A 144,179-nucleotide genomic window follows, 5' to 3' on the forward strand; every position below is an offset into this window, starting at 1 on the left:
TGTCCCCCTTTTAAGACCCCACGAACCTCCCCTTATTCTAGTCTCAATTAAAAACATGTTCTGGTGTATTCGAGTAAAACAAATACATTATGTCTCACTGCTATGCAAATCTACGACTGACGCGATACTCGCTCTGCTGATAAAGCGGATAAAACCCGTCGGGTGAGTCCGACCTGGCAACCCGGGGACCAGCTCTTCTGCTCGCCTCCCCCTGCTGAGTCCGACCTGGCAACCCGGGGACCAGCTCTTCTTATCGCCTCCCCCTGCTCTCTGGAACACATTCGCCATTTTGTCTCAGTCGAGTAACACGGTGCTGCTAACACTGCGGCTCACCAGCACGTAGACTACCGCACCGGGGACGAGCCGAGGAGCCATTCGAGGTGAGCACCGCACGGAACCGTCTTTAGTAGCCGTGTTAGCCTGGAGGATTTAACAGAATGGCAGGTTTGTTTGGTTTTTATTTACATCTTTTCAGTCACGTCTCTGTAGCTAGCGGGGTTAGCTTGGGTTAGCTTAGCTTAGCTGAAGCCGACCTCGAGGCGAGCTGCAGCCGCTACCTCGCCACCGGGCTAAGCTAGCTAACCGAGCTAAACCGCTTATTGCATCTTAAATATTAAACTGTTAAATCTGTATATAATCGGGTTGAATGTGGGGTTTCATTTACTGTGCTAGCTTCTAATCGATGCTTGAAATTGCGGTGGTTATTTCCCGGGTGTCCTCAGGCCAAAGCCGGGCCTAATTCGGCAGTACTGTAGGGAGTACTCATCCATTACTCCAACACAGACACCTAATACTAGCCTGTGGAAATACTCCATTACAGTTAAAATCATTACAAATAACACGTAATTAGATCTGTTCGTATCTCGTCTGGATGAATTAGTCAGAATTCTGATTATTTTCCATTCACGATAAATCATATTGTCTATAAAATGATGGTAATTAATGATTTTATGTCTCCATGTGCCTTGTTTACGAGGTCCTAGATGTGTAGTTATTGTTGTTTATTATCATGTTTGAAAAAGAATCAGCAAAACACACGTGTGTAAAACGCAACTCTGTAGTAATCCAAATAGCTGGCGGCTCATTTGTGTGTCGATTACCCGGTTAATCGGTAAAGCCCTAGGAATTACTACAATTACAAATGCATTTGAACTGTGACCCCTGTTTGTGATGCCTTTGTGTTTAAACTGCATTTTACCCTTAATTCAGGTGAATGATGCAGATTTTTTTCACCTTCTAAATCGTAAAAATTTCAAAATAAATGTATTTAATTCATAATTTTAGATTAATGCCTATATGTGTGTGTGTTCAGGTAGTTTGAATCTATCTAAATAGAGCACTTGAATAAATTGTAGTTGCATTTCACAACTGCTGAATTGAAACCAAAACCAAAGTTAGTTCTCAAAGAGGAACTTGAATCCTTCAGGACTTTGTTGACTTTGCACTTGAATCTGATCAGATTTGACTGTGATTAGATACAGTTGACTTGATGGGCTGCAGACTGGGTGTGGTACAATTGCAGTAATGAGATCAAAATGCTATTCAGGACTTCTGCACAACCCCCAAAATCCTCTTAGATGTTGGATTCACATCTTTAAAACAGGCTCATGTAAACCTATAGCCGCCCTGTTGTATTACACTGCATTAATTGAAGCCAGGCTAATCTGATGTACTGGGGATTGAGCATATGCATGTTGGGGGATAGTAGTTTCACCTTTGTGAAACCAAACTGGGCTGTAAAGTAAACGACTGCACTGAAACTGGTTTAACCGGGTGAATCTTTAGACTTCTGATTCATTCCAGGTTCACCCAGTTTCACTATAGCTTGTGGTTTTCACCACAACCTTAACATCACTCTGTCTGTAGTTTATTTACAAGTAGGGTAAAGTAAGGGCTTACGGAAGGTGTTAAAGGAGATTTTAAGTAATTGTTGATAGAAAATGGCCTCAGCAATAACCCACACTCATTAAATTAGAATTTGCGGTTTAAAATTTAAAAGACGAGCTGATCTATCAACAACAAACTATCTACGACTACTGTTTTAATAGAAAATGCTTTATACTGGTACTTTTCAGTGTGAAGAATGAATATTTTCTCTCAATTATACTGTCCATTTACTGTTGGTTCAACAAAACAATGCATTTGAATTTGCTTACTTTGTATTCTGAGAAACCGCAATTGACAAAAGACTTCAACTTAACAATTATTCCTGAAAATAACTTTCAGATTAATTGCTTATTAGAAATAAATGTTTTTTACAGTCCCCAACAGCATCTCAGATACTTATCAGTAAAGGTTAATGTAAAACTTTAATGATGCCAGCGTGTCGGTCCTTACAAGTTACAAGACTGGCGAACTACTTTAACTAAGGATCTAAAGGTCTTTCAAAACTATTGACACAGCAGCTTGACTCGACTTTACTACAGATCAGTAACATATTAGTAATAAAGCAGCAGCATGAACTGCTGACAAAGTTACTGAACTGACTAATTGTCAAATATTAATCTGTCCTTACGCCACCTTTGCTCCCTTTGTGGTGAGAGATTTACCAAACGAGTGTTTCACCATTTCCACCAGAAAACGACATGAGTGGTTGTCGTGTCTTCATCGGCCGTCTGAGCCCTCACGCCCGAGAAAGAGACGTGGAGAAGTTTTTCAAGGGATATGGACGGATTCGGGAGATCAACTTGAAGAATGGATTTGGCTTCGTGGTTAGTGTCACAGACCACTCAATGCAAATCAGGATGACTGACCCTGTCTAGTGTTTTGCCTCTGTAATGACTGTTTGCTCTCTTCTCAGGAATTCGACGACCATAGAGATGCAGATGATGCTGTGTACGAATTGAATGGAAAGGAGTTGTGCAGTGAAAGGTAATTGTCTAATCGTGGCTGCTTTGTCTGTGTCCTGAATGTCCTCTTTCCAAGTTGTCGTCTTTGTCTGTATCTTGTATGGCTGATTGAATTAGATTTGAATGCTGGTTGCATGTTTTTGGTTATTTCCCTGAACACAATACTCTTATCTTGCTCAGGGTCACTATCGAGCATGCTCGCTCCAGACGAGGAAGAGGTGGCGGCCCTGGAATGGGACGTTTCAGTAGCGGCAGTGGGGGTGGTGGAGGAGGTCGTGGTGGTGGTGGCCGCGACAGCAGCGATGGCGGCTATCGCCCATCTCGCAGCAGTGGATCCAGGTACGTCAAGTCTTTCTTTTAATAGAAACTAACCTGTTCTCCTGCTCATGTTTTGGGACCAATGTGGCCTTTCCACTAAAGTAACACAACTCATCTTTTGGTTCAGATCAGTCATTATATATAACTTGATTTTAAAGTGAGGACACAATTACACTTAGATTCTCTTTGCGTCAAATTGAGCAATGAAATCTTTAGAGTGTTTATCTGAAATACAATTGGATGCTTGTGGCAGAAAATGCAGATACAAAAACAGACTTGAATTTTTAAAACAGAACAAATTAAAAGGTGATGGAAAATAAAAACCTGTTGTTCGAACTCTGAATCAAATCAAATATTAGCTCAGCTCCTGAGACGGACAAAGTAAATAAAACGTCAGTAAACACAAAGTGAAAACTCAGAATATACTCAGGTGGGTTTTACCGCCTGGGATTAATACTCAACGCTTTCCTGTTTGTTAGGTTTATCATCTGTTTTGTTTAAGAAATGTTGTATTTAATGCTCTTTTTAATTCTTCCCCTGTGAAGGTACGGCCCCCCTGTGCGGACGGACCACAGGCTCATTGTAGAGAACCTCTCTTCACGGATCAGCTGGCAGGTAAGAGATTACTAACCGTTCTCCTCTTGTCTTAAGACCTCTTTCAAATTTCATAGTCACCTTGTAATGACATGTTTTTTTTAAAGTGATGCAGCATTCATTTGATCAGGCCGGCTCATTTTATAGTCAGAATACATTTTTGAAAATTATGCACTCAGTAGATAATTGGCTAATTACAATATAAAGCCCCAGTTTTTTTTTTTTAAGTTAACCATCTAAAAATAAAAACACTTTTTCTAATACATTTACTGATTCTTTTTTTAGCAGCTGCTTTTATATGGTTTCCTTAACATCAGAGGTAAATGCACACCCTCCATGGAGGTGTCACAAGTGTGTAGCGCCATCTCCTGGTTGTTTTTCTGAATAGTGTCCATCTGGTGCCTCTCCTCACACGCAGTTGCCGCCGGTCTAAAGTCTTGGCTGGGCCCCGTAGCGGGTGAAAGTGGTCTAGCGCAGGATACGGTAGCCTTAGGAGGTCCGTAGCCACAGTCTGGAGGTTCTCTGGGCTGGCACCCCCGACTGGTGTAACCCCCCTCAAATCCACGGTCCCTACACTCTCCCATTTGGGTCTTTTTCTGTTGCTGATGGAGCTGGGGGGGGTGTTGAGTCGGGCGCACACCCCTCTCTCTACTTGGTCTCTGGTGGTTCCTTACTTGTGGAGGCCGGATGCTGAGTCAAGGCCGAGGTCGTTTCTCAAGGGCTTAACACTGCATTGGTTCCCATTTGCTATTTGGACAAGTGGCTCTATGCTAATGTCTTCCTGGGTTTGGAGCGGTAAGTAGCATAAAACTCATGTGATTGGGTTTGTTTAGGGTCGGGTGGTAAAGGAGAGTAGAGTTACAGTCTCAAATGGGAGGGGGGCGGGGCAGTTTTACTTTGTAAACACCTGGAGCCAAATTATTTTAAATATAAACAAAAAGAGACTAGGTTTTTGTTGAGCTTTAGTTCTATTATACAGCCCCTAATGAAATCAGATAGATCTCAGACATGCAGACACTAAGTCCATTATTGACTAAGACCAAAAATACATCTAGTTTTAACTTGACACATAAAAACCCCAAACTTCTAGTTTACTTATCAGGCGTCTCCCCCTGGAGTTATACACAAATGCAAATTCATGGAGCCAATTAATGAGACAAATACTGTTTTGAGAAAAAGTCTGTTAAAAACACTTGTCCACTCTTATGAACGTTCAGTGGCTCTTTTTTGTTTACTCGTCCACTGAAATGGGAGCTTATCACAAAGTGACAAAAGTCAGCATTAGTTAACCCATATCTGTGTGTGTGTGCTGGTTTCTTGCTGCCTGCTCATTTCTCTCCCTCCAGGTCAGAAACGGTTCTCACTGGCACCTCTTGTTCTGCTCAGTGTCATTAATCCCGTGTTATGTTTGCAAACAGGACCTGAAAGACCTGATGAGAAAAGCAGGTGAAGTTACCTTTGTGGACGCTCACAGACCCAACAAAAACGAAGGGTGAGTTATTGATGATCTGTCGCCTCAAACTGTTCATGTTTGTCACCAGAGTTTGGTCCTAATGTAACGTCTCTGCTTTCATATACAGGGTGGTTGAGTTTGCATCTCGCAGTGACATGAAGAACGCCATTTCCAAGCTCGATGGGACAGAACTGAACGGACGCAAGCTGAAGATATTCGAGGACAGCAGAAGGTAATTAAGTTCTGACCTTTTCCCTTGATGACTTGTTTGAAACTGTCCCACTCCTATGTCCCAAATTATAATTTTGGGGCAATAAAGCAAATCTCTATCAGAGAGAAACTTCAGAACAGATCAAATTCATCCCAAAGTTGTCGTGTTTTTTTGTCTTATTGTGTAGAGTATAATATTTAACACAACCTCTGTGTCTTTCCTCGACAGTCGCAGCAAGAGCCGTTCCCGCTCCCGCAGCTACTCTCGCTCCAAGAGCCGCTCCCGCAGCCGCAACCGCTCCAGGAGCCGCTCCAGGTCCCTCAGCCGGACCCCAGAGAAGAAGTCGTCTGGTGGCGGCAAGGGCGGAGCCAGATCCCCCTCCAGGTCCAAGTCTCGCTCCAAGTCCCGCTCCAGGTCTCGCTCACGCTCGCCTATCCCTCGCTCACGCTCGCCGGCGCCCCGCTCACGCTCACCGGTCCCTCGCTCACGCTCTCCGGTTCCTCGCTCACGCTCGCCGCCCCCAGTTCAGAACAAACTGTCCCGCTCCCGTTCTCGCTCTCGCTCCCCCCGCTCACGCTCCCCCCGATCCCGCTCTCGCTCTGCCTCAGCAGACAGCAAGCACTGAGATCAACGCCTGTGTTTGGTCGTAACATAGACTGGTAGTTGATCACCATAGGCCTGTATGGTGACATGTGGTTTTGTTTTTTTAATGAAGAGAGGGAATTGCCTTTTGCAAATACTTGCCTCTTTTGAAATAAGATCAGCTGTTAATGTGCCCATCTTGTTATTTTTTTGTTAGCTTGGATATGCTTCCACTGGGAAACTACTTTTGTTTTCCCATTACTTAATGATTTATACATTTGGCCCCTTTTTAAAACTCCATATTTTGACGACATTCTGAGCAACAGCGAGCATTTTAATCGGTGACGACAACCCCCCCGCAGCCCGTCGGCCATGTTTTGATTCCATCCACTCCTCTGTGCTTTGCCTGAGTGTTGAAAGTTAGCCGGGAACGGTTTCAATTTCCCGAAATGTTGTTGAGTCCGTTTATGTTTGAAACGTGAGCTCCTGGTGTCGCTGTGAAACTGTGATTCCGCTTCTGGCGAGGCACCGGTACAGGCGCCTCCGATCGTGTTGCATTCACTGCCCTGATATGTATGTGATGATGGAAATGCTAACCTCTCAGTTGGTGATGTATTTCAGCTTCCCTGTGTAATGATATTGTGATTTGAAACTAATTTTGAGCGGCTTTTTTTAAACACTGCTGTATCAGGACGGTGTCTCGTGTTCGTGATTCATTTTCTTAAGTTCCTTTGCTTTTATTTACTTCGTCTCCGAACTTGTGTGATGTTGTCTGAACACGAGTCTTTTTCAGCAAGAAGAAATGTTTATTGATTCGATACTAATAAAAGTCACTTCATATTGTCATTTCCTTTTTTGGTTTTGTCCAGAACAACTCTTATATTTTGTGAATGCAGGTCACTCGTATATTAAATTCTCCGCAGTTTACCTAAATAAAACTTTGAAAATCTTAAATCTTGCAGCCAAATAATTGTTTTTCATCTTGCTGTAGCTCAGCCTCTTGTACAGATAATATTTGAGTTTTATACGCCACATTTCTTCAGAGGAAATAAAGATAATGATTTATTTTCTACAGTGAAAATGTTGGACTTTACTTTGAGAATTATCTTAATCTATACAGTTAATATGTTTGATATTCAGTATGTAGGTAGTCAGATAGGTCCTTAACACAGGCATATCAGTCTCACTATGAACTTATTGAGCAAACTGCATTTATAGAACTTTGAAATATCCAAAAATTAACTGATTTGATTTAGCACATGTTGGACTTTACTTTGAAAAATCTCTTAATCTATACAGTAAATATGTTTGATATTTAGTGTCACTGTTGCAAGACAAAGATTCCTTTGATATTTGACCACTGACACTGCACGAGTGGAGTTGTTTTTTTTGAGGCTCAGCATCAAAGGATCAGATGAAAGTTGATCTGATGAAAGCCCTGGTACAAGTACCTCAGAGTAAAAATGTGGAATATGGCCAAAATGGCCATTAAATGCTAAATAGCAGGCTCCTGTTGTGTTTTCCCCATTGCACCTCAAGACCTTTTTGTTTGTCTGGTCATGATACACCTGTGCATCGATTTTTGTGAAGATTGGTCAATGTGAACACATTCCAGGGGTCTCGGGGGGCACCGTTGAGCCATTTTGCGACGCCCATTGAAAATTCCTCCAGAATACGTAAATTTTCACCACTTTCTAATTTTCTGCAAATTTTGGTAAGAATTTGAGCATGTTAAAGCCCTCAAAAAGCCAATTAATTTGCCTGAATAATAATAATCCTTACAATTTCAATAGGGCCTCACCTGTCAGTGCTCTGGCCCTAATTATGACAAATTAGAAACTATAAGATTACAACCAGGTAAAGAGGTTGTTGAGTCAGTAAGCAAAAATTACTTGTGTATTCATATGCATCAATACACTATTTGTTTATGATTTAACACTGATTTGTATGAAGTACCTGTTGAAATGGGGAAAATATAAACCTTGGTTGAGATAAATATATTTAAAGTGTCAACTACTTGCTTCGGCTTTGCTTAATTGTTTTTAAGTCAAATTTCAAAGAATATATATGATGACAATTAAGAAAAACTAGCTGGGATCACACAAAATGGGTTAAAATTACTTAAAATTATCAATAAATATACGAGTCAGAATATTAAAACCACACTTTTAGATGAACGATGAGAAACGTTTTGCTATCCAGGTCGTAGGATCATCATCTCTTTAATAAATGACTAGTGAGATGTTGCTGGAGGAACTTTTTTTTTTTATAATGCTTTCTCTTGCACAGTGAGAAGTTAATCCTCTCTGGAGTGTTCGAGAATCTGATAGATGAACACACACTTTGCTTGGTGTTAGATTTAGATTACTGTGTTGAATCAATGAGTCACTATCAGTAAAGTAGAAATAATCAGTTTGTTTAAGAGGAGGCTATAAATAGTGAGAGGAGTGTCTGATAATAAAATGAAACGTGTGGACAAGCTCTGCATGGATTAATTCTGATAACAGCTTATCCATCATCCTCCCACTAATCCACAGTTCCCAGTGTGCTGAAGTCTCTGGTCACTGGTGGACGAATACGCTTTGTCACAGAAAGAGTTAAACGTGTCTGTGAGGAGTTTCATTCAAAAACCTTCAGAGGTTTAGTTGAATCAAAATATGAAGTGAAGAACAAAAGGTCATCGAGTTCATCCAGCGTCATACACACTCATCACCACACGGTGGCAGTGCGTTCTCATGCTGCAGTGACCAGAAGGATAACACATGTCTCAGCATCCATGTCCAATAACCTAATCAATATCCATCTATTAGTTATTGATGATTAAAAAGCTGTTTTCAGGTGTTTGACTTGCTCAACGGTTCATCAGCAGTGTAGGTGTGGCCACAAGAGTATGGGATTTTCAAAGTAAAACGTTTCCATAATTAACACAGGGGAGGTGGTTGATTAAAATGCACCAAATTTCAAAATAAGAGGTGACCTGAGCTGCACCTGAGTCCAGAGACCTTCAGTGACGTCTTTCCTGGGGAGAAAAGTATGAGGGGTGATTAATGCCACAAGGTGAGACGGTTGAAAAGTGAAAGCTGTGTCATTCATTTGACTTCAGAGATGATAAAACAGCTCAGCCTCTCACGGTTTTATATTAAACTCATATTTATATCATATGAGAGGACTAGGAAACATTTGTATGTGTTATTTGATTAGTTTTGCTTCTTTAAATCAGTCAAACAATAAAATTGAATTTATATAGTACATGTTCACAAATTAATATAAAAAACACAGGAATAACAATAGTTCAACAATTTAAGCGAAAAGACAATGTCTGACATCAAATTGAGAGATATGTAATGTTTGGAGCATTAATGCAAAATGCAAGACGATTAAACGATATATGTAATGACAGAACTTCTTATAAACCACTGTTAATATACGAAGGGGCCATCTTGTATTTCAAAGTTTGGAGTGGTGAGGTTCCTCCCATGTTCCAAGTTGAAATTCAGACCCGAGGTGTCGTACAAGGTGTAACTTTTGACTTGTGGGTCGGTAATTCTGAGCTCTATGGTTTATGGAACGTAAAACATAAAGAATGATACTGCTGCGTTCGAGATAACCTTGGATGTTTGAATTGGAACGCCATCTACCCCTAATATCAAACAACAGTGGAGGTTCACATGGAGCCGTAGATGTTGAGGCCTGTCGAACTTCTGTTGGATCTGGTTTGGGAGATCAAGTGACACTCCGGGTTCTCGCTCTCTTATGTATAAGAATGTGTATCTAAGTATCAAATATGCAAAATACATTGTATAATAGTGTCTGTTGCCTCATGTATCGTTTATGAACTGATGCACTGGTCCCAGTTTGAATTGTCTCACCACTAGCCGAATAACTATAATAAGTCAGACGAAATCTAGAAATTAGTACATAAAGCATTAAGTACTCAAAAGGCACTTCTGGCAAGAATGAGTGTTATAATATGGGAAATATATTTAAGTGTGTATTTACAGACGTCAGTATTCATGATTGAAAATCAACAATAACTATATATTATATCACCTCAATATTAACAGCTATGTACCACTTCAGATTGTCCAAACATTTCCTTGTTCTTTCATTCTCATATTCATACAGACGACATTGGTCTTCAAATATATAACAGGCTATCTACATTTAATTGTAAAATACAATATTATAAAGTTAGAGGCTAAGACGTAAAAATTTCTGATTGTGATCACAATCAGAAATTTTTACGTCTGATTGATGACGTCACCGTGAATAGAAACGTTTGGAAGTCGGAAAATTTCAAGTCGGAATAATATCTGGCACCCGAGTCGTCTGGCCCCCCTCCCTCCCCTCCCTCCCTCCCTCCCTTCCTCCTGTGTGGCACTAACCAGCCCCCATACCCCGGCAGCAGCGTGGTGGGCACAAACAAGCGCACCTCGTCACTCTGCGGATCCTCCCCGCCCGGCTCCGAGCCCCGCACCGACCCGCCCGGCTCAGGGATGAGAGCTGCCCCCCCCACCGCCCTGTGCATCGCAGCACCGTGAACGTGTGACGTCTCTTCCTGGACCTGCAGCCACACGCACGCTCCCACAGAGAGGACCCGCACCGGTCCTGCTGTCCCCGGCTGTCCCCCGGCTGTCCCTCGGACCCCCCCCCCGCAGCAGCAGCACCGCCCCCCCCCGGACCGGAGCATGGCGGAGCGGAGCGGCCGGCTGAGCTTCCCCGGGACCGGGTCCCTCAGCAGCCCGGTGCCCATGAACCTGTTCGCGACGTGGGACATCGACGGGTCCTCTCCGGACTGTGTCCCCAGGTGAGTCCCGCTTCCGTCCCGCAGGTGCTCGGTCATTTAGTCCGGCTCACACCTCCAGCTGCGACCCCCCGTGGTGCCAGGGGGCGCCCATGCAGGCCCAGCACCCCCCAGGTGGACTAGGTGGTAAATAAGAGATGCATCATATGGCAGCTGGGGGGGGTGAACGCAAACAAAGTGGTAAACATTCTCCTCCAGCCTCCAGTGCAGCCTGGAGGAGGAGGTTTGTGTGTTTCCTGCAGGTTCAGTGTGAATGTTGTGAGGATGCATCTCCATCTTTGTGCCCGGCTGCACCATGGAGACCACAGTCCACCTCCTGGGACCCCCCTCCCCATAGAGACCCAAACAGTGCACGTCATCCATCCCAGCCTCACTCAGTTTGAACTGTCTGGGTTGGATCTGGAATGATTAGCTCAGGATATTGTTTCATCGATGGTTGGGTCACAACAATGGATGCAATTATGGACGTGCCTGTTAATAGTTTTGTCTTTTAAAATGTAAGAAAATTATGGAAAAGGCTAGTCATAGTGTCTCAGAGCTCAATGAGATGTTCTCAGATTAGTAGTTTTATCAGATCAGCTTGTAAAATTCCAATATTAACCAGAGAAAACCAACAAAATTTCATATTTGAGATGCTGGAATTAGCTTAAAAGTTTGTCATATTGTCCAAATTAAGTGTCCAAACTAGTAATGACTTAAAATAGGCCTGTTTATAGTTTAACTTCCTGTCGATCAACTGATTGAATACTTGACTGATCATTTCAGCTCTTTTAGGTTCTATTTTCAACGATTGATAAATTTAACACAAAGCTTCATTCTTCATCTTGAAAATGTGAAAAGTGTAACTCAAGACAATAAATCCAATATTTTGGGTGTTTTGTCGTTCAGATAGAAACGTCCCCTGCAATCGTTTGAATTTGTGATTTGACATTTCATAATCTTCTCTTGTTTCATATCCCAAACAATCAATTGATTGACTGAGAAAAAACAGCAAGCGGATTAAATGACAGTGAGAACGATTGTGAATTGCAGCTGTTGCTCTTATACAAGCAGCTTTGTAAACTGCTTGATGTTGGACTTTATGGAAAATGGTAAAGTTCTGTTGTAGTTGTATATCTCTCCTGAGGTGCAGTGTCGGGTCATAACAGGATTTACACTTGAATACAGCCATAAATTCAGATGAGATCCAGATCAGACATGAATTTGACAATGTGAGACATAACCGGTTTCAAAACATTATCCAATAAAATATATTTCAATCAGGAGCAAATCAGTGAATTAGATTGGGATTAGATTCAATGTGAACAAGAGGAACAGACTTTGACAGCTTAGACCTGAAGAGAGATGACGGTGGGACGTCCCATGGAGGCTTCTGATTGGACGGTTTGAAGCGAGATGAGAGGATAACCATAGCTGTGGGGACTGGGGGTGCCAGGGTGGACGTTGGTCGCTCAGGGATCATTGGTGCCGAAACAACTATACAACTGACAACTATATTTTACAATTTGACAGCTTACAGGTGATTAGCTTGAAAGAGAGAACAATCTTAGAGATAGTAGGAAGTGACTTTGATCCTGATTGAACGTACACTTTGATCTACACTGAACTCGTACCTGCTCGTAATGTGTAAACACTTCTAAACCTGAGTGGAAGGGATCAGAAATCAGACAAAGTTGTGTATTTTCCTGACATTTGATCCAAAGCTTTTTTGATGTCATGTTGAAATCTGACACTTTTATAACCTGTGTTAGTTTAAATTCCACGTCTGTCAGTGGGGAAGTGTAACTGAATCAGTTCCTAATACAAGAGCATGTGTGTGTGTTTTTATATTTTGTTCTGCTCCTCCTTAGCTCCAGTCTATCCTCTTAACTTAATACCGTCAGTGGGTATTACATTGCATGGCTTTTAGCTGAAATAAGACTAATTCATTTCCAGAAATAGCAGAGCTGTGATGTTACTCAGCAGAGTGGACAAGTGGATAAAAAGGCTCCTGTGACTAAAGAGTCGTGGGTTCAATCCCCGGCGTGACCCCCGAGTGTCACTGAGCACTGAGGATTGTCGTATGAAGCTGCTTTACCGAGGGGATCTACTTTTCTCTAAAGTCTGTCTGGATGAAGGCTTCGCTTCACGTGTCAGTCAGGACGCCTGGCGCTGCTCCTCATCGAGCGGCGTCCGTCAGATCAGACAGGAAGAGGCTCACACGTCAGATCAGCTGCCTCCTCCTGTGATGTTCGCCTGTGGAGGTGGAGAAAGAAAATGACCGCTGCCTGTCTTCAGAGGACAACGTGTCCACAGCAGAGCAGCTTGAGATTTAATGTTCTTTTTTTTTTTTTTTTTTTTTAACAATCTGTTTATTGAATTTTTTACATAATTAACAAACAAACAATACTGTTCCATCAACAACAATTACAGATGTAATTTAAACATACCACAGAACAGATACCAACCCCCCACCCCCCTCCCTCCGGCACCTAGCCCCAACAGATGAGCACATATAGTTGAAAAATAAAGAAAAACAAACAAAAGAAAAACAAAAAAAGATGGGTTGATAGAGGAAGAGAGAGAAAGGATAAATAAATAAACAAGTAAATACATTAATAAAAGAATAGATGACATAAATCATAATAATAATAATAATAAAAACAATATAATAGTAATACTAAAAAATAAATGAATGAATAAATAAATAGATACATACGATCAATACAAAAAATAAAAAATATTAAGAAAAGAAAATGAATAAAAGAAAAGAAACATAAGTTCAGCAAGGCAGTACTTAGCTCACAGCGATCAGACAACTTGTGCTATTGACATAAGACAAAAAGGGATTCCAGGACTTCTCAAAAGAAACAGCCTTACCAATCAGAGTCAGTCTAATTTTTTCTAATTTAAGAAAATAAAGCACCGATATTTAATGTTCTAATGGAAACAGTCAGAGATGAGCACAGAGGGAAACCTGGGAGAATCACTGTAGACCCGGCCCCCTGCGGTGGAAACGCTAAGTTCCTGCACAGGCTCCAGGGCATATTACCAGCCAAGGAATATATTTCAACACTGTCCAGTTTGTTATTGTTATTCTTCAGCCTCGGATATATGACGCGTTAATTTATGACCTGTAGAGTTGCTGGTGTGCAGCTTTTACCTTAGGACGGAGCCAGGCTTGCAGTTTCAGTTTTAATTCTAATCTGAGCTAATCACCTGCTGGCTCCGGCCTCATATTTAAGTAGCTCATTGATTTTCTCTTGGCAAGAAGGAGAAAATTAGGACATTTCCCACAGTGTGTAACTATGAGCCTTAAGTACAACTGTGCAAGTTGTCAGGTCATTGATAACAAATTAATTTATGTAGTTCTTAAACCAGAGGGAACAAATCTTCAAGGTCATTTAGTTTGCAAGTAAGACTTCAGTAGCTGGACTGACATGACTGATCATGTGAAATATTGATAATAATAATAAACTTTATTTATGAAGCACATTTCAAACAGTGACAAGGTGCTTTACGAGTTAAAAAGGAAAAATTGACGGTAAACAATAAGAAACAATTGAAAAGCAAAGATCATTATTTTCATTATTAAAGTTCAATCTTGACTTTTCATGTTGTAGTTTGACAGAAACAGTTTGAGGTCAGTTTATGAGCTTTTCCAGGAGAATTCAAACCCATTTTTACAGTTTCCAGCAGCTGAAACTTGTTTTTTTTATTTTAGATTGTGAAATTAAAGTGCAGGTTTGAAGAAGAGAACAATGGCACCATGCTCCCATCTCTCTGTTCCTCTGATTACCTCGCACGGCTTCATCATTGTTGTAGCCGTGACCTCAGGGACTGACTTGCATGTTATGTGAACCAGGACAATGTGTTCTTCTGCCCATTTTGTCCAATTTATGCAGTAATTTCTTCACGTCTCCATAAAGGCCGCTTGCTCGCAGGCTCTCAGGGCAGAAGTGCTGCCTCGGCAACGATCTCACGTTTCCCAGAGTCACATCAGGACACGTGCCACTCCACGCTGAGATGCTTCATAATCACCCATCACAGCTGAGGGGAGGGGCTTTAATCGCATAGCTCGGAGTGTGAGAGATAATTGCCTGTGGTTTTGGAAATCCAGGCGTCAACTTCAGATGAATCCAAGGTGCTTCCGACAAGGGAAACACTGGCTGGTGAAATGCAAATGTTGTAGTGTTTTTATGAGGCGGCGTTTACGAGGCTCTGGTCGCCTGCTGCTCGTGATATTAAGCCGGGGATGTGAGTTGCTCGAGTGATACACAGAGAGCCGCTCTCATTAGACTCTCCTGCAGCCTTGTTCAAGTGACACGCTGGGTGTGAACGTGAAATGCAATCTGAAATCCTGTCAGCTCATCGTGAGAAGCTTTCTGAACGAGGTGCCCTGAAGATGGAACGTGTTTCTCTAAGAGCCTCTTCAGACCTCATGGTTCCTCCTCGGCTCTCGGCTCTTCAGGAGCTCCGTTGTGGTATTTTTCAAAGTGGGCATCGGTTGCATTTCTGCACATCAGCCCACGGGTGTGTGAGGCTGAGTGCTACGAGAGACGGGGGGGGGGGGGCAATCTGCGAGACAGAGGCGGGATTGAACCGGGCCCTCGAGTGGCAGCTGGACCCAGTAGGCTGTGGGCCTGTCGGAGGCGAGAGTGCTGAGACGTGGCTTTGAACCGAGACAGAGACACTGGCTCTTTTGTCCCCCCCGGCTGCCGGAGCTAGAGTGGGACGAGCGAGAGGCAGTTAAAGCATCTCATTGTTTTGCCTTTGCCCTTTTTATTCTTGTTGTCCTGCACTCGCTGCCTGTTCTGTACCAATGTTTGAGAGTTTGAACAAGACTGAGATTCTGCAGCCGGGGGTTAACATCTGGGACTCTGCACTCGCTGGTGCTCTGATGCTAATGTTAGCATGCAGAACATTTTCACAGTTACAATGCTAAGATGTAATGTCGCAATGTTTAACAACTTAGGTTATCCTGCAGCAGTTGGGTTCATGCTCTGGAGACCATGAACATCTGTACAGAATTTCATACCTAATCCATCCTACTATATTCAGATGTTTGAAGACTAAAGAGTTTGACTGAAAGATTAAAGAATCATTCATAAAGCTTTTTTACACCATTTAGACATCATAAAAAAATGATAATGGTTAGTTCTGGTCTGCTCAGGAGATTTCTTCATCATGTTTTTGAGAGTCTCATCTTCATCAGTTAAATTTCAGCTGATTGACTACAATTTGATAGTTTGAGATTCATCCTCGTGTTTATCAAGTGAATATCTAGGTTGCTCCAATTATAATCTTGGTCAAATAAACCAACTCACAACATGTTTGAAACAGATTTCCCTCTCGAGTGAATCCCTGTCTTGTTCCCTGAATGTGAAGTTGTAGCTGCTTATGTAAGATACCCGGCTCCATCTTGCTGAGGCAGCGAGTTCTGTAGGACAGACGGGGCAGGACAGGAAAGGGCGGTCGCCTCCTCTCTCTCTCACACACACACACACACACACACACACACACACAGACACACACACACACTTGAGATGCTCTGTGGCTCGGCCGATCGATGTTGCCTCCAGCTGACTCTCCTCATGCCTCGGTGCCTGGTGTCATGCCTGACCGCCTGCTCTCTGTGTTCTTCTCTTATTTCCCCACAGACAATATTTGATTTTTAAGGAACCCGTGTTGATAATATCTCTCTTCAGCTGGAATCCACCGACTCTCTGCAGGATGAGATCAGGGGCCTGGAAAACGCTGCGTTATGAGAGTGTGTGTCCTGAAATATTGAAAAACTAATGCGACATGCACAATATGGGATTGTTTTTATTGAATTTAGATGATGCACTTGAGCTGCCAGCAGGGACAAGGCTGTGACAGGCTGCAGTCAAGTCTGACGGATATTATACGACTGATTAAGTGTAGACATAAACACCAGATTACTGTTAAACAGCCTGAATGTGTTGTGTCAAGGATGTAGTCGTATATTTAGTTTCATATTATCACAGAGTGAGAAATAACTGCTGAAAAATGAGACACAGCTTTTGTGTTTGAGGATTTCTACTCCTCAGGGCTCGGGAGCTAAATCTGTGTCACTGTGCAATTTCCTACAAGCGTCCACTGCGCTGACGTTTTCTCAGCACACGCTCCACAAATTAAATTCATGCTAATTGGAAACGGGGGACGAGCACGCAGGCAGCCAGAGATATGAGGAGAGAGAGTTTTGTTGTTCAGCTCAGCTCTGATGCAGCAGAGATGAACCGACCGTCGGTGAAGTGTCAGTGTGTCGAGTGTCGGTGTTTAGTCCTCCAGCGAAACCTCCTTTAGTCTAAAGAGACCTCCGAGAGATGGAGATCAGACTCAGGCTGCACCCGACACACGATGAGAACAAATGATGGTGATTAATGCATCGCTGAGAACTTCTTCAGCCAGTTTGACAAAATTAATCTTCACTTAAGCTTCATTTACAAGCTTTTCACACAAGTGTCAAAACGCCGTCTTCATCACCCTGCGTGTCGGCGTGGGCGATCATTTTCAAACCCGTTGGAAATGTTAAATAATAATTCCATCAGATCTTCACAAGTAAAAGGGCTAGAAACACAATGTAAAGCTCATATTGATCAGAAAAGGATTTCCCCTTCACATGATATGAAAACATGACAGTGAAGTCTCTAAGATATACCTTTTTCGATATCCTAGATATATCATGGATCCATGATATATATATGTAGGAATGAAGATAGAGAGGAGCATCATATAGTGGAGTCATTGAATAACTTAGAGACATGATCTACAGCTTGTTTGGATTCACTAGTCATTCGTCATCACATTATGCCATGAAGACGTCATTATGGCAGAATAAGATGAGATGATCCTTTATTAGTTCCACGCTGTGAAAGTGATAAATGAGCAAAGATAGAATATAAACACAAGATAGTAGATTTTATATAGAGTCGTTTATTTTATGTCCATGCAGTGTAACAGGGTTGATAACAGAGGTCTCGAGAAATGCCATGATTACACACTGCAATGCAACTGAATGGATTTTAATTTGAAACTTGGTGGAATGAGTCAGTGAAGAAGCCTTTCAATTTTTGGGTGGATCCAGGAATTTTTTGTCACTTTTTTTCTGTTGTCATAGGGATGTCTCAAAAAGTAGAAAGTTGAATTTGACCCTTCAGATTATTTTTTGAGTATTTTTATTAATTATTATTTAATAAGCTCCGGAAGGATCTCTGATGATTATCTTCAGTTCCATTTAAAGTATTCATTAAGCTCTGCTCATTGCTTTAATCACCATTACCCCCCCCCCCCTTACATAACTACGGATTACCTTCTCTTTAGTTATGATAATGTACAAATCCAAAAATCTAATTGAGTGTCGTTGTGTAGAACTTGTTTTTCCCGGTGACTGTCGGTTGCAGACGTGACCTTATTTCTGAATGAAGCTCAGATTCGATATGAAAATAGCCTTGTGATAAAACACAGGTCGTCCAGGGCCTTGTTCGCTTTGTCCCGTGTTCCGACAGCTTTGGGGATAACGCAGGAAAAAATAAGATTAACAAGCTGAAAAGGCCGAGAGAGAGAGAGAGAGAGAGAGAAAGAGAGAGAGAGAGATGTGTCCAAACTTTGAGGCAGATGATATTTCATCGAAGCAGCTGCTGAACCACAAAAGGAAACGTCTCTGCTCCTGAATAATAACGGTGTGTTACTAGTGGAGGGGAATATTAAATATTTAGTGCAGTTTTTCCATTAACTAGAGATTTTATCAGATATAAATATTACCTTTGGTTAATATTCACATGAAAGGTCTATCGGTGCAATTTCAATCTCATATGTGCAATACTGTTTGTATTCCTTGTGTTTATATTATATTTCTTTTCTCATAATCTTACCTGATCTTGTCTTTTCTTCTCGAGTCTCAAGTTCATTTCCAGATATGCCACATTAATCTTTACTGTCACAAAACACACAAGCATATTCACATAGAATTAATAACACACACTTATTCCAGGGTGATTAACTCTTGGTCTCACTGCTGATACAGCTGCTGTTTTTTGGGTGAAAGAAGTCTGACAAATATTTACATTTCAAGATGTTTATAAGACATTATTGATAATATGCAACATCTTGATGTGCTCCCTCAGTCTCATATTGATTCTTCAGACCTGCAGACCGAGTGGAGTTATTATTTAACCATGAAGTCAACGTCTCTGATTGTTTGTCCAAACTGTGACTTCCAGGGAAATCCTGGTAATACATGAGTCACTGTTTTCCACAGCAACTTGTGTAACTCTCTACGTTGCTTGTGCCAAACACATCCTGTAGATCCAGGCTGAGCTGCTGATTATTCATGTTGTTTCTTCCTTGATCATTTCTTCCTCTCTCTGCTGAATAAACATTTTCCTTCTTGTAGTTTTGGTTGATTTACTCGAGGCCCCTGCAGACCTTTCTGCCTCCGGTGCAGAAACAGGGAGTTGTGTTATTTCTGTTCCCTTTATTTCGCTGAGGCTCAAAAGAACTTCTCTGAATTCAGAGCATGGAGGAGAAATGTAGGTCAGGATCCTTTTGAGAAAACTTGCGGTGGGCAGGAGAGCTGAGAAGGTTGAACATATTGTTGTAATTAGGAGGGCTGTCGTGTGGCTGAGTCACTCGACCTCCGCGGCGTTTCCACCGGACTCCTCCCTGAAGGTTTGATGGTCAGATCGAACCAAAAACCAGTCATCTCTGCCCATGTGTGACTGGGGGAAGTGAGCGTTGGTGGCCAGTCAAGTTTACAAGCCGGTAAACACGACTGCTCGGGCGTCCCGGATGCTGAGCGAGTTGCAGCACAGACATCGACTGAAGCTGCCGAGGACAGGACGATGAAAATAAGTGACTGGGATGATTCAGAGAAACCTCACATTAAATTAGTGCATATAATACCCTCAGAGCCCAGTTTATACACATTGTCTGACCTGTCTGCAAAGTAGAGCTTCACTGTCTCTTTAATCCATATTTGTTTTTGGCAGACAGTGGATATTAAAAGGTTCGGTCGCAGCTTAAAGAACAGACAGACTCGCTCTCTCGCTGTCTGGTGTGTGATCTTATTAAAGAAATACTCTGTTCTGACTACGGACGTAGAAGTGGAGCGTTGGAGGTGGTTGTGCAGAGATGGTTTAACATTCATACCTGTGGTTTCTCGGGTGTCGTAAACGAAACAGGTGCTTACTGCAAAACCTTTCCACTGCAGTCATTCTGCCTTTTACTGGAGATTTTGAAGAATTATTCCTCTGAAAACCAGTAAGAGAGATAGATGCTGTTGCCTTTAGCCTGAACTCCCAAAAGGATATGTATTGTTTAGTGCTTCTTTTGAAAGTCTTTATCGTCATTGTGCAAGATAATACAATGAAATTCTGAAAAAGTTACGACACAGAGACACAAACAATGAATAATAGAAAAATAGGAATGTTTAAAAACACATTTTACACCTTAAGATGCCAAATGAAGTCCTTTCCAGATGTTAGAACTTTGTGTGTTATGAATATTTGGTTTTACATAAGATTTCTTTGGACTATTCCTTTTTAAAATGGGCTTTAAATCTGTATAACCTACATTCAGACTCACATCCAGTTCATAAAGACCTGTAATGGAGCATCAGTCATCAGCAGCTGTTTGTCTAGGTGGTTAAATATGACTCTCTCAGCCACATCAGTCCATTTCCAGCTGCTCTTCACCACAGAGAGCTGTCGCTGCACCGATAACTGATCCTGCTGAAGTGCTCTTCAACCAACAAGCCAGAGATTAGCACCGATGTGGCTCCTCTCCTGTGACTGTAGTTCATTTACACACTGAGACAAAAGAGCCTCAACGATTTATTTGTTTTTGCAATTATGTGTCCTCTTGACAAACTCTCCACTGGTTTGAAAATCATTATCCAGGACACTTCAGCTCGGGGAGTAATGGGGTCTGAAGGGTCCGCTGTTGGTTTAATCCACCTTGAGTCGACATGTTTCACAGCTCAGAAGGAAGGTTGTACCTGCCGTCCTGATGGAGATGATTTAGGTTCCAGTAAATGAGTATTTCCATTGATTTTTCCTTTTGTTTTGTGAATTAAATGGTTTCAAATGGCCTCAATATCTCCATAATGTCTCCAGATACCAATTAAAGTCCAAAACAATAAATCACAATCAATCAAAATGGATTCTTTACAGATTTAATAGTAACTTTGGAGTTGCTAATGGTTTTTATGAATTTCATGAAGGAATCATCCATTTTTTACACAAATTGGATTTTCTTTTTTTGCTCTCATTAGCTGTAGCTTGTCAGAACACTTTTCTCACTCCTGGATTTAGACTCCCCAACGGATTCACACATTTAGCCTGAAGGATATCTTTGTGGAAACTGCGATTAATTGTCTTGCCTCTGTGACCAGTCATGATTGAGCACTTTAGTATTAATTGCAACCAAGGGAAATCTTAATGCCAAACATAGCGTACAAGGATATTTAAAAATGGTAACAAGCTCCCTTCTTGTTGGTAGAAAAATGGTTTTCAGAGTTTAATGTGGAAAACACTGTCCAACCATTTAAATCTGGACAACTAACCCAAACCCCAACTTATTCATATTGGCACCAGTTTATATTTGTTTTATTAAGTCAGTCCTTATGTAACCTATCCCTGATATACATATTTTCTTACACCTAACCATCTCCCTCCTCTTATCTTTTCTCGTATTAAGCTAAAACTAGCTTTTAACAGCTCAAATCATACCCGGGGCTTCATATCCGCCAAAATCCGAAAGAATAAGTAGCAATATGACATTAAACTGTAGTAGCCGGTGCTGATACACCAATATTTAATAGAGTTTTCTTTATAGTCCTCTGAAACAAACCCCCAGAGCCAGGTCTCCTGCCCCAGTGTTTGACTCTGAAATCTCTGCAGCCAGGTTCCACATCTTATCTTTACAGAGAGGAGACATTGGGAGAAGTTGTATTCCCGTACTTTGGAAGAGATGCAAAAATGTTTTTGAATCAACCAGTACTACAGGAACAAGCATATGCAAATGTTCATCTGTATTTTCATCCGACAGTTTGAATATATTTCACGTGAGCGTCTTACTTCACCGACCGGCTGTAAAGAGGAAACTCCTCTCCAGTCCAGGGATGGTGACTGTGGGTGTCCGGCGTCGTGGGTAGAGCAGAGCCGGGGCAGCGCCATGCGGATCGCTGCGTACAAAGCTCTCATTTGTATCCCCCCCCCCCCCCGGGCTCTCGAAAAAGGCCACGCATCATTTTGTGCTCTTTTTAGTGGATCAGATTCTCCGCACTTTGGCTGTGAGACATAAAACAATGACTTGGCTCTCAGCTGAATACTTGCTGTTTCTCTGCTCTCCCCTGTTCTGCGTCAGCTGCTTTAACCACACAGACACACAGACACACACTTACACAACCACACTCACACTCACACACACACACACACATCTCCCCGGAGATAAACTGGTTTCATCGAGGTTTTAATTGCTTCTAAGTCACTCTCACTCTGAGCTGATGGATGAGATAGAATTCATATCTCTCTGTTCTGCATTTTTGATGGATTTCATTCATTATAGATTAAAAAAAAGAAGAAGATCTATCTCCCGGTGTAGTGAACGTAGCTCGACATCACAGCTACTCCACTGTTTTCCTTCCTCTGACTCTGTGGTCGAGATAATCTGGCCGAGTCGAGGAGATTTGATTACGAGAATCTCTATGTGTGGATGTCAGTGTTTAACAGTTTGTTATTCGTGTTTCACTGAGTGAAGAGAACATTCTGCTGTCTTCAGTGAGCGTCAGAAGAAGATCAGCTGTGTCGAGGTCTTTTCATCCGAGGAAATGAACCAGGATATATTTAGATATTAGTTATTAAAGGATTGAGAAGTGACATTGTTCGCATTTTATTGCAAAACAATTCAAAATGTTTTAGGGGATTGATTATGTTTTTGTTGCAATTCACAAAACAGAGGAGCTTCTTTTATTCACTGAACCGGAAGATTTCAAGATAATTCTCTTTTTTTTGAATAGTTATAAAACAAACTAACTTACACAAAAGCTTTTGAAGCTTATTTCCCTCCAACCAGTTTGCTAGCTGGAGTGTGTGTGTGCCTCCAGTCTGTCCGAGTCATTTGATCTGTAACGTCTGTGACACACACCAGTAAACAAGATGTTTCCATCTGGAGATTTAATGGGATTGGTTGGGGTTGGTGGTTTTTGTGGAGAGCAGTTGCAGGTAGAAATGGAACGATTGACACAAGTCTTTGCAGGTTGCTGAGTATTCTGAAGTCAATCATCTCCAGTGTGTGTTCTTCAGAGTTCAGTCACACTGAGCACTTGTATAACATGAGTAATACTACTTTGTTTCTATCCCCTAATGTTCTTATACATTACTACAAACGTATTTAAATCATGGTAATATGCTTATTTTATTCTACATTGAGTCACTGACTGTAAACAAAGACAGACGATGTGTTTCCACTTCCTCCCACTCTCCAGGAACTAAGCCAAAATATCTCGTGACATAATTTCTGTGAGATGAGAATGACTTGAAATGACAGATAACATATTTCAGACAGACTTAACATTAACATGTATTTTGACTTTTTAGTTTGGTCCATGTTCCATTTATCAACATGGAGGAGGTGGGGTTTATAGACCTATACTGTAGCCAGCCACCAGGGGGCGATCGAGAGGCTTTGGCTTTACATTTAAGGAGCAGTCATGTAATAAACAGTCAATGCATTGAGTCAATAACATTTAAAGAAACTAAATACACAGTTGTTTTTCCCATTATCAAAAATAAAAGTTTTATAATCTATTATAATGATATAATGAATATATTATCGTCTCTGTGTCTGTCCTCTCTGACCTTCCGTACTTTGTCTGACCTCTTTGAATCTTGTCTTTCCATCTGTTTCAGATTGATTAAAGTCAAATTTGATCCTGTGATCAATGGATTTCTTTTCCTCTGTCCTGGTTCTGTCGAACTAACTGAGCCAACGTCACTGAATCAATCAAGTTTGGCTCTGAGAAGAATCAGATTTGTAATCTTTTGATATAACGAGAGATATTTAACTTTTGATCACGAGAAGACAATTTGAGATGGTTAGATTTCTTTAGTCCCTTTTGAAGGCGTCTCTCAGCACCTGAGGTCTTCAAAACTAAGATTAAAGCGTCTTGTTCTCCCAGAATAGACATTTCAGGACAATGTTGTGGAAAGAACCAGTTCATCTTCTGCTGCTCTGTGATCTAAGCATTGTGGGTAACACACTAACACCACAGTCACACTATAGACACCTCTGTTGTGTTTGGGACTAATTAAGAGTTCACGGTACAGCGGTGCATTGTGCAGACGCCAAAACGAAGACAACACAAAAGGAGGAGGTGTCTGATGAGCGGTGCTTTGTCTCCGAGACGGAACCCTCAGACACACGGCTCCGAGGCCTAATGGCTCCCTCTATTAATAAAAGATAAGCAGTCAATTATTGAGCTGTCGGGGTAACGTTCAGGTCGACAGGGGCCGGGAGAGAGGAGGCGTGTGTGTGTGTGTGTGGGGGGGGTTCATGGTTGAGCTTCAGTGGAGGAGAGAGACGGTCGGGATCCTCGGGGTCTAAACGTTCCTGGTCTCAGGAGATGTTTGGTAGAGCGGGACCTCCCTCGTCTAATTCACCCGTCACCTTTATCTCTCTGTCTTTAACTCGACTTCTTCTAATCGGTTCTGTTTCTACTTTTCCTTTTTTTCTTCTGTCCGTCCTCTGTCGCTCTTCCTGTGCCTCAAAATTTGAGACAACCAGTGGCTGGAAGTATTTCTTGAGTTGTTCATTCATACGTCCGTCTTATTCTTGTGAACACGATATCACAAAAACGCCTTGAGGGGATTTATTCATATTTGGCTCAAATGCTCAATTAAACTCAAAGAGGATTTCTGTGGCAGAGGGTCGAAGGTGACGGTCACTGTGACAGTTACTTGCCTTGTGAACTTTATATTCCAGAAACACCTCCGGGTAATCTTTTAAAATTTGGTACAAAAACTCACTTGGACCCAGAGATGAGAATTTGGTGGTTGAAGCTCAAAGGTCAAGGTCACTGCGACCTTCGCACTGTGAACACCTTATCTTAAGATCACATTGAGAGAATCCTTTCAAATTTGGCACAAACGTTCACTTAGGCTCACAGATTAGCTGACTCTATTTCATTAGTCAATGTGACCTCATGTCATTGTAAAGACAGTAGGTCAGCAACACTTAGAGGGGTTGACACTGCAGACAACTGCAAGGCATAAATTCTCGTTTAACTTTATTTCTTGCTGTGAAAATGCATCCCTTCAGGTGTCAGCTGAGAAATATGGTCCTTTAATCCACCCGCAAACTCCTGTTTCCTCTGAAACCAGTTAAAAAACAGATTTAATTTCTGGTCGACACCCGAACTCTAACTGATTAGAATTCTGCGGTCCATAGTCAAAGGTCACTGACTCAAAAGCTAATTCTTCACATTAATTCAAGAAGTCATACGCTAATTATGACGAAAGCTCCAACAAATGTCTCATAAGTTAAAGGCATCAATTGTTGGCGTTATACATCTAAAGGATTAAAGTTAGTTTCTCCATCTGATCCAGTTTTGTTGTAATTTTTGTCGCTGTTTCTCTTTTTGTGTATTAACTTTAATTTAGTGACGTCTTTTATGCTTCACCTGCCTCAGGGTGATGCTTTTGAAGCCCACACAATTACTGCTTGTGCTCATTATTATCCTGCTGTGCAAATAAAAAATGTAAATTATCTCTCTCCCGCACACACACACACACACACACACACACACACATTCGCAGGTTGTTTACACTCGACACAGGAGCACAATAGAGAAACTGCGGCTGATGTTTTCATCTTTTCCTTCAGTTCATTTTGGATGCATGTCATAAAAGTGCCAAGTGCCTCTCACACATTTTGTGTTTTCCTTTGCTCTGTTGAAACGTCTCGTTAATATTTGAGTGGAACATCAGGTGTTACAGAGTTTATTACAGTTTATTTCAACTCAAGCTGTTTAGCTCGTCTAAATTTCTCCTTTTTTCTTCATCGGTACTTTTCATGTGCTCACATTTCAAGTGATATCGACTTTGATATTTTGCAGAGTTCCTCCCGAGGAGCCAATTAGAAAAAACAAAGGTAGAATCCCAGCCTGGATGTTCTTTAAAGATAAAAATCTGAAGCGCTCTCTCTCCTCCTCTCTCTCTGTTTTCCCTCCACCTAACATGTAATAGCAATCCTGTGTTTTGGCAGCGTCGGAGGAAAGCCTCAGCCGGCATCTTCAACCCCCCCATCTCCTTTCATGATAAAAGCTTGTCGTGGTGGAGACTTGGAGACGTAAGGTGCGGCGTGAAGAGGTTGAAGCCAAGCTGTATCTGTCTCTCCTTCGGCCTTCGGAGTTTAATGATCTACTGACACAGATTCATTGAGCAAATATGAGCGTTATATTTATAGGAAGCCGAGGGCAGCGAGGAGGACGGAGTTTAGACTTTGCCTCCAGTCGTCTGTTTATTATTCATGAGAGGAGGTTTATGTTTGAACCTCAGCAACTTCAAAGAAATGATTGTGTGTATGAGTAAGTGAGTGTATGCATGTGTTGTTGTTTTGTACCGAATGTGTGAGTCCACAACGCACAATGTTGCTGACCTCTTTAAGTTTTAAGTCCAAATAAAGGATTAACTGCGATAACATGAGAAAACGTAGATTATTATTCTAGATAGATTATATATATTTAAGGACATTAATAGAAGCTAAAATCCTTTATCTATTCTACATACGGACAATTCAGAGTCTCCACGTAACCTGACTCCGATCTGCATGTTTCTGGGCTGTGGGGTGAAGCCCACACAGGCCGAACTGGGATTCATTAAATATTTTATTTACAGAGCACTTCTCAAAACACATATTACAAAGTGGTTCACAAAAAGCAGCAAGTTAAATAATAATTATAGTAAGAATATATTAGTGTATAAATACCAGTCTAAAGGCAGTTATACAGAAAGTTAAGACTGAGGAAAGGATCTCCGATAAAAGTGTGCTTTTAAGAAGAGACTTAAGAGAGTTCACTGAGTCAGCTGACCCGACCTCACGGCCCGGACGCCACATCCTCTGCCCCCCCCCTCTTTAGCCTCTGGAACAGACAAGAGACGTCCAGCTACTCGCACGTGGCCTGTTGACATTGTCCTTCAGTTACGTTCATTCTCTTCCAAAGAACTTTGAGACGCTTTTCATTGGCCGTCTCCGATCAGCTTTCCGCTTTGTTAGGTCGAGTCCTGACATTGGCCAATGTCTCCTCGGCCGGAGCGTCCTCATGTCGGCAGCCGGTGAAGGCCTACACCCCTGATGTTTTGTTGTTGTCACAGGAGTGAGCTGACACCAGCTAAGCTTTGACGACCTGAAGAAGAGGCGGCTGGGGCCTCTTCCTCCTGAGCCGCACCATCCGATGAAGACTCCGGATCGTCCTTGTCCAATCCCAACTCCTGCATTATAAACTGAGCGTCTGCAAAACTGAACAAAACACAACAATACATTAGAGGATCACCCAATCAGTAAAACACATTTTTGTACTGATTCCATATCTCTACTGAAACCAAAACTCAGCTTCTTACTATGGGCTGTCCTTGTCCTCCATTAGATGGACCATCGTGGCGAAGGGGTGGGACAGAGCGATCTTCGGGGTGAGCCTCACGTCCGGGTCCATCACCAGGAGGCCTTTGATGAGGCTGATGAAAGCTCTCCTGTCAGTGAGCTCCACGAAGCCCTGCATCACCGGGTAGAGCTGGATGATAAAAACACAGTAGATGAGAGATTAGTTGAACTGCTTCCTGTCCCTCAACAGAGACGCTTGGAATTCAGTATTTCTTCAGGACTGAAATGGGCGACTTACTGTTATCAGGTCCTGGAGGGTTTTAAAAATGCCTTGGCCTTTCTTGGGCTCAATACCAGTGCAGATGTGGTATTCATGGGGGGTCTGCAGGAGCCAAACATGATGGTCAGAGTCTTCCTCAGTAGTGAGTTGCACATCAGATAACAGATTCTGTCTTATTGGGAGATAAAATATTGTTTAAAATACCTTAAGCCACCATCCTGGGTCGTACCAGTGCTCGTCCTTCTTGAAGTAGTAGTGGGTGTACCTCCCATTACTGAGGAGGTGCTCAGCTGGCATTCCCAGCAGGTCAACCAGTGCTTTCATCTGGAGAGAGAACATAAAGAAGCACATCAAGTCCCCTGTTGTGATTGGACACGTGTCTGAATTTGTATTTAAATGAAGATATATGTGGTTTGTTACTGTCTGGTACTCGCAGCTGGCGAACGGGTGGTTGTTAATATACAGAAAGAGAAGCAGGCAGCCGAGGCTCCACATGTCAATGGCCTCCGAGAAGGGGAGGCCCAGGCTGACTTCAGGTGCACTGTGTGAACAACCAAGAATCACAAGAGCTGTTGAGTGGATTGTTAAATTCATCATTTAACTGAATATTAGGACAATGTCTGGTGGATCATTTACAACGATAATCTCACCGGTAGCCCAAAGGCTGAAATATCATCCTGAGAGTGCCCAGCGAAGATAAGAAGGAAACGCCAAAATCAATCAGTTTGACCCTGTAGGGCTCTCTCTGATGGTTGACCAGCATCACGTTGTCGGGTTTAACATCCGAGTGAACCACTCCAATGCTTTTCAGTGCTTTCAAGGCTTTGAGCAACTGCAGAGACGAGAAAAACAATGTCAAATGTTAGTTATAGATACAGTTATGTTACTTCAGCGAGTCTTTTCTCAGTTGGATGGTTGTTACCTGGTGCGCTATCGGCCGGATCTCACAGAGTGTCATCGGCCTCTGTTGTTGCCAAACCAGGCGGTAAAGGTCCATATCCAGCCGTTCAAACACAAGACAGGTTTGACCTTTGTCCTGGAACGTCTCGATGAAATGAACCAGGTTGTTTTTCACTGGATCGAGAACCTTCACTACTTCATGCATCATGATCTGTGGAGGAACAGGAGAAAGGAGAAAGGAAGTGTAAGAGACAGCGTGGTTTCTTTTGATAAACAAGTCAGGAGCAAGAAAATGTGGAACGTAGGGCCTACTCAAGGTTTGCACGTGTAAAAACGTAAGCAAACCTGATTTCACCTGCAAAAAAAACTCCATAAATGAGATCTACTCTACCTCTCTTTCAGCGTTCATTCCTTCTTTTAAGATCTTGAGGGCCACCTCCTGCGTTGTGCTCATATTCAAAGCCCTGGCAACTTTGCCGAAGACCCCGACTCCAATAATGTCCTTGACGAGGTAGCAGTTGGTGCTGCTGCTCAAAATGTCGCTTTGTGGCCCGTCTGTGGCAGATGTCTGTACCTTGAACATTTCATCTGTGACAAAGAAAGAGAACATGTGAAGGTTACAATCAGGAGTCAGCAGGGACAGCGGTGAAAACATAAAATCAAGTCCTCGCGGTAAAATTGCCCCAACATCTTTGTTCCCATAAATAAAACCTCCACATTCTCTGTTTCTTCATCTCTACTTTTCTCTTAAACATCTGAATAATTGTTCTTTGGATTCACAATATCCAAATTGTATCAAAGTTAAACAATACAAAGATGTACTTTTCAAACTCTTTACCAGCAAAGTATCTTCAACTGTCAAATAAATAGAAGAATAATTGACTCTACTTAGGGATGGGCCAAAAAACGATATTACTTATGTCGATATAACATGGATTGAACTCATCCATGTTTTGACAGACCACATGAACAGCCAATGATAATGAGAATAGCGCTGGCTGAACCAATCATGTGGCTGGAATAGAGTTACACCCACATTAGTTTAAGTTGACACACACATCACAGTGTAGGAGCAGCAGCAGCACACATGCTGATGTTTGGGCTCCTGCACCGATGCAGTGACTGAACATAAACATGTTTTAAGCTGTATTTATTGTTTTAGCTCCTTCTGACCTTCACTGACTTTAACAATAAACACCAGCACTGATCACAAGTTATTGACGTTTACTTTGTGTTTGTTTGATTAGCTCAAGAGTTAATGAGATACATGTTTAAACCTGCTACACAACACAACACAAGACGTGACGTGACACGCACAGTCAGCACATCTGGGTTAAAGTGACCGGAACAATCCGGAGTCATGACATCATCGATTAATAACTATTTTTAGAATATAGGACCAGATGGTGAATATCCCATGTGATAATCAGTTAGTGTGTAAAAAGTGACAGACGGGAAGACACACACACATAAACCCACACACACACACACACACACTCAGTGAAACACACAGAAGTTCTTCCTGCAGATTACAACGTAACGCAGTGTTTTAACTTCTTTGTTGCAGAAGAGGCGACGCCCCGTTTATCCAGGAACATAAATAAGAATCCAGCAGGTTTCTTATAAAGATCAGTTCTGAGTGTTATGATAAGAAAACCTCAGAGGAGCAGAGTCACCTGTTGACCAGCCGGGTAAGATAAGATAGAATAACACTTTATTAATCTACACACTGGGAACATGCTGTTGTAACAGCAGCAGGCACATCAGCATGAGGTAGACAAGAGAATAAAGCAATATAAAAGGCAATAGAATAAGAATAAAAACTTTATTTATATAATGCTGAGTATGTACATTATATGTACACCTTTTTCACTGTAGTGGTTTGTATAAATGTTATAAGTAAAGCCAAAATTGTACTTGTGTCTTGAGTTTTACTTACCAGTTTTATCAGTTGTAATATCAAAGGTTGCAATTAACTTTTGATGATGGAAAAGTTGGTGCTGATGTTTTTTTCTTCTTCTGTGTTTTTTATCCTTTCTGTAAGAAGTGGTGTGAGACTTAAACATCAGGAACAAGAGTTACGACCAGTAGGGACCAAAGTGTCTGTAGGTGATGAAGTCTCATTAGACAAGATCATAGGATCTAAAGTTCCATTGATCAACAATCACATCTTAAGGTCTTTGATGTATTAAGTTGAAAAAACAATACACTATGACAGTTAAATACATAAATTAATGAAAAATAAATCCCAGGAAAGCCCAGGACATACCAAGCTGTAAATAGATCTAGACGACAGCTTTGACAGGAAGAGAACAAGTCTGTGAATGAACGTGGGCTGAAGTAGTCTCACACACACACACACACACACACACACACACACACATTGAGTCAAACATACACACGCATAGATACACACCTACCACACACACACACACACACATCTAGTCTCAGCTCTGTCATGCTGGCAAATCCCACAGCTGAATATTGCATGAGCAGCTGAGCTGGAGAGCCCCGGGCACACATCTGAATAATGGGAAAGAACCACGGCAGATTGATTATAGTGTGTGTGTCTGTTTGTGTGTGTGTGTGTGTGTGGTATGCCTTCTCTGCCTACCACAGCAAAGCTTCACTTGAACCTTTCTCACCTTTAAACAACTTGCATGTGTGTGTTTGTCAGTGTGTTGTCAGCATGTTAGTGAGCTTCAGACTATTAACACTGCAGTGGATGAGGGACGACTCCCACTGGGACCACACACACTCCACTCTATGCAAATTCATCAGCTTTATTATTACGTTTCCTCAGTTCCTGCATTTTAATCCATCCATTATTCATAACGTTGTTGTTAATTGCTGTGTGTGTGTGTGTGTGTGTGTGGGTAGAGATATCTTTGTGAGGACATTTTGGCCGGTACTCACTTTCTGACCTACTTTTAATGGGCTTTAGTTTTGATGGTTAGGGTGAGGGACCACTGAGTGTCCTCACTAAAGCTGCTTTCAGACATTCACTGGACACCGCAGTTCCTACAGACTTTATCCACCAGGCCTGTATATATATTATAGATATATAATAGATATAGATATATAGATATATATACATAATGTCAGTATAGAAATCCAGGAGAAGTTGATGAGAGAACACAGCAGGGGAGTCACAAGTAGAAGACACCAACAAAGGTGCCAAGAGAGTTTGTGCTGATAAGAGACGATGACAGTGTCTGTGTCTTGTAAACAAAATCACGTGATCCCCTCAGCAGAGTTAATATGTCACTTCCTGTCTCTGTCTGCTGCGCCCGGCTGCTCCACCTCTCACCTGTAAAACACAGAGGATTGTTGCTGTTGTGACAGAAAACCTCCCGCTGTGTTGTGCATGTCTGAAAGGCAAAGTCCAGGTAAACTCTGAAGCCAATTCTCCGGAGCTCATGTCTGAGAACAGCTTATAATAAATAGATGTACAAATGTTTTTACTTTAACTGTAATACAATCAAGTCTCTGACAAAGATGTGGACATTAGTCACCTATACCTAAATCTATGTTTCATAATAATCCCGCCTATAGTGTATTCATATTCATATATATTTATATATTTATCTCGCTCATGGTGTATTCATCCTTCTTATATCATACAATACCTCTTAATACTGTACTATTCCATATATATTTCTTACTGTACATATCTTATTTATTTACATATTCCACTTTAAATATGCACAATACTCTGCACTTTTACTGCCTTTTTTGCACTTCTGGTTAGATGCTAAACTGCATTTCGTTGTATAAGTACTTGTAATGTGCAATGACAATAAAGTTGAATCTAATCTAATAATAAACTTTCCTTCCATTGTACAGTTAATGCATTTAATGCAATAGAAATGGATTTTTATAAAAGTGATGAATTGTGAGTTTTAGAATAAAAACAATAAAACAAGGATTCTTCATTCTTGTGTTAAAGTTTAATAAAAAATTTAAAAAAAGAGACAAGATGAAATAACACTGAGGTAAACACATATACTTTCACCTTAAGCTGGGGACTGTCGCTGCCTATTGCTAAGAAACAGTTTAAATAGGTCAAAAGGACAGATTTCCCAACAGAGGTCAATAATTGTCTAAACTTTGCTTGTGCTGACACAACTCACCGGTGTCAAGCTTGTTGTCAACACAAAGGTTGATGCAGGGACAACACTCGGGGTCATTAGTCCATTACAGCTGCTGTTTTCCACTTAAACACACGGGAATTCACCAAAAGCCACATTAAAGGAACTGTTCCCAACTCTTGTGTTGATGTTGCCCCTGGTTGTTATGGTTCTTGATGTGGTTTCCCTCTGGATGAAGTCATGAAGATTTAAACACGCAACGAAAACCCCCGTATGTCTCATGCAGGCCTGAGTTCACATGGAATTCAGACTCAGAATACAGGACCTGTGGGTTGGATCACAGCTTTCTGGCAGATTTCTGGCGGGGTTGATATATGATTGTAGAGTAAGAGTTGTGTGATTTTACAATAGGATCTACGACTTGTACAGAGCTGCTCTGCGGGGGGGCTCTACACATTCTGTCCTTATCAGTGTTGACAGGATTCATTGCCTCGGTGACAGCAGCTTCATGTGTAATAATGATGGACGTCTGTCTCTTTTCTCTTTCTCACCCTCTGTAGAATGAGAAATGCTGATTCTCTTTAAATCACTTCACTGTTTTTGCTCTTTATTGCACTTGTTGAGGATGAATGAGCGTTTATCTGTTACAAGCCAGTGTTGTTCCCCCTCTGCTATCTCAGGTTTCTAATTATCTAATAGGCCTGTCACATTTTTATAGTTATTGTCTGAATTAGTGAAGCTGAGGACTCTGCATCTGAAAGTGTGTAATGACAAATCATGTTTGAAACACGTTGTCTTTACCTCCAGCACCTTTTAAGTCTGTGTAGCGAAAGTATTTTCATTTTATTCCCCATAACAATCTTTCTCCATTATTGCAGCTTTTACTCCACTATAATCATGTGATAGCTTTAAATCATATACTATATAATTAATTTAGATATTAGATTAAAAACTATGACAAGCTTCTAGAATATAACTAAGGCTGCATCCACACAACTATGTTTTATGTATCACGTGACCAGGAAGCATCCCAGGAACTGTTGCTGATTGTTTTGAGCAGAGGCTTGTTTTGTTTAAATGTAGAATTCAACTGCACAGTAGAAAAGACATCTGACTAACTTGTAATAGATTGTCTATGTTGTGCTCTGGCAGCGTCGGTAGAAAGCGGTTGTGAGTTTCTACGTCATCGTTTCCAAACATTTCAGTTTCTGCATCGTCCCAACAAAACTCAGCACTCCAGTTTTCGAAACTAAAACGGATCCAGCAGCTTTTCCAAACTTCTCAATTTAAGTGTCTCTAAAACTCTGCAGTAGTATTTGGCCTAATTCTTTAGATTAATTCATGATGTACAAATAAATTCTTTCTTCCTTCAGTTCCTGTCTGAGTAAAAATAATCTTGAGTTGTATTTCTGTGAGTATCGTTCTCCAGCAGCAGTAATATTGAGCTGCAGACGAGCAGAAGTTGCAGCTTGGATCCAAAACCCTGATGAAAGCTGGTCTGGCTGTCATTTCTGTTTTTGCACCGTCTAAAATAAGAAGCAGCTCTTGTCTGAGTCTGTGAGAGCTGCCCACTTTCTCTCTCTGTCTGTTGTGTCATTATATATCTTTCCCTTTTCTTCTTTTACTTTCCCTTTCAACACTTTCTGATTCATTTTGTATCTTCTTCTTTCTGCTTCTTCATTTCTCTCTTGCTGACAAAAGTAACTTGCAGCCTGATGGACGTTAGTTTGAGCTCAGGGGTCCCTGGGCTGGGTTCCAGTCTAGGACCCCCCCCCCTTGCCCCCCTCTCTCTCCTCCACCTCCCTGCCCTCCTTCCTAAAGCTTCCTGGCATCTCTCCCTGTGCCCCACTCCAGCACCAGGATAATACCACTCCACAGGGAAGGAGGAAAAACGAGAAAAGAGTGCAGCCTCATCATCAGTCCTTTAATCAATCTATAGCTTTTACAAATTCAGCACTGGTGGGGAAAAAAAAGAGATAATCAGGAGCAGAAGCGTCTCTCTGGAGAATAAACTCCTTAAATCACAGCAGGCACATTTTAGTGTGTAGATAAACTTTAACCTGAGAAGAAATAATGTTCAACATTTCCTAAAATTCTTTTATATCCCTTTGATTCATAATGTAGAAGGTACATTTTAAATGAAGTTCAGTTTGTTTGAGTTCATTGAGAGGAAGTGTCACTCTAGTCTAATAGTTTCAGGAATGTCACACCAAGCTGCAGCATGTCAGAGTCGAGTTGTCATGACGACGACTTTTTGTTGAATCCTGTGTGGAAGAAGATGAAATTCTACTAGCGATGATGATGATGATGATGGACTCAAAAATGCAAATGTAATGTATTTAGGTCTATAGGAAGAAACCTTTAACTTAGAAATCAGTGTCGCCTTCGAGTTAAGCTTTTCCTATTCACTGTTTGTTAAGGATGGATGAAATGGCGTCTCCATCGCCCCCTGGTGGAAGGCTGCAGTACAGGTGATAAACCAGAGCTCCTCCTAGCAACCATCTTTATTTACAGTCTATAGTTTTTTGACTTTTGGGCCTAAACAGCAAAGTTGATTCTTTCTTTTTTTCACAGTTTTCACAATCTTAAAAGAATTGCTCTTAAGAAAATATATATATTTAAATCTGCTCCAGTGGTTAGCTGGGTGCAAACTGTGAGTTCATACTTATGGTTTGTGATTCTTCTGTGTGCTCGGTGTCTGATCCTGGGTCAGATCTGCACCGCTCTCACTCTCCGCTCTTTAATGCTCACCACAGCAGAAAGGTCTTGCAAGAAAGAATGCAGCCGTGCGTGTTGTTTACAGACCTCGGCCTCTGGCTGCAGCGGGCCGGGCATGTGGCGAGGAGCCGGTGGCGGTGGAGTTACAGAAGCTGTCGGCACGTCGGTCATTCCAGGCTGAGAGCGTGAAGTATGTGTGGAGTGGGATGCCGCCGGAATGAAGCAATGATAGCTCTGAGTGTCTGTCTGTGTGTGTGTGTTTGTGTGTTTAAATAGCTGGAACTCAGTATTCATCTGTAATGTTTGTGTCTCAGGTTTCAGTCTGGCAGGTCACCGTGTCCCATGTGACCGTTGCATCCTCCCGTCGTCCATCTTTGATGTCACAGTGTGTAAAAAGATCTTCCAGTATCCACACGCTGTACTGTAATGTCCAGTTAGCTGCCGTTCCCATGGGAACCCCGAAGTGGGAAGGGTGTGACGAGGAGGCCGCGTTTCTCCATCGGACACAGGAGACCTGCAGGGTCGGCGTTTTCAGGAATATCCAGGGTGGGCGTGACGCTTGAGGAAGGGGGGGGCGTCGCATTACTGCCAAGTGTCAGTCCTGGTACCAGACATTAACTGAACATTTTCCAGAGTGGCTGTTTTTGAGAAGGTTAAATGTTCGAGTCAGTTGCTCCTGATCTTGTCCTGAACTTCTGCTCTGTAGGAAAATGTCAGAGAATACAAATATATTTCAGGATGAAAAATAGGATCCATCATTCATGTAGGAGGAGTCAACACGGATGGATTTGAAGAGTGTTCGGGTTTCCAGGTTCTTAAAATGTCAGTCGGACCATTGCACTGACCAGTAGAGCTTTTATAAGTCATAGGCTGTCAATGATGATGTGGGAAAATATTGAACTGCTTCCATACTTGACAGTGTCTGTAATTAGGGGGGGGGGGTCAGTGAACAAAAGCTGGAGGAACAGAGTCGACTCTGCAGGAGACGTGTGAACAGGCTCTACACCTCAATGGAAAGATAACAAGCAGCAATTACAATCTCATTTCAGACATTTAGACGAGGCACAAAGCAAAGAGAGATTAGTCGAGGCTGCCAGGTGTGTGGATAATGAAACCGAACATAATGAAGCATTGATTTTCTTTGTGAAGGTTAACGACAGTTATATGTACATCACAGGCTTGTAGATGACTCATCCAGACCAACTCAGAGAAGCACGTGACAGCTGATGGAAGCTGCCACAGGTTTTTACATGAACACGGCCGTGTGATTCAAACTGTCAACAATAGATTGTACTGAAGGTTTTTTAATTAGATGAAGAGCAGGTTTTCTTTTACAATTTACATTTATGTTTCAATACTCGTTTATTTCCTTTAAATTGAGACACATGTTGAACTGACTGTCAAACAGCTCCAGCTCCATGAGTTTCAGTGCTTCAGTGTGAACGAGATGAAGAGAGACACATCCAAATCTGTTCATAATAAAATTATATCAGTATATGTGAAACCTGTGATGGAGAACTCCGTTTTGGTTTAATTGACAGTGGTGATGAAATGTGTCCAAAATTCAGATTTATATTTCCATTATACTATATTTAATTTTAAGAACAGTAGTTTTCTCGCCTCTTGGACCAACATGATTCCAACAGTCGTGAACTACAAGTCACTACGATTTTTGACATTATTTTTCCATTCAGCTTTGATATTTTATAAAAAGTCGTTTTTTTCCCACTCCAAGTTTAGGAAGTTTATCCTCAGCTCTGAAATGCTTATTTAAAGTATTTAAAATTATCATCTGAAACAAAGATTTCTCAACAGAAACTTTATGTGCAGTCGAGAAATTCAAGTTTCATTTTTGCACAATAAAATCTCAGACTTTTTGTGTGAGACCTCTATGGATCCCTGTGCCACATCCAAACCGCTCATGTGCCATTTCTAGTTCGCTGACAGGTGAAGGATCTGACAGCGAAAATCCCTCTGTCTTCAAACAGAGCAGCTGCAAGTTTCCTCCTAGTCGGTGGAATAATGGCATTTCTCAAAATAAACTCTCTGCAGCTGAGGAGCTGGCTCAGAGTTTCTGAGACTTGTTTTCATGTGTTTTATTCTCAGTGAGTCAGAGATGGTTGGAATCAGACCGACAGAGGGAAAGACGGGACATGGGGATGTGGGTTTTCAGAACCTTTACAGATGTGAGGATGTAGGTCAGCTCTCTGACACACAACGTTCAGGCTGTGGGAGAAAGTAGCTGCGTGTTCCGGCCAGTTCACGGTGATGATGTCAATTAAGATGTTTGATTCAAGGATAAACACACACACACACGCAACACAACGCATTTAACTACAAACACATTTTATTTGTTCTCAATCACCAAAGCATGCAAACACAGAAACACATAGAAACGGAAACACAACACAGAAAGTCACTTGCATTGTTTTTTCATTTTCAGGCCATTAAATAGTACATTTCTCATTATAGTATTCTGTTGTACCATGTTTACCCGTGTTCTAATATTACACGTTCACTCATTTAACCAACATTAGTCCTTAACCATATTAGTTGCCATGCAATTTTAGAACTCTGGTAACCATAGCAACAGGACAACGTTATTGCCGAGTTGCAAACGGACCCAATCACGAGTTTAACTGGCTACAAGCAGACTTTGAAAAATGGATATTGATCATTTAATGGCTCTTAACAGTGTTTTTCTGTGGTAATGGTCATGATGTGAGAGAAATAATATACTCAGGGAAAATGTTTGATTAAAATAATAACATATTATATATTATAATTCAATTTATTCCGTTACTGTGGATCGCTTTCAATAAATCTACATTTACTCAACACATAAAACTGACGTAATTGCTATTTTGAGCTTTCAACTCCAGCTTGAATATCTGCATGAGGCTTAAATCAGGGAGATAAAAGGAACATGAGGAATATGCCTGATGGGACCGGGTCTAATTCAGTCTGGGTCTGCTCTGGAGAAATGAAATGAAGGAAAAACTGAACATTGGCAGGAGAAAGAGCAAGAAGCTGCGATTTTTCCTCCTTTTTTGGCCTTTTCAGTGCAGAATCTGCTCTGAATGTAAACAGTTCAAGCTGCTGGTTTCTCTCCTCCGGCTTCATCTGGTGAAACAAGAGGCTGCAGCTCGTGTTTTTGCAGAATTTGCAGCGTCTCAAGTCAGGACACAGTCTCTCACTGGGATTTGTCTCATATTTGTAGGTTAAATTAATATTTCCTGGTTTGTGCAGAGCTTAAGAAAAGGAATGTGGTCTTGTTATTTATCCCACTAAAGATATGATGTACAAACGTTTCAGGAACACTCGGGGGGTAAAAACAGCAGAGAACATTTACGGCTCAGGGTTAATAACTACCTGAGAAGTTTTCACTGGAAACATTAACTCTGGACTGACAACGATCACCTGGTCGTTTCCACGTCACCAGGAGAATCACCATGACCCAGCATTTTACAGGTTTTGTTAGAGCTGTGCAGACTGGAAGGTGTTTATTTTAACTGGTTTAAACTGGGTCAAGCAACACCTGTAGTTCTCCACTCAGATTCCAGATGAAGAAACGACTTCTGGTCTTTGTGCATCCTCTGGGGGATTCAGCACAATCCCCCCCATCCCAGTGCAGGAGTCGTCCATGACAGATTCAGGCGTCATTGAAAGAAAATGATATTTATCATCTGGACTGTGTCTGAAATCGCTCACTACTCAACATGTAATCCAGTATATAGGGAGTTTGCCATTTTGTAGTAGTGAGAATCTTTATACCCTATGTAGTGGACGGTCAGATGAGAGGAGAGAGAAGCTGTATGAACTAAACACAACTCATTAATATCAGTCTTCTAAATTTGAATATTTTCATCAAGATCCATTAATTGATAAATTGATTAAATCGTCAAAAAAAGGTCAAATCTTACAATATAATCCTGCACCCATCCCCTGATATGTATCCACACCAACATTTAATAGGTTCTTCCCTTACCCATAATGCATCCTTCCACCAGGTTTCATAGAAATCTGTTCTGCAAATGGGCAAACGGGGGTGAAAACATAACCTCCTCGTGGTGGTAATAAAAATAAATGACTAAAAGCCTCATGTGTGGCTCAATAAGAAAATAACTGCAAGTTGTTGCAGGGGTTAAATATTTTTAATTAACTCATGTGGGAAAATACGCCTTGTATAATATAAACTAACCTATATATTATGGTTTGTTTTAATTGTGCAACAGCGGTAACCTACACCCACTTGCAGTTTCTCTAAACAGCATCTGTGAGAAGCATTCAGTCATCATCCTGGTGCAGTGGTGTGTTGTCTGTCTTCAGAGACACGTGGAGTTCAGTTCAGTTCCTGCACGCTGGTTTCCACGTGTCACCGAATCACGTAGCTTGTTTTAAATCTCAGATCTACGGCTCTTCAGACAACTTTACGTTTCCAAACAGACTGATTCAAGGCGTGGAAGCGATTTGTGTGAAATATTTGCTCATATGTGACAAAAAGACGACGAGAAACTTGATAAATGACGACGTGAGACGGATAAATGTGTTGGAGAAACACATCCATCTGAGCTGCAGTCATGGAAACGTCAGGACAAAAGAAGTGCATCAATATGTCGCACATTAGATTGAGTCTTAATGTATTCCAGCCCAGGAAGGGAGGAGACACACAGACACAAACACAGACACACACACACACACACACACCCTTACTGCTCTACTTTATTCATAACTGATGGTTGCCTGTTAACCTACATCAGAGGAGGAGGAAGTATCTCCATGGCAACGCTGGAAATTCATTCAGCGTAGCAGCATCGAACCAACATGAATGTAACAGAAGTGTCAGTGGTCAGCTTTTCCATCAGTGTGTGTGTGTGTGTGTGTGTGTGTGTGTGTGTGTGTGTGTGTGTGAGAGTCAGAGTGCTTTATGTGCAGCATCTGTCGATTTACTGCTGTTCTTGTGTTTCAAATATTGGAGGTAATCAGATCTGCTGCGTCTCCTGGTTTTGAGCTGGACTCTGCTCGGCTGCTGCGGTTAAGTGTCATTACTTCAAACTGACCTAATGGTTGCTGGTGCAAATCTCTGAGCAGATCGAATCAAGAGCTACGGTCCGGAGAGAGAACCCGTGGAGTGGTGGTTGTACATTTTAAGTATGGAGCTGGAGTTAAGAGGTTGTTAGCTTAGCATAAAGACTGGAAACGGGGGGGAAACCTCTAGCCTTGTGTGAGCCTTGACTGTAGGGATGTGGTGAACACTTTGGGGACCATCTGAAAAAACAGGAGAAGACAAAACTGTAACGTAACGAGGCATCATGAGACTCTAACCTGAACCACTGATTCCCTGGAAAGACACTGGACACCACAAATATTGAGACATTTAGAAAAAAGTCTCACACACGAGCAAGCAAACCCAGATCGGATGTCTGGTTCAGGACGGAGGAATAATGGCGAGCTTGCAGAGAAAAGTCGGCTTCAGTAGAATTCGATGCGATTTGCGGTGCCGGCTCAGCCAGACTGAGACGTGAGGTGTGGAGGTCAGGAGGTCAGGAGAGTCGGGACGTCTGTGGTTTTCTGTAATCACTTTCTCTCTGTCCTCAGCCCTGAGGTTGTTGTCCAACGGTAGAACCTTGGCCTGCATCCACTTTCAATTCAGCACATTCAGAAATTGGATTTTCTCCTCAGAGATGGAAAGTCTCTTCAGGCTCGATGCGTCGCTTGTGACCAGATTGAATCTTTTACTTTCTGCCTGAATGGGAGCAGCAGCACCGACTGTCCTCCAATCCTTTTACAGGACAGTAGAGACCGTAATTAAAAATTACACCTCAGAGCTCTGTCATGTAATGAAAAAGAATGCAGGCAGATCAGATGGTAAATCCTCTGGTTTATCCTGGGCCCTGTAGTCTAAGCCTCCAACTCAATATGAACGTAAGCTACACACAGTGCTGCTGTCAGACAGAACCAGACTCATTAGTTTGTCATAATTCAGAAAAGCAGACTCGAGTATTACTAGACCCTCTGAAAGGGTTTGAAAATGATGTTGTAATGTTTTGCGAATAAAGTCTTAATATTAAGAGAATTAACTTTTCATATTACAAGACTAAAGTTGCAATATCGCAAGAATGAAGTTGACATTTAACGAGAACATAGTCGCAATGTCACGATTAAGACGGAGTGGAACGGTTTCTCTTTGCTGCTTATTTCTTAAAATATGAATCTTTTCCACTGATAATATTCAGACTTTGGTCTTTTTATATAAGAGCACATGAAGGCGGCTCAGGCAGCAGCTGTACGAGCGGAATAATTCCCCCCCAGGTTTAAAAGGAAGCAGAGAGCTGCCACAGTGACACACATGGAGACAGACACTCACACACACATACACACACACACACACACACACACACACACACACACACACACACACACACACACACACACACACACACAGAGGCAAAGACAGGACACAAGCTGGAGAGAGCTGAGCTGAACTGAGCTGGAGCCTAGTTATATTCTGGCCGATTTATGTTTGTGAATTTTGAATTTATGTCTGGTTGTGACAGGATGATATTATTTTCATAATATTACGATATTATTGTTGAAATCTCCGAAGTCTATTTACTCTTTTGTTGGATAATAATTCTGGTGTTTGGTGTTTTGAAATAGCTTCTTACCTCAGAAGTCCTGAAATCAGACTATTTATTTCTTCAGATTCACAACTGGGATTCTCTCTCTCACGTAATAAATGTGTTATTCTGTGAGAGAGTAGAAGAGCCGTCGTGCGATAGAGAATCAGAGGAAACCCGACACACTGCAAACTCGATTCATACCTTGTGTTCGAGCCTCTATTTTGAGTGTCTCCTGTGTGTGGGCGAGTTCCGGGGCCGAGGAGCAGGAAGTGGCCGTGTGAAGTATGGAAATCTCATTAAGGATGCAGCGCTGCTCCCGTCTCCAGTTGCCTCTCTCTCTCTCCATATTAACACCAGGAGCTAATCCAGCAGGTGAAGCTGAACCATGCGTGTTGTCTGACCTTCACACACTCCACGTTCCCCATTTCGACTGGAGGATTTTATAGATCCAGGTTGATTGTCTTTATGCATTTCTCTCGGGTGCATTGTTCTCTGACTGTCCAGACGCGAGCTGATGGGATTGTTGATGCACTCGTCTCAGGGACATTCCAGTTTTATTGAGCTCTCAGAGCTTAATGAAGTATTTACCCACAGGCTTTATACAAGCAGAACAACATCTCTGGAGGTCGGAGCAGATACACAGCCGGGAAAATTCATATTAAATATTTATGGTAAATATTCCTCAAAGATGGATATCTAGGTAGGTCAATAGATAGATAGATAGATAGATAGATAGATAGATAGATAGATAGATAGATAGATAGATAGATAGATAGATAGATAGATAGATAGATAGATAGATAGATAGATAGATAGATAGATAGATAGATAGATAGATAGATAGATAGATAGATAGATAGATAGATAAATAGATATATACCTCATATCTTTACAGTGCATCCCTTCCTGCTATTCATACTACATTGAAGTAGGAAACATGAAATCGACCTCCTGACAACAACAAGAATCTCTTCTTTGTCTGTTGTAGTCGTCAGGAAGTGTAGACAAAGAAAAGTTTACAACTCAAGGACAAGGAAAGAAAAATAAGTAAACAGCAGGTACACATGGTTCATTCTTACAGTAAAAACCATCACGATTTGACCTTTTCCTGTTTATCTAAAACGAGATTAAGATCTGAAATCTATTTTACATTTAAAATGAACCACTCATCCTCTAATCTTTGTGTGATCTGTTAAGGCGCGTTCTTTTATCCTTAATATATGAGAAGAGTCTGGTCTAATTAAAGTGTTTATTAAGAAACAATGAAAAGTTGAACAAACATAGCTATGGACAATTATCACAGCCCATGCTAATTAAGTTAGCAGTAGGAAGATAAAAATGGCCCCGAACAGCAGGGGTTTGGTATAGTTATAACTGTAGATTTGATGTGATTGGTTATGAATATTTGGAGGGGAGTCACCACAAATCACTTTGGATCTCCCTTATTGGTCCAGCCGCAGTCCCACGCCTCTCGTCACCGAATCCAGGAAGTGACATAGCAGCAGCTCTCAGTCATGTTCCTACGCTACTCTGCTGGTTGCTAGGGCAACCCTATCTACCCTGACAGTCTGATGTTGTCTCGTAATTCAGCCTTGAGTAGAAAGTGTCTTGGTCCAGCCATCTCGGCTGCACCAACTTAACCATAACAAAATACAGAATGAAATCAACAAAGTCACTCTGTCCAACCTCGCCGACTTATCAGACAGCTCTTGGAACTCTATGTGAGTTTAATGAATCTGATGGAATAACACTTTAATAGAAATGAGAACTAGTGAAACAATAATTCTTAATTTGTAGATTAAACCCTAGGAAGGAAAGGTTATTATTAAAATCATTTGTATGATTGCCTAATATATAGCTAAAACTACTTCTATCTTTATTGATAAGAGTTCTTTCAGACACAACCTATAGTTAAAAGTTCTGAAGATTCACAACATTTTCCTCCACCAAGGCCCAACTGTCCCCTTAAATTCTGCACCATATTACCCACTCTCATAGATATCAGTTCACTAGATATAATGTTTTTTCTTTAAAGGACCCATCTTATGCCCATTTTACCACAGTTGATATGGTTGCTTGGGGTCTTAATGAAATGTCTGTAACATATTTTGGTCAAAATACCACAAGGATCATTTAAAACAGCCCTCCTCAGATTGACCTGTTAACGTGTAGAAGTACTACAAAAGTGGAATTTTCATAATATGTGCCCTTCAAGATCCAGGAATGATTCCCATGGAAATCAGTGAAAATCTATATCGCTGTGTTAAAGTGCGTGAAGGTGCAAATCTTATGGTTCTCTCTCGGCCGAGGTCCCATCCTGAGACTAGTGTCGTGCAAATCTTGATTTTGTGTAAACATGAGGACACATATCCATCTTCCACTTTGCACTTTTCATCCCAGCCTTTAGAGAATATATATTTATCATCATATTCTAGTGTTGATACGATCTGACACAGTTCTTCAGGTGATGTGGCTCCACTGTTGTTACCTCTCTGCTTCACTGGAAGCAAAACAGATTCCTGCTGGTTTGTTGTTGTTGGCAGACGAGGTGACTGGGACTCTGCTATCGCGGCTCCGCACTGGATCTGTGCTGAAGCTCGGCCGCTGGACGGGGGTTTGGCAGAGCCACGCTTCAGGCTTCAGGCTGCCGGCCGTGTGTGTTCCAGCAGAGCCGAGTCCCTCTGGGGCTGCAGAGAGGGGACGAGGGACAGGCTCCTCTGCTGCGGCAACAGAGCTGCAGCTGTTTACACACATAACACACACACAAACACACTCACACACAAGCACAATATAGCTAGTGGCAGTGAGTTTGTCCCTGACGTGAAACCTCCAGTTTGTGCTGTTCTGATATTTGGTTTGTTGTGTAGGAATAGAGGATTTGCACATTTGCCATCCCAAAATGTTTGTTTGCACTTGATGCATGAAAGTAAAATGCCGACTGTGCATGAACATTGATAATACAGTTGTAACATTTAAGTGCAAACTTCCAGCAGCATCTCAGACACATCATTCACACATTTATACATTTTCGTTTTCAACCAAACCAACAGATCATGAAGCTTTTGGGAGAAAGTCATCGTCCTGGCGCCTCGTTAGGGGGGTTTGAATTTATCCCTGAATTTAAAGGTGGTCTCACAGAGTTGCTGCTGCTGTGGACCAGTGTCATCAATCCAAGGGACAGGAAGTTGCCTGCGTTGTCTTCCCTGACGCATCTTTATTCCCGAGCCAAGCAGGGGCTGGTTGATGTGTGCAAGCTTTACAAAACCTGAACGTATAATCGATAAGTCCTGCTCTCCATCAGAAAGACCATGCTCTTAAATGAAGATGGGGAAAGAAACCATCCAACGCCCCTGGATTTACAAGCTGCTCCTAAACAGAGAGGGAGGGAGCATCAAGGAAAACAAGAACTGGGTCGTCTCGGAGTTGATTTTGCGATCAGAGATGTTATCAAAGTGTTAGTTTGAAGTAAGTTGATCTCAGTTTGACGTCACAACTGGAAAAAATGAATCCTACTCTGTCAGTTTAGTGTCTGAATAAACAAAGCTGTGTTTATCTTCTGCTGCAGAACGAGTCTGTAGCTTTTACCACCGAAGCTTCGAATCCACAGGAACAGAGCTATTAACCTTTGAAAGGTCGATTTGTACCAAACCCAATTTGATCCAGTAACAGAGTGAACTGAGAGTCAAAGGCTGATTAAATGTCAAACTGAGTCAGTTTGTAACAGAAAATCTTTTCTATCAACTGAAGAAAATTACTCAGAATCACGGAATATGATTTTATTATCCAGTCTTCATCCTGTTCATGTTCTCCAGCTTTTATTTTAATTAGAGAGTTTTGCTGTCAGAAGCAAGTGATGGATTTCTTACTGTTTCATTTTCTCTCATCGCAGAATTAGTGATAGAGGTTATTAGGAGCATTAAACCTAATATATTTCATAATAATCTTAAAATATGAAGATTTATGGGGTTGTTACGTCTGGAAGTTGAGTAACTCTGAGATTTGAACTCTTTTGTTCTGTCGCTTTCAACTTTGCAAAATAGAAAACCTGTATTTTTCTACGTTGATCAATAATTTGTCATGGCCCACAGACCAACCAGACGGTCAATGGTTCGATCCCCGGCTCGTCCAGTCTGCATTCTGAAGTGTCCTTGGGCAAGAGCCTTTACCCAGAATTACCCATGACGACTGGGCTCACAGTGTATGTATGGTGTGTGGTAGTAGCAGTAAATATACAAAATAAATTACTATACATCCAATTATATTGTTGTCTTTTAAAACTCCTAAATATAAATATGGGATAATAGGGATATTGATGTTTTAGATATGATGGTGGGCAGGAAAACCAACAATGCTTTCATGGTATAGTTGTGACTCTTTACAGCCTGAATCACGAGAAGCTGCTGTTAATCTCTGGAAGCTGAAATCACCAAAGTCAGAACAATTAACCTGTAGAAGAGGAAAAGTCCTTTGTTGAGTTTGAGTTCACTCACTAAAGAGAAATGGGTCGACAGCGCCGATCCTCTTACAAATGAAGTGCTGTTACATCAGCATTTTGTGCGGCTCTTTTCAGCCGATTCGCTCCTGGAGCAACACAAACCCATTGTCGGGGATAAAAGAAAATGAAATGTCAAATCTAAAATAATCCCCAAAGCCAAATGTGACTTTTTGTATCACAGCAGCCGTGGAGGCAGATTTTAATTCCTGCCTCCACAAAACCAACTCCACCTATAACATGCCTGACGTGGCCAGTGCTGTGGGCTCGGAGCTGAACACGAAGCAGGAGAATGCTGCGTATTGTGCGAGTGCTGAAGACAATGTGCGCCTTCACTGGCTTGTGTCCATTGTGCCCTGAATGTCTTGGGTCGCAGAAGAAGTGAAAGGTCGTCATTCAGCCCGTGGAGGCCTCTTCAAACCTGCCATTGTCATCTCAGTGTTTTCCTTTCACTCCAGGGTGATAGATTCTCCTCTGCTGCTCGTGTCACTCAGCAAACTGTGTGGTTTCCTCTTGTCTCACCTTCCCAGTGTTTTACCTCCTGTTCTGAAAATAGGAGAATCCGAGAGGGGTGAGTTTACCTCCAAGGTCGACCCCTCGGTCTGGAGTCTGAGGGACGTATTCATGTCTCCTCCACTCTGCACACTTCACTCTCACTCGTTCTGACCCACATTCCTTCGCTCTGCGTGACAATGGGCCGTCGCTGCTGCTGCTGCTGCTGCACCACATTCAATGCTGTGTTTTCCTGCCCCGGAATAATTGAGGAGTGATGTCATTCTAGCCGTGTTAACGCCGCTTTAATTTCCCAGGATGATAAATGGTCGGCCTCGCAGAGTGTGAGCAGCCGGTTTGTCCGGAGCAGCTCTCCTGAATGATTTAATGAAAGGAGCCGATGAATGCATGAAAAGAAAAAAGTTCCTTCTTTTTCAAGCTGTGTGACCAAATCGTGACAGGCTTGTTAAAACACCCCCCACTCCCTCCTCCTCCCGCCCTGCCTCGCCTCTGCTGCCCAGAATCCCTAACGATGCCCCCCCCCGGTTGCCCCGGCACCACCCGGCCTCAGCGGTGGCGGCCGGGTTTAGTTCAGCGTGCCGCGACCACCATTCACTTGCTGGACCAGTGTGGGATTTCTGAATTGTTTCTGTGATCTTCAGCCAGTTCTTCCTGCACAATAAAACTTAGATGAGCTTTTTTCTGCTCTTTTATTTCCCAACTTGCTGATTTATAACAGGACTGAAGATTTATATTCTAATGCTCAAACAAAACTTACAAAATGGACTTGCATGTCTTTGGGCTTTGTAGAATAAAGTTGAAATGTTGACAAGAATATCGGAAATACAGTCGAAATAAAACTTTTTATTTATTTGTTTTGTGTGAATAAAGTTGAAATGTCGAGATAAAAGTTTTACTAAATGAGGGATTTTATTTAAAATTGGCACATTGAAAATGATTCAATATCACGAAAACCTTCAGAGAATTTTTTCATATTTAGTTTCAACAGTTTGACTCGAGGATGAACTGATTTGATTTAGCTGCTCGAAGGTCAAAGGTCAAGGTCACAGAGCCCTCATGAAACCTATATAGGCTTGTGAATGTTTTATCTGAAGAGCGACTCCAGAGAATCCTCACAAATTAGCTGATTGAATTCTAGTGGTCAAAGGTCAAAGGTCACGGCGACCTCACACTATTGTGTATCTAGTCCGACGGGTTTCCTGCAAAAGCTCAAGTGTTTTTCTGTAAACAGTTTACGTGCAACTGTTAAATAAATAGGTGTTCGGCCTTTTTCTGTGAATGACTCGTGTGTTTGTGCAGATTTAGAGAATCGTGCCGGCGGAGCTGAACTCAACATGTTTCTCTGCGTCTCTCTGCAGGCTCTGCAGTCTCACTCTGAAGAAGCTGGTCGTGATGAGGGAACTCGATAAAGAGATGATCTCTGTCGTCATAGCTGTGAAAATCCAGGTATGTTTGTCTGCACGCACAAACCTGTCACACACACACACACGCAGACACACATGCACATGCAGTAAAGTAAAGTAATGACAGACATTCTTCACTGCTTATTGTGTTTCAAATCATATTTTGTTGTTATTTTTATTTAATCATCTGTGATATTGAACCATTTTTCTACGGTGGCCCTGAAGTACAAATCACCAACACGTGTCCATCCAATCAGTGACAAGCCCTGTGGACAGCATCTGTCTCCCCATCTGTTAGAAGGGAATGTTTCCCAGCTTGTTGATGTGTTTTGCACTTCAGGGCCACCGTACTTTCCCTCATATGGTGAAGATACAAACGTGCAGGGACTTATATTCCAGTAAACACAACATCATATCTGCTTCTATCTTCACGCCTCCAGGATGGGAGTGTGTTTTTGAGTTTGTCCGTTCTCATGAAGGAGATATCTGTCTTCAGGGAATTCTTAAGATTCTGCACAAACACCACTGACTTGGACTCAAGGACGAACTAATTAGATAGAAGTCATGTGACTTTACGCTCTTGTGAACGTGACGTATCAGAAACACTCGGAGGTGAAACGTGTGAAAACATCTGCCTGGTGTTTTATAATGAGTTGAATCCTGTTGAATAAAACATGTCCTGCACCTTCGCTGCACAGGGAACTGACTGAATTCAAACCTTTATTTACTTGTTTATTTTATTTCCAGGGTTCTAAACGGATTCTGAGGTCCCATGAGATAGTGCTGCCCCCTAGTGGCTCAGTGGAGACAGACCTGGCTCTCACCTTCTCACTACAGGTACAACACAAAACCCCCGTGGTGCTGTTTGGTGTTGATTATATCACAATCAATAATACATTAACTGCTTGCAGCTCATTGTTAAGTGTTTCGTAGTGTTTCTTATTGTTCGGAATATGTGCGTTTTATTACATTACTGCTTTGTTACCATGAAAACCATTCAAATATGCATTAGCTATTAATGAGATGTGAATTTTATAGATACGGTACGGAGGGATTTTTCCTGTGTGAGAGCAAAATCAACATTACATTCCTCCTGCTCTCGTAATACTTCTTTATTCTATTCTTCTACAAGCTGATTTTTATTTGTATCTGTACCGAAATGCAAACACTTATAAATATCATTCCCCTGAATGTGCCTGCATATTTTACATCAAGATAATTATCTGAGAAATCAACAAACAAAGTGATGGAAGTTTCCTGGATCTTTCCCCTGATCCGGATCCACACCAAAGTTGAATGTCTTCCTCCCTGACCCATAGTGCATATATCCATTCAGTAGTTTTTGTTTCATCCTGCTAATTAACAGATGAACAAAATGGAATCATGTCGTCCTCAGTGGAGGTCATGTTCATGTTAATGAAGAAACATTTCTACCAACTCACTGATGTGTTTTATTGGTGTTTGGGGCTCAGTGGCACTGAGGTATGAGACCTTCTCTTTGAATCATTTGTGTATTTTCTTCAATCCTCCACGTCCAGTATCCGCACTTCCTAAAACGAGAAGGCAACAAGCTGCAGATCATGCTGCAGCGACGGAAGAGGTACAAGAACCGGACGATCTTGGGCTATAAGACTCTGGCGGTGGGATCTATCGACATGGCCGAGGTAAACGCTGCCTGATTTAATGAGGGTTGACAGAGTGCATGTTGTTTGGAGAACATCGCAGGGTTGTAGTTTCTCGTGTGGGGTAACTTGACGTCTCGGGACAGGAAGTGGCAGAAAGGTGCTTCTTCTCAGGACCTGGGTAGAGATAAAATTAGAGAATGTTGGATGGTGCAGCTGCAGTTTGAGGTTCACGAGAAGACTTTGACCTCTTCATGCTCACCCAGGATCTGGCTCGGATTCTTCTACCTGTACTCCTGGCTCTTAAAATCATCTAATTGGTCTTAAAATAGACACAAGATGAAAACGTAGCATTTTTACGGCATTTCCAGTGTTTGAATGAGGTATAATTGAAAATTTAGATATGTTAAATACATGGAGTTTAATGCAGGTAGAGCAACTTGAGTCTGCAGACAGTAACTAGGGAGCGAGCGCAGAGGACGCAGTGAATCCTTCATCTCACGTTCTCTCCTCCTCTTCCTCTCCCAGGTGATGCAGCACCCGACCGAGGGAGGCCAGGTCCTGCCGCTCTGCAGCAACCAGAAGGAGACGCTGGGCAAGGTGGCGGAGATCTGGATCTTTTCTCTGTCCAGTCAGCCGATAGACCACGAGGAGGCCGCCCTGCAGGACGGGCAGAAGACCAAGTGCTCCGGTACGCTCTCATTACCCCCCCGCTGATCTGAGGTCCAAACAGCACGGAGCCATCTTAATCACCTAATATTCTAATGAGTTGAAACAGAAGAGGGGTCACAGGGTTCAGAATGTTTTTTATTTTTTCTTCCTCTGTTCTCATGCAGAAAAGCATTTAAATGAAGTCGTACGGCTCGTCGTGTATTTTTAGAACCTGGCTGCGTGTCAAATTTTAAAAGGGTGGTAGCTGAAATATTCATGAGACATCTTCTACACTCCTGCGTTTAATCCCCTGACTTCCTCTGCTTCAGATAACTACTCGGAGGAAGAGTACGAGAGCTTCTCCTCGGAGCAGGAGGCCAGCGACGACGCCGTGCAGGCGCAGGTGAGTCCGGGTTCGCCTCATCCTGCTCGGTGCCAGGCGGGTTCATAATCAAGCTGAGGGTTGGAATAAAACATCTGTATTGGCACTGCATCGGTTGCTGAGGAGAACCCAAGGACGTAGACGTGTAAATAATGTATTAGTTTTTGTTTTTTTATGGGAGGAGCTGTTTTCATTATTCTAACTTGTGTTTTCAGGATCTGGAGGACGATGAGTACGATGTGAGGAAGAAGAAGCAGAGGAGGTCGATTGTAAGGACGGCCTCCATCACCAGAGTAAGAACCCTGCTGGGGTTTAAGGAATCCATTATTCTGTCAGGTGGAGCATGAATAACAACATGAAGGTGCTGGGACCATCATGAACCTGCAGAGCAGCTTCAGAGCTTCTTCTCTTGAATCTACTGGACGGATACAAAAATCATTATTCTTAAAGGTCATGATTTCAAAGGCTGTAAGGCACGACTCGTCAGTTTTACACTTGTTAAAGCATAAGGTGTCAACCAGCTGTTTATGTTACAGTAGACACGTGATGCTTTTTCAGTTTCTCTTTCCTCTAATTGTGTCTGCAAAGTTAAAAAGCCCAAAGTGAAGTGAAGGGAGCTCCTCTCCCCCCACAGAACAGAAAACACTGATCCTGAAACACCTCCACCTGATACTTCCAGGGAGGTACATGTCCAAAACCAACACCTTGTGGCTGCTCTGGCTCACGTTCTAACAAAGCCAGGGCGAGATCATCCCAGAGGAAACACAGCAGAGCATTTGTTGGATGTAAACACTTTATTGTGGTATGCAAGCCTTGCAACCGGCAGCTGAGAAGCCAGAGAAGGTCGTTCTTATCGTTCTTGTGGAAGAAACCTCTGAGGTAGAGGACGTCCCTGGATCGAATGTTTAATTACAGTCCCCACACTGATCTTGAGAAGGTTGCAGCCAGTTACAGAAACACATACATGGTAAAGATTTATAGTTTTTTTAAAGGCATAAAAATGGAACATATGAATCCATATCTGCAGGTCTGTGGTTGTAACGGAATATCGAGTCCAGACGCTGCAGTTTTTTCACACCAGCTTTTCCAAGTTACACCTCAGTGAGTCCATCTTTTATGTGGCTCATTAGCAGGTGGTTGAATGCTAACACTTTATATAAAACACCTTTTAATGAGCTGTAAAGAGACAGTTTTAGTGTTTTCTTGCCCGGGGGTTTGAGGCTGCTGCGTTATCGAGTGAGCAGAAGCAGGAACAGAGAAAGGCCCCAGAAAGCAGATGAAGCATGATGCTGTGTGATTATTGATTTACATGAACACGCGCAGTAAAATCGATCAGCAGCCAAAGCGCTGCAAATGTATCTAGTGCCGGTAAATTCAGTGAAGTGAAGGAACTGCAGCTGTTTTCCTCTGCGCTGCATTGATCAGCGCTCGGTGATGAATCACAACTAGGTCACACTCTGACTCGTGTGTTTATTCTCCTGTGTTTTAGCAGCAGAACTTCAAGCAGCGAGTGGTGGCTCTCCTGAAGCGGTTCAGGGTTTCAGAGGAGGTGGGTGTTTCTCTCCAGATGCTGCTGCTGCGTCTACTGGGAATCAAATCTTCCTTTGAGCCTCCGCTGTGGAGCTGCTGAACCACTTAACATCGAATACCTTTGCATGTGTGTGTGTGTGAAGGTGCTGGACTCGGAGCAGGATCCTGCAGAGCCGACTCCTGAGGTGGAGGAGGAGGACCTGGACCTGGACAGCGTGGAGTTTGAGAACCCCAGTGACAGCGGCCCGGAGCTGGATGATGACGACAGCGTCCTCAGTACGCCCAAACCCAAACTCAAGTGAGTGGCTCTCACTGAGGAGTGTGTATCACCGATGGGTTATAAGTGGTGTTGCAGGACAAAGAATGACAACACTGCAGTTACATGAGTGAAAATAGCACAACTCAGCATCAGTTTTAACACCACATTGGAACATACCCATGGATTTACTGGTGCTGGAGGTTCTACGCCCCAGATTTATATTATTCTTCACACAAGATCCATCGTTTCCCATCGTGCAATTCTATAGTGTCTTTCTTTCATGTTTGACTCCACATCTCCAGTTTCTAACACTGGCTCTCTCCCCGGCTCGAGCTGGAACGTCCCTCGAGTAATTTCCTCCCACTTTAGAAATCGGCTCCCGAGCAGCAGAAGACATTAAACAACTGAGGTCTCATCTCTCCTGATGAATTAACTCTAATGTGTGAAAAGCAGCTGGAGAGGGACGGTTTATTTTGTTTTTCACCAGCAGACGGTTCAAGATGAAGCTAAAGCGATACAGCAGTAACACTAACTTCCACTGTATCTGCTGTGAGCATCATTACATTATACTGTAAAGATAACGGACATGTTTAGATTCTGTTTGCACAATTATGTTTAGGACATTTTTTATGTAAGTGGATGAGACATGGACCAAACTAAAAAAGGAAAATACAGTTTTATCAAAGAGGGTTTCTTTCATTTTATGTAGTTCTTACACACTGAAGTTCAAGTGATAATTTTTCGGATAAGTTTGCTTTAAATTAGTTATTTGGTGCTATAAAAATGGGGTGAAACATCATGATTGACAGCTGAGACGGACTTGTGACCTCGCTAAAATGGCTTCATCCCCCTGAATGCTACTGGGCAGACTCCGGGTCCAAACGCTCAAGATGGCAGTTTTCACATCCGGAGTTTTCTAGCTTAATTTCTCATACAACTTCTTCAAAGTACTGTTCTCATGTAGTACGGTTAGAATCTCTCTGGGCCACTGGTTTGATTCTGCACATCTTCAACACACGTTTAAGCTGTCCCATCAATAAAGGCAGAAAAATAGCCCAGAAAATATCTTAAAAAACACTGATCCAGAGACGACTCCTCCTATCTGTCTATAAATTATGTTAACTTAACCCAGACTGGTTGTTTTCTCTCTCAGGCCGTACTTTGAGGGTCTCTCTCTCTCCAGCTCTCAAACGGAGATCGGCAGCATCCACAGCGTCCGGAGCCACAGGGAGCCTCCGAGTCCGGTGAGACCAGAGCTCCTCTCTCCTAAAAACCTTTATCAGGCCTGTAGCTTCCCTCCAGCATTTCAAAACCACAGCGAAACAGCTGGAGTCAGACCAGTGTAACCATTGGAGCAGAGAAGTTTTGAATTGTCCTGTTCAGGCACATTTAAGTTATGTTTTTATCTTGGCCCCTCTCAGATGTTCCCATCAGTCATGTGATCAGCAGTTTGTTTATGAAACTCTAGGATTTCTGTTCAACCCAGAATTCCATCACACTTTAATCTTTGTGAAATACAAACTCTGAGGATTCCATCATAACCAAGTAATGTTTATTATCCCTGCAAAATGTCTCGTTCCAGATTGATCCAGATAAAAACAAGTGCGGAGCCAAGTTTCCAGATGATAACGTATCCGATAACGTCTCCTTCGTGAGTATGAACTCTCACAGCTGCTACATCAATAACTTCAGTAACACCAGTGTTATTCTGAAGGTCAATAATTTAAAGAAAAAGAAAAATGAGAACTAGAAACTGCACATTTGCTATTCTCTGCTACGCATGACTGTATATTCTGTACGTCTGTGGATATAATTATAATAAATCATAATGAATAACAGCTCATGTCCAGTCGAAGCAGAAGTTCAGTTTGTTGTTTTGAAAATAAAAACACATCAGTCAGCTCTGAACTCATATTGTGGTTTGTCCCTCAGGAGCAGCCGGAGGCAGTGACTCCCACCACCGAGCTGGAGATGGACAACATGGACACGTTTCTAGAGAGGCTGCCACCTAGTGGCAAGATGACCAAGACAGAGTCCCTCATCATTTCGTCCAACAGGTGAGAAATAAATCCACCTCTTTAAATCACCTCTTTTTAAAGCTGACAGGAGTATTTAGCATGAATATAGAAGATGATTGTTTTTAAAATGATGTAAAATCAACGTGAACAGTGTTTTCCGAGGGGCTGAAGAGTGAATGTGTGTTTTGTTTGTCAGGCAGGAGCCGAAGTTGGCCGGTCGACGAGGCCGGAGCACGTCTCTGAAGGAGCGTCAGCCCAGCAGGCCGCTGAACGAGAGGGCCAACAGCCTGGACAACGAGCGCTCCCTGGACACACGCTGCCACCTACAGGTACGCAGGGAGAGCCTCACTTACACATCATGGTTAGATGGTTCTGCTTCTGCTTACTGGTAAAACATCAACATTTTGAATTTGGAGACTAAAAAGAGGAATTTCACACAATTGTCTTATGTTCCCTCCCAAGATCCCAAGGAAGACGGTCTATGACCAGCTGAACCACATCCTGGTGTCTGATAACCACCTCCCTGACAGCATCATCCTCATCAACACGTCAGACTGGCAGGGCCAGGTAACATTTACTACAACAACAAACATTCTGCCACTTTATATATACCTGAATAAGAATATTATCTATATTGTATAATAGCTTTTCAGCCTCTGATAATTGTTTAAAAAATGGTTATCAAGTTTATGAAATATACCTGACAGAAAATGGCTAAAGCAGTAAATTCCTGGCAGTAAAATGTTTTTTTCACCTTGTTGTGTTTATAATAAAATCACTCTTCACTTTCACTCTCTTCATTTCTTTTCCTCCCAGTATCTTTCAGATATGCTTCAGAACCACCACCTCCCAGTGGTGTGCACCTGCACCACAGCAGACATCCAGGCTGCGTTCAACACCATCGTCTCCCGCATTCAGAGATTGTGAGTCTGAGTGACTGACGCTTGATATGATCCGTTTATTGTGACTCTCTGTAAGTTGTCATGATGCCTTGTTGTTTTGTTTTTTCCAGTTGTAACTGTAACTCCCAGACGCCCATTCCCATAAAGATAGCCGTGGCCGGAGCGCAGCACTACCTCAGCGCCGTCCTGAGGCTGTTTGTGGACCACCTCACCCACAAGACCCCTGACTGGCTCGGATACATGAGGTTCCTCATCATCCCTCTAGGTCAGTGACCGTCCAACACCGAAGGTTGTGTTAGGGTTAGTTTTGGAAACATTTAAAAGTGGATTATACGATAGGAAGTAGAAGATAATCCTGATCATCATAGAGACTGACATGTTGTTTTGTTTCCTTCAGGTGCACATCCAGTCTCTAAATATCTGGGCACTATTGACTATCGATACAACAGTTTGTTCCAAGACACGGCCTGGAGGGACCTGTTCCTCAAGCCAGAAGCTCCTGTTCTTGGTGAGCTCATTTGTCCCTTTGACTTTTAAACTACAGAACACTATTTTAACTCAACTTAACTTTAAGATATGAGATGATAAACTGTGGGTGTTCCTCCGTGTTTCTCCGTGTGCAGCCCAGGAGAATCCAGACGTGGTCTCGAGGGTCACCCAGTACATGGTGGGAGCTAACGGAGCTCACCAGCTTCCCATCGCAGAGGCCATGCTCACATACAAACAGAAGAGGTACATGTTCTCATGTTATTGTGCAGAGACCTGAGATTTTTTTGTGAAACTACTAAAGTTTGAATTTAGATCGATCTGAAGGTTTCGTCTTACAAATGCTTCGAATGCAGATCTTTCACCAGTTTTTCAAAAGGGAGATTGAACTTCTCGGTGTCTTGTCATACGGTTTTGGACAAATTTGCTACGAAAGCAAAGACAATAAGTTATGCAATTTTCTAATTACACAAGACAGACCTGATGCCCACAAAGCATGGAGGTAAACAGCTGTCCAGTGATATCAAGACATCTCCACTAAAGAGTATTAACTTCAGCACTCAACAACAAATGTAGTGATGAGAAGATATTTATATTACAAAGAATTTAAGGCACAGAGATTAGAAATAAGAGAAAAGAGCTAGATTGACTAATTAAAACGGTTCCAATTTGGCACAAAAATTGACACTTTAACATGGTTTTGTATGAATGAAGTGAATATCTTGGCGTTGGAAAAGCTTGTTGACAGATTTTACAATCCAATAGTTGAACTCAATAGTTGAAAGAAGTATTTAATCAAAGTTCACAGTACAACGAGTCCCAAAGAACGAACGTGAAAAGATAAAGTGTAAACTAAACTTCAAATCAATATAATAATTAATAGCGACAGATACTACTATAAAAAATGCTCTTGTGGAGAAAATAAGAATCCTCAACTTCTGGTGGTTTGAAGTGATAAATACTCTCACCTCTAATATCATGTGTCCAGATACTGCTAGTTGTCTCCTCCATCGACTTGTTTTAAATCCCCTCTTGAACAACAGGTGAAAGTTAGAATAGACTTGTGGTGTTTGTGTGGTGGACGTGTTGTGGTGGACGTGGTGGACGTGGTGGAGTCTGTCTAAACATCAGCGTCTCTCCATCACTTGCGTGTGTGAATAACACCTTTGACCTTTTTGTCGTATGTTTTCTTTTCTTTCTTTGAAGGAAAAAGAGCTTTCATTTTGATTTTGCAGTAAGGTATTGTGGTCAATTGAGTTTGTCTCTCATGTAGCCCAGTGATTTCATCTCCTTTCCAACCCTCTCTGCCACTTTAACAGCTGCTTACACAGGTTTTTGTTTTTGTTTTTGCTATGAACAGCCTCTTCAGAAAAGTTCTATATATCTGCTGCTCACAGCGCAGAACACTGTAGGAGATTTATTCAACTAATAAAAGCTGCAAGTTTTTATTCAGATGTTTTTATAAGATGATGCAATAGAGACTCTTTTAATTTTCCACATAACTGAACTTGTGATGTCAAACTCCTCGTTAAACTTTATTGGGAGCTATTGATTAAAATATCTGTCACAAAATCATGTTGCACAGTTTTTTATCTGCCACATGCAAAATTAGACTTTAGACTTTGGGTGAGAACATCGCTCTCACAGCCAGTTATCTTACCTCGACACGAGGACTGGAAACAGTGGGAGTCCAAAGATCTCTGCTCATATTGGGTTTATTTAATTTTTGGGGACAATTTATAAATATTTGATCTCTCCTGTTATTATTCCAAAGAGAAATCATTCTCAAAACATGCTGATAAAGTGGCAGGAGACCCGAAAACCAATCATGTCTGTCCTCCCTCCTCTGGAGACGTGTCTGTGTCGTCCTCCCTCCTCTTTCCTCTGCATCATCGTGTGCTTCTGGCCATCATGTCTGTTCTCTGTCCAGTTAGATGTACGACGCCTGCACATTGTCACTAAAATAACGTCACAGAGCAAATTACTTCCTCCTCTGTAGTTGAGTTATTAAAGTTATAAGTTGGGTTTGTTCTTATCTAGTACACATCAAACATGTCATGTTTCACAGTAATGTCTTAATGGTAATGGAATAATGTTTAAAGGAAGCCTATAAGCTGTGTGTCACATATAGGGAAATATTGTCACTTATTTATGAAAAATTATCAATATTTCCCATGTAGTGAAAAGGTTTTTGATAAATAGGATGAATAAATTACATTTATCAAGAGATTCCACCTAATACAGCAAAGTGAGATCTGACCTTAATCAATTCACTTCTTGAATTGGGATTTAATAATAATTTGTCTGAAATAGAAACCAAACCAAACTGGAGAAATTATATACTCAAAGAAATATAATGAAACAGGTGATAAGACATTTGAAAGTGACTGCAAACTAAATACATGTTAGGTTTATTCTCGTTTGACAAAATAAAAAGTAATAACATCTTGTGAAACAGCTCTCAACTTCAACCAAGGCCCAGATCCTCTAAATATATATATATAAATATGTTTGTTTCATCAAGATCCATAAATTATTCCCTAGGATATTGGTGAAAATGTCCTCAGGGCCATCAGAATGTTAAATATCAAGAAAAGGAAAAAACTAAATGGTGGATCGGTACCAGAATTGAATGGTGTCTTTGTCGGCTCATGTTGCATCATTCCACCAAGTTTCATGGAAATCCATTCAGTATTCTTTTGCATAATCTTGCCGGCAGAGGAAGAACACGTGCAGATTGTACAGTCAATCTAATGTAAACTGAATCCTACCCTCTTCTGTACAGACCTCTGCTGCTCCAGTAAATCAAAGAGTATTATTGGATTCAAGAAATTAAATAAATCAAGTTTGTTGTCAAGATCAAAGCCCAAAATACCCCTGGCCCTGAGCTGTTATCAAATCAGTGCATGTGTAATGTCTGTAGTTTGATTCCTCTGACCTGGACTGACATGCATGTGCATCTGGAATAAATACAGTGGACAGAAGTCACGTGTCCTGTCAGACTCAGATCACTCACATCCCAGGCAGACATCTGGCTTCTTCTCCTTCTTCTCTGTGGCTGCGGCTGAGGCTGATGTTGTGTTGGAAACCAAAAAAAAACAAAAAACTGATTCCTAGACTGTCTTCTCTCTTCTCTGCCCCCTCCTCCTGTAGTCTCTCTGTTTCTTCCCTGGGGGGGCGATGGCAGGTTTCTTCAAGGCAAGAGCAACAACCTTTTAACGTCATGTCTTCACATTTAGAAAAAAGTTCAGTACGACTCCATTCTGGCTATTTTTCCGGTCCCGGCCGGGAAAATAGTTCCTAGTGTTAGAAGGCTTGTAAGCGTATGAATGTGAGGTCTTAACCTTAGGTTGGTGCTCTTCCTTCTCATCCTCTTCTCTATGGTTTTACCAGTTGAGTGTTTCCCCTGACGGACTTGCTGCCTCCTGAATGCCCCCCCCCCCTCCGTCTCTGCAGCGATTGGACGGTTTCTGCGGAGGCCCGATAGTTTTGCATGTTTCTCTCTCTCTTGCTTCTCCAGCTGCAATCGGGGGGGCCTGCAGACGGGATGGTGAATCTGTTTGACGGCAGCATGCTCTGTTGATTGTGTCTGCATACTTTACATGCAATGGGGGAAACCGCAGTATTTCCAGATGTGATGCTCTGGAAATCAGCACGAGTTGAACTAACAAGTTGATCGTAGTGTTATTAACCTTAGATGCCATTTCCTTTCAATTCTCACCTTTTAGATTTTCACAGAATGGTTTTAAGTTTCTTTTTCACTTTCTATGAGATTTCTCATTCGAACAAGGCAAATTAAATGTTCTTCTTGCTGTCGCGTCCTTTCGCTTCCTCTCCACAGCCCCGACGAGGACTCTTGTCAGAAGTTCATCCCTTTCATCGGGGTAAGTCTCGTGCTTTTCCCTATAAATCCTGCTCTGGTTCAGTCGTTGTCCAGCTGATTTATGTTTATGTGTCCTTGTTTCCTTTATAAATCTTCAGATGGTGAAAGTTGGCATCGTGGAGCAGTCGTCGGCAGCGTCAGGTCAGCCAGTGATTGGTTTGTTTATGGACTTTCAAAGTAGAATACAGATAAATTGCATCTTTTAGAAGTGTAGTCTATGAATAAAATGCTCAGTTTTATGTTGCTATTATTCCTCGAGGATCCAAATTGTTCATTTCGGTGCAAATATTGGTCTAAATTGAAAAGGAACGTCTCACAGTGTTCAGTTTTGGAATGATCCTGTGTGTCGTCTGGTTCCTCAGGAGACTCTGACGATGCAGCTCCTCTGGGCTCCTCGCTGCTCTCCTCCACGCCTCCTCAGATATCTCCTGCTCTCAAAGAGGCGACGCCCACCCCGCCCTCCTCTCCCTCCGTCAACACCAGCTTCTGTGTTTACAGGTAGAACACAAAGGGACAAATCAGCCAAAAGGAGAAACTTTTAAATGAGTGGTTCCTAGAATTATCAATTAGTTACCTATTGTTATAGGTTTTTACAACATTTCCCTCTGAAATTGTTTAATTGCAATGTTTTTAGATGGCTGAAGCAATAAACCTATAGTCAGCATGATGCAAGAGAAGTCCTAAAAGTATAATTTGACAGATGACAAAATTTTTGATTATTTCCATCAATTGTGTAGTATTTGGAATCCTTGATTCAGATTGTTGTTTTTCTTGAATTTAAAATAAGAACCTTCATCTTTCATTTGTTAGAATTGTTTTTATCATGTGTAGGTAAAAAAGGTTATATAGAAATTGTAAAAGAACATATATTGTAAATAAATAATTATAAAATACTATGAAAATGTAATCTATTTCCTCCACATAGCCTCACATTTACCTGCTTTAACTCTATTTTTAGAATTCCAAATTGAAAACAACTTTCCCAGTATTGACTCTTCTGCTCTCTGTAGCTCTGGCAGTCACGCGGAGCTGATGGGGCTTCAGGTGGACTACTGGGTGGCTCTGACAGAAAGGAAGAAAGACATGGAGAAGCGAGATTCCTCCTCCAAAAATACTCTGAAGTGCAATTTCCGCTCGCTGCAGGTCAGCCGGCTGCCACTGGGAGGCGCTGAGCCGAGCACCCAGCCGTCCATGTCCATGACAGTGGTCACCAAGGAGAAGAATAAGAAGGGTAAGATCTGCCAAAGGCCAAACATCATCACATTTCAATCCTCACAGACCAGTAGAAGTCTGAATCCCTCAGTTACTCACAGCATGAATCTCTGTCGTCCCCCCCGTTAGTCATGTTCCTGCCAAAAAAGAGCAAAGACAAGGAGGTGGAGTCCAAGAGTCAAGTGATCGAGGGAATCAGCCGCCTCATCTGCACTGCCAAGCACCAGCAGACCATGCTGAGAGGTAACTGTCCCCACAGAGCCCAGTGAGGCCTCCTGCTCCACTGGCCACTCAGAGATCAGAGGTTTTCTATATAGTCTTTGAAAGTTAAAGATCTCAAATGAATCAGTTGCAATAAAGAAGCATTAGTTGTCTCCTACACAATAAATAAACCAACAATGAAGATGAATAATGTTTTGACCAGTCTCCTGGCTGATAAAACCATCAAGACAAACATTATATTATATTCCTGAGAGGCTTGGTGTACTTAACGTTTCCTTTTCAAAATCTTCAGTTATTTTTCTGAGTACATTCTAATAGTTTTTTTCTAAAAATATATTTATTTTAATTTTTCTAAATAATATATCATATTTTAAATTTAATATTTCTCATGTAAGTAGCTCATGTCTGTGTGTTGCCAAATAAACATTTTGTTCAATGTAGAGTTTAATTACAGAAAACTAAAGAACTTAGTCAGTATATTTTGCAATTATATTTTTTTGTTTATGTTGGGATTTTTAAGTGTACTTTATTTTATAAGTGTGAATGTGCTGCTTACTCTTAAATCGTCACTTTGCTGTAAATATTGCAACAATCAAACTTCATGCTGTTCATTATTTAATGATCATTATTACTATTTAATTATTGTTATTCTTAGCAATCCTTCCACTTGCCCAACTTCTCAAACGTGAGTATTTGCTGTCCGAGGGTGAAAAAACAAGTTTTGTAATTCTAAATAAACTTTGTTTTTTCGTCAGTGTTGATCGACGGCGGCGAGTGGAACGACGTCAAGTTTTTCCAGCTGGCGGCTCAGTGGTCGTCACACGTCAAACATTTCCCCATCGGGATCTTCGGACACTCGAAAGGCCCGTACTAGCACCTAAGAGACACTGAGGACAGCCTCCCCCCCCCCCCTCTTGCCCTGGTGCCAACAGTTTTTAACCCCCCTTCACCTCACTCTCCCCCGGCACACGTCTTCTGTTCTGCTGTCTTAATTTAAGCTCCTGCTTTCTTTCCACTGTTGCAATTTGTCCAATTATTTAATCTTTTGCGTGTTTTTTTTAATTTTTCTATTTATGTAAAGAAATGTCCCGAGGGCAAAGCTGCTGAGGGAATATTTCTTTACTCTGCTTTTTAAAAAGAAAGAATCCTGCTGATGTTTTATAGACTTTTTGAGAGAAAAAGAGCCCTAATTTAATAATAATAATTAGAAACGACCTCTGACCTTCGACAACCTGTACGAGTGTGAGCATGCTGGTTTCTCTCTGGGTGAGGTTGGTTTCAAGCACTTGGCCCCAGCACAATGAATCAAGAACATATTAAAAAAAACGACAACAGCAATGGATTTGTAATGAAGACGAGCATCTTCTTTTTTAACCATGATGAAGAAACGACGGACGCTCTTCTTCTTGTCGATTCCTCGTCTTAACCCCGAAGAAACTAAAAATAAATGGCCCCTGACCTTTGACCCTCTGCACTATATGAAGACGTCTAATGTGCAATAAACTGTGTGAATGCGTTTAATAATCTGACACTGTTGGAAGATTAGTTGTGATTTTCACTGTACGTAAACCCCTCTGGTTTTTTATTTTCTTGGTTGAGGTTTGAAGACTTGCTCTGAAATCTGGTCCAAAATATTAGAACATGAAGCAAACTTTTAGAAAAAAATCCTTTTATAGTATATTAAATGAATATTTGGGAAATGCACTTGTTTGCTTTCTTGCCAAGAGTTCGTTGAGACGGATGAACTCTCTCGTATGTAGGGTGAATAAAAGCTGCAGCTAGCTTAGCTTAGCACGGGGGAAACAGCCATTCTGGAACTAATCATGGCAACAAAATCTGCCCACCAGCTTCACTGTTACTTTTTGTTTGTTACATTTTTACAGAAATAGAGTTGTAAAAATACAAGTTGAGTTCTCTGTGGTTTTATAGGGAACTTAAATTACAGCTTGTCAAGATTTAAAGTCAAAATATAGTTTGAATTAAACATTTTAGCATCTTAAAAGCTCACAAATTAACGTATTATATCTTGTTTATTTAGTCCGTGCAAAACCTGAGCCAGGCTTCCCTCCTTTGTGCTAAGCTCAAGTGAACCACCTCAAAGCATTGATCTTTTTTATCGAACTCTCAGCAAGAAAGTACAAATTATTCCCATAAGCTTGTCTATTAGAGTTTTCCCTCCGTATTAAATCATTTTAATTTAATTAATTTCCTCAAATGTATTTTATGAAACTCTTCCTCCTCAAGCCCCACACTCCTCCATCACACTCCATAGATTTTGCTAAAGCAAGTGTTGTTTTTGCCAAAGGGAATATTCATCCACTGCAGCTCCCTCTGTATCACTACTGTGTGGTATTATAGATGACTTCATGACGTAGAGGTGAATGTATTGAAGGTACCTTAATGTAAAGCACTTTTAAATGTTTGTCCATGATAGATTTTAGTGTGTTCGACCTGCTCCCAGGAACCTGAGGGCCACACAACTGGTCCACAGAGGCACATATGACACAATACCTGAGGTCAACAACAGCACAAGCGGTGGCGATGGGGCATATCGTGCATATGCAAAGTCAACCAGGCATCTATAACTTCTCAGTGCTGTTTAATATCACTTTACCCGAAGCCTCGTTGGACTGTGTTAGGTTATAGTTGAATATTTTGTCAGGTTGGCCTAGAAACGTGTATGTGACGTTAACATCTCAAAAGAATGTTCTGTCAGTAGATTCAATCTTTAGTTGACTATTAAACAAACAAAAAAAAGTATTTTGCTTATAAACATTTCTTTCCGTAGCAGTTTCATCACAACCTTTGCCAATTTCTTGATAAGTGCCTAAATTGCTTAATTTTGACAGATCAATGTAAATAAAGGTCGCTGGCTAACATGGTGCTGATTCTGGTGCGACAACAACCAAATATCTTAGTTCAGCGTGATGATTTGTGTTCATTGGAAGGAGGGGAAATCACACTCTGGCCAGTTGACTCCCAGACATGGGTTTGGATTTATTATAAGAACATAACCCTCAAAACTATACAGTCCATTCTTGTAAAGCGTACATTTGTTTCTCTATAAAGATGTTATAGATGTTTTTTTCTTTTCCATGTTGTCTGTCTCAGAGAACGGCTTGTTGAAACTGAAAGGTTCCCCTAAAGACTACCACTGTAATCCCAAAACTGGGAGTAATAAAATACTATACACACTAAAATGTACTTTTATTTCCATGTGTTAGTTACTAGAATCACTGTCCTTTTTAATAATTGGATGAAATAGTGCTATAGGCTGAAGGGGATTTGATTTTTTTAAATAAGCTTTTTTATTTGCATTTGTTTTGAGTTATTATTGCATGTCTTCTTACGCTTTATTTTAAGAGCATATATAAAAAAAAAACACTTAAAACAAACAAATAAAATAATACAAATTTTATCCTGTAAACACATTTTTCCCTGAATTGCAGAGGAATAGAAATGTTACATAAAAACCAGAGTAAAAAATTCAGATACAAGTACTTAATAACTGTAGTCCCTTGTGAAATTACTATAACATACTAACAAAAAAAACAATTAATTTCCACAAATATTGTTTCTTTATTTTAATGTAATAATGTGCAAAATTACAACATGTCTTCTTCACTGCAGATAAACCAGGTAGGATGAAAGCAAAGGTTTCAAGTACAAACATGACTTTGTTCTCTGAATATCAGAGGAATCTAAAAATTAAGTTTCACACAATTTGAATATCCAAGTTATTTAAAACAATGAAGCACTTTCCCTTAATTCATATTATTTCATAGTTGAATTGAATTTGACAGGTTTATTGAGCATGTTTTCATCGCTGCAGATAAACCAGGTAGGATGAATGCAAAGGTTTCAATCTTTGTCCTGTACCATAAATAGATTATTTATTAAACTGTAATGGTAGGATGTGCAAAACAGTTTGGAGACGTTATTAAATCTGTACCTTTGGTCATTTTAGTCTCCGAAGAAACTACAAATGTGACTTTGTTCTCTGAATAGCCAAGGAATAAAAAAAATCAAGTTGCAAAAAATGTTAATATCCAAGTTATTTAAAAACGATGAAACACTTTCCCATAATGAATACTATTTCCTAGTAGAATTGAATTCGACAGGTTTATTGAGCATGTTTTCCTCCGTGCAGATGAACCAGGTAGGATGAATGCAAAGGTTTCAACCTTTATCCTGCACCATAAATAGATTATATAATAAACTGTAATGGTAGCATGAGCAAAAAAATTTGGACACGTTACTAAATCTGAACCTATAGTCAATTTAGTCTCCAAAGAACCTACAAAAGTGACTTTGTTCTCTGAATATCAGAGGAATCAAAAAATGAAGTTGCACACAATTTAAATATCCAAGTTATTCAAATATTCATTATGGGAAAATTAAACACTTTCCCATTATGAATATTGTTTCCGAGCTGAATTGAATTTGACAGGTTTATTGAGCATGTTTTCTCCCCTGCAGATAAACCAGGTAGGATGAATGCAAAGGTTTCAAACTTTATCCTGCACCATAAATAGATTATTTAATAAACTGTAATGGTTGCATGTGCAAAACAGTTTGGAGACGTTACTAAATCTGTACCTTTGGTCATTTTAGTCTCCAAAGAACCTGGCTGAGTAAAAAAGTGACTTTGTCTCTGAATAGCAGAGGAATAAAAAAAAACAAGTTGCAAAAAATTGTAATATCTTTTTGCAACTTATTTAAAAACGATGATACACTATATAATACACCATATTTAATATTGTTTCCTGGTAGAATTGAATTGTACAGGTTTATTGAGCATGTTTTCCTCCCTGCAGATGAACCAGGTAGGATGACCCCTGTTGTTTGGAGTTAAAACATTAGTCGTCTCCTGTCAGCAGCTCCTCTCCTATTCGAACTCCCCGGCTCTGCCTGCTTTAACACCGGATCATTAAACTACAGTTTGCCGGTCCAGTCGGTTCCTCCGGTGGAGCAGGGCGGCAGACGGGGAGAGAGAGGCGTCCTCCGCCGGAGCAGGAAGCTGCTGGGACCGACCCGAGGCTCAGAGGAGGTGCGGAGCAGCGTCGACAGCAGCAGACAGCGGGGATCCTCCAGGATGTAGACCCGGCCGAGCAGCACATCCACCCCACCACACGAGCAGGTGTCCCGGCCGCTAGCAGGAGCCTCCCCGGTGCATCCCTTCCCCCGGTGGTTCTTCTTCCTGCGGTGAGGAGATGAAGGAGCTGCGGGGCTGCGGGATGCGGTCCTCCGTGGGCTTTCTGTCCCGCAGGGAGCTCACCGGCCAGCCGCTGCTGAAGGAGGAGTTCCAGCGGCGGCGGCTGTCCGGCTGCACCAGCCTCTTCAAGAAGGACATGCTCGGACACTTCGGCTGCGTCAACGCCATCGAGTTCTCCAACAACGGAGGCGAATGGCTGGTGTCCGGTAAGTTGACAAATCCCGTCCCGCAGCCCCTAGCTTACACTGTTGTGCTGAGCTAGCATGCTAACGCTAACTAGCCTGGCAGTCAGCTGAAACGCTGCCCCCCCGGGGCTAAGCTAGGTTAGCATAGCGCTGTCCCCTGTCCGTGCTAACAGGCTAACGTCAAACCAGCAGGTCATGGAGGAGGGGGGGCAGCAGCGGACCTGTCCCATATGTCAGCCCGACAACACGAGCCCTGTGCCCGGGGAGAAGCACCTTTATTACCCCGGTGATGGGTCTAGATCATGGCTTCTCCCCCCCCCTGAAATCACAAAGCTATTTATGTTCCGAGAGGATTAAAGAAACAATCATGTGGCCTAGTGATGCAGCCAGAGACTGTATATAACCAGGGTTCAGCCATTTACTTTATATAACCTGGGTTCATCCATTCACTGTATATAACCAGGGTTCAGCCATAGACTGTATATAACCAGGGTTCAGCCATTTACTGTATATAAACAGGGTTCAGCCTTTTACTGTATATAAAGAGGGTTCAGCCATAGACTGTATATAAAGAGGGTTCATCCATTTACTGTATATAACCAGGGTTCAACCATTTACTGTATATAACCAGGGTTCAGCCATTTACTGTATATAACCAGGGTTCAGCCATAGACTGTATATAAAGAGGGTTCAGCCATATACTGTATATAACCAGGGTTCAGCCTTTTACTGTATATAAACAGGATTCAGCCATTTACTGTATATAACCAGGGTTCAGCCATAGACTGTATATAAACAGGGTTCAGCCATAGACTGTATATAAAGAGGGTTCAGCCATAGACTGTATATAACCAGGGTTCAGCCTTTTACTGTATATAAACAGGATTCAGCCATTTACTGTATATAACCAGGGTTCAGCCATATACTGTATATAAACAGGGTTCAGCCATTTACTGTATATAAACAGGGTTCAACCATTTACTGTATATAAAGAGGGTTGCAGCCATAGACTGTATATAAAGAAGATTCAGCCATTTACTGTATATAAACAGGGTTCAGCCATAGACTGTATATAAAGAGGGTTCAGCCATAGACTGTATATAAACAGTGTTTCAGCCATAGACTGTATATAAACAGGGTTCAGCCATAGACTGTATATAAAGAGGGTTCAGCCATAGACTGTATATAAATAGGGTTCAGCCTTTTTTTTCTGTATATAAACAGGATTCAGCCATTTACTGTATATAACCAGGGTTCAGCCATAGACTGTATATAAACAGGGTTCAGCCATTTACTGTATATAACCAGGGTTCAGCCATAGACTGTATATAAAGAAGATTCAGCCATTTACTGTATATAAACAGGGTTCAGCCTTTTACTGTATATAACCAGGGTTCAGCCATTTACTGTATATAAACATGGTTCAGCCATTTACTGTATATAAACAGGGTTCAGCCATAGACTGTATTTAACCAGGGTCCAACCATAGACTGTATATAAAGAGGGTTCAGCCATTTACTGTATATAAACAGGGTTCAGCCATAGACTGTATATAAAGAGGGTTCAGCCATAGACTGTATATAAAGAGGGTTCAGCCATAGACTGTATATAAAGAGGGTTCAGCCATAGACTGTATATAAATAGGGTTCAGCCTTTTTTTTCTGTATATAAACAGGGTTCAGCCATAGACTGTATATAACCAGGGTTCAGCCATAGACTGTATATAAACAGGGTTCAGCCATAGACTGTATATAAACAGGGTTCAGCCAGAGACTGTATATAACCAGGGTTCAGCCATTTACTGTATATAACCAGGGTTCAGCCATAGACTGTATATAAAGAGGGTTCAACCATAGACTATATATAAAGACGGTTCAGCCATAGACTGTATATAAACAGGGTTCAGCCATAGACTGTATATAAAGAGGGTTCAGTCTTTTACTGTGTATAAGTAGGGTTCAGCCTTTTTTTTCTGTATATAAAGAGGGTTCAGGCATAGACTGTATATAAACAGGGTTCAGCCATAGACTCTATAAAGAGGGTTCAACCATAGACTGTATATAAAGAGGGTTCAGCCTTTTACTGTGTATAAGTAGGGTTCAGCCTTTTTTTTCTGTATATAAAGAGGGTTCAGGCATAGACTGTATATAAAGAGGGTTCAGCCTTTTTTTCTGTATATAAACAGGGTTCAGCCATAGACTGTATATAAAGAGGGTTCAACCATACACTGTATATAACCAGGGTTCAGCCATTTACTGTATATAACCAGGGTTCAGCCATAGACTGTATATAAACAGGGTTCAGCCATAGACTGTATATAAACAGGGTTCAGCCATAGACTATATAAAGAGGGTTCAGCCATTTACTGTATATAAACAGGATTCAGCCATTTACTGTATGTAAACAGGGTTCAGCCATAGACTATATAAAGAGGGTTCAGCCATAGACTCTATATAAAGATGGTTCAGCCATAGACTGTATATAAAGAGGTTTGCAGCCATAGTCTGTATATAATATATATATGTTGTTGTTTTTTTTGAAGAGGGTTCGGAAATGAGGATTGCACATTTTGTGGTTATAGAATGTGAAAAGGGTGAATTTTAAATGATAAAAATCCCTCATTCAAATGTGACCACACTCTCACTTCCCATTTTTCAAAGCTATGCAGTAATCGCATCATGTGCAAAAGTTTCTGCACCAAGTCAGGACTGTGACCTCACCCCCCCCCCCCCTTGACAACTGTAAAACATGGAGGGGGGTGGAAGTGTTGTGCTCTGGGGTTGTGTGGCAGCGAGTTGCACGATAGAGGGAATACATGGATTCCACAGGGAGGAGGTGCATGTCCTGCAGCTTGTCAAGAAGCTGAACCTGAGCAAACCACTAAATACTTCATGAACATCACTGAAATCTGTGGGAAGATCTGAAACATCATTTGTGAGTTTGTGTGTGACAGCACACAACTTTCTTAGATCTTGAAGTGATCAGGAATAGAAAAACTCTGAACAAGTTGAGACATCTGGTAAAAACTGGGAGGGGTTGTTTTCTAAGTACTCACTTTGCACATCCCACATTTTCTTCTTCAAGTGTTGGAACTTCCGATATTGGCATCAGCCCCTAAAGGTTTATATCGGTCAGGCTCCATGAAACGATCAGCCTCTGTCCAACATACAACAAGCTCCATCTTCAGATATGAAAACCACCTCCCAAGCTCCTTTTAAACTGGGAAAACAACAACTTACAAAACAAACAAAAGCAGCAACATTCTCACATTGTAGTGACTGGTGTTTGATTGAAAGCTTTGTTTTCCTGTGAAGTTTGTTTAAATATGTTTGTGCTGTTCTGCAGGAGGAGACGACCGCCGGGTTCTACTGTGGCACATGGAGCAATCCCTTCATGCTCGGTCCAAGCCTGTGAAGCTGAAGGGGGAGCATCTGTCCAACATCTTCTGCCTGGCCTTCGACAGCAGCAACCACAAGGTCTTCTCTGGTGGTAAGAATGAGAAAAAAACCTCCATCTGTTCTCTGCTGACTTTTTCACAACAGGAAGAAACGCTTTTCCTCCTTTATTTTTTTGTCCTTGGCCAGGAAATGTAAGTGTTGTGGCAGAATTATCAGTGTGAGGGTTGGAGGTAAAATGTAAATCTGATGAAATGATACAACTTTAGACACTTGTGTCACTTGTGTGCTTCAAAAACAAAGCTGCAGCAGATGACAATACATTAGAAAGTGCAGGTTCAGAGCAGTGAAACCAAATCTGAAGTGGTAACAGAACCGGGGGAAACAGAAAACGTGTCATTAGCTCAGAGCACGTGATGGTCCTGACTCCTGAGTGTAAATTATGGATGAGAAAGTGAACATTTTCCAAAAAGCTGCAGCTGCTGAATTATAAAGTCTCTGTCCAGTGTCAAGCTTTAGTTGTCCACTTATAAATTAATAACTAAGTCACCACACAATCTGATACACACCCGAGGAAGAAGCTAAGATTAGAAAGTTGTATTTGTCCTTCACTCGCCTCACAACCTCTCTGTTTGCTTGTTTTGTAGGAAATGATGAACAAGTCATTCTCCATGATGTGGAGAGGTGGGTACAAACTATTCAGTATTGTAGAATCAAAACATTTTCATTAACGTTATAAATGTGTATGTGTTGATGGATGTTTCCTCCACACAGACGGGAAACTCTGAACGTGTTCCTGCACATCGATGCCGTGTACAGTTTGTCCGTCAGCCCGGTGAACGACAACGTGTTCGCCAGCTCATCTGACGACGGACGGGTTCTTATCTGGGACACTCGCGAGCCGCCACACGGAGGTAAGAGGAGGAGCCATGTTCGGTCCGGTCCCTGATGATGATGTGGTTAATGTTTGTGTTTAAACCTACAATACATGAAGAATTAAAGCATTTTTACAAATTACACAAACTAATTCAGAGAACTTGCATTTACAACAGTGAGATCACACCCTAATTTCTGTTGAAAAAAAACCAAGAATAATCAGAAACATCAAATTAAAACATCTATATTGCATGTAGCTGCAACTACTTTTTTATATTATTGATAAATAGGATTATTTATCGTTTAGTTGTACCCAAAACCAAAGATATTCACTAAACAACAAAACAAAGAAAATCAACAAATCATCACATTGGACAGATTACTTGAAAAAAAAGTTTGTCTCTTTGTTAAGTTAAAAAACTGTGTATAGGCCCAGACATATCTTGTTGGGCTGAATGTGTTCATAGAGTATTTCATGATCAGACCTAGTGAGATTTTAAAATATGCAGCTGGATCATCTTTCATGATGTCCACATCCTTCTTCCTTGTGACCACGTTGGACTAATAATACATCAAGTAGCAATAACTCCTCTATTTCCAGCAGTGTTTTTTTTATGGTTGTGTTGATGAGTCTGGTTCAAAATAATATTCATTCTATAGGATTCACCAAAGTGAATATAGATGTATTTGTTATGAGGTTATTAACAGTACCAGTTGTGTGTGTATAAAATGGGGACTGCAGCTGGAATGCAAAACCTCGACATTACATAATGAAAGATCTGAACAAAACAAGCAGCCATCTCTCTTAGTGATCATGCAATTCTCATGTTTACCTTTCCTTTCTTCCTGTAGAGCCGTTCTGCCTGGCCAGCTACCCGTCAGCCTTCCACAGCGTGATGTTCAACCCCGTGGAGCCGAGGCTGCTCGCCACCGCCAACTCCAAGGAGGGGGTTGGTTTATGGGACATCCGCAAACCACGCAGGTTGGGGTTATTTATTTTTTCTCTTTATATCTCTTGACCCAATTTCTAAGACGAGATGAAACTTTATTGTTCCCTGTGGGGAAATTGCTGTTTGTTACAGCAGCAGTAAAATAAGCCGCAGAGATAATAAAAAGAAGAAGTGCTGTAAGTATTGTTAGAAATAATAAAACGGTAATAGCTATTGAGGGAGTAAAATGGACTCGAGTCATTTTTGGAGGTTGTTTAAATTTAAGATGCTGTTTATCTGTCTCAATGTAGACGTTTGGAAATAAGAGAAGATTTAAAAATATAATAGACATCATTTTTTCACTCTTGGTTTCAATTGTTTTAATTTAAAAATACACAATATTTACACATCCAATAAAATCATGATTACAAATGAAATATTATTTGATAGTTTGCAAGATAAAAACTGTACATTACTGAAACTTAAATTTAATTTCATGTTAATTTTTGCCTAATTTCTCTAAAATGAAAGAAGTTCCAGTTTGAAAATTTGTATGTTTTGTGTTGATGAAGAAGTTTGGTCACCTTGTCATTTAGATTCTTCATTTTGACTTTGGCCTGTCGGTCACCTTCTATTCGATTGATCGTCCAAACAAAGACTATTGATTTGTGTGTTTTGCTCGGCGAGGAACAAACATCCTCCCCCCACTGGGTGGCGCTGTTGTCCTACTGTTAAACTCAACACTGCAGCTCCTCTGCCAACTTCAGGATTGTCTCAGAAAAACACAACTAATCTTTACACCAACAAAATGACTCTGTGAAAACACTGAGCTGCGGCGAGTGTGTTTACACGTCCTCAGGTTTGCTGAGGTTTAAGTGATTAGTACATGAATGACGGCTCTTTAAATCAAAGTAAGCACTGAGTCATTTCTCGTCCTCCACTGTTGGCTCTGTCTCTGCTGTGAGCTAATGTTCACTGTTAGTCACTTAATGTCTGTTATTACTATTAAAAACAGATGAAGAGGTTTCAATGAAATGCCTTTCTGATGAAATGCTTATTTAATCTCGCACTATGATGCAGTTTCCTGACGGAGATGTTATGTCAGCTGCACGGTCTGACATTTATTTATTTGGTTTTTAAAAGTGCTTCGGAGTAAAAGTAAAACATTGGAACAAATACCCAGAAGTGATGTTTTAAAATAACACAAACTGTCTGGTCACACAAGGATCGGTCTAACCAACTTCTGACATTCTCTCTTTTCCCTCTGTTTCCTCAGCTCTCTTCTGCGTTACGGAGGTAACATGTCCCTGCAGAGCGCCATGAGCGTTCGCTTCAACAGCACCGGCACCCAGCTGCTGGCGCTGCGCCGCCGCCTGCCGCCCGTCCTCTACGAGCTGCACTCCCGCCTGCCCAGCTACCAGTTCGACAACCAGGGCTACTTCAACTCCTGCACCATGAAGAGCTGCTGCTTCGCCGGAGACAAAGATCAGGTCGGTCGTCAGATGAATGAATATGAGAATAAAGCAAAAAGTACCACAGCCACTAAGATGACTACTATTAGAATATACAAGAAACTTGATTAAGGAACCGTGATCTATAAGATCTTCAAGATATTTGTTGTTTCGATAACATGTTCTATACACATCCAAGTTTATATCAAGGAAAATGTGAAATGTTATCCGAGAGGTCTTAAAATATAACGTATTGCTCCCCAGAGTGGGATTTGGCTTCTGTAAGAGAGGCAGACAGCAAATGGAAATGATGTCAGACAGTGGAGATGTTTGATGTCTGGTCAGTTTAAAGTAAACTTAAGAGGAATATTTGGAACATGTGGGATCAATAAATAGAACAGAAACAGAAGAATGTACCAGTTGTGTCTGTGAAACTGGGAATGATGAGTTGTAGATAAATGCCAGAATTCCTTATGTTCAGCCTGTGGTTTTCCCAGTGGTCCTCCTCAGACATGACATCACTCCACAGTCATGTTTGTTATGTTAACATTATCCTCGGGTGTCGTTGGAGCTCACGGGGGCTTAATGGTGATCCTCCCGACACAAGGGAAGGAGGTTCCAGGAGCAGGTCAGGACTGGAGCAGGAGGTTGCTGGTTCCAATCTCTTTACCCTACCTGCAGAGGCGCTGTTGAGCTTTTTGAGGTTGACGTGTTCATAAATTGTATTCGATGAAAAATATGAATTAACATCCCTCGTGCGACCTTGTTTAAATATGATCAGCTCTCGGCTCTTTTGTTAATCGAGGTAAACAAAAGAAAACATCTGATTCCGACCGAGCCCGGGAGAAAACTAACCGACCCGAACCCGACAGGCGTTCAGTTCTTTTATATCCGAGCCCGATCCAAGCCTGATGTAATTCCAGATAACAGGCACATGCAGTGTAAAAAAAACCTGATACCATTTCAAACTCTTAGTGTAGGAGTGACATCACTGGTGGTTGTGGTAAGAGATGAAACCGGACACATCCAACTACACCCAGCACTGATGTCTGGTGTGTTCACCAACATGAACAATTTCTTCAACATCTTGTCCTGCTGGTGATTTTACATTTAATAATAGTTGTTTTTTATTATTAGAGATACACTTAAAGCTGCATGACACATTTCTCAAGACTTCATGGCTGCATGAGTTGAGCAATATGACCACACCAAGTAAACACGACATGATAAGATTACAACACAGTGTTTACACCAGTGGCTGTTTCTTTAATATATCTGGACGAAATGTAGACTGTATTTAGGATTTGTTTGCACCAATGTGAAGATTTTAGCCAGCCAGACGTATTTTACATACATTAATCTATAAAAATACTATATTGCAATATATATATATATATATATATTACTATACATAAATAATGATAATTTCATTCATACCACCTGCTCCTGCTGCCTCAACATATTGCATAAACATTTTATGCGCAGTGAAAAAACGCCTACAGGTTCGTTGCAGGGTTGTGGGAAACATTAAGCGCTGTTTAACACAAAAACTTAATTAAAAAACCATTAAGACCTTCATGCCATTATAGAAGAAAGTACACGTCAGGTAATGTAGTCGAGTTTAGAGGAAATTAGAAGAGGAGAAGCTGTGAGATAATTTCATTTGTTTAAGAAGGAGCTTTATCCAGAATTCTCAGCAACAGTCTCACAAACCTCTTTATACACACAACCACAACCACCGGAGGATTGTCTCACTATGGTGCGAGTGCCGTGGTGCCGAGTGGGAGCTTATATCAGATGGAATTGATAGAAGGGAAAGAAGCCAGGGCGTTCCTGGTGTGACATTCCTACTTGACGTGTCCTCTGGGAACCTGAGGCTGAGCACACAGGTGTTTACATCAGACTGTGTTCATGTGTCTCAGAGTTGAACTGGTCTGAGCTGCAGTTTGAGGATATTTTATTATCGATGCAGAACATTTTTTAGATGAAGGCAAATTGCTATTTTTCACATAAACCATTTAGAATAATGGGGGTAGAAACATGTAAGTCTCTGAAAGATAAATGCAGCCACAGGGACCAGCAAAATATTTGCAGATGGAAATTGAAGACATTTGTTTAAATCATTGGCAGAAAAAAACTCCACATCTTGACACGCTGTCAGCCCACAAGACGGTGCCTCAAAACAAATCCACATGATTGGACAGAAATGTTCCTCCAGATGGTCAAACAAGGCTCAAAAAACATTCTGGAAATATGCAGAACAGAGGAGGAGAAGGCAGGTTAATGTAGTTTTCTTACAAAAATATGCATAGAAAATATGCTGGTTTTCTTCTCATGGATATAAGTTAATGTTTGTGAGCGGTGACTGTATAATCAACCTCCGACCCAATGCTAATTAACTCAATTGTTAATGTGAGTTGAATTTGGTCAAAGAGTTAAACTCACAAATTACTAAACAGCACAAGACGCTGCTTTAAACACTCAAAATGATTTATGTCCTATCTGCTAACACGGAAGAGGTCACAGCGACCAGGTTTGCAATCAGGATGTTCTGGCTTCACTTTTGGCGTGCTGTCATGTCGTCCATCCTTATAAAGTCTACGGTGTGAAAATTAAAGGTTCAGTGTGTAGAATTTAGTGACATCTAGTGGCGAATACCCCTCACCTCACCCTCCTCTTCCAATCACGAAAGAGAACCTGTGGAAGCCTTCAGTTGTCATAAAAACTCGAAAGATGTTTTGTTTGTCCCGTCTATGCTATTGTAAAAAAAACATGGTGGCCTATGTAGAGAGAACCTGCCCCCGATGTAAATATAAAGTATTTAAGTATAAAGTATTTAAATATAAAGATCCATTCAAGGGTAAACAAAAACAACAATTTAGATGATCATGAGGATTCTTTTATATTAAATGGATCACTTTCACCTAGATCTTACACACTGCACCTTTAACTGGTCGACAGGCAGAGACGTACAACTGTGAGCTGGTAATTGTAGTTTTTCTTCCAATTGCTTTACTACATCTGTATCTATAAGAGTAAACTTCACCCACCTGTCCAAACTTTCCGTCGGCGACAAGTTTAAGTGGAACCATCTGTTCCCAAGGTTGGGACAAGGAGCAGGAACTGTGGTGGGTCAGATTGTCATGTCACATCAAGAGCAGGTTATGAGATTAATCTGCTAAGACCTCCAACCCAAGGATCTGTCTCTCCCACTGTGAACTGTGATATGTAAACATTTCTTTTTCTGTTGTCAAAGAAAATCTAATCTGTAAATATCCGTGTTTGACCCGGCAGTACATCCTGTCTGGATCCGATGACTTCAACCTCTACATGTGGAGAATCCCAAAGAATCCAGAAGCAGGTGAGTTATCGACCGGGTTTATTCTCTACTTCATCTTATCTTTAATCATGGGAATGCATAACTGATAATGGGAATGAGATTTTACTTCTTGTCCTTCGTTACAAAGGTTTTAAATTTCATTCATGGTCATCTTAAGAAGTCTTTTAAATTGTTCAAACCTTCAGAAACGCTGTACTCTGACAATAATTCACCTTCACATGACAAAAGGAGTTCATTAATATATCCCAACATCACACAGTTCATTTTCTTGTGTCTACTCTGCAGAATAGTGGGATATATTTCCCTCGGTTTTCCTTTTGTGTGTTTGGTTTGTGTGAGTTCTCTCTGTTCATCGTCAGTGGAGCTGCTCAACACACGTCCCATGACTGAAAAGGAGATTGTTTGAGTTTTCGTGACCTTTTCATGCTGCAAGGTTAAAGATTTCAGTGGCGTCAGCGTCGGGCAAAACAAACCCGATTCCAGTCGCTGTAGGTTTTAACCACAATCTGAAGCATAACAGACTCCTCTGTGTTCTTAACATAAGAGCCTCAGCCCAGACTGTGGTTTGCCCTAAGTTCATTTGGCCACAATATATTTTCCAGGCATGATTCTTTCCATTTTAACTCTTAATTACGATTTGTATTAAACTGCATGAACTATTTGTCAGGTTGGAGTTTGTTCACCTGCTCAAACTGAACAAAAAAAAATCGAGGTTAAATACAGAGAAACGTAAGAATTAAGTCTATTCCTACTAATTGCTTTGGGGGAATGCAGCAATCCGAGAATGTGGTCGTGTGCAGCTCTGTGGCACCACCTGACACATTTCTGGATTTTATTTTCCCCGGAGTTACTCACACTGAAAAAATGTGCACTCACTGGGCCTATTCTGTGTCGGACTAATGGCATATTCTGAGGATTACATTACCGCTGTTAGGACTGTTTAATTTCACCAGCAGTATTTTCGAGTTTCTCAGGTCCAGAAACAGGTTGAATGTTTGTGTTTCTTTTTCATGAATCATCGCCCGTTTATATCTTTTAATTTCGGAGACTCTGAGTTTATATTTATTTTGATTCTGCCGGTATCGCATTGAATAAAAAAACCTGCGTTGTGTCTTTACTTGTCAGGAGGCGCAGGTCGTGTGGTGAACGGGGCTTTCATGATTCTGAAAGGCCACCGCTCCATCGTGAACCAGGTTCGCTTCAACCCTCACACCTACATGATCTGCTCGTCCGGGGTGGAGAAAGTCATCAAGGTTAGTGAAGGACACACTCTTTCCTTTCTCTTATGTGTTATATGTATTTTTGGTTTATCTAAAAGTGCCGCAGGAGTAGATGGATTTAGACTTCAGATGCTGTGGTTAGAGAAATACTTTTTTTAAGTGGACTGTCGAACATTGGGGTTGTCAGTGTCCTCAGTTGTTGAGACAGTAGATGTTCCACTAAGTGAGACATTGATCTCCAGTGACACCACACGGGTCCTGAACGAGCTCTTACTTCCCCCTGTGGAGCCGGGAATGAACACAGACGGATTTCCTCCACAACTCACTGCCGCCTCTAACAGATAATGTTGGTCACTTTTCTGAAACTGGGTCATGGGGAGACGGGGACGGTTCCACAGAGAGTTTTCGTTTAAGCAGAGCCAGGTTGTGATGCAGAGCCAGGCGGTCTAAAGTCTCAGCAGGTTGAAGTAACCAGAATCAAACAGAAATGGATTAATACGTCTACAAGTAAATCAAAGCTAAAGCTTGAACTATAGCTCAAGATTAATTAGACAACAGGTTTATTCTGTTTATCTGTTGTTTGAGCATTAAGCAAAAAAAGACAGAAGAGGAAGATTTTATCTTATTTTATTAAGATTATTTTTTATATATCAACAATTATCAAACTCAGTTGGAGGATAAATATGGCAGGAAATAAATATATATAAAGAATAAATTTGAAATGTCGAGTTTAAGCTTTTAATCAAACTTTTAGAACTCAGATTAGCATATTTGACAAAATACCATTAGTAGATGAATTGGTGAGATTAATCTTTCAAAAGCAAACTACTAGCTGATAAAGGAACAATAGCAAGGAAATCAACAGCTCTGCATCCAAATGGTTGCATCTGCCAAGTTTTATTTAACTGTCAGTCACTCCTTTAATGGACCAGAAGAGTTAACTTTATTCTTGACATTTTTGACTTTATTCTTGAAATGCAAAATGAAAGAGAATCCTCCTAGAGTTTTTGTTTTGCTTGGCCCCAATGCTCGATCCAATATTCATATTTGACCCTGTTAAAGTGAGAGTTTATCACAGCAGGACTGATTTATTACGAGTTTTATTCAGGACAACTTCTGAGTCACAGTTCGGATCTTGACCTTTTAAATAATCCAGGGAACATTTAAAGTTCACCTCTCACCAATTTTCAGCTGACTCACTGTTTCTGCCAGTGCTAAAGGAAACGTACCACATGCTGTTTCACTATCAGTAATCGTTCCCAAACACTCAGATGTCCTTTTCATGGCAGTGCAGATAGACACAGTGGAAAGTCTGAGGGAGCCTTGTTATTATTGTTCAATAAAATACCTCATATCAGCACATTAACACAACTGAAACACTGGGACCCAAAAGTCTTTCTGTCAATGGGAAGGTGAATACATGAATATCTTTTAGGTGTCGTTTTAGTTTATTTACGTGTAAATGGTAAATAGCCTGAATAGTGTCTTCATTTGAAATATCTTCTCTGGAATGTTTTTTTTACCTCTGTTTATGAGCGATTACCAATTCTTTTGTATAAACACAAACTGTAGGTGACAGGATTCCTATTCATGCTCCTGGATTCTTGCTCTTTAGTCTTTGGACGGTTTATGATGGTTATGGAAAAGCTGAACAGGAAACTGTAATGAATATAAACGGTGCAAGATAGAATTTATTCAAATAGGCATATTGGCAAATGTCTGAGATGCATTTTAATGTGTCCTAACCTTTAGGTCCACAGGGAATTATCATTGTTGTATTAAGTCTGGGAATCTAAGAATATACAGTTCAACATTAACATTGTCAAAAATGACATTGAGTAGAAGACGTCGTTTTTTATTTTCATTGAAGACGACAAAGCCCTTTTCTTCTTTTGTGTCAGTACAGTAACACAAGCTCTGTTTTGTACATGTGACTGTACGCAGTGAAAGATGATACCGGCCCAGGTGTTGAGAGGAACAGAGAGTCTTTAAACTGACCCTCTCCCTTCTGGCTTCTCATTGTTGCTCCATCCATTTTTCATTCGCCCCATCCAACTTTTAAATCTGTCCCTTCCTTGTATCTTCCACTTCTCATTCCACCATTGTTCTCCATCCCTCCAGGTGTGGAGTCCCTACCAGCAGTGTGAGAGTCTCGGGGACCTGGAGGGACGTGTGGAGGACAAGTCCCGCAGCCTCTACACCCACGAGGAGTACATCAGCCTGGTGCTCAACAGTGGCAGCGGCCTGTCCCACGACTACGTCAGCCAGTCCATCCAGGAGGACCCGCGCATGATGGCGTTCTTTGACTCGCTGGTGCGTCGAGAGATCGAGGGGTGGAGCTCCGACTCCGACAGCGACCTGAGCGAGGAGGCCATCATGCAGCTTCACGCCCGCGGACGCCGCACGACTACCCGACCCACGCCAGCTCCTCCTATCGCTGCCCCGGCTGCTGCTGTTCAGCCGAGTGACTCAGAGAACTCCTCGTCCTCCTCTCTGGCCGGACCCGAAGCCTCAGGAGGGGAGGAGCCTCCCCCGGCAGAGGCTGAGGAAGAGGAGGAGGAGGAAGAGCAGCCGAGGAGACGCAGCAGGAACCAGCCGCCACAGTCCGGCTTCCTGGTGAACGAGGACTCCGACTCCAGCGGGTTCTGGATGGACCCCATGCCCCGGCCTCGCTCCCCCAGCCCCCGGGACAACTCCACGCTCTCCAGCCCCCCCACCTCCCCCTCCCTTCCCGTGGGAGTCTCCAGCTCCTCCACGTCCACCTCCAGCTCCAGCAGTGGTGACGAGGAGCGGCGCAGCGCGGTGAGGCGGCGCAACGTCATGAGACGCCGGCGCATGAGCGTGGTCTCCAGAGCCGGGTATCGACCCGAGTCCGTACAGGCTTTGTTTTCAGCCATCGACTCCTGCAGTTACCCATCCATCTCCATCGAGGACCTGTCGTCTTCCTCGTCAGAAGTACAAGAATCTCTCCAGATCCAGCCCGAGAGCGGCGGCACCGGAGAGGAGGAGAAGTGTCTGAGCCCCTCTGACTTTGTGTGTTCGAGCCCAGTGATGACCCCCGAGAGTCAGGAGAACGAGGAGGGGAGTGACAGGACGTTGGACGGACACAGGACTGAAGCCAGGACTCTCACAGAGTTTATTTTGGACAGCTCCGACAGCGGAGAGGCGTGTAGCAGCTCGGCCGCTGCAGAGCGAAACTCCAAGAGCCGCCGGAGCAGCGGAGTGAACGGGCAGCACCGGACTGTGGCGTCATACCTGAGCGCGACCCTGTGCGTGTCCTCCGAGTCCGAGGGAGAGACGGACACGCCGGAGGACACCAGGCCACAGAGAGGGAAAGGCCCGGCTCTGAAACGGACTCACAAGCGCTCAGACGAGGGAGAATCAGGCTCCTCCCCCTCGGAAAAGAAATTAAAGTCATAACGAACTATTTTCTTTTTCAACCCAGAAAGAAATCATTTGTTAACGGACCTGATTTGGAAGTGGGTTTTCTATGGGTTTTTACAACTCAGCGATTTCATTTTGTGTCTTGTTGTCATGTGACACGTGTGAGCTTGTGCTGCTAATGAGCAGGAATCCTTCAGCAACTTTTTAAAAAAGAGACCATGTGGTTAATTTTTGTTACAGAACAAAAGAATTTGAGTGTCATCGTTCTTTAGGTCAAACCACAGATGACGTTAAAAGATGGGAAGTGTAAAACAAAAGGTGAATATTGTTGATAACAATGGTATTTTAAGTGAACTGCAATGGCTCATCATTTTGTTTTCATGCAGCGTTAGTGTGTTTTTTCTCAGTCACGCTCTGGTGGTTGCAGAAGGCTCCTCCCAGGATCTGGAGCTTTTCCAACCATTACGAAAAATCTCTTATTGAGTAAAAAAGGCTTTGCAGAGTTTTAATTTCTACGGTTTCACACTGAGCGTAAATCTGATTGAGCTTATTGTCGTTTTTAAGAGGTTCTCGGCTGTGACTGCTTCAGGCTGCCTGAAGAATTCACTGAGTCGCCATAGAAATCCTAAGGAGCAGCATTTGTTTATGCTGTGCATTGAAATGATGCTTTCATTGTCTTGCATACCAATTTTCTTTTTGTCTCATTATCCCGCCCCTGGGCGCCATTACAAGCCAGCTCGCTTTTGTTTCCTTGCAATTAAAGACTAATTTGTTCTCCAGTGACAACGCACCATCTTCTTCCTGAGGACTTGCTGATTCACAAAACTGTTTTGGGCGATGACATGTTTTTTTCTATCAGGAGTCATTTTTATTGCAGATGCGGAGCCTCCACGACCAAGTTGCCATGGCAACACAGCCTCAACTCTCCCCGTGAAGTGAATGTGAAACCTGCTCATCTGGCCGTGACTCCTGAGCAACCACAGCAAAAATATTGTATTGATAAAATCCAAAAGCCATCTTTGATGTCAAATTGAAAAGACAACCAGGTTCAAGAGCTTTTCATAGTTCCAGAGGAGAATTCATACGTCATCGCCTCTCTCTTGCGTGCTCCACCCAGGCTCCACCCCTCTCCAACATGTTCTGGATATTATCTTATTGTTATGAACGTGTCTGACCTGGACAATCTCCTGCTGCGTTTAGCTATGAAAGTCAATTTTCTGAACATTTTCTGGAGTTCATGTCATTAAAGAAGTTCAACCTTAGTGAGAAATAAACAAGTTAATCCACCTCTGAAAATTTGATCGATGAGGACGATACGAATAGTTCAATACCCAAAGTCTCAGGCCTTTGTCTAAACATTTATTTCAATCAGTTGACAGAACAAGGTCCATTTGGTTGCTTTTCTCAAGCTCCTAAGTCAAATGTTATTTAATTTGTAACGCAACACAACATGATTCTGTACAAAGCTCTTACTTTCATTTTGAAAAGCTAATTAAATAAATAAAAATAAAGAGCAAATTGGTATAAAAAAAATATTCTGATCAAATGACGAGGACAAGTTATCATTTAACAAGATAATCTGTTTGAATGTTGAATCTAAACTGTTCTGGATGAACAAAAATAAATTGAAATATATCTCAATCCAAAAATAATTGATTAACTAACTCAGTGCCCATCATGTTTCATTCTGAACTCGTTATTGACACTAGATCGATATCTGTGTGTTTGTTATGAAGCTCAGACGTCAAACAGGTTGATATCAATGTCCTTTTTAAAGTAAAACAAAACCAGACAAGATGTTGACCCGTGATGAGGTGAACAACCATAAATGGACGAAGACGCTCTCCTCCTCAGATTCCCCGGCAGCACAGGGACTGTCTATGATGTCACTGGTTTCTGAGGAAGCTGCCATGGCTGTTCTCTCCACCTGCACGACCACCCTCCTCTGCCAGACAAAGCCGACTCTCAGCAGCCGTGAGGAATGATTCCAAAAGAAAACACAGCTCATGGCGGCGAAGTGGTAATCTGAGGGCAGGCAGACATGTAGCTGAGGGTTAATCGAGTTGTTTGCACAGCTCTCTTGTCAAAATAGTTTCCTCGACTTCTTAGAACTTCTCATTGAGGCTGTCACTTATCTGCAGGAAGTAGACACCCTTCATTTAACTCCCATGCCTCCCCCAGGACACGTATTCAAATAGGGATATTGTATGCTGCAGGGCTTGTTTACATTCTGACTGGAGTGCGCCTGCTGGGCTGCAAGCGGCTTAATGATTAATTACAGGCTACAGATGCAGAGAGGCGGCTGCGTTCACAGGGAACAGTCCTGCTCCACGGCTGGGGCATCAATCACAAAGTCTGTCGAGTTGAATTTTACAAATTCCCTGCAGAAGGAATCAAGTCACGTTTGTTTGCTCAAGTGTCACATCGGAGGAGACTGGCACTCGTTAGTGAAAGCAACAATGGAGGTTTTTTATCTGTATTTATTCAGGGGAGGTTGGCAGCTTGTGTGTTCTCTCTCTTACTGTAGGTCCCACTCTCAACAGGGAGGAGGTCAGAACCCTTGAGGACCTTCTACTGGTTCAGTCTGATGGATCATATCCGTTTCCGAGGAGACAACACAACTTTTTCTGCCTCTTAAAATCCCCCAAAAAACGTTCTGTCAGATTCTCACATCGACAGCTGTGGTCTGACATGAACACACTTTTTCCTAAAGTTACAGACCCAGCTGACAGATTTAAATAATTAGGCAATCTGTCTGTTTTCATTCTTCTAAGCCAAAACTTTATTAATTATAAAAGACAACTTTATCTATACAGCACCTTTAAAGATAAAATGCAGCTCAAAGTTACAATAAAATCAAAGACATGAAATAAGATAGATCAATTTGAACACATTCGCAAAGAACCAATCTTAGGGTAAAAGCACAAAACTACTTAAAGGTATAAAATAAAGGCGATATGCTCATATAAATAAGTCTTAAGTTGTTTCTTAAAACTATTTGATGTGTGGTTGGAGTTTGGTTTGTTTCTAAACCTTTGCTGCATAACAACAGAAAGCTGCTTCATTTTGGGATATTAATGGGATACACATCAGTTTATATTTGCTGTAGTACTTCATAAAACCCACAAACACACTTTGATGTTTAATCTTGGTGGAGTTTTCTAACGACTAAAGTTTCAGGGTCTTTAAATCAGATCCTGTATGTGACCCCTGAGCCTCCAGTTGAAGACGTTCCCCTTCAAACTGCTGTGTTATTTTCTAAAAGAGCTGAACTCTCCTTGCAGAGTGAGTTATCACATTCCTTCTTCCATGTCTACTGTATGTTCCTCTTAGTCCCAGACGGTGTTTTGGCTCGAGTAGTTTGACCACAGCTTCAAACACATGTACAATTTAATGGGATTATCAAGGTTATTCAGCACTATCCCATACATGGCTCAGCTTTAAAAGCAAGGACAACTATTTAAGAATTCCCCTCCCAACATGACTGGAATACCTTGGGAAGTTGCCAGAGACCAGAGCGAGCCGCGGCACCAGCTCTTCACATGACCCGCGGGCCTCAGAACTTCACAGAGCAGAGCTGAACGTCTCCGCACCACCGACTCCTCACCAGATATTCTGGGATTCTGCTGAATAGCATCGTGTTGACGTCATGTAGCCGGACCGAGGAGGAACTCTCCCGTCTACCCAGGCCGAGCCGCGCAGACTGGAGTGTGCCACCAGAACAATTACACACATTTCAGTGGTTGATTACAATGAGTTGACTCATGCGTTTTAATAAGCCGTCATTCTCCGCTCTGAGAGGATGAGGCTATTTTGTCAGCCGGCCAATTAGAGCTGCTCTGTGTGGATCTGATTTAGGAAATTAACGAAAGACGTAGACGATGGAAAAATAATCGAATAATTCAATACAAAATCCTACTGACTTTGGCGACTTTGACTTTTGACTCTGACATCCTGACTTTTAGTTCTTAATGACGGATCAATCCCATATATAGTGTTTATAAAGATGGACGATTCCTCTCCATCTCCTCCCACTATCCAAAAATGAAGCCAAAATATCCCGGATGGAGGGTGGAGTCAGTCCCAGCTGTCAATCACGACCTTTTAGCCCATTTTGATTAAATCTAATGACTAAATAAAACACAACTTACTGAAAAAGTAACACTTCAACAAAGTTCAGTGTGATAAGAACTACAATCACAGAAACTTAAAGGTTTGAATGATGAAATGAGAATAACAGCACATATAATGAGTTTTGCTAGACTTTGCCAGTTGTTTTTCTAATTAGCACAATTTTAATGTAGATTTAATGAATTACTTTGTTTTTCAAAGGACTGCAGGATAATTAGCTAATGGAAAAGTACATCAACAGACAAATTACCAACAATATGCAGTCAGCTATTATACTTCTGGTTTTCATCTGTCATCAACCTGGAAACATTTTGTGATTATAACCTTAAGTAATTTTTGATTTATTAATAATGTGTTTATAGCACTATTTGCGTTGCCAGGTTGTTAAAACCATGGAGTGAGAAGTTATTCATGGGTTTTGTTGCAGAATTCCTGCAGCTGTTTCTAATCTATTTCTAATAATAGGATTTAGGTAGAAATTGAAAAACAAAATATTGAGAATGATTTTACTAATAATGTTCTTTACCCTAGAATGAGCCTATGTATTTACATACTTTATATTTAAATACTTTATCTTAACAGCTCCTCTCTAAGGAGGCCGCCATGTTTTTAACAGTAGCCCAAACTGAACAAACTAAACATTTTTAGTTTTTATGACAACTGAAGGCTTCCGCAGGTTCTCAGGTTCGCTGCAATGTGACCTTTCACCACTAGATGTCATTAAACTATACACACTGAACCTTTAAGTTACAGTTCAATATCAAGCCTTTATACAAAAGCATTAGTAAATGACCATTCATGACTTATCACATAAGTTTATAACTGGTGTCCTATCAGAGAACAGTGGAGGCTCATCACCACGGAGCTACCAGCTCTGTGGTCTCAGCTCCTCTGCTCAGCCGCCTCTGACCAGCGAGCAAGGCAGTGAGCTGGCAGTCTGCTCCCCGGCTGTGACATCACTTTCCCAAACATCCACTGTTGGAAGTTTGTCCATATATGGAAGAGCGCTCCACTTTCTCCTGACTGTCAGGGCTATCCCGTGTCGGCATCTTTCCTGCCCTCTGCGTATGTGTGTGTGTGTGCGTTTGTGTGAATGTGTGTGTAACAGAAACGGAGAGAGAGAGGGAGAGAGAGAGAATGGAGAGAGCCGGTTTACCTTACAAGGCAGACGGACCTGGCCATCGCTTCACGTGTTTACAGGAGCTCACTTCTCTTTTTTGAATGGACGGCTGCGGTGTCTGCAGGAGGAAGGAAACACTCAAAGGTTTTACTCAAACTGAGTAATTGTACAGGAAAGTCATCATTCCTTTAGTGCAGCAAAGTGGCTCATGTGACTGTTATATATCATATCTTTAGGTTATTATCACATGTGCCAAAGAGGTTATAATTTCACTTTTTTATGGGTTTATTTCATGGACTAAATAAAGATGGACGACTTCCTCTTCACTACCTCCCACTATCCAGAAATGAAGCCGGTATATTACCAATGAATGAAAACAGAAATACACAAGTTAATAGTTTGGGTTGTACTACCAAAGCAACAGGTTTTCCACACAGAATAAACAGTTAACTGGTTCTTGTGTGGCTTTATTAAACCACTAGGTTGCTGTTATTGTCTTAAAAGTTTTTTTCAGCACATTAATCTGTTTACTTCGTACATCTCAAGAGACGGACAAAATAGAGCAGTACCACTGAAAATTGTAGGGGGCAGTGTTGCCAACACATCTACCTTCATCTTCGCTTGTAAAGGACGGAAAGAAGTTTATATGAAACAGACACGTTAAAGGGATAGTTCACCCAGAAGTGGATAAGCTAGCGGACGTTGACACACGATGGTGAATTCACCTCATAGGAAGATATCAGTCACATTTAAGTTTTAAACACGTGTAAATGACCTCGTCCGGGCTTAGGGACACTTGGATGAAACCATACTTTATATTGTAAAGTTTCTAACTCTATATTGTAGAATGTAAAAACTTCAGCTCCAGCTCAGGGGCCACCTCCCTCCACCAGTTGGCCCCTCTTGGCTCCACGGGCCTCAGCTTTCCTCCACCCACTGCTTCCTAAGTATCCTCTCAGTCAAGATGTTCGGATCAACCTCCAGTAAAGCCTCGGCACTGACAGCCGAACCGGCCAATCCGCTTGAAGGGGGGGGGACGAAGCCGTCCAATCAAATGCCGCACCCCCCAATACCCACCCCCCACCCCTCGCTGATCCATTCAATTTGTCTGAGGTTGAAGTTTTTTGCGTCTGTCGCTCCTCGACACTGGACCTGCCCAGTGCAGAGAGGAAGAGAGAAAGAAGAGAGAGAGAGAGAGAGAGAGAGAGGGAGAGAGAGCAATAGGGGGAGAGAGAGAGCAATAGGGAAGAGAGAGAGAGAGCAATAGGGGGAGAGAGAGAGAGAGAGAGCAATAGGGAAGAGAGAGAGAGCAATAGAGGGAGAGAGAGAGAGAGAGAAACAGAGAGAGAGAGAGAGAGAAACAGAGAGAGAGCAAGAGAGAGAGAGAGAGAGAGAGAGAGAGAGAGAGAGAGAGAGAGAGAGAGAGAGAGAGAGAGAGAGAGAGAGGAGCCGGGGGTGGACCGTTAATTTCCTCCACACACCGACGGGAGCGAGCGGAGCTGACATCACCTCTCGCCGAGGAACCGCGGGACGGAGCAGGACCGGCTCTCTCTCTACCATCTACACACACACACACACAGACACACACACACACACACAGACACACACATTAAGCTTCATAAAACACACACATGCACGCGTGTACTATGGAGGAGTATGACGACGATCAGAAGTACATGCCCCAGGAGGACGACTGGGACCGGGATCTCCTGCTGGATCCCGCCTGGGAGAAGCAGCAGAGAAAGGTGAGCGACTTCCTCCTACCTCCGGAAGTGCTGATTATTATTATTATTATGATTATGTTTATGGATGGATGGGGGGGGGGGTCTGTGGCGGAACACTTTGACTGCATCGATTGATTCGCGAGCTGACGCGACAGCAGCTGTTAACTTTACGCATCATCGTCTTCATCATCTTCATCATTATTTCTCTTCTCATAGTTGAGCTGCAAAAGTTTTCTTCTTCTTCTTCTTCTTCTTCTTCTTCTTCTTCTTCTTCTTCTTCTTCTTCTTCTTCTTCTTCTTCTTCTTCTTTATCTTCTTCTTCTGGGTCTCAGTCACATCCTGTATCGTGTTATGAAATATCCTGTAGCCCAGCAGCAATTACATGCATGCAGCAGGAGGAGGAGGAGGAGGAGGAGGAGGAAGAGGAGGAGGAGGAGGCCCACCCATTATCTTTGCAGCAGCGGGAGGAGGAGAGGAATAAGTGGAGGAATAGAGGGGTGGAGGGAGGAGAAGTGTAAAGTAAAGGGGGGGTGGGGGGGAGTGGGGGGTACAAAAAAAACAATTAAAAACTGTTAACCCCACACACACACACACACACACACACACACACACAGGTTTTCCAGAGCAACAGATGTCAGCCATGCGCTCCACTGCGTATTGTATTGTGTGTGTGTGTGTGAGTGTGTGAGTGTGTGTGTGTGTGTGTGTGTGTGCGTGTGAGAGTGTGTGTGTGTGTGTGTGTGTGTGTGTGTGTGTGTGTGTGTGTGTGTGTGTGTGTGTGTGTGTGTGACTGAGCCCTCCTGTCATTTGGTTTGTGATGCGACGTGGATTAGACCACGCTTAACAAGCAGGGGATGGCGTGTGTGTCCGTTTGTGTGTGAGCGTGAGTGTGTGAGTGTGTGTACATGTTGTGTGTACAATGCACATATTTGGCGCTTTTACGCACAGATTCCAAAACCTCTGACTTCTTCTGGTGCACATATATAGTTTTTGTTGTGTGTTGAAAGTGTTTGAAAGTTTAATTCATTCATCTGTGAACTCCTACATGAAGGTGAGGGTCGTTACCCAGCATGCACAGGGTTACCCCCCCCCCCCTCTAACCCCCCCTTGCACAGAGCTGCCTGCAACACATCCATATATTGTCCTAACAAGCCCAGATCTCCTCCACGCGTCCCACAGCTGCTGCTCTTTTTCCACACCAGAGTATGAATGGTCTGTTTCCAGAAGGGGTGCTACTTTTCTCTCTCTCTTACTCTCTCTCTCCCTTCTTCCTCTCTTCACTACTCCCCATACTTTTCCTCCGCTTCGAGAAAAAAAGAAAAAAGAGGGGGGGAGAAAAAGGCTCTGTGGAATCTGAGTAAGCGCTGTGGTTTGGGCTGGGCTTGCATGGGAGCAAGCGTGCCCAAAAATGGTAATAATCGGCCCCTCTCTCGCTCGCTTGTTGGAAAAACTTTTTCCCCAAGTTTCTCTCTCTCTTGCTCTGCGAAAACTCTGGGCTCCCAGTTTCCTGGATTATGTCATCGACAGGCTGCTACCGGGCGAAAAAGCAAATCCAGGGGGAATAAAGGGAAGGTATGCAGGGCCGAGGTCAGGTGTGAACAGCAGGCTGGGCTCCCGCTCACAGTATCTGCTGCTTCTACTGCTCTCCGGCCTGTTCAGTCTAAAAGCATTTCATCCAACAGAGATAAAGGTTGCTCACATTGTCTCCTGATAGCCGGGTTCACACATCCTCTCTGGATCACAGAGCTGTGTCAGGGTGACACACTTTCCTGAGGACGACCCTCATCGATCCCATCAATGTTTTATTCATCTGTTCCTCTCCGGAGAGAACAGAGAAGTGGCTAGTTATTCTTAGATCTTACGAGACGCTATAGACACTCACAGGCTGACCGGGAGGACAGACAACCTGAACTCTGTCCTCGGCCTCAGGGAGGGTCAACTGTCACACACACAAACAGGGATAACACAAACACACAAACACACACCACAGTTCCTCCCAGGCTCCTGCTGATGAGCAGACAATGAAGAAACAATCATCTTTATGTATTCTTCTGATCTGTTTAGTGTCTAAAGGCAACACACAACCTCCTGGAGGGATCTCCTTGGGCCTTTAGATGATGGCTGGGTCATTTAGTGCTGAAACGTGAGATATAGAATCAACAGGCCTGAAAAACATAAAGAAGAAGGAGGACATTGGTGTGTTTTTGCTTTTAAAATGCAGAAATCAGAAATCATGGACGTTCTACTTCACTTATTCAGCTTCTCTTCGTTAATTTATAAGTCAAGAAGTGATAATTGTGCAGCAAACACTTGAGTTCCTGTTTGACTTTCAGAGAAAACAATATTGTCGGTGCTTTTTACTTCTTTTAACCTGTTGAAGTCTCTTTATTTGGACTCTAAAGGTAGTATACCAAATAAAGTAGAGAAGCACATATTGGGTACAGGTGAGGTCTTTGTCACAGGCCATGTTTAGCCATTCCCTTTCCCTGCCTGTAGACGCAGCTTTTCAGAGAGTGCTTCAAATATTTGGAGTCTGATGCAAGTCCTAACCTGACCCCTCAGGTATAAAGGCGCTGCTATCCTGTGATCTTGGAATCTTAATGTCTCTGCAGACCCAGGTGTCTCAGCCACACGATGCTGGAGGTTACCTGAAGCAGAACTTTGTCCCACATCCGACAAACAAACAAGCAAACACACGCCACACGAGCACAGTTTCCAGTTTTGGTAGCTGGAAGGTGGCGTTCAGGTGTTAACTGCCGGAGCTAATTTGTCCAGGTTTGTCCTTATAAGGATACAAGCTGCAGTACCTTGGATCGGGCGCTGCCTGGAAACCTCCCGCCTCCCACTTCCCATCTCCCACACCCCAACCTCCGGGATCCCAAACACTCCCACCCCACACCCACATTCCCCTGCTCCGACTGAACAAGCCAGGTCACAGATAACATCCGTGATCTGCTCACTTCTGCCAAAAAAAAAAATTCTTCTCTATTTTTTCGGTGTCTCAAAATGATTCAGTTCTGACAGACGTAGACTGTGACGGAGTTAGATAATGAAACATGACGTGACTCCTCATTTAACCCGATGACTTAATTGTTTAGGGGGTGTAATCAAAGTCTGTGTGTTCAGTAGGAACTTGTCCTGTCGTGTGACTGATGTACAGGAAATGCCCACTGAACGAATCAGTCATTGGACTCGTCACCCCTTCACACCCCCCCCCCCCCTTGAGTAATCAGCGCTCTCTGGGCGTCCAAACCAAACACTCTGACCTACATCTGACGAAATGTCACCACCTCTGGAGAAAAATACAGTGAAATACTGATTATCAGGGAGAAACAACAAGCCTGGTTCTGTTTTGTGTGCCCCGGGAGTTTTTAAGTCTCGGTATCTGACAGGTCTCGGTCGCCAGGAAACTGACTCAACTCATGAAACGACTGTGTGACGCTGCAGTTTGGCCGGTTCCAGCACTGCAGCTGTTTACCAGATTGCATAATGGGATGTGTAATGTCAGCTCTGACCACCTCTCGCAAAATGCTTCCCGTCATCGGATTCCTCCGCTCTCCCATGATGCACCTTGCACAGGCGCTATAGCAACAAAAGACGGGGAGAGCGTCACAGACGGCCGGTGACAAAGCAGGGAGAAAAGAATGAATCCTCCCCCCCCCTCTCTCTCTCTGTCTGTGTTTGTCTGATCTCCAGCCTGTTGACGGTGTTATGTGCTGAAATGTTGCTTCTTTTCATTCAGACATGAGCTCACAGAAGAGTGACACACTGTTTTTTAACTGTCTGGCTGTTTCCCATCCTTTCAGCCCACAGTTTGTCCCGTGTTAGCTGATGTTAAAGCCAATGAGATGATCAGTTCAATATCAATCTCTGAAGCTGCTTTCAGACGTTCACCGAAACTCAGGAACTTCAGGATCTCAAACTTATCCTGGGCTTGTTCATGATGTTTCTAACATGTGATGGACATGAAACTGAAAGAAAAGAGAAATATACGTAGAAAATGCCGTTAAAAATGTCAAATCGGAAAAACAATGAGATGTGAGAGTGTTCGGTGATGAGAGCCGACCCCATTGTTGATGTGTTGTTAACAAAAACACAATAATTCTGCGGTGGAATTTTAATCTCATGTCCTCTTTCAACCAGGCGCCACTCCTCTCCTGAATGTTCTGGACGTTCTCTCGTTGTGTTGTGTTGTGTGGTTTTGTGTACGACCCCGAACAACGTCCTGCTGTGTTTCCTCGTATGTGAAAGTCCGGAAAATGTCTGGTCAACAGTTCATGGGTCTGTAATACCAGCAGATCTACGTGCAGAGATCAAAGTGGACGCACCAGACAAAGGGGTTAGTCACGTTCGCCCATGAGCGGTGGAGGTGCAGCTTGTGTTACCTACAGACCGAACCACGCTGGGTTTACCCTCTTCTTCTCTTTTTATGCTAAGCTAAGCAAACCATCTCCTGTCAGGAGGTTAGTTCCAAACAGTTATGAATCAGGGTTTTTATTTAACCTCTCATCGAACTCTCAGCACAAAAGAAAGTGTGTCTGTTTAAAAACAACAAAAAAAAGACAACCATTCCATTAGGGAGAAGATGAAAAATGGAAATCGACCTCGCGTCTCAGATGGCGACTCCGTGTGACTCAAAGACGCTTCAGGGAAATGATGAGCAGCCTTGTGTCTGCTCCACGGGCGGGAGAGGGTTCACTTTCCGTTTCTGAGTCACTGAGTCATCCGTCAGGCCAGCTGCCGCCCGGTGAGATAGTGTGAAGTCAGGAAATTGAAAGAAGTCTTAATAAAGTTCTGACAGCCCATCGCCCGCTGGCTGTCGTGGTTAACGCTGCTGGACTGTAAATCCCAACAGGAGCTCCCCGGCGAGCCGATCACCCGGCCCGGTCACGCTGTCCGGGCTCTGTCTCGTTTGTCGGATTGATGGGGTCACGCGTTGCCCCCCCCGGCCTCCAGGGAGCATCCAGCCGCCCCATCGCAGGGAGAGTTATGTGCCACCAGCTCATCCGGCTGGGTTCCATAAAAGGTGGAGAGCCCGTGATTTTACCTTTTCCACCGAAGATGCAAATTGTTATGTTTGAAATCTGCATTTTGTTGACAGTGTTATGGCCTTAAAATAGCTTTCAAAGGTTTTACATCACCCAGAAATAGTCTACTAGTGAACAGATCTAAGTTTTAAACATATCAGTTTTTCGCTGAAACAGGATTTCTATCAAAAACATGCACATTTAAAGGGGACATATTATGAAAATTCCACTTTTGTAGTGCTTCTACACGTTAATTTTGATATCTAGCATGTCTGCCGTCCCAAAAACTTTGGAAAAGAACAACTCCCCCGATTTGTTGTGGTTCCTCTATGTCAGAAACGATACGTTAGATGGCGTCGAATGGGATTACGACCAGAAAATACATCATAGTCTCGCTACACGGCTCGGCTCCGCCGGCCCGGTTAGCTCGCGAGCTAACGCTAACTAAAAACAGGTCAGTCTTCGGAGGGCTGCTTTAGACAGGGTAAAAAGGTGCTGTTTTAAATGATCCTTGTGGTATTTTGACCAAAATATGTTTCAGACATTTCATTAAGACCCCAATGAACCATACCTACTGTGGTAAAATGGGCATAATATGTCTCCTTTAAACTTTTTAAACCCTTGAGTACAACAGCTGCTGTAATTCAAACCTGTGAACTACCATCAACCACCTCCCTTTTCTAACCACCTCCGCCCACCATCCATCTTTTCTTCCGTCCCGTAACCCGATCCTTCGTGAACATGTCAGGTTCGATCGTTTTATAATTAAGAGAAACACCTTGTTAATGAGACGCTCTCGGTCCGGAGGAAACCGTCTCGTCTTCACAGCCCGAAGCTGCTGGACGATACACGACAGAGGATCCCGACCTGTGTCTAATGACTCGGGCACCACCCGACTCCACGTCTCAGGCGGGGGGGTTTTGTTCTCCACTGGGCTCTGTGGCTGCTGATGGAGAACTGGTGGCGGTGTTTACAAGAGAAAAGCCAAAGTGACAGCTGACAAAGATTGATCCTGTAGATAGTTGTTTTACTACACACACGAGGGAGAAGTTCCTTTCACTGTGCGAACAACATCATTTGATTTGGATCCATGCAGAGGCCTGTCTGTGTGGATAGTGATGTTGGTCTTTATGTGTCATCAACTATTTGATGGATTGCCTCGAAGTTTTGAGCAAACATTCATGGTTTCCAAAGGATACATTTTTAATTTTTGACTTTTTCCGTTCCTATATTTGGTTTTGAGTCAAATGTCTGATGAAATTTGCTGCAGATATCCATTTCCCCCTAAGGACATGCAACTTTGTATTTAGCGCCATCATCAGGTCACCATTTTGGTTTATGACTAAATATCTGCAAAGCTAATCACATTCCCAGCATCAGGTGTCCCTTTAAGTGTTAGCTAGCTAATGTTAGCGTGCTTAGTTCTATGGACGACCATACATGACTTAAGTATAAATAAATAAATAAATGTATAAATACAGAAATAAATTAATTAATTAAAAAAAGAGGAAATACATACATTAATACAGAAATAAATATGTTAATAACAACAGAAATGTCTAAATAAATGTCCTAAATATATTTCCACATTTATTTATTTCCCACTTAAAATGAACTAGTTCAAGTTCAGAGGGTTAGTTCAGGTTATCTTTTATTGGGATTATCAAGGTTTACCAGTGAACATGGTAAACCTTGTTAGCATGTTAGCATGTATATAGTTTGTACGCAAGAGCTCTTTCTCACGTCGACTCTTGGCCGTGTTAGAAAATAAAAAAACCTTTTTCAACAATCTTAATTATATAAATCTGATCAGGGAATAGAAATGACTGAACACTTATTGAATTAGTTGTAACTTTTCTATCTTGGAGGGTTTGTTTTCCAGCAACGGATTAATAATAATTAGTGTACAGCATCTCCTCTGTTTCTGCTGACAGGAGAGAGAAGGTTGAACTTGTCTTTCTCAGGCTGGAAAACATTTTCATGCTGTTGAATATTTTCCTTCTTTTATTTGTTCCAGGAAGGTGAAAGATAATTTGTCCTCATCAAGCTGCAAACAGCACATGGGTTTTCTAGAACTCACTGTTTGAAAAGTCAAATGTGAGCAATTACCACCAGGCTCTTATCTGAGCAGCTCCCAAATGCCAGCGCCCGGATGCAAATAGCTTCTTTTCTCAGGCTTACGCTCCAAATTTAGAAACGTACACAGAAATTGGCTGTGTGCTTTCAGGTCAATAAAACCGTTTGGATTTGTTTGACTGCTGAGTTTTCGTTTGGAATGTTATTGATAATCATCCTGCACAGTCTGGGAGTTTGCAGTTGTATCCACAGTTTGCTGGAAGCTCGAGACCCCAGACCTGATCCACATCCACCAGGGGATTTGGGGGTCAAGGTGCATTTCCTGTGCAGCTAAAATTGCAGGGGTTAAAAACCTGCTCAATCCTTGACCACGTCTGGAACCACTATGCACTCATGGTCACATGCATCCAATAGTATACGACCTAGGGGGGGGGTTTATAGGTGATCTGCGTGCATGTTTCCGAGGAATTTCACTGCACCACATGGGAAGGAATCAGACCTAGTCGGGTCTTTCCTGTGCTAATGCTATTAATCAAACCACATGCATTCTCCAGCGCCGAGGCCTCTCTTTGAAGCCGAGGGCGGGGGGGTGGGGGGGGGCTGGCACTGTACTCGCAGAGTCTATGAACATGTGAGTGTATTAGTTGTAAGCCTCCTCACAGGGGCAGCTGCAGTGCGTCTTGTTTAAGTGAAAGCAGCTTTGAGTAAACAGACACCGAGGTAAGAGCAGGCAGCGGGCGCACCTTTCCATTCAGTAGCTGTGTGGGTGGAGCCCCGGGGTGGGGGAGGAGGAGGGAGGAGGAGGGAGGAGGGAGGAGGCAGAGCGTGGAAGAAGAGGCTCAGACAGAGGAGCTTTCAGGTCTCTGCACAAAGACGCCGTGTTCAGGAGGACATCTTTTGTCCCTGTGTCAACCTGGAGTCAATAATTTATCCTCAGCAGCCTCAACGAGGACGAGAGCTCCCCCCCCACCCCCCCGGAACTGCTCTGTCATTAACAGTGAGGGTAGTTACCTTCCTTTAGGGACCCCCGAGTCGGAAGTATCAACTTCAACGCCCCCTCGAGTCGGAGCCGGTAGTGAAAGCTGTAGTTTGTACTGTTTATTATCACGTCTGTCATTAAATGTGTCGTCAACACGCAGGACTCTCTGATTACTGTCTGTAGACGTGTTGTCATGGTGATCCTGTGCCTGAAATGCTGAGTAATGCGTTATTATGAAGTGTTTTTGCCAACAATGGCCAGTATCAACTCTGGTTATTCGGTTGTGACGTCATTCCGACCTCCGAGTTATAATGGAACGCATAACTTCAAAAATGGTATCATTAGCATACACATTACAATTTTAAAAGTAAATAAAATATTATTTTTACGCTACTGAATTTCACCTTATAATACACTTGATACTCTCAAAAGTAAATTAAGTGCTGACACATCTCATCAAGCTTACAAAGTCTGATACTAAAGTGCTTGATGAACATCGTGTTGTTTCTTTTCTATGAATTTTGTCTTGATATAGTTTGATTTTTCCTGGTGTCAGTTCATACCACCGCCTCCATTGCTCCCACTAACCACTTAGTGCCTCTTCTTCCTCTGTTTATCCAGAATCAGCTGCTGCTGCTGCAGCCGGATATTTATCAGCGCATCATTTCCCATGTGGGATACTTCTCTCTGGTTAGGATCCAGTGGCTGGTTCTGACTGTGTCGGCCTGAAAGGAAACGATGTTTAAATGAGAGAAGTGGGAGGAAATGTGGCTTTTTCAGTCAAATAACTCAAATCCCAACTTCACATAAAAACAGTTTGATATTTTCTTGGGTCATTATCTTTTACTTTTGTCATTTTTCCCGTCTCTATTTCCTCCTTCGCACCATCATCAATCTGTCTACCCTCTGAAGGGGGGGAGATGGATGTGGCTGAGTGGGTGGGGGAGGCTGTTAAGAGAAGTTTTTCCCGCCTGCACATATTAAAATCTCCCTCTAGTCTCATCAGGAAGTTTCTCTTCTTTTGCACACAGGGGGGGGGTGCGTCTGTTTTATCAGCTGTTTGTGCTCTAAACAGTTAATTGAAGCATTTTAACTATGAAGACAGGATGTTTCTGATCAGACCAGAGAGGTGCTTTAGCATTTAAGATGGTTGATTTGAATTGATTTGGGTTCAACAATTGGTCCTTTGAGAAATTCTCAGATCATTTAAAGCGCTTTTTGTGAGCTTCTCCTCACTGTAACCTGAGTTTACATGAATTTCTTCTTTTTTTATATAATAATTTCTGTACATTGCATGGTCAGAACAATGGAAACACAATTTTTTTTTGCTTTGTGGTTTTTGTGGCTGCAATGTAAATAAATAGGAGGTTGTTTTTTTTTGTTGTTTTTTTTGAAATTCTCTTTTTATTTAGAAAGGCACATTTCCATCACATACATTAAATACAGCTTTAGTCTGTCAAGGACATAGAGAGGATGGATGTAGTAAGTTTCGGTGATTTTGTTCATATTGCCTTTCTGGGGTTTTGTTTTATGGACCTAAATTACTCCATGTAGGAACAATAACAGAGGTAAAGAGAACACAACCGGGGAGCGCACATCACATAAATAGGAGGTTTTTAAGAGAAGTTTTTCCCGCCTGCACATATTAAAAAATCTCCCTCTAGTCTCATCAGGAAGTTTCTCTTCTTCTGCACACAGGGGGGGGGGGGGGGGGGTGCGTCTGTTTTATTAGCTGTTTGTGCTCTAAACAGTTAATTGAAGCATTTTAACTATGAATACAGGATGTGTCTGAGGGTTTTATTTACATTGCAGCCAATTATACCTAAAGCACAAGTAGGTTAATTAAAAGCAGTGAATCAGTCGTCCTAGGTGGCCATAGGTTAGAGGCGGGGGGGGGGAAGAAGAAAGTTAAAGAGTTAAAGTGAATGTTTCTCTGAACGGAGCTTGATGATAATGTTGGAACTGAATCAATCCGTCATCTGTGTCAGTCCGGTCCTTAGGGGGAGAGAACGTTCTGATGAAATCGAGGCCAAAGGCTATTTGTACCACTGCTCTCTTCCACTTCCTGAAAGTGGGACAAGTCGCCTATTGAACGTCTGAATTTCAATCAGTGGTTTCTATTGATCCTCTGGTTCCACTGGTGCTTGTGGTCAGTTAGAGCCGACTCGCTGCAGGGACGTCACGCACCGCCGGCTCCGTCCTGCCTGTGAGACGCTCGGCACGGTTAAAACTCTGCAGCAGCAAACCAGCACTGACCGACATTTCTCACCACCCCCCCCCTCTGTGCTACTTGTATGTCACAGTTTCCCGGCTGCAGGATTAGTCTGCACGCTCCCGACGTTACCTCATTTGCAACAGTAAACAGGCAGCCACTCTGCAGTGCTCCGGGCAGATCCCATTACAAGTGGAATCAGACACCTCCCCTCCAGGGCCACACCCCTGGTAGCTTGGCACAAAAGGAGCGCCCGCCTGCACCGGTGTTGCCGTGTGGTGGAGAGCCCTTGGAGCGAGCGGGGGGGCAGTGGAGTGGAGTGGCCTGAGCTGTGTGAAGTGCTGGCAGGTGCTGGGTGGACTCGGGCAGTCGAGGGTGATACAGCAGCTCGGCCGCTCTCAGCTGATGGTTCATTCATGTAGTGAAAGCACAAGTTCAAAGCTTGTGATTAACTCAGCGGAGGATAGACGTGGAACTCTTCTCATGGTCGTTCCTCTTCATCATTCTTTCCGCTGGTCGTGATCACAAACCTCTGTGAGCTTCTGCTGGTCCTGCTCACAAACACGGAGGAGACACTCAAGATGTTTCAGTGCTCAGCAGAAAGTACAGCTCCTCCAGCTTGGATACTTCCACTGATGTGATCGCTCAGACACATTTACTGCAGTTATTTAATCATAGTTTCATTTCAATTATACATATCTATAATTTCAGGTGTACATTGTGGGTTTTTATATTTAACACACTCTCTAAATCTCAATAAGCCTTCCACGGAGGGGCCTGAGACTCCAGCTCTCAGTTTCAGCTGTGACCGATCAAAATCCTCGTCCTTAACTTACATCTGGTCCACGGGTTAGTGACACGTTTTTAACCTTACTAGTGTAACTAGTTCAGTCCAGAACGGGTCACTAGTCACACTAGTAAGAGATTTAAAAAAAGGCTCACGAGTAAAACTACCGGTAGAACTAGTGACGCTAAAAGTGTGAGTAGTTTTATCTCTCAATAAGACAACAGCTCTTGTCTAATGTTTAACTCATTAATGATGAAGTATCAATCTATCTGTAGAGGATTGACTTTTATTAAAGTGACATAAGTACAAATAAATAAATAAATGCAGGAATAAATATTTAAATACATAATAAAAGTAAATAAATACTACATTTTGGTAATGGAAAATACTATTTTATATTTATTTGTGTATATCAACATTTCTGTCTCTGTATGTTAATAAGGTGGGCGGTCCCAGCATCAGCAGGATTGGTCGAGTGGGCGAACAATTCCCATGAAATCTGACTCACGCTCGCTGACTTAACCTGATGCATGCTGGTTCTTACACAACACACTCAGGACATGTCTTATGTCTTTATTCTAATAATTCAGATGCGTCTTCCGCTCCATGTGTCCATATATGTAAGGTGTTAAAAGCCAAAACCCTCTTTTTTCTTACCTGAAAAATGTCCAACACAGGAACATTATCCATCTGCTACCTCGGAATTAAAACTATATATACATTTTTTGTAATTACATATATATATATATATATATATATATATATATATATATATACATTTTATGTAATTACATATATATATAGTTTTAATTATAGAAATACAGAAATAAATGAATGTAAACATTTAGAAATACATAAATAAATAATGTAAAAATACATAAACTTGTATTCAACTATTTATGTATTTCACTATTTAGTCATAATGTCATAGTGTATATATTAAACTAAATACATCAAAGACATATTAACACCTGATTGTGGTTCAATGGAACTGTAAGTTCCACTGTTCCTATGATCTTGTCTAATTAGATTTCATAACCTACAGACACTTTGGGACGTACTGGTCGTAGCTATTGTTCCGACTGTTTAAGGCCCACACTACTTCATACAGGAAGGAGAAGACAGAGAAGAAGAAAAACATGCAACATGCAAACAACGTTTCTCTCATCATTTGACGACTTTGATATAACCACTGATGAAACTGGTAAGTAAAACATTTATTTGACCTTTGAAGAATGTAGGTTAATGTTTTTTTTTGATATTGTGAATCCAAAGAACAATTATTCAGATGTTTAAGAGCAAAGTAGAGATGAAGACACAGAGAATGTGCTAGTTAGATTTATGGGAACAACAATGTTGGGGCAATAGTATCGATTAGAAGTCCTCATTGTTACCTTCACATGTTCTTCTTCTTTGTCACAGATGAAATGATCGAGGCAGAGAAATATGCCTCAGAGGAACCACAGAGCGACATTCTGTGCAGCAGAACCAGTCGCTACCTCGTCAAGGACATTATTGGATTTGGGGTCTTTGGCAAAGTTGCCAGTGCTTTGAATATGAGCACATTGAAGGAGGTGGCCCTCAAGATCTTAAATAATGAGCATTCTGGTGCAACAGAGGTAGAGTAGATCATGTTTTTCACATTTTCCTGCTCCAAGAACTGCTGACACCACGCTGTCCCTTACACTTCCTCTATCCTTTCTCCTGTTTCCTCCACAGATCAAGATGCATGAAGCAGTGAATGTTCTCGATCCAGTGAAAAACTACCTGGTTCATTTCATTGAGACATTCGTGGACAAAGGTCAAACCTGTCTTGTGTTTGAACGGCTGGATATTGACCTTTACTGCCTGATACAGCAAGAAAAGTACCCAATGACACTCCATGAGATCCGGCCCATAGCGTACCAGGTAACAACGATATAGCTTTTTAATCATCGAGTGGTAACATAGTCAGCCAGCTGAGAGAAGACCTGCTTAAGTTACATAACTGCATTTCTTCTTGATCTGTTAAAGCCTGCTCTCTGCTCAGTGGTATCTATAACTAACATTTGACATTGTTTCTTTTGTCTCTGCAGTTGCTCAAAGCTTTGAAAGCACTGAAAAGCATTGGAGTGGTTCACTCAGACATTAAACCCGACAACGTGATGCTGGTCAACCATCACAAAGAACCCTACAGGGTCAAACTGATTGATTTTGGCGTGTCCTTCATAACTCCGCCAGACTCACTCAGGACGAATGTTCAGGCTTTGGGCTACCGGTAAGTTTAATGTTCAAAACTCATTGTTTAACACGTGTGTTATTGTTGTAAATGATCCACCAGACATTGTCCGAATATTCACATGATGAATTTAACAATGTACTCTTGTGATTCTTGGTTGTTCCCACAGTGCACCTGAAGTCAGCCTGGGCCTCCCCTTCTCGGAGGCCATCGACATGTGGAGCCTCGGCTGCCTGCTTCTCTTTCTGTACCTGGGCAGCGACCCCTTCTCCAGCTGCGAGTACCAGGCAGTAAGAAACCAAACATATATTCATTTAAATACAACGGTGGTTGCATTCAGACGCAACAGGGGACTTGATGTGCTTCTTTATGTTCTCTCTCCAGATGAAAGCAGTGGTTGACATGTTGGGAATGCCAGCTAACCACCTCCTCAGTTATGGGAGGTACACCCACTACTACTTCAAGAAGGACGAGAGCTGGCCCGAACCAGGATGGTGGATTAAGGTTTTATAACCATGGTCATTTTCCAATATTTGATCTCCCAATAACACAGCAGCTGTTTGTCTGATGTCACCTGATGTCACCTGACCAACGTGTTTTGTTCCTGTAGACCCCCGTGGAATACCACAGCACCACTGGCATTGAGCCCAAGAAGGAGGAAAGTTTATTTAAAACCACCCAGGACCTGATTACAGTAAGTCACCCATTTCCTTACTGAAGAACACACATTTTGCCTAATTTCAAAAAATATTACCAAGGAAAACATACAAGAAAGACACCCGAACCTGAGCAGAGCTACCTAGAATACCAATGTCTTTTAAAATCAAGAATATGCATCTTATTCATCCATTCCTTCTCAGAAAGAGATCCCAGGTCCATTGGAAAACCTCTAGCCTCTCATTGAGGACATGTCTGACTTTTATCCAAGTTGTTATCCAATGTTGGAAAGTGAAGAAATAATGAATTCCAAGCGTCTCTGTTGAGGGACAGGAAGCAGTTGAACTCATCCCTGGTCTGCTGTGTTTTTATCATCCAGCTCTACCCCATGACACAGTGCTCCGTGGAGCTCACTGACAGGAGAGCTTTCATCAGCCTCATCCACGGCCTCCTGGAGATCGACCCGAGGTGGAGGCTCCCCCCGAAGATCGCTCTGTCCCACCCCTTCCTCACCATGACCCCTCTGATGGAGGACAAGGACAGCCCATAGTAAGTGACTGTAGATATTGAATCAATAGAACAAAAAGCGTTTACTGATTGAGTGATCCTCTAACCTATTGTTTTGTTTTATCCAGTTTAGCATATTCTCAGTTTATAATGCACGGGATGGGATTCCACGATAAGCAGCGTGTTGATACATCGAAGGAGTCGGCCGTCAGCATCCGCGGACATGGGGACGCTTCGGCTGAGGAGACATCAGCCAATGAGAGGAGTCGACCTGTCAAAGGGGAAGGCCAATGGAAACAGCCAATCAAAACCGTCCCCAAGTTCTTTGACAGAATTGTGAGGAGATTATTCCGGAAAAAGACACCCCCCTCCCCTCGGTCCTGTCGTCTCTCTGTTTGTTTCAACTCTCAGTATCTGGCCTGATGGACTCAAGAAGAAAAAAGAATAAATAATGCTTCAAACCCCCAAAATCATGTCCTCCCTGTTTCTGCTTTGGGGACGACGACATGATGGTTTGGTCAATTCAGTTTGATCCCATCTGCCAACGACCAATATGTTCAGCCGATCATCTAAATCACGAGGTTACACATTTTAATAATATTGGGAAAAGAACAGATTTGATGTTAATCGATGAATCGTTTCATCGACTCATCATCTCAGGTTCAAACTCAACTCTATGAGATATTTACAATCTGAATGAATCCCACCAGAAACACAGCATTTTGCCCGTACTCATTATTATTTCTCATCTTTTTCTCTAAATCTGTGATTCGTCAACGATATCTCTTTTGTTCTTCTCTCTCTCGTAAATGGTGCGGAGGCGTGATTGACTTGTTGTCACCACAGCCATGGGAGTGTTATGCATCAGCCTCGAGTGTCATTCCCCCTTTTCTTTCTCTGACATAAATCCTCTGAAGTGGCTTCCTGTCGTGGTCAGAGCAGGTCAAGTGGAGCTGGACTGGAATCGGCTGTGAAACCCATGATCAAGGTTTCAGTTCTTGTGTTTCCCGCTCACGTCCAGTCTGTGCACAGCAACCTCCGAATCCACCGAAGCTCGCTCTCAGTCCAGGTCTATTTGCCGAACTGAAAGAGTCGCTGCTTCTCGGTTTGACTCACATGTGGAAGTGATGATCAGGAAGCTCAATCCTGTGTGTTTGCTTCTCAGAAGGATCCCACGGATAAACAACACTGGGGCCAAAGCAACAGAAGACTGCAGCTCCACCTCCCATATCCCACACACAGAGACTGTTTTCATGTAGAAGAAGCACATAACATACACGAGAACCATATGGGAACATTTGGGACGTTTAATTGAATTACATGTGGTAAGATATGCATGTAAAATAAATATAAATGATCAGAAAGACATGTCTAAATGTGGACGTTTGACTGTGGAAAACAGCCGCTGAGAAAACAATCTTCCCACAAGCTCCATTTAGCAGCTGCTCCGGAGCTTTTGATCAAGTCACTTGATCTTTATCTGCAGTCGGAGTTCTCCCAGATGAATTGTAGATGTTTAGTTTTCTGAGCAAGTTTAAGTCTTCTTGTCTGTGTTTTCTTAAAATCTGCATCGGGGGGTTGGCTCCCAGTGTTTCACCTCAAGTCCGAGTCCGTACAGCATCGAGCAGCAGGTGACTAATACAATGCAAAAAGTGTATTTTTGATCCTATTTCTGACGAGCGTCACTTCTGCTTTATTGCTCATTTTCATTTTATCAACATTTGCCAGTTTTAAACACACTTCTTGTCTATGTACCTGCTTTTTAAACACTTTACATTACATGTCATTTGGCTGACGATTTTGTCCAAAGCGACTTACAAATAGTACACTCAACATTTTTTAAGAGGGGCCATTTAGGTGTTTAGTATCTTGCCCAAGACACTTCGGCATGCAGATGGGGAAGAGTGGGGATTGAACCGACAACCTTCTTATTGGAGAACGACCACTCTACCCCCTAGACCACACCGCAAAACTTACCAACTAACACAATGCTTTTAGAAGACTTTTAAACGTGTCAAGCCCCAGTCGCAGATAGTCGATCATCATCATCTCCACACATTCCACGACTCTATTATAAAGAAGTGTGATAGAGATTTTGAAAAATAATTTAATGATGTATTAAATGTGAATGTGGTCCACCAATTAGACTTTAAAAAATCTATTAAGTTGTGTTTATATGAATATTCATGAAAAGGTCATATTTCTGAGGCAGATTTCAGTCTAATAAACGGACGAATTACATTTACATTACACTACATGTCATTTAGCTGACACTTGTCCAAAGCGACTTACATTTTTAGTACACTCAACATTTAAGAGGGGCCATTTAGGTGTTCAGTATCTTGCCAAGGACACTCCGGCATGCAGATGGGGAAGAGTGGGGATTGGACCGGCAACCTTCTTGTTGGAGAACGCCCACTCTACCCCCTAGGCCACACAGCCCCTAAACGAAGAGTTTTTAAAGATAGAGAAATGCAGTGTGCTGATTGGCTGCAGAGTTTGAGAAACACTTCAGGAACTGTCTCCTCACTGATAACCTTTTCTGCATTAGTAGATAAACTAGCACCGCTGACGTCTCCGTGTGACACTCGTCCTGCAGGTTGTTTCAGTCCTTTAACAAATTCTTCAAACTACCTCTGAAAAAGTTTTATCAAAATACAGAAAACTTTCCACAAATTCTCACGTGAAATTCTCACTAATAACAGAAAGAATGTGGGTTTTTCTTTCTGCATTAACAGTAAGTGGCTCGTCCCTCGTCAGCACTCGAGCACAAAGGCCTCAGCGTGGACACATGCAGTACAGTCGATGTGTGGACCGACTGTTGAAAGCGTCCTTTGTTCTGGTGCCGGGTGGCTCCTCCCCCTCCCAGCTCAGCATTTCTCCGAGTCAGGTGACGGTCAGCAGTGTTTAAAAAAAATAAAATACCGCTGCTGTGGCACAAAGCAGCACCGGGTCCGAGCCGCACGCTTCCCGTGGCACGAGCGCCGCAGGCCCAGCGAGCCGGAGCTGACTCATGACTCCTGTTGTGATTGGGGCGAGTGGGCCACTGTACTTCCCATCGCCATGTTTGGATTGGCGTCTTCGGTGTTGTCACAGAGCGTCGACAGCTCAGGCATGACTCAGGACTTTTGACTGTGTGCTGAGTCGTCGTGTTATAACAAGTTTATTCTTGGTCCAAAAATCCCCCTTTCTTTTGCTTTGAAAAGTTACAGTAAAAGGAAGTTCTATACTGGGTTATAAAGAAAGTTCTATCCTTCAAAATGTTTACCCTCATCAATGCTGCTAAAAACCTTTATCTTGATGATGTTTTCCTACACTTGACATCTATTGCACTTCTGTTCGTCCTGGGAGAGGGATCCTCACATGTGTCTCTCTCTCTCTCTCTCTCTGAGGTTTCTACATGTTTTTACCTGTAAACAGGTTTTTTTTGTAGTTTTTCCTGACTCTTGCTGAGGGTTTAGGACAGAGGATTTCACACCATGTTAAAGCCATATGAGACGAATTGTGATTTGTGAATATGGGCTATACAAATAAAATTTGATTGATTGATTGATTGATAGATTGATTATAGTTGAGATCAAATGGAAGCTGATGTCACAGAGAGCAGGATTCTCCTCTCACTCAGGGAGTTACATGTTCCCGCTGAGCTTCTGACCCGCTCGCTGCTCAGCACGGCCTCTTTGATGCCGGCGCTGCATTTGAATATCATCTGCTCGTGGATTTGCATCCGATTTGTGTGCCAGGGGAGATCAGCTGCCTCTTCTTATCAAACACGTGTCCGGCTCAGTTAGACATTTTTCAGAACATAGAAATTTGTTGTCCTCGCCAATTATGGAAATGAAACCTCGTCTGTTTCTCTGCTGCTGAAGCGCTGGTCTCGTTTCTTTCAGTTTGTAGATTGAAGTCAAATAAAAAGTGTGGGAAGTTATTTTTGTATGTTCATAAGTAGAAGTATTTTAACTGTAAAAATGACTCAACAGTTTACTTAATGCCTGCTGCTCACTGCTGGAGGATTGCCGGTGGGTTTTTGGTCCGATTTCGTTCTCCTCAATGGATTTGAGGCTGATCTGAACAGATTATCAGCCCAAATTATGTGTTTATGTATTTATTTAAAAGAAAAAATGCACATTAATTAACATGCGTTCTTGTTCAACGTGTGAGTTTCAGCCGCTAACAGGCTAGTTTTCATCTGCAGTCCCTGGCATCCTGGACCCTGTAGTGTGAAGGATTTACAGACATTATGTTGATGTCACCAACTAAATCGTGAATATCAAAGATGTTTGACATTTGTCCGTCCAGTGTGTGTGTTCCCACGATTAAGAGTCTGACAATTGACATCTGTCCCCATGTCTGTGGTCTCTCCCACGTTTAAAAAAAATTTAATATAAGTAGAAATAGAAAATCAAGCAGAACACAAGTAAATATAGTTTTTTTTATCTTTGAAAGTGATGGAAGTTTGATTAAACACCAATTTTGTCTTTTTTGCTTTTACTTGATCTGAAAACCTGAGGCTCCAACAAAACTTCCCTTGAAAGTCATTAATTCCAGGAATGATGTGATCACACTGTGAACCCTCGTCGTCGCAGATGTTTTTTGTGACTGTAAACTTGTGTTGCGTGGGGTGAGTGTGTGTGTGTGTCTGTGTGTGTGTGTGTCTGTGTGTGTGTGTGAGAGTGTGTGTGTGTGTGTTTGTGTGCTTTACGTGCTGAGTCCCAGCGAGAGATCGGGGATTCGCGGATGTGAGTTTAAGAGCCTCGGCGCGACCGAGCTGTTTGTTTGTGGGTCTCCAGGCTTTTGTGGTTGTCATAGCAACCTCCCAGTGTTAGCTGCTCTGCGGCATCTCTCACAGACGAGCCACAGTCTTTGTGAAATGAAGTCGGCTGAGGAAAGAGCTATTACCACACTTTGACTCTCATTGTAACACGCACACACACAGACACACACAGACAGACTCACACAGACACACACACACAGACAGACTCACACACACACACACACACACACATGAATATGCATCAGGGCCTCTTTGGGCCACAACAGAGTAAATATCAGTGCACTGGTCACAATGGCTGCTATTCTTTGTGAAACCATCTTTTTGGCCGGTTCACTGCTCCGTCAGCACGCGCTCACACTGAGGAGAGTGTGTTCACCAGAGTGTGCACATGTTGGAGTGTGAAGACTGTGTGTGTGTATGGATCTGTGCACAGATTGTATTCAGACAGGCTGTGTGTGTCTGTGTGTTAGCATTTTTTTTTTTTAAACCTTGCATTCATGCTCTATGCGGGGTTGCATTAGCTTATGTGCACTCGCCCTCGTGCACACGTGCGTGCTGAGGCAGCAGCCACAGCAGTAGATAAGTGTAATGGGAAGACTGTGCTGAGTCGGCAGTTCACAGCCACACTGTGTACGAGTGCCAGGTCGGATAAATGCTGCACCTGAGAGACTGGAGCTCTGTCATCATGGCTGAAGAACTGGAGGAAGGAATCACTTCCTGTGTATGTGTCAGGCCTCGGAAAAACAAAGAGTTTAAAAAAAAAAAAATTGTGTGTGTGTTCGCTGTGTGTGTGTGTGTGTGTCTGGGGATGACAAGAATAATTAAGTCATTTAGAATACAAAAAAACTGAATATGGCCAAATTAAATCATCATTTAAATTACATCAATCAGATGAATCTATCAAAAGAAATAGTAAAAGAAAGGGATGAAGGTAATATCTAAAATGTATGAATTGTCTTCAACCCTAATCTTAATTTAAAGCCAATTACATAACACAACAAACAAGACTTAACAATCACTAAAGGCCCTTAAAGGAGTTTCAGAGAGTGAAACACACACACACACATACACACACACACACACATGTGGCCTCAGCTGAGCCTGGTTCAGTGTTGTTGAATGTGGGGGCAGTCAGGCTGAATCCTCCAGTGAGTTTTAGAGGAAGGAGACCGAGGGGGATGAATGGTGACCTCTGACCTTCTGGGTGCACTCCCCTTGCTTGCTCCCCAGACTTCTGTCCTTCCTCTGTTGCAAAGAGAGCGAGCGTTGGGAAAGCTGAGAGAGGGAAAGAGAGAGAGAGAGAGAAGGCAGATCTTTCCCGTTCACGTTTCCACCAGGTTCAATAGGCAGAACGATGGTATTGTCCCGGTCCGTGACTCCCTCTGAGCCGGGTGGACGGAGCCGTCGTGTCTCTCATGCCGCGGCGTCGTGCTGCTCGTGCTGGAGGTGTAAAGGTCTGCGTGTTGTGGCGTCTCCACACGTCTTTGTGTCTGTTTTCCAGCGAGCGGCGGCATCGAAGCCCCTAAAAATACAACACAGTCAGTTGTGATAACATTGTACTCAACAAAGAGCCAGGAACACGAGCAGTGTAAAGGTCAGAGAAGTCAACAGGCAGATTATCTAAAGCACTTGTTGGAGGTCAAACTCTCTTATTTTATCTTATTTCAACCTACTACAATCAGTATAATGACTTGATTAAGAGTTGATATGACAAATAATTGTTGTTTTATTGTTGTTTTATCCTCTTGTGAAGCACTTTGTAACTTTTCTATGAAATGTGCTGCACAAATAAAGCTTATTATCCGTAAATAAAGGGATTCTGGTCCAAAGTATTTTTTTATAATCAGTCCAGATCAGTTTAGATCTTCATTTCCGCTTGAATGAACACATCGGGGTCAAAAACCTGGAAAATAAAAAACATGCCTCGGAACTCCAACTCTCCCTCCAGGTTTTCTCCCCCCCCCCCTCTGTCTCTGGGAACACGCAGCTCCGGCCTCAGCTTGTTCAGACTTTGCATCTCATCTCTTTCCTCTCCTGCCTCCCACTCAGCTGCAGAGATGGACTTGCTGGAGTCGCTCTGTTTGCCAGATGCACAGAGCTAAAGTTCAGCTGTGTGCCGAGGGTCCGGACGCTCGTTTGGCTCCGCCCCCTCTCGTCCTGCTCTGTCCTCGGTCTGAGGCTTGACTCTTACTTCCTCTGCTTTGCCTCCAGTAACCTGAGGCTTGTGTTCACTTTGCCAGACCTTCCACGTCCGTTCCGATGAACTTCTTGGACGACACTTCTTACTTCAGGGTGTAAAGACTATCTGTTGTGTATTGAACCAACTGACTGCTCTGTCAGAGATGCACATCTGTACTTTTACAGTTTGTTTTTAAACTTTTTTGGGCCAAATTCCCGGCATCATCTCGAAGTTTTTCTGTACCTGTTTCTGGTTCTTCTCTCTCCAATAGTCTGTTTATTACTTGAACATTTAAACTTTTATGTAACTCCTTCACCTGAGAAGAGTTGATAAAGTTGACTATATTTCCCAGCACAGCGATGTTAAATGAAACCTGAAGCTTCATCAAAGCCAATAAACAGCAAGATTAGACTCTCCTGCTTTCCATCCCTTTAAAGGTCACCACTGTGGAGAACGCTTGTAATTGGTCAGCGGCAAAAAATATGTGCGTCTCACCGAAATTAATGTTGATACTTAAGTTTTATCTACATTTACTCAGGTCCAAGAGTGAAGCAACACATCATTGTTTCCAAATGAGGCGGATTTGTTGGAAAATGTTACAAATTTGAAGCAGGTGGGAAGTTTTCCTGTTCTCTAATTCTCAAATGTCCAGAATAGTCTGGAAAGTTTAGGTAGAAGGACGATACTGATTAAAAGTAACTCTCCTCCTTTTCCAACATCTGTTCTTGAGAGAAATATTTCATCCTTTTGGGAAAGTTTCTCTGAGAAGCCGTTGATCCAAGAGGAGGAAGTGTCCTCATCATCGAATCTGTCTCTCCTGTATGAGTGAGACATCAGCGTCTCATAAGTGTATTACACAGTTTATTCCTCCGTGCTTCATGTCTGTAAGGTCGCTCGTTTCCCAGTTGTCCCAGCACACGCCTGGGTCGTGACATGGGTTAACCTGCAGGTTAACTGGGCTCATGACACACTTAACACAGAGTAGAGCGATCCCTCCGCCATTGGTGCATCAGGCCCCTGAAATACCACAAGAAATCCATCATGTTTGTATGGAAAATAGCTGACCTCTCCAATAAAAAACACATTTAAAACCACTAGATCTGAACTTTTTATATATACTTCATTGCTTTCAGTTCCCTAAAGATGGCAGATTTTAAATTTTTCATCAAGATGCATGAATTAGTCCCTTGGAGACTGGTGAAAATGTCAAAAGCAATGTTTTAGATATCATATGAAACCATTTAAAATGTCTAAAAACTTCTAGACCTATGTTATATATTTTGTTGACCTGTGAACTTATATCACTTTTAGCCTCTTTGACAGATTCATAAATACTTTACCCGAAAACAACTCATCAAACTAGGTCCTTTGTTATTTGTTTTCTTGTTTTCCTAAACAAAACAATTGTTATTGTTTTGTTTAAGAGGCCAAGTGGCAATTTGTATACGTTTTAAAAAAGTGATTAACAGATTCCTGGAGTTCTCTCTTGGCTCATGTCCCATCCTTTTACCAAGTTTTGTGGAAATCCATCCCATAGTTATTGCACGACCCCGCTGATTAGCAAACAAACAAACCTCACCAATGGACAGGAGTGAAAAAAACCACCTCCGCAATTGTGCCTTCATGTGAGGAAAGTTCTCTCCTTCTTTATCACTTCCCTTTGACATTTCCTGGAGGAAGCAGCGGCGCTCCCTTCCTCCGCAGATGTCCCTCCAGGGTGCAGTTTAGAACCAGAGTGTGCTCCCAGTGAACTCGTCTGGTTCGATGCCCTAATTCCTCACACATGAGGAAATCATCTGGGAGTCTGAGAGAAGAGGAAGGTGTTGTTAGCGGCTCTGTCTTCCTGGCGTAGGAAACACTTTCCCCCGAACACTTTCTGACCCGAGTCTGACGAAGGAGGCAGAAAATAGACTTCACTGTCCTGGGACCAACTCCAACTCATCCAGACAGAATTCATTCTCATTACTGCTCGAGCTGTGGGTGGCGTTACGCTTTTTTAAAAAACCACACTGTTGTGGTTTTGACAGTAAAAAGAGATGGTTTCTCCCCCCCCACGATCTCATTTATCAATCTTACTGGAGCGTTTTGGAGGAGACGCTGGAAAATGTGTTTTCTTCTAAACGTCTTTTCTTGAAATGGATCAGATTGTGTTTCTGGGGTTTCACCGGGACACGAGAGGCCCTCTCATCCCCCGAGCTGCAGACTGAGGCTTGAGAAACTGGCTGCGGTGTTGAAAATCTCTTTCCTGTGCCGGACCCTCTGCCAGCAGCAATATCTGCCTCTCTCTCCCCCCCCCCCGCCCAACTTTACACTTGTCTGCCCGGCCGTGTGCGGCTGGTTTCAGCCAAAGGATTGTACTAATATGGAACTGGCAGAGAGGCAGGAAATATTTTCCTAACTGAGGTTGATTAATGGAGTGAGGGAGGGAGAGAGAGAGGGAGAGGGGGGGGGGTTGGCGAGGGAGAGGTGGGGAAAGGAACGGGAGCGAGGAGAGAGAGCAGGTTTCTTTAATAGAAAACTATAAGTGACGGGTTTACAGCTGCTTTTCATGAGTCACGACGCAGTTTTTTATCGTTAAACTTTCTTGAGATTATGCTGCAGTTTAGTATCAGGAAGGTGAAGCTACTTAATTTTGTTCATTCCACATTTCAGATTTATCAGTTGATCAATAATATCGACTCATATCAGCCTTTCACAGACATACTGCTATCTGCCTTTATGTTTGACCTGCTTGTATTATATGTTTGTGTTTTTTTATTTAGGGTTATTTATCATAAAGTTTATGGTAAAACTGTGAAATATCAAACCCCATTTACATTACAAGGGTTTGATAACACCATCTTATGAATCATTAGCTTTTTTTTCAAATTATTCGTAATCAGAATACTTTATCCCCTCAGCATCAGCCCTGAAAGTCCACATTAGTTTCTATTTTACAGTTAATTGAAAAAACAAGTTATGTCAAAGTCCCTAAAGTTCTTTAAAACACTAGTTTGCTTGTTTCATGAACACAATCTCACCACAGACAGTCTGAAGGGAAACTCGCCCCAGGTACTTCCAGTCTGCTCGGCTTCTTCTTCTGTGGTTACTCTGGGAAAAATGTTCCTGTAATGACGCCGATTGGCAACTTTCCCTGAAACTGATGCGGAGCAGATTCCTCCTGCTCTTGACCCCTGTTGTTTTTACAGCCCGCCCCGGTTCTGGGAGGCTGAGGGCGAGAGACAGAGAGAGAGAGGGGGAGACAGAGAGAGGGAGAGAGAGAGAACATGTACGATCTTCCAGTTCCTCCTGCAGACTCAGTCGCTCTGCTCTGTTTCACGACTTGTTGCAGTGAATCCGGAGCAGACCTGTCTCTGAGCTGCAGGAACCAGGGACGACTCTCTCTCTGCCACGTTGTTGTTGCTGAGCAGCCGCCGGGCTCCAGAGCCGTGGTGCAGACATGTGAACAGCTCACAGACGTTCACAGCACATGGTGTACCAACACAAACTCAACAAGGACACGGTCACACATGATGAGAGCAGGGATCAGACAAGACCTCTACTGTACTCACAGTGAAGAACTGGGCTCTTCTCTCCACCCTGGAAGATCTGACCTGTTCTGAACAGCTGGTTGAGAGGTTCTTTACATTTCAGGGTTTGTTTTAAAGTTCTGGTGTAACTGGTCAACTTTAGGTAAACTGCAAAAAGTAGACTCCATTCAAGTTTCAGAGCTAATCCAAAAGAATAATACAGATAATACATATTTGTGTTTGTCCCAGATAATAAGAGCAGTTGCTTATGAGTCAGTTCGTTGATTAATAGATTTTAATGAAAAAGAAAATTATTATTTGTTCATCCCTCAGCCAAGGCTCAACAGTCCCCTCACGAAATCTGAATTCATGAGATACGGATCTTTATTTGGATCTGCACCAAATTGCGCACACTCATAAATACCAGTCCCTCTAAATATGTTAAATTTTTTCAATCAATATCCATGAATTATTCTCTGGGAAATCAATGAAAATGTTGCCAAACGTCCTGTCTCACAAAGTTAAAGAAAGTGAAACTTTACCACCACAAAACTTAAACTTTCCACCAAGTTTTGTGGTAATCCGTCCCGTAGTTTTTGTAAAATCCTGCAAACAAACAGACAAATGCAGTAAACATGTAGTTCATTTCTTATCTTAGGTTTTGTAGTGTTGGTTGGACAAATCATGGCGTTCAATGATATCACATTGGGCTCCAGGATCTTGTGAGTTTGTCAAAAAGGTCACTCCTGCAAGTTTAGAAAAATTCCAAAATGATAGAGAAGTAGATGAAGCTCGCTGAGCTCATGAACATTTCATATATTGTGTAATAAGTCAGATAGAATATTCAAGGTCGAAGCTCATTAGGATCATGTTTGTGATGCTGCTCTTCCTCTGGCTATAAATATCCCGGCACAGGGAAAACCCAACGGCTGCATTTCCACTGGAGTGATGGCAACTAAAATCTCAAGGGTGGAGAAGTGGTGTGGGGGGGGGGACTTGTTCGTTTGTCCTACAACATAATTAATCATGTTGTGCTGAGGTCCTGTTAATCTTTCACAAAGCCAAACTACATGCAGGTAATTTATTGCTAGGCTTCACCCGCTGCTTCTATGCCTTTTATTCCCATTTAGTGTAATATAATGATGGAGGCAGATTTGTGGTTATATAGAAAATCGTCAGTTTGCCTGAAATAACTGCTGCTGGTTGAATTATGATCAATTTATGACGTCATGAAGAAGTCAGAAAATTAGGCCAACATAGTTAAAAAATGCTTAGTTTGAGGTACATCTGCATCTGATAGGAGTTCAGACATCATCTAAATATCTAGATCATAAAGAGCTTAGATGATGATGCTGACGTGTGAACTTCCAGCTGCTTCCTCCCAAAACCTCTGAGAGCATTTTTTTCTAGTGTAATATAATGATGGAGGCAGATTCGTGGTTATATAGACAATGGTCAGTTTACCTGAAATAACGGCTGCTGGTTGAATTATGATCAATTTATGACGTCATAAAGAAGTCAGAAAATTAGGCCAACATAGTTAAAAAATGCATAATTCGAGGTTCCTCTGCAGCCTATAGGAGTTCAGACATCACCTAAATATATAGATCAACAAGAGCTTATGATGTCCTCATCCTCCCAAACCTCTGAGATCATTTTGTGGGAAGATAATGACTCCGGCACTAATCTGCCTCCAGGACCAGTGGACCTGTAACTCGTTGTCGTGCCCCAGAACACCTGAGGAGCCGGGGAGTGTTGACCATAACACAGCCGAGGGGTCGGGGGGGGCCTGGGGGTCATGTGACATTGCAGGTGGCTGCCAGCCCCGGACTGAGAACCACAGACTCTAAACTCCACAGTGACCCAGAGAGCTGGAGGAGCTGCAGGTGGGCCGGGCTAATTCCCGTCAGGAGGAGGCCGGTGGTCCGGCCCCCAGCTGCAGACGGGACCCTCCTCCCAGCCCAGTTAACGAGCTGACATTCTTTCTGTGAACTTTTAGACGTTTTCACAACTCTGCTCTTTGCAGGTCGACTCAAAGCCTCTGACATGTTCAGCTCCTCTGGTCCCGCAGCAGCTGCACTGAGCCGGAGAGAAACTGCTCCCGGGTCATTGACATAAATCACATGTGCCCCCCCCCCCCGACCTCTGTATCCCATTCGCTCAATTGAAATGATGATATTAGAAGGTCCATTTCTTTTAGATATTCTTTGGTTTGAAGCCGTAACAGTTTGCTGGCGATTCGTTAACAAGTTAAAGGTCAATTAAAGGTCAAACTTGAAGTTCTAAGGATGTGTTTGTGCTTAATGAAGTCGAGGGAAAGTGAAACAAAACGAGAAGAGAGAGAGGAAACCAGAAAACTGAGAAAAGGAACCTGCCGAGTCAGCAAACAGCCTTAGCTTAACACTTTGATTCAATTAACCCGTCTCCACATTAGCTAATGACACCACAGCCGAGCCCAGATGGGTTCAGATCTCTGGCAAACCCCTCAAGAGAATATTGATCCGGATTAATTGGAATATTTTAGGGCCTTTTGGAGCTTTCGGCTTAAATCAGGACTAACTTTAGAGCATGACGGTGTTTTACAGGCCGAGGGCGTGTGCCTGCCAGTCGCAGATATAAATCACCAGCGCTGGGGTTTCTCCTGTCAGCTCTGCCCTCGGAGATAAAACACCATATAATCTGCTCTTTTCCCTCCACATCTTCGGCCGTACCCGCAGCTTCCTTCAGTGTTTTTCATTGGTCGAGACTCGCACACATCTGAAAACCCCCCGTGTCCTCCGCACTTTAGTTTATTGATAGCCCTGTAGACCTCACGCCACTCAAAGTTTAAGAGTGACCTCATCCCAGAAGTTCCACGAGAGCTCTCCAGAGACTTTTAAGTGGCTTTTGTTCCCCCGGCAGCCGAGGGCCGGCCAGCGAGAGACAGTGCTGGCTTTCATAAACGCCTGGCGCTGCTCTTGCAGGTCCTCCTCCTCGGAAACATGTTGCCTGATGTTTGGGGCTCGGGTGTAATTAACTCTGGAACTCATAAAGAGGCGTTCACAGCAGGGGGGGCGCGGCGGGCCCACTCCTCATGCCAGCTCCTGTTGGGCGGCTGAGATCCTGTTTCAGATGTTTTTCCGTCGGCGTGTTCACGTGCCAGACGATCCAGGGCCTGCTACACCTACTGTATACAGACCGCTCCAGTGTGCTGCGGCTCCACGGGGGGGGGGGGGGACTTACGCTGGTTAGAGTCCCAGACAAAGGTGCACAAGGTGACAGCATGTGAATAAACAGAAAACACCTTCCACAGACCACAGAGTTTGTTCAAATTTAATTAAGGGATTTTTTTTATTGGTCCCACTTGGAACATGAACGCTCCGTTCTACCCAAAGGTCAGAGGTCAAGTTTGGCTTGGCTGTGTTTTTTACTACTTCGGTCCAAACTGAAATATCTTGAGAATTATGGGGTTGATAACCGGGATTTAACATTTGACATTCATGGTTTCCGGGGAATGAATCTATGGCTTTTGATGATTCCCTGACTTTTCGTCTGGCACCATCACCAACGTAGAGATTTGTAGTTTTAAGTGAAATGTCCTGACACTGAGCTGTACTCTGTGCTCTGTTTGTTATCATCCAGCTTTCTAATGTTGGTGAATTAGCAACAAGCTCTGATGGTGAATGATATAACCGTCTGTTATTGTCCCTGGGACCATCATAGCTTTCTGACTTGAGCATTGAAAACACTGCAACTGCTAACATGGCTGCTGACGCTTTATTTGGTTTCCCACAAGACCTCCATCCTTCAGTTAGACAAATATATTAATATGGTTATGTTTGCCTTGCTGGGTTTAATGCAATGGACTGGTGCCATTGCTAACAAACAGTAAACATATAATAGAAAGTTTGAAACCCTGCAGTGTTTATTGTGATATTATGAAAATTAAATTTTTTCTTCCTTTCCCCTTGCAGACATTTACAGCTTGGTGCAACTCTCACCTGAGGAAAGCAGGCACGCAGATCGAGAACATCGAGGAGGACTTCAGGGACGGACTGAAACTCATGCTGCTGCTCGAGGTCATCTCAGGTACTCGGCTCCTCACTGAGCAGGATTAACTCAGGGGAATCGGTTTGCATGGGCAGAGGCGTCACATGGTGATGTTTGGACACGAGGATCACAGGAGGAGTTCCACATTTTAGGAATTATGGGGATGGCTGAGAGTTAGATGAGATGAATACCTCTGGAATGTCCAGTTTCCTTAAAACTGATATTTTCTTTGTCAGAAATTCAATCTTTGAACATGAGAGGGACTTAAATGTAATTATTCATATTTTATTGAGGTGGTAAAAAGCATAAATGTGGAGTTGCAAGACAAATGAGAAATGTATCAATTAAACTAATCTTGTTTAACTAACACAAAAACTGAAGCGTAAAACCTTAAATCCTCTGTTTCTCTTGGCTTTATCTTTATGGACTGGATGCAAGGTGGCGTCAATTTTTCAGCTTCTATCTCTTCGAAAGGAAATTGAAAAACCACTTCCCCCAACAGGAAATATGATAAGGTGTTAAAAAGCTGTTTACGGTCTCTGTGCTCTGGCAGACGTAACATAACCTCAATTCAATTTGTTTGGCCTTGGCACCGTTTTGTAAATGTTGTTCACGGTAAACGCTGCTGAGGAGGAGGAAGTGGCCGACGTGCTCCTCATCCTCCATTTTCAAATGTTCTGTTTTCTCCTTTCAGGCGAACGCTTGGCCAAACCAGAGAGAGGCAAGATGAGGGTCCACAAGATCTCCAACGTGAACAAAGCACTCGACTTCATCGCCGGTAAAGGAGTGAAGCTGGTGTCTATCGGTGCCGAGGGTGAGTGACTCATTTACTGATGTGCTACTACGACACTGTACACAAATACTCCCAATCAGGCCGTCAGCCAAATCAATACCACTCTGTTGTGAAGGGTTATGTATAATGTCGTCTCCGGCCCGCTCTGGCTTCTCCTCTCGTTACCATGGCAGTGCCGCCGGCTGCTGTGGACTTAATGAGATCCTGATTTCAGACGGTTCTGGTGGAGCTTGTGCTTCGCGGTGCGTTTTCTGCGAGTAGATTTTAGGATCAGCAATCCCCTCGGGGCCTGAAGCTGCTCATTGTTCAGCACAAATAACTCAGGGACGTCCGTCCTCCTCCCATCGGAGAGTAAACAAGTCTTTAGCAGAGTAAACACTCTACTCTCACTCTCTCTTTCTCTCTCTCTCTCTCTCCTAATATCCACCGATGTTCCTCTTTCACAACAGCACTTTCCCCTCTGGCCTTGTCTGGAATAAACAGGGTTTGCACATGTGCTGCAAACAGAAACTTCAAAGTGCCTCCACTCGCTGAGCGCAAAATATTCCAAGGATCTTAAAGTGTCAGTTTACACAAAATTAAAGTCCTTGTGGTATTCAGCCGTGCAGACAGTTTGAGTTCCGAGCGCCAAGGTTTGGAGATATCGGTCTGTGAGATTTCGTTCTGCCGTCCCAGTCCAACGAAGGGGAACAGAAAGTCGACTGTGTTGCTCAAAACTCTGAAATATGACATTTTCTTGTCTTGGTCCATCTGGCTTCTCTGTTTCCACACTTCTATTGCCAGCAACTGAAACTGTCTGAATGTCCAAACAACTCAAGGAGCTTGCAATGAAATATTATATAAGTTATTTTGTTTTTTTTTAGTGAACTGAACCTTTTAAGGATATGAACCCTTATAAATGAGTCAAATCCCGATTAAAGACACTGGGATCTGCTTCCCTCGAAGGTCTGGGTCTGTGTTCGACGCCCTAATGAGATTAACCTCTGACCTCTGGTGTCCAGCCCCTCTGCCCGCTGTCTTTTCACCGTCAGACACCAACAGGTTAAAATAAACTGGGGCGAGGACAAAGTTTTAACAACAAACAAATCAGCTGACATGGTGCAAAGAGAAAAATAAAGATTTGGGGGTTTTATTTTCAAATATTTCAAAAGGAAATACTCCAACCTGCCAATTATTTAATATTTCATAAAATAGCTCACGTAAAAAAGTACAAAAATCACTGATTGATTCAATCTTACACTACTGGTATTTTTGTTCAAGTTTCTGTAAGTACAAAAATAGTGATTAATTTATCATTTGACCAGTCACATTTCTGATTTTACTAAATGGTAAATAAATATATATTCTCCCAGCCTGAAGAGATGTGTTCCCTTTGTGTGACCATCTTCCTCAAAGACCAAAACCTGAAGATTTCCAATGTCCTTTATTATAGAAGCAAAGATAAACCCCAAAATATTCACCTGACTTTCACCAAACAATCCTAACTCAATATTTGACCATCAATAAAACACAAGAGTGACTTGATATGATGGAGACTCTTCTTGTGTCGGTGCACAGAGGCCAGTATAAAGCTGGTAAACCAGACCAGCATTCCAGACGGATTATCCGGCTGGAATCCCCTCCTGGTCGAGCCGCCGTGCTCGCTGTGGCGGCGGCGGGATGAGACGGGTGGACGGCTCAGATCCATGCGACTCACCGGGGGTTTGTTGTGGGTGAGGGATGAACTCAGAGGAGGAGGAGGGGGAGGAGGGGGAGGAGGGGGTGCGGGTTTCAAATGGACTTAACAGGATTTGTGTTCCTCCCCAGGGCCGATCAGTCCTGTTCATTAGGGCGACTCACAACAAGTATCTGCATGTGTCAGCCTCAGCCACACAGCTCCGTGTTTGCTGCCTCCTAATTCGATCCGAGCCGTCGCTCACACCACGTTACACCTACAGACGTGTGACTGACATGTCGCCGTCCAGGCCTGTCCGTCACAGGCGAGCGGCCGCGGAGCTGCCGTGCCCCGGGGCCTGATTGGATTAGAGGGAGAAACTAATGATAATTGAAGGCGGGCAAACAGGGCGACCTGTTGGAGGGGATTTTCATTACGGACAACACAGAGAGGACTGGTTGGTTCACGGGCTTCAGATACAGACACGCAGCTGATCGACAGCTTAGCAGGTTCAGGCTCAGACGACTGAAGCATCTCACATCTCATTCATAAAGGTTTAATACTCAGCGGCTCAGAGGAATCAACAGATCATCAGGTCTTCATGAGATAAATGAGGCTTCTGAGATGAAAAGACTAAAAAGATAGATAGATAGATAGATAGATAGATAGATAGATAGATAGATAGATAGATAGATAGATAGATAGATAGATAGATAGATAGATAGATAGATAGATAGATAGATAGAAAGATAGATAGATAGATAGATAGATAGATAGATAGATAGATAGATAGATAGATAGATAGATAGATAGATAGATAGATAGATAGATAGATAGATAGATAGATAGATAGATAGATAGATAGATAGATAGATAGATAGATGATTAATAGATAGGTGGATTAATAGATAGATAGATAGATAGATAGATAGATAGATAGATAGATAGATAGATAGATAGATAGATAGATAGATAGATAGATAGATAGATAGATAGATAGATAGATAGATAGATAGATAGATAGATAGATAGATAGATAGATAGATAGATAGATAGATAGATAGATAGATAGATAGATAGATAGGTGGATAGATAGATAGATAGATAGATAGATAGATAGATAGATAGATAGATAGATAGATAGATAGATAGATAGATAGATAGATAGATAGATAGATAGATAGATAGATAGATAGATAGATAGATAGATAGATAGATAGATAGATAGATAGATAGATAGATAGATAGATAGATAGATAGATAGATAGTTAGATGGATAGTTGGATGGATAGTTGGATAGATAGATGATTAATAGATAGGTGGATTAATAGATAGATAGATTGATAGATAGATAGATAGATAGATAGATAGGTGGATTAATAGATAGATAGATACATAGATAGGTGGATTAATAGATAGATAGATAGATAGACGGATAGATAGATAGATAGATAGATAGATAGATAGATAGATAGATAGATAGATAGATAGATAGATAGATAGATAGATAGATAGATAGATAGATAGATAGATAGATAGATAGATAGATAGATAGATAGATAGATAGATAGATAGATAGATAGATAGATAGATAGATAGATAGATAGATAGATAGATAGATAGATAGATAGATGTGATATCATGTGATATCATGTGATATCATGTGATATCATGTGATATCCTGTGACTTCCCAGTCCCCATAGAAATAATCAAATCAGTACCTTGATGTCGTCAAATGTGAATTGAAAGTGCGTCAATTCTAAATTGTTGTTGTTTTTCTTTTTCTCTTCCAGAGATCGTAGATGGAAACGCTAAGATGACCCTGGGAATGATCTGGACCATAATCCTCCGCTTTGCCATCCAAGACATTTCTGTGGAAGGTAGCGTGTGTGTGTGTGTGTGTGTGTGTAAACGTGCGTGAGAACACTTCCACACATTCATTCTCTTTATTCAAAAGGCCTCTTCCTCACTGTCTTTATTTGCAATTGAAAACACTTTTCATTGACTCAGTGTCTCTCGATTTTTGTCACGCACAACACCAGATATAGACTCAGGATCATTAGAATGTGAAAGTTTCACAGACGACTCTTTTCCTTTGCACATGGAAATGCTGATGATATGGTCGTCTCCTTGGTTAACGTATATAATGCACTTAAAGTGTAATCCAATTGCAGTTGTCAGAAGTGATCAGGCTGGCTCGGTTCAGCTTCAGATTAAAACACAGTCTCTTCTCAGTGTGTTTCACTTTCACTGTTTGGTGACGACACAACACCAGACACCCGTCGGCCTCCGCTGGAAACCGGAGAGCACCAAACATCCCTGAGCAATCACACATGCTTCCCATTCACTTCACCTCCGCTTAATCCACCGCTAAACTGGGATTAGTGGAGAGTCGGTCAAAGTAAAAAAGCCCGAGAGTTTCTCCAACTTCACAATGATCCCTTCTCCCCAACTGCAGAGACATCTGCCAAAGAAGGCCTTCTGTTGTGGTGCCAGAGGAAGACTGCACCCTACAAGAATGTCAACATCCAGAACTTTCACATCAGGTAAGGCTTCAGATATAAAGCTAATTTTATTCACATGCAGAGTTACAGTCATTTGAGGTTGAGCAGCAGACGTAGAGACCGTCTGTGGTTCAGATCTCTGCTTCCTGCCGGGAGAGAATTTAAACAAGAGCGACGTCATCTCTCTTAAAACTCACTTTGCTGCACGTTCGTGTTTGACTCCTCTTTACTTTACACCTCCTGATGATACCTGAACCACTTTACAGGGCTTGTAAACAAAAGCGTTTTTATTTACAAGCCCTGTAAACAAGTTGTTTTTTTATACCACTATTTTAAGAGTTTGCTGACTTGGGGAGCGTTGATATAAATAAGTGAACTTTATTTTTCCAGACTTTTAAAGTGGTACCAGATCAGGTCTTAGATGTAAAACCTGCGTTTTCGGTTCATGTGAGGATGAGACAGACCTTCAATTTTTCAAAATAAAAGAAAAACCATCACCACTTTCTGACAAATTAGCTTACACAAAAGGGTTATAACGGTTTTTTTTGTTTGTAAATATATAATTGACCACTACTTTAATAATAATAACACTTTTAAAAGGTTAAATAAAAAAATACATTTGTTGAAAAATGTGATTTATAAGTTTTTTGTAAATTATACGAAACAATTATAACTCTGGATGTTTCCTTAATGTTTTCATTATAACATATCTGCCAGCAGCAGAAACTTCAAACACAAAATCCTTCAATCCTGGAACTATTCTCTCACAGACACTGTTTTCCATTAAAATGTGGTTTGTCTGGATGAATTTGAGATTTTACGAGAAATCTACCACCAGGATTACGTAAATATAAGATGTCAGAAACGGTTCCGGACATCAGTGGTGCCCTCAGACGGTGGTGATGTTGAGCAGAGCTGAAGCAGCAGCAGACATGTTCTCATAAACCAGAGCAGCCGAGGGGGGGGCAGCAGCGCATTCAGATTTCTATCAGTAGATTTGTTGCACGCAGGCAGTTAATCAAATCTACAAAGTGGTTACTGTAGCATCCTGTCTGGATGTTTCTGTCCTGAGTGCGTTCGCTGCAGGACGCCTGCGCTGAATTATTAAGAGAAGACCACAGTGATCCTCAGATGTGGATGAAAGCTGAGGCGAGGGTGGAGAGGTGGAGGTGAGGTCACTTCAGTGGAAGTGAAAGGGAGAGGTCTGATGATGGGGGGGGGGGCTGTCAGAGCCGAGCTGTTTGATGTGGTCGCTCTGTGAGAGATGATAGACGTGCGTCTCCGTCCCGAGATGAGAGGAACCGGAGGAGAGAAGGCTGAGGTGGTTTATTCTTCTAAAGCACTCGAGTGCTGCTGCTGCTTCAGGAATAACAGTCCCGGTGTAAAAGCCTCTCTTGTACATTAAAAGCACTTTTTTTTATGGCAGGTAATACATTTAAATAACCCACTTGCTGCATGTAAATCTTCCACCACTCTTCCAAATTGAGATTGCTCTGCAGCATCCCACCGAGCTGCGTTCAGACAGAGCTGCTAATGGATGACGCACGGGAGGATAAACTAAAAATATGTCTTCCAGATAATTAAACACATAATCATTGATTTACAGATAAAGTTCTTACGCTGCAGTTTTAAATTTGGCTGCATTTACTGAACAAGTGCTTAGCTTGTACATTTTTATCTTCTCTCCTCTTGTTGTTTTAACAGAATCTCTGTTTTTAAGTTTGGGTTCACTTTCACAGTTTGGGTTTTGTTTGCCGTCGGCAGCTGTTTTCAGCAAAACGCTTCATAAACCTGTCGTTCGCTTCCTGCTCAGCAGGAAACAGACAGAGTTAGTGACGTGCTGGGGACAGAGAGGAGCATTCAGCAGCTGGAGACTTGGATATTTCTACCAGGAGTTGTTTAACGGTATAGATTTAAAGATGGACGACGTGACGGCTTCCCCCAAAGTGAAGCCAACTCGTCTTGATCGCCGCCTAGTGGCTGGCTGCAGTATTGGTCATAAACCCAGACTCCGCCCTGAAACTGGAGCACAACTCCGTACTAACACTATTGTTGCTTCGTGTCTGTTGCAACTGTTCAATTCTGATATTAACTTATAAAAGTCAAAGCTGCGTTCACAGTTTGTTGTGCTGCCTCCAAGTGGCCAAAAATATAATTTCCTTAACTTAAGCTGTTTTCAGACATGAACTCCGCGTGTGTTTGTCGGTGTCTTCTTCGTGTTTGGCTCCTGTTTTTCATGAGATATTGTTTTGTTGTAGCTTCCTGTCTGTTGTGATCTAGAAAAGTCATCAACATGTCCACTCGCTCAGACATTTTCTAGACATTTTAGAAATGTGTCCTCACCTACAGACCGTCTGGAAACTTTCAGGAAAAAGTCCGGACTTCATCAGCTTTAATCTGGCAAATACAGCCGAGTGTGTTCAACATTTACAAATTAAAAATACACTCAAATAGAATTTATAAATAAACTTGAATGACTGCATCCTGTACGAGGTGAACCACGTACGTACGTTACCAAGTCAGTGTGAGACGTCCTGCTGAGAAAATTACTGAGTAAAATGAAAGCAAAGCAGCTTTGAGGGTTCGTGTCTGTTCAGTGAAACGTCCTCTTCTCTGAACTCCGTCCAGACTCAGGCCCACAGACGCAAACCAACTGCAATTACCAATTATATCGTGGTCCTTGGAAATCATTCGACGGGTCTCTTTTCCCAGGTTTCCAGCTTTTTGGAAACTGAAACCCCCCCCACTGCTCTTTGATATCGGACTCGTATTTTGTACCTTATCTCTCTCCCTGTCTTCATGACTAATGGTCGTGTTATTCTCTTCAAACTTCAGAACTCGACATCTGACAGTGTTTTACTCTAGATTTCCCGTCGTCTCTCTCCCCATGAAGCTCATTAGAGACGACCCAACATTAAAGCTGAACTCTCTGTCTTCTCCTCATCTCATCGTGTTTCCCTTCTCCTGATCACAGCCGTGTCTCCGTCTCGCTCTGTCTGTTTCAGCTGGAAAGATGGTTTGGGATTCTGTGCACTCATTCACCGACACCGTCCAGAACTCATCGACTACGGGAAACTGCGAAAGGTGAGCGACCGTCGTCTGACACGAGCTCGACTGAGACAAACTGGACTGAGACTCAGGACCACAGATACTGATACAGATACATGTGGGAGGAGCCATTAGGGCTGTTGTCATATCCAGATATTACGGATTGACATTGTGTTGATATTAATTATACTTTCCTTTCCTCTATCGTTGAGAGAAAGTATCTTGACAGATCTATAACAGAGTTGATGCCTTTTTCAATGATATATTTGAATTAATGTCAATCCATTTCATCATCGAATCCTCAAGTTCGAGGCTGAAACTGGGAAAAGTTTGTTATTTTTGTCAGAGAAATTACTTAAATGATAAATGGACAATTAAAATAGTTTTACTCAGTAATTGTTTTACAAGTTGAAAAGTATAAAAGGAATATTAGAAGGTATTTTGCATATAATGTTGCAACAATTTTACAAATTCTGGGACTTAAATTGAATTCTTAAAATAAATAAAATTAAGTAAATAGTAGAAACAAGTTATACGTTGATAAATGATCACTTACGGTGTTTGATAAAGAGGTTTATTGTGTTTGATGGGAGAGGCCATTAGCGCTGTTGTCATATCCAGATATTGATTATTAATATTATGCAAAATGAATGATTGATATAGTGTTGATATTGATTATACTTTCCTTTCCTCTATCATTGAGAGAAAGTATCTTGACAGATCTATAACAGAGTTGATGCCTGTTTCAATTACATATTTGAATCAATTTCAATAAATGTCTTTATTACTTTATCACTTTATTAAATTTATAACATATCTGCACATGTTTACTAACATGCACAACAAATTACATCATCGAATCCTCAAGTCGGAAGCTGAAACTGGGGAAGTTTGTTATTTTTGTCAGAGAAGTTACTTAAATGATAAATGGATAATTAAAATAGTTTAACTCACTAATTGTTTTACATATTGCAAAGCATATCAGGAATAATAGAAGATATAATAAATATAAACATGTATAGATAGAATATATAGTAGAAACAAGATATACATTGATAAATGATCACTTATGGGTTAGGGTTAGGGTGTCGTTCTGTGAAATGTCAGCTCTGTAGAGTTCAGGTGAGTTCAGGGACATAGAGAGAATCTGAATCTGTCTGTCTGCTCCTCACAGGACGACCCCATGACCAACCTGAACACAGCCTTCGACGTGGCAGAGAAGTACCTGGACATCCCCAAGATGTTGGACGCAGAAGGTAAACAGGCGGTGGGGGGGGACGAGGAGACGATATCGTGTTCAAAGACATTTAATACGCTGTCTCAGACGTTTTGTTCCAACAGCCTGAAAGTGCAAATCGCCACGTCTGCTCTCCTGCTGGAACCGTCCAGGTGTAAACAGGACGGAGCTCCACGATTTCTTCTTCTTCACATTCCTCACATTCCTACACGTAGAACATCACCTCTCACGTTTGCCGCTGAATCACACATCAGTGGCGACGGACCCGTTGCTTCCAGAGGAATCTGCAGAGAACAAACATGAGCCGAGAGAAAGACCCACTCTCTCTCTCTCTCTCTCCCTCTCCCACCATGTTTTTCTTCCTCTCCTGTTTATTGATCACGTGAGACTGGAGTTTGCTTTGGCTTCGTCCGACCCGGCGCTCCGTCCCAGTCGTGGGAATCGAATCTTTAAAAAACACAGACACAACTTGTCTTCTTCAGTGACCTGGGAGACGATGTTGTGACCCACACACGCAGCTGTGCACACACAGGAACACAAACATTACATTTCTGTCCTATCGTTCATATTCACTTCTCTTAATGAAAATAAATTGGAACCTTCAGAGGTCGTCCAGAGGCGTCACATGACCCGTGAGACACATCTGGACCAGGACACAACACTCTGGTTATTGTTGATGTGCAGAGCCGAGCCGCGGCTCCACTTCCTGTTTCTTCATGTATTTGTTCTCTGTTTAACAAACCTACGATTCCCCCCCCCCATCCCCTCCATCCTCCACCCCCCCCCCCGACCTCCTCTCTTCCCACGCAGACATTGTGGGCACTGCCCGTCCGGACGAGAAGGCGATCATGACCTACGTCTCTAGCTTCTACCACGCCTTCTCAGGCGCCCAGAAGGTATCCTGGATGCAGCGTCTCCTTCCTCCTCCTCCTCCTCCTCTTCCTCCTTTCTCCTCACAGGGCTCCTTTTCTCTCTGCAGTGCACCACGCCCCCTGCAGGGGTCACTCTCCTTCACTCTCCGCATGGTTCACGCCACCAATTGCATGATGGGACGACAGCTGTCTTAGAGGCGATGAGCACAAGTGTGTCTCCGGTCCACCCGGTTGTAACCGCAGGACTCACTTCTGATCAGGGTTCTGTTCCCTGAGCGGAGAGGGAGGTGCGGTGGCGTTTATCTGATAAGTGATGATGATTGGCTGTGATGAAAACCAGAGTGGCTGATGAAGAGCGACACGCTGGCCCCAAGTCGAGCTTGGCGGCGAGATGTTGTTCTGCTCGGCCCTGAGAGTGACAGGTGTAATGGAGGGTGGAGGATGAAATTATATGCGGCACTTGACAGTCGGGAATCAAACCGGTGATTCTTCTAAAAGGATCTGAGCCGCCTGGCTTCAGCAGGAGGCCGTTTCCTGGTTTCTCTGCAGGAGAGAAGTGCTGCCTCTGCTCCTCTCTGGTGGATAACAGGTGATTGTCAGTCTGACAGCGACCTTGAAGCCCATCAGGAGGCATGAGGCGGCCTCCTCCTCTCAGACAGCATCCTCAAGCAGGAGTTACATAACAGCCCGGCTCGGTGGAGCGTCTCCCTGCAGCAGAGAGCGTCTCCACACAGCTGTTGGAGCACAACTGTCTGTGTTTATAGCTGCAAAGTGTGGAGGGGCGTGGCCTGCTCCAGCCAAACTCCAGCTGGACTGCAGATTGCATCACAGGTCAGAGAAGTGCAGGAGGACACTCGGCCAGTGAAGCTGCAGCAAGGAAACGGTTTCAAAGTTCAGAAACTCAGAGAAAGGAAGGATGTCGCTGATATTTTAAGATTTTTGGGACAAATTACCAGAAGCACTTTGCTTCAATGTGTGAGTTTAGACTTAAAACTACCTTCAATATTTCCACTTCATCCTCCAACCTCCAACTTAGATTTTGTCACTTATTCTAAATTCTTTCAAAGAAAATCAAGATTTTCCTTGGTGGACTGGAGACGACTTGTGCACCCCCACCCCACTGCTGCCACCTCTTGTGAATACGCCCCCTGCTGGCCCCCTGTGTCTCTGCACTCTTTTACTCTTATGCATTTTTTCTCTCTCCTCTGTCCTCTCCCCCCCTTCCTCTGTTCCCTGGGCAGATATCATTAGCACCTTGAGGCCAGATGAGAAGGCCGTCATGACTTATGTGTCGTGTTACTACCACGCGTTCTCAGGCAAGCAGAAGGTGAGACATGGAAACAACAAACAAACAAACAACAACAGAACCAAACAATGAGCGGATACTCGCCAGAGTGAGCGGCTGGCAGCGAATCACAGATCAGCTTTGTCAATATTTGTTTTTCACCGCTCGAGTGTGATAACACAATCTGACCCTGCATCACCAACAACGACAACTTCAGGCCGTTCCAAACCTTAAATATGAAATTTACTAAAGGTTTAAAGTTTTTTTGGGGAATAAAATGTTCTCATTCAACAGTAATTGGTGCATTTTTAACACCAAAAACTGAACATCTGACTAATTTCAGGAATTTAATGAATTTTAAGTGGAGCATAACCTGAATGATGATAATCCAGAGTAAGATTTAGCTCTGAGCTCACTGACATGTGATATTTCTGAGATTGTGCGTTGGTTTAATAAGAAGTGGACAGTTTTACAAAGTGCAAACACAAACACATTCCACACGTAGGGTGATTTAAAGCTAATTATGGTCTTTAAGACTAAATCTCTTCACATTTAACTTAATAGAGGAACTAATTAAACTAATTAAACTAATGGAAACATAATGGAAGTTATTAAGTGTTTTCTGCCATTATACGTGGACTAAGCTTAAACATTTACAGTTACGCAGGGAAGTCAAGAAAACATAAATAGAAGTTAAAGTGGAGTTAATCTGTAGTTTTCTGTTAGACTTCATCATGTGATTTGAAAAAGGTCAAAAGTTCACAATAAGAATTTACATCCGTTCGGTTTAATGCAGATTTTATCGTCTCACCAGTCAAGTTTTCAGCAGAAACACAAATGAATGATAACGTTGTTCTGTATCAAAAATTGTTCGCAGCAAATTCAAAATCAACTTTAAAGTCGATCAATGATCAGTTTAGAGTTTACAGTTTTTTTCTGCTGCATTAAAGAAGGCAAACATTTTAATAGAAGTGCTTCCATACAACATGAAGAAGGAAAATCTAATCAATCAATCAAAAATATTCATAGGACTGATGACTGAAACATGACCTTGATATATATCTGGTAATGTAAGTTTCCACTTTTTCCTGTTGAATAACCAATTAAGTGCAACTTCTGTTTATTAATAATATTTAAACTAAAATAGACGGAATATAGGAACTTGGAAAAGGCGATAAACTTTTTCGACTTGTGTAATGGAAAACTTCTAGAGAAGTAAACATGCTGATCTCTGATTTAAACATATTTATAATATTAGGTCCAAACTTGCCTCACAGAGAAACTCTAAAGATAGTTTCTGCTCTGATAATCAAATAATCCATCCCTGAGCTCTGATGTCAGGACAGAGTCGTTGGAGAGCTGCTGGCTGTCGGAGCTTTCAGTAAACAGCCGAGTCTGCAAACATTTGCTCACAGAAGCACGACCTGCACATCCTGAATCTCCTTTTAAGGCAGCCGGCCTGCTGCTCCCGCTGGAGCCCCCCCGCAGCTCGTCTCCGACCGAGCCAAGTTTCCCCCCGTGATCTTTTCACAAAGGAGGCTGGAAGCTGTCGTCTGTGTGGGACTCCCGGCTCTGAGCTGTGGGGGGGGGAGATTCAAGTCGACCTCAGTGTGGCTCTGTTCTCTCTAAAAGGAAACGGCTGAGGGTTAAACTCCGTGTTTCCCTGTCCAGCTTTTTTTATAAGGGAAATTATAGTGATTCAGTGAAGAGCTGGGTGATGAGGCCAAATCTCTCCATATTAATAATTATCACCATAAATGCCAAATTGTTATTTATTCTAAGTTAAAAGATTCTACTAATTGACTCTTGGCTCCAGCAGCTCCACTCCTATAGTGTCACAACTCTCAGAAGAAACAGTGGATAAATGTTGTGGTGACGTCCGTGAATAAACTAAAAAAGTTGCTGAGAGGTTAAACAGAGATTCACTGAGATCCAGAATACGTCACTGATATGATTTATTAATGAGAAAAATCTAAAATAAAGCTCAACTTATTCATAAAGATTGAACTATTCCAGTTGAAACCACTTTCATACCTGACTAAATATAGTGTTCCCCCTCGAGTGGAAAGTAGGCAGTTGGTGATTTGAGCCTAAATTATACATAAGAAACAGATAAAAACAGCTGATATCGATAATTATCACCATAAATGTCACACTATTATTTATTTTTGAATTTGATGACAGACTTTTGCTCCTGAGTGAAGGTTTTTATTATTACACTTTTCTTTTTGAGTTGTCGATTTGATATTATCTGAGGCGCTTTGACCTGAAAAGTTCATTTCTGCTTCATTATGTCACATTTCTAAATGTTCCAGACTTTCTGCATGTTGCTTGAATCTCTGCCTCTATCTCCACTATGAAAACCTTTGCTCCTGTTTTCAGAGAGTTTCCTGACCACAGTCACTCCTCAGTCCTGAACCCAGCCGGTTCACCGACTGCATGTTGTCATGGAAACTCTGCTTCGCTCATGCATTTCCAGCGTATAGTGATGAGGAATGACAGGCCGTGTTGAGGAAGTGTTGTGTCATGGATGAGCCTCTCTCTCTTTTCTCTCCCCCCCCCCCCGCTCTCCCTCTGGGCTGGTTTTATTTTCCTATTCTCTCCGGAGCCTCTTTTCTTTCCTCCTCTCGTCCCTGTGTGTCGGCTCAGAGGCTGAAATAACACACTGTGCGCTGCTGGTCTATAAAAAGACCGTGGTGCAGAGAGGAAGGTGAACCTGCTCCTGACAGCAGGTTCGCTGGGATGACTCTCTAGAGTCCGTCCTGCAGGAAAGAGATTATTAATCTTTGGACATTTTGGTGACATTCAGGGTGCGAACACACCAGCTCAGACAGAAACACACAGAGACCAGCAAATAGCAGGACGCCCTGGTTTTACTTACTTTATTGCTTCGTCCCCCAAAAAACGACTTCTTCGGGAAATGTCCTGTAGCGTAGGCAGATATGCAAGTCAAAATAAATCAGAGGCATTGCTTTAGCTTCATGCATCTCACCCCAGGTACAGCACAGAAACACAGAATAGCACCAGAGCTCAGTGACATCCCTGCGTCTCACCCTCTTTCTCCCCCATCGTCCTCGTCTTCCAGGCGGAGACGGCGGCCAACAGGATCTGCAAGGTGCTGGCCGTCAACCAAGAGAATGAGCAGCTGATGGAGGACTATGAGAAGCTGGCCAGTGATGTGAGCACACCCCCACTCCTCCCCTATTATCCTGTGATTGTCCTGCACCACCACTGACCCCGCTGTCTCCCCCTTGTTGAGTCACTCCCCCCCACCTCCACCTCCCTCAGCCCGGGGGTGTCTGTGCTCCGTGCAGGTGCAGGGTTAGAGGCCACAAACGAGATTAACACTGTGGCTGTGAGGCTCGAGCATAAAGATGCAACAAAGAAGAACATGTGTAAAAGATTATGAACTATTTTTAACTTGTTTAAAATACTTTTCTTCAGCTCATTTTCTATCATATACATATTTAGATTGATAAAGGCAGACTTAGGTTCCAGTTAAGGTTAAGGTTAACGTTACATTATGAAACTTGAGTCGTAGAGACCTTGTTATCAATATTGAAACTGAAATAATTTGTTTTGAGAACCGCTTCTCTTAGTCTCATGTAATCGTGACTTTGAGTTTTAAACTGTTGGTCGAGCCAAGAAAGTATATGAAGAAATTAACTCAGGTTTTAGGAAGTTGTGACCTTGAGAAATTGTGTTTTATCTTAAAGTCTTTTCAGACCAAACGTAGTGTTTATTCCGTATTAGTGAGCATTTTATTTGTCTCCTTTTTTTCCTCGGGTCGATTTAGTTAAATTATCGATGGGATGTTACAGTCGCTGGAAGCCTTTTATTTTGAAAAGACTTCTATGTGATGCATTCACTGTCTATGGAAAGCTCAGTAATCTCGTATTGCAGAATCAGCTGACAAAAAGTCAAAGGTTACATAAAAAGGTTATTTCTAATATTATGGACTAGCTTTTAAAAGCAAGTTTCAAATCTGCACGCTTATCATCAGATTTACTCAAACTCTTTAGTGATGGGATAAAACATCCAACAGCACAGTTATGGACTATTTAAGATACTTCAGACATTAGTGTACTCTCAGTTAGATTTGAAGAAATTATCAAAACAACTCATCTAACCAAGTTTCTTACCCTGTTATTTGTTTCCACACATGAATCACATCCACTACATCTCATTTACTTCCTCTCTTTCCTCTCCATCGATCATGATTCTGCATTTCTGTCCTATTTGCACGATTCTCCTTTGCCTTCCTGACCGGCTTTTTGTCCTTGAACTTGTTTTTCCTCCATTTTCTTCCTCTTATTCGCCACCTTTAACACACACACACACACACACACACACACACACACACGCTCTCACGCATGCCAGCTGCTGGAGTGGATCCGTCGTACTATTCCCTGGCTGGAGAACCGCTTGCCGGAGAACACCATGCAGGCCATGCAGCAGAAGCTGGAGGACTTCAGAGATTACCGCCGCCTCCACAAGCCGCCCAAAGTGCAGGAGAAGTGCCAGCTGGAGATCAACTTCAACACCCTGCAGACCAAGCTGAGGCTCAGCAACCGGCCCGCCTTCATGCCCTCGGAGGGAAAGATGGTCTCGGTAGGTCGCCGAGTTCAAACCCGCACACAAACACTCAGAGTTCTCCAAGAAAAGTTTAGGAAAGTTTTGTAATTCCAACTCTCCTCGGGCCAAGACAAGTTTTTGTGAGTAACTTCAACTGACTTGAATTACATGATGTCAGGGGACATTATAAACCTGAGTCTCACTTGGTTACTATAACAGCCTGAATATAACCTTGATCATCATGACCTTCAGTATAAGTACATAGGATGCAGCCAAAATACTTTTGAACCTGTAAACCAAGGATTGAAATTGTATATAGTTGTGTATTTATAGAAGCACACAATTGCATGTTCATATTTCTGTTTCTTCTTAAAATATCAACCAAGTGTATTTTGTTGTTGGAGTTTCTACAACATAACTCTAATTCCTGTATTTACAATGGATCAAATCACACAGTATAATGTGAAGGAGGTTTCATATCTGAGCAGTTTTGTTTTTACAGTTTCAAGGTCAGAAGCAGAAAGAAATTGGGGCGATAAGAAGAGTTTTGTGTTTCCGATGTCCACAAGTGGCCAAACATATCTGTCAAAGCAGATTTAACTTTAGTTTGACCTCAGTAAATATTGTGCAAACCAACTTAATGCCCACTATTTGTAGACATCTCCTAATTTACACCTGATTCCACCTGTATGTTGTTTTCTGTGTCTCTCGTGACTGAATCCTTGAGTATTTTCCTCTGCCTCATCCAGGACATTAACAATGCATGGGGGAGTCTGGAGGGAGCGGAGAAGGGATATGAGGAGTGGCTCCTCAACGAGATCCGCCGGCTGGAAAGGCTCGACCACCTGGCAGAGAAGTTCCGCCAAAAAGCAGCGATCCACGAGGCCTGGACTGAAGGTACGGAGAATTCAAAATGGAGCTGATAACCAGTTAGTGCCTCTGATGTAAAGATCGTGTCCAGTTCAAGTGTCCCTGTTGACCGAATTTAGTTTGAATGACTAAGATACTTACTGTAACTTCCCTGAACCAATTTTCTGTCTCCCCCTGCAGGTAAGGAGGAGATGCTGCAGAAGAGTGACTACGAGACGGCCTCTCTGTCGGAGATCAAAGCTCTGCTGAAGAAACACGAGGCCTTCGAGAGCGACCTGGCTGCTCATCAGGACCGGGTGGAGCAGATCGCAGCCATCGCACAGGAGTTAAAGTAAGAGGCTGAGTCGATGGTAGAAAAGATGGAAGGAAAGAATAGAATAGGACGGAATGAGGGATGATTGTTAGGTTCATTCTGCTGTCTTCCATGGTTGTGTTAATCATCTGGTGTCTCTCTATAATGATCTCAAACTTTATTATTATACATATTTTCACATCAAATAAAAAATAAATGGTGTAAGTAACCAAAAATAAAGAAGAAAAGAAATATGACCCTCAAAGAATCCCTTCAGGAGCTCGTTGAAAAACAACCTTCACGCCACAGAACAACAAACAATCAAGATGAGTAACAAATTCTCAGCAGAATCACAGACTCATTAATCTGCACCAGAGGAAGACGATGGTTTAAAAACAACCAAATTAATTCACCAGATTTAGTCCAAGTCAGAACTGTGGTTATTTCCCACATGAGGATGATGATGATGATGATGATGATAAATCTCCTGTGTTCTCGTCTGTTTGTGCTCCAGTGAGCTGGACTACTACGACTCCCCCAGTGTAAACGCTCGCTGCCAGCGGATCTGCGACCAGTGGGACTTACTGGGAAATCTGACCCAGACTCGCAATGAGGCTTTGCAGGTGAGACCAGTTACTGGAGAGTTACATTTCTAACTTCACATCCCTCTTGTTGTGATCGGAGCAGGAATATCAACTCGTGATCTTCAGGCTTCTCCTCCCGGCTCTTGTATCCTTGCCTTTCCCTCCTCTACACTGTGAAGATCAATAAAACCCTTTGAATTTGTGTTATTTTAACAGAGAACTGAGAAGCTGCTTGAAACCATCGACCAACTGTACCTTGAGTTTGCCAAAAGAGCGGCTCCATTCAACAACTGGATGGAGGGCGCCATGGAGGACCTGCAGGACACCTTCATCGTCCACACCATCGAAGAGATTCAGGTGAGAACTCACAGCAGAGACTTTTTATTCACCCTAGAATAAATATGTCGCAGAGAAGTTAAAGCAATAGTTTGACATTCTGGGAGAAATGCTCACTGAGGGGTTAGATAATAGACTCTAGATAAAGATAGATAACTTGTCTGCGTTTCTCTTAATTACCCAGAAAATAGCTCAAATATCCTGGATACGAACGCATCCATCTGGTACCAGAGAGATTATGTGTTGAGCCACAATATCGACTCCCTGGTGAAACACACTCTCAACCAATCACGTGTCAGTTTCAGCACCAAAAAAACTAAGTAAAACTAAACTTATCACTTAACACTTGAACAAACATCTGAGAAAATTGATGTATAATAAATAGGACGGAGTAAAATGCCATTTATCTGAGCTTGGCTTAGCACAAACACTGGAAACGGGTATAAACAGCTAGCCTGGCTCTGACTGCTCTACCACATTGTGTTATTATTATGTACAACTGTAAAAAACGACATGTTGTGGTTTTCCTGTAGGAAGTAAGATAAGCAAATACACCAAGCCCAGAAATAAACATGGTGCAACCTCCTGTAACCCTGCAACTTCTCATTTCTACATTCCAGTATTTTCCTGACAGAGTTGCATGAATGAAAGTGATCGCTTGTTGTTTTTCTTGTGTTTTATATTTTTTAATTCCGTGTCTCAGGGATTGAGCACAGCCCACGAGCAGTTCAAGGCCACGCTGCCGGAGGCGGACAAGGAGCGCCAGGCCATCCTGGGCATCCACAACGAGATCTCCAAGATCGTGCAGACCTATCATGTGAACATGGCCGGGACCAACCCCTACACCACCATCAACCCACAGGAGGTCAACGCCAAATGGGACAAGGTAATGAGATCAGTGAAGGGAGATCTAGTCTGGTGGTTTGTGTCTGCACAGTCCTTCATGGGAGATTTTGATAGAGATACCGAGTGGAGGATTTAAGTTGTTTTATTCTAGATGTCCCTTTCTTTCCGTCTCTCTCCTGCCCCCTGCAGGTCAGGCAGCTGGTGCCGCAGCGCGACCAGGCCCTGATCGAGGAACACGCCCGACAGCAGAACAACGAGCGTCTGCGCAGACAGTTTGCAAACCAGGCCAATGTCATCGGGCCCTGGATCCAGACAAAGATGGAGGTCAGTGTGAAACCGGAGCCAACAAGTCAAACGACCACGTTCAGAACGAGGCCTGATAAGTTTGGTCGGGCAATATAGTTTATGACAAAGGATAATAACTTCATTTTATTTGTGTGTGTGTGTGTGTGTGTGTGTGTGTGTGTCTGTGTGTGTGTGTGTGTGTGTGTCTGCGCGACTGCAGGAAATCGGCCGTATCTCCATCGAGATGCACGGGACCCTCGAGGACCAGCTGACAAACCTCCGTCAGTACGAGAAGAGCATCGTCAACTACAAGCCAAAGATCGACCAGCTGGAGGGAGACCACCAGCTCATCCAGGAGGCGCTCATCTTCGACAACAAGCACACCAACTACACCATGGAGGTGAGAGCGGCACTCGAGGAACAACTCAATGTGGTGTAGAGCCACACTGGTTTCAGATGGTCGAGGTTCACCACAGAGTGAAGAACCAGGAGAAGCAGAGTTATAAGATGACTACAGGAAAGAGTTTAATTACATTTTTTCTCTTACACGGCAACTTACCTCCAGTCTCAATGAACAGAAATACCTTGATTCTACTCGTCAGCCACGTGCGACACTATAAACCGTCTGTCAGGAATAGTTTTTAATTGTGTGAATATGTTTTTCGTACAAGCCACTGACTCAATAACCACTTTGCTGACAGAGCCACATTTCCCAGTTCCCGTCAGACACGTCTGTTCTTTTCTCGGCTGTAAACTTCATCAGCCCTTTTTCCTCCACACGGGACAAAACAAACAACTTATCATCCACAGCCAGTGTTTGACTCACGGTTTAATCCCAGTTAAAGTAATTGACCTGAGACTCTTTTACTTCACACCTCTTCCCTGACCCAGATTAAACTTCCTCTTCCTCCCTGTGTCTCTCCGTCTCTCTCTCTCCTCTGCAGCACATCCGTGTGGGCTGGGAGCAGCTACTCACCACCATCGCCCGCACCATCAACGAGATCGAGAACCAGATCTTGACGCGAGACGCCAAGGGCATCAGCCAGGAGCAGCTGAACGAGTTCCGGGCGTCCTTCAACCACTTCGACAGGGTCAGTAGTGGAACCGAGTCCCCGTGCAGACGGAGGCCAGGAGACGTGTCGGGGGTTGTGTGCTCCTCATTTGCAGTTTGGTTTTTGGAAAACAGACGTTTAATGAAACAGGAGCAGGAGCAGAAAGGTTTCATGTTTGTAAATCCAGGGCTTGACACGTGGGGAATAAGTGAGTTCACTCTCTCGCTGAGTGACATCTCAAACTTAACTGTTTTTTCGTACAGACGTGAGATTGGTATCAGTCTCCTTATTAAATTTTTAGCAAGAAAACAGCTTATTTCCCAAAATGTCGAACAATAATTCTAAAATATGTGTTTCTGACGTGTGGAGTCACGAGTTTGTCTTTTATACATTTAGACTTCCTCCGCAACAAGAAGCCGTTGAGGTGAGGATTTCTCTTCCCGAGGTGTTGCTGGTCTTTATCGATCCTTTAACCAGACGAGTGTGCAGAGTGAACAGTTTGTGTGTGAAAGGCATCCGGCTGTGTACTGACCTTAGTGCTCGGTTGAAAAGGGAATTAAAGTACAGTGACACGAGCAAGAAGAATAAGAAAGGAAGCCAGAATCAGCGTCTGAGTGAAAGTTAAATCTGCAAAAACAGCGAATCTGGTTTAAACACAGTCTCTTCCCACCGAAGCCTGTTTCTACAAAAGCTCCTGTGTTCGCTCTGTTCCGACCCCAGAACTCTGTGTTTACACTGGGGCTCACCCTGACAGGAGCAGCACCAATTATGGATGAGTTTTTTTTTAGCTCACCCTCCTCCTCCTCCTCCTCCTCCTCACCCCAGCTCTCCCCTGGACGCCACCATTACCTCATACATTCTTCCAGAGCTGCCCTATTGTTAATAAATACCTGAGGAGGACGGTCTGAGCCGTTATTCTTATATTTCATTTGGATCAAGCTTCCACACGTCAAAGCTTCCTGACGCAGTTTAGTGATAAATTGATTGATTTAGTTACAGAAATCTCAACAACTGTTGATAATCATGTGGAAAAGGATCAAAAGTGACATGTAGAGAATTTTAAACTATTTCAAGCAAAACTGATTCCAGCTTCTCAAACTGGATTTCTGTCATTTCTTAGTTTGCCACGACATTAAAATACAAAACCAGACATTAATTTACATAACACCAAAGATCTTAAGACGCCTTAATCTGAGCCTTATCTCGCGATGTTGAAAAATAATTCCTGGATCTGTCCCCTGATCCGGATCTGCAGCAAAATTCAAGCCGTTCTTCCTTCGTCAATTTCACGTCTTCCTCAAAGTTTCATGCAAAGCCGTCGGGTAGTTTTATGCGTAATCTTACCGATCAAAGGGGTGAAACCTGAAACCTCCTTAGCAAAGCAAAATACTGGAAATAATAATCATTAGCTGCCTCCCAGGCCAGTGTATACACATGTACGTTATATCAATGTATGAAACAATAAGATAGGATCGTACCCATGTGCATTGTGCAATGTGAGGCACTGAAGGAGGTGGTAAGTTCAAAAGCGTGTTTCAGCCGTTAAGGCCTTTATCAGGGGAAGCACAGAATGATTCAAGATTCAAGTTTCAAGATTTTTATTGTCAAATGCACAGAGATAGCATGAAGCAGTCGCTGGCAATGAAATACTTCGTCACAGGCTCTCTTTAAGCAATGCTCAAGTAATTACAACCAAAAAAATTTAATAAAAATAGAAATAGTATAAAATAGAATAAAATAGAATATCAAAAATTTTAAAAATAAAATATACATATATCTAAATATATATCTTTACAGGTGAAGAGAAAAATAAAACAACAATAGTGCAATTTGTGCAGTAGTGCAAATATGCCAGGGTGCTGGTTTGGTGGAGTTATTGCAGTTCAGAGGAGTTTAAAAGTCTTATGGCCTTGATCTACAGCATAATTAAGATATGAGTATTAAGATATGAATGTGTATATAAAAGTGTTTAATGAAGCTCTGCCTGTACAGAGAAGGTACTTGTACTGTGTGTTGTGAAGTACTCTGTGTCCTGGATGAATAACCTCACCCCCGGGCCCAGGAGTCTGCCTGCCACTCTGCACCTTAACGCCCCTGAATGCTCTGCTGCCCCCGTGTGGTCACCTGCCAGATCCTAATGAATATGCACTGTGTTCTCTGTTCTCTACCTCTGGTGCATGACCCTCTCCCTTCACCCCCCACCCCCCCACCCCCCCTACCCCTCACATCTGTCCCTGTGCATGGTGCACTCCCTCCACCCTCCCCCATCTCCCACACCACCACCACCACCTCACCTGCCTCCCTGTCTTACCCCCCCCACCCACCCCCTTCACACCATCACTGCTGTATGTGTTGCTGCATGGCCTGTGGCCCCCCCGACGCCTCGCCTGGCACTGGCCCCACCCCCCCCAGGACCGCTCGGGCACTCTGGGCGCGGAGGAGTTCAAGGCCTGCCTGATCAGCCTCGGCTTCGATATCGCCAACGATGCACAGGTACTGAAACGTAGCCACACCCCCGCGGTGAGAGGTTTAACTGGTTTCCTTTTTTTTGTTCTTTTGTACCTTTTCCCCCCTTTCGTATTCTTTTCCTCCCCCAATCCTCCCTCTCTCTCTCTCCTCTCACCTTTACTTCCTACCTTCAACTGGCAACGCCCCCTTTTGGTGGATTGCTGCGGCGTTTCCTCCCTCGACTCTTTGTTCCTCCTTTATTCTTCCAATGACTTCCTCTCCTATCCCTGCTTCTCCCTGTTTCTATCTCTCTCTCTCTCCTCCTCCTGGTCTCGTTTGTCCATCGCTGACCTTGTAGAAGAGAACAGGAAACATGGAGGCTGAAGACTTCAAAACCTGCCTTATCTCCATGGGTTACAACCTGGTAAAGCCATGAGCACCCTTCAAGCATGAACATGTGACTGTGTGTGATTATTGAAACCTGCTGGAGATGGTAATAAATACTGTAGCTGTAACTTTAACTGTATTTCAATTTGAAAAAAAAACTGTTTGTGCTGTTTAACTTTGTTTTGTTCATAGAAATTAGAGATTTTCACTCAACAGAACCTCAGAATAATCTAGTAATCACTCGTGTACCATGTAAAGATCAGAATAAGTTAAACCACCTTATGTAGGGTGTCAGTCATTTGCTGTGTTGCCACGGAACCCATCATCATGGCAACTGAGCTTCCTTTCTCCTGCCTCCAGGGTGAAAACGAGTTCTCCCGCATCATGAGCATAGTGGACCCCAACAGGATGGGCATCGTCACCTTCCAGGCCTTCATCGACTTCATGTCCCGCGAGACGGCCGACACGGACACGGCCGACCAAGTGATGGCCTCCTTCAAGGTCCTGGCCGGGGATAAGGTACGGTTAAACCACGGAATCTGAAGAAGTTTTACATAAGAAGGGTAAAAATGCTGGAAAGTCTGGTAAAAAGACGAGTATGTAAAACAGTTTTAAAGAAAACCGGGAAAAAAGTAAGATCTGAAGAAGTAAAAATAGAGCATGACCTGGATAATATGTGGATTTGTAATAAGAAGTAAATCTGCAGCTTGTCTGGGTTTTTACAGACGACAACTTTATTTATTTGGTTAATTTTCGGTGCTTTTATCTGTGTTTATTTTGGCTGTTGACAGAATCTGTCTACCTGCTGTGCAAAGTTAAAAGCTAAAGAACCAGACATTTTTCTCAGGAGACGAAAGAGACCAAAAACAGAACTAAAAGAAAGATTAGGAGATTGAACAAGTTCACTACATCACCTTAAAAGTACATATCAATGTTGTGTTTACATTCCAGAAAGTAGCAAACATTCATAACATAAAGTAAAATGATATCACACCACCAGAGAAAGATTGTTTTTGAGCTTTTCTTATAGAACAACGTGCATTTTAATTCCTCTTAGCCATGAGCCTATATTCTAAACGTTTTTATGTTTGTTTATGTTTGTTTAAAAATAAAGATTGTTTTTAGTTCATCTATTTAAGTACTTTGACCACAGAGGAAGTTCAGAAACTCCCAGCCAGAGAAATAGTGAAGCCAGGAATCTCATCAGTAGCTAAGGATATAAAAAGTGATTTCTGGTCGAGTGTGAGTTACGTACTCATCGAACAGAAAAGGAGCGGAGTGGGAATCCTGTTTATCACCTGCTCAGTTTAGCTCCAGCCTGTTTTCCACTGGGCTGATCTGCCAAATAGCTGCTGCTCTCTGGTCTGTTTCACTTTGTTTAGCACTGACTCATTTCTTCCAGCTCTCAGCATCTCTACAAAAGGTTCAAATAAACAAAGAGCTGAACGTGACTGTGATTGTTGATTCTGAGTGTGACTGGAAATAGTCACAAGTCTCTCTAGTAGATAATGACTTTGAATTATATCCAGACTGTTAGTAAAGTGTTTATAATCGCTCTCTCAGCTTCTGTTCTAACATGAAAATCATGTCATTTTGTTTTCTCCTCCTCTGCAGAACTACATTTTAGCCGATGAGCTTCGCCGGGAGCTGCCTCCGGACCAGGCCGAGTACTGCATGGCCCGCATGGCGCCCTACACCGGGCCCGACGGCGTGCCAGGAGCCCTGGACTACATGTCCTTCTCTACCGCTCTGTACGGAGAGAGTGACCTCTGAACACTCTGTCAGTCGTCCTGACTCGGGACCACCAGCCCACCTGCTCCGATCACCGCCACGTCCTCCGACTGCCCCGGGCACCACACTCCTGTCCTACTACGCTCATTTTTTGTACGTCTCTGGCCTTATCTCCTCGTCACTATCCTCTGTTTCCTCCTCCTCCTCCTCCTCCTCCTCCTCCTCCCAGCTGTCCGGCCTCGTCACCGCTCCCTCACGCTCTGTCTCCGTTGTTTTTTGTTTCCCACGCGATGCAGCAGCTCTCCAGGTTTACAAAGAGGGAGAGAGAAAAAATGTTTGTTTCTGTTTTTATTTTCTTGTTGTCATTGTTTTTCTTCATAAAATGAATAAAGTTAACATATTTTATTATACTGAACAAAAAAGGTATTTTTCTTCACCTGATTGAAAATAAGAGACAAGAATTGTAATAAAGAAAAATTGCTATACTTCCTCTTCTTATTCTCCTGTTTGCTGCAGGGATCAATGCTTTTTACTTTGTATATTTACTAAATATATATATATACTTTGACTGTTTAGCTGAATCGCTGATCCAGAACAACTTATAATGACAGACATAGTGTCCTATATTATCAAACTGTGTGTATTTATACATATGTTCCTAAATGGGGTAAGATTTATCATTAAAGGGTTATTGTGGCCTAAATCCCAGATTATCTGCATTAAGAGTAGATTATTAATGCTTTAACACTTTTTCCATTCACTGCAGGTCACATACTAAATATGACTTTACGCCAAACCAGCTAGACTTTTAAGATTGTGGTTAAACAACAACATTTTATTTGGGTTTATTATACAACTTGGATTGTCGCTTAGTGAAGGAAATCCTCTACAGTGAACATTACAGCTTTTTGCTTGTGTACAATGAGTTATCTTTGTGGTGATGCACTGCAGATATTGTAAATAAGTCAATTATAACATCTGCAGTTGAACAAACTAAATTTCTGTCCTCAGACTTTCATCTGACAGACATCTTGCAGAAGAACAGGACTTTACAGATAAAGACAAGAGGTTTTCACTGATTTTATTCCATTATTTGACAGAAACTGCTGATTATAAGAATTTAGTGCACGGCAGTTTTAGAGAACTGGTTCACACTCCAACACAGTGGATGGAGGTGATGTATCTTAACACCAGAAACAAGAAGAAGTGAGGAAGAACATGCCAATCAGAGGAGGCCAGCAACACCTATATCAGTGTGAATGTAAATGAAGGTCAATGTACAGAATTACAGCCGTCAACCAACAAAATACATTTCCCAATACTAGGGCTACGTTGTAGCACTTGCGGGCCCGAGCACCCGCACGTTGAAGCCTGTTGCGGTCGGGGGAGAGAGCGATCGATGACCAAGCGCACGTCTCTGCGTCGCATGCGTGTTGCTGACTGCAGCAGGGATCAACGCTTCACTTCCTGCGTCCGTCACGCGACGTCGATCCTTGCCTGCTAATTGCTCATTACGGTCCATGCTATCAAATAGCACATCACACTGGCAAGATTGTATGTAAGTCAAATGATAGTTGTAAAAAAGCGTTACAGAACATTGTGTTTTAATGGCATGTAATCAAAGTTTGACGCCACGCCACTGTCACACTGTGTGACGAAAAATAAATCCCTCAATCATTTTTTATCTCCGTCTTGTTGTGATGACACTCATCTCAATTTGAAGTTGATCCGATGAAAGCCCTGGTACAAGTACATCAAAGTGTGGAATATGGCCAAAATGGCCACTAAATGCAAAATAGCAGGCTTCCTGTTGTGTTTTTCCAATTGCACCTTAAGACTTTTTGTTTGTCTGGTCATG

General features: G+C 42.4%; 5 protein-coding genes across 10 annotated transcripts in view; 4 read left to right on the top strand and 1 right to left on the bottom strand.

Annotated features, from left to right (window-relative positions):
- The first annotated feature begins 294 nt into the window (after positions 1 to 294).
- Positions 295 to 6,853, top strand: srsf5a (serine and arginine rich splicing factor 5a). Of its 2 annotated transcripts, none has more exons than XM_061082256.1 (8): positions 295 to 444; positions 2,578 to 2,711; positions 2,801 to 2,871; positions 3,030 to 3,188; positions 3,713 to 3,782; positions 5,180 to 5,253; positions 5,342 to 5,446; positions 5,654 to 6,853. In XM_061082256.1, exons 1-8 carry the CDS (start codon positions 438 to 440, stop codon positions 6,048 to 6,050), a joined length of 1,017 nt encoding a protein of 338 aa, XP_060938239.1. In that variant the 5' UTR covers positions 295 to 437; the 3' UTR covers positions 6,051 to 6,853. The 2 variants fall into 2 exon arrangements, with proteins under 2 accessions (XP_060938239.1, XP_060938240.1); XM_061082257.1 differs by having other exon boundaries at positions 295 to 380.
- A 3,839-nt stretch (positions 6,854 to 10,692) lies between these two features.
- On the top strand, positions 10,693 to 64,801 carry pacs2 (phosphofurin acidic cluster sorting protein 2). 2 transcript variants are annotated; one of them, XM_061082253.1, is made up of 25 exons: positions 10,693 to 10,814; positions 48,386 to 48,473; positions 49,178 to 49,267; positions 49,969 to 50,094; positions 50,581 to 50,743; positions 51,033 to 51,106; positions 51,301 to 51,378; positions 52,575 to 52,634; positions 52,759 to 52,913; positions 54,028 to 54,118; positions 54,457 to 54,525; positions 54,807 to 54,931; positions 55,089 to 55,221; positions 55,355 to 55,459; positions 55,709 to 55,815; positions 55,905 to 56,059; positions 56,192 to 56,302; positions 56,418 to 56,526; positions 57,487 to 57,519; positions 60,122 to 60,164; positions 60,262 to 60,304; positions 60,526 to 60,661; positions 61,174 to 61,394; positions 61,505 to 61,618; positions 62,353 to 64,801. In XM_061082253.1, exons 1-25 carry the CDS (start codon positions 10,696 to 10,698, stop codon positions 62,469 to 62,471), a joined length of 2,667 nt encoding a protein of 888 aa, XP_060938236.1. In that variant the 5' UTR covers positions 10,693 to 10,695; the 3' UTR covers positions 62,472 to 64,801. The 2 variants fall into 2 exon arrangements, with proteins under 2 accessions (XP_060938236.1, XP_060938237.1); XM_061082254.1 differs by having other exon boundaries at positions 52,578 to 52,634.
- A 1,673-nt stretch (positions 64,802 to 66,474) lies between these two features.
- On the top strand, positions 66,475 to 82,378 carry dcaf5 (ddb1 and cul4 associated factor 5). The gene is made up of 9 exons (XM_061082255.1): positions 66,475 to 67,018; positions 70,343 to 70,486; positions 71,040 to 71,076; positions 71,167 to 71,306; positions 72,121 to 72,250; positions 73,474 to 73,687; positions 76,943 to 77,009; positions 78,114 to 78,241; positions 80,330 to 82,378. The coding sequence occupies exons 1-9, from the start codon at positions 66,811 to 66,813 to the stop codon at positions 81,626 to 81,628; spliced, it is 2,367 nt and encodes a 788-aa protein (XP_060938238.1). The 5' UTR covers positions 66,475 to 66,810; the 3' UTR covers positions 81,629 to 82,378.
- A 5,928-nt stretch (positions 82,379 to 88,306) lies between these two features.
- actn1 (actinin, alpha 1) lies at positions 88,307 to 142,806 on the top strand. 4 transcript variants are annotated; one of them, XM_061082251.1, is made up of 22 exons: positions 88,307 to 88,588; positions 117,446 to 117,560; positions 118,216 to 118,335; positions 121,763 to 121,849; positions 122,428 to 122,515; positions 125,479 to 125,557; positions 126,696 to 126,777; positions 127,569 to 127,654; positions 132,001 to 132,093; positions 133,296 to 133,526; positions 134,240 to 134,387; positions 134,541 to 134,691; positions 135,167 to 135,275; positions 135,453 to 135,593; positions 136,276 to 136,458; positions 136,608 to 136,742; positions 136,924 to 137,103; positions 137,648 to 137,794; positions 140,168 to 140,248; positions 140,562 to 140,627; positions 140,951 to 141,109; positions 142,205 to 142,806. In XM_061082251.1, the coding sequence occupies exons 1-22, from the start codon at positions 88,475 to 88,477 to the stop codon at positions 142,361 to 142,363; spliced, it is 2,754 nt and encodes a 917-aa protein (XP_060938234.1). In that variant the 5' UTR covers positions 88,307 to 88,474; the 3' UTR covers positions 142,364 to 142,806. The 4 variants fall into 4 exon arrangements, with proteins under 4 accessions (XP_060938234.1, XP_060938232.1, XP_060938233.1 ...); XM_061082249.1 differs by lacking the exon at positions 140,562 to 140,627; XM_061082250.1 differs by lacking the exon at positions 140,168 to 140,248.
- A 664-nt stretch (positions 142,807 to 143,470) lies between these two features.
- The window catches only part of LOC133015035 (E3 ubiquitin-protein ligase TRIM35-like), a 2,571-nt gene continuing 1,862 nt past the window's right edge, over positions 143,471 to 144,179 (bottom strand). Inside the window, 1 exon segment of the mRNA XM_061082177.1 lies at positions 143,471 to 143,504. Within this exon segment, the coding sequence (XP_060938160.1) occupies positions 143,471 to 143,504 (34 nt within the window).

The sequence above is a fragment of the Limanda limanda genome, chromosome 12, assembly GCF_963576545.1.
Source record: "Limanda limanda chromosome 12, fLimLim1.1, whole genome shotgun sequence".
Classification (NCBI taxonomy): domain Eukaryota; kingdom Metazoa; phylum Chordata; class Actinopteri; order Pleuronectiformes; family Pleuronectidae; genus Limanda; species Limanda limanda.

Coding starts and splice junctions, on each gene's coding strand:
- srsf5a (XM_061082256.1), top strand. Junction 3,189..3,712: donor TCTCGCAGCAGTGGATCCAG/GTACGTCAAGTC, acceptor TCCCCTGTGAAG/GTACGGCCCCCCTGTGCGGA. Junction 3,783..5,179: donor CTTCACGGATCAGCTGGCAG/GTAAGAGATTAC, acceptor GTTTGCAAACAG/GACCTGAAAGACCTGATGAG.
- pacs2 (XM_061082253.1), top strand. CDS start 10,696: ATGGCGGAGCGGAGCGGCCGGCTGAGCTTCCCCGGGACCGGGTCCCTC. Junction 10,815..48,385: donor TCTCCGGACTGTGTCCCCAG/GTGAGTCCCGCT, acceptor GTCTCTCTGCAG/GCTCTGCAGTCTCACTCTGA. Junction 61,395..61,504: donor CAAGGAGAAGAATAAGAAGG/GTAAGATCTGCC, acceptor CCCCCCCGTTAG/TCATGTTCCTGCCAAAAAAG.
- dcaf5 (XM_061082255.1), top strand. CDS start 66,811: ATGAAGGAGCTGCGGGGCTGCGGGATGCGGTCCTCCGTGGGCTTTCTG. Junction 67,019..70,342: donor AGGCGAATGGCTGGTGTCCG/GTAAGTTGACAA, acceptor GCTGTTCTGCAG/GAGGAGACGACCGCCGGGTT. Junction 78,242..80,329: donor GGGTGGAGAAAGTCATCAAG/GTTAGTGAAGGA, acceptor CCATCCCTCCAG/GTGTGGAGTCCCTACCAGCA.
- actn1 (XM_061082251.1), top strand. CDS start 88,475: ATGCACGCGTGTACTATGGAGGAGTATGACGACGATCAGAAGTACATG. Junction 137,795..140,167: donor CCTTCAACCACTTCGACAGG/GTCAGTAGTGGA, acceptor CACCCCCCCCAG/GACCGCTCGGGCACTCTGGG. Junction 140,628..140,950: donor TCTCCATGGGTTACAACCTG/GTAAAGCCATGA, acceptor TCCTGCCTCCAG/GGTGAAAACGAGTTCTCCCG.